At 37.6% G+C, this 144179-nt stretch overlaps 3 protein-coding genes across 9 annotated transcripts; 2 read left to right on the top strand and 1 right to left on the bottom strand.

The window, feature by feature from the left end:
• Positions 1–24694: 24694 nt before the first annotated feature.
• On the bottom strand, positions 24695–93442 carry AP3S1 (adaptor related protein complex 3 subunit sigma 1). Of its 5 annotated transcripts, XR_451940.3 has the most exons (8): positions 93150–93442; positions 68955–69046; positions 65718–65829; positions 49664–49735; positions 34528–34635; positions 31349–31389; positions 26774–26821; positions 25281–25319 (listed from the first exon to the last, which is right to left on the bottom strand). XR_451940.3 is itself a non-coding variant. In XM_028169019.2 (7 exons), the coding sequence occupies exons 1-7, from the start codon at positions 93216–93218 to the stop codon at positions 25191–25193; spliced, it is 630 nt and encodes a 209-aa protein (XP_028024820.1). In that variant the 5' UTR covers positions 93219–93415; the 3' UTR covers positions 24695–25190. The 5 variants fall into 5 exon arrangements, 4 of the variants coding, with proteins under 4 accessions (XP_028024820.1, XP_007192184.1, XP_028024819.1 ...); XM_028169019.2 differs by lacking the exon at positions 31349–31389 and having other exon boundaries at positions 24695–25319; positions 93150–93415; XM_007192123.2 differs by lacking the exon at positions 26774–26821 and having other exon boundaries at positions 25239–25319.
• Positions 93443–93549: 107 nt separating this feature from the next.
• ATG12 (autophagy related 12) lies at positions 93550–119267 on the top strand. Of its 2 annotated transcripts, XM_007192121.2 has the most exons (4): positions 93551–93901; positions 102283–102419; positions 117463–117525; positions 118189–119267. In XM_007192121.2, exons 1-4 carry the CDS (start codon positions 93739–93741, stop codon positions 118246–118248), a joined length of 423 nt encoding a protein of 140 aa, XP_007192183.1. In that variant the 5' UTR covers positions 93551–93738; the 3' UTR covers positions 118249–119267. The 2 variants fall into 2 exon arrangements, with proteins under 2 accessions (XP_028024828.1, XP_007192183.1); XM_028169027.2 differs by lacking the exons at positions 102283–102419; positions 118189–119267 and having other exon boundaries at positions 93550–93901; positions 117463–117524.
• A 6872-nt stretch (positions 119268–126139) lies between these two features.
• On the top strand, positions 126140–138245 carry CDO1 (cysteine dioxygenase type 1). Of its 2 annotated transcripts, XM_057538115.1 has the most exons (6): positions 126140–126257; positions 126344–126598; positions 129906–129983; positions 131570–131724; positions 136485–136654; positions 137528–138245. In XM_057538115.1, exons 2-6 carry the CDS (start codon positions 126429–126431, stop codon positions 137555–137557), a joined length of 603 nt encoding a protein of 200 aa, XP_057394098.1. In that variant the 5' UTR covers positions 126140–126257; positions 126344–126428; the 3' UTR covers positions 137558–138245. The 2 variants fall into 2 exon arrangements, with proteins under 2 accessions (XP_057394098.1, XP_007192182.1); XM_007192120.3 differs by having other exon boundaries at positions 126222–126598.
• The last annotated feature ends 5934 nt before the right edge of the window (positions 138246–144179 follow it).

Below are 144179 nucleotides of genomic sequence, written 5' to 3'. Positions count from 1 at the left end.
TGTTCTTTTAAAAAAGGGATCCATACCCTGCAGGAAAAACAAAAATGTGGTGGACAGCATTACAGGCAACTCTCTATGTACAAATACAGAAAGAAGAACTGATGGAAGAACAGATGGCTATATGGATGGATGTATGGAAAGAAGAAAGCAAGGAAAGAAAATCACACTATACATGCTTTTGGATTTTTTAAATGTGTTTTTAAATATTTTAAAATTTTAGAATAGCTTTAAATTTACAGAGAAGTAGCAACAGTTGTACAGAGGGTTCCCTTATACCCGGCGTCCAGTTGTCCCCACTGCTAATATCCTACATTAGTAGGATACTGTTAGTGAGGGGGAAATTTCCCGCCTACCTCTCTTGAGTTCTTTTGGCTGGTCTAGTAATTAAATTGACACAAGACAGATAAAACAGGAGGAAAAAACAATTTAGTTCTTACACATGGAGTTCTTATAGAAATGGAATCCCCAAAGTGACCAAAGCAAGCTGTTTATATATCATTTTTAGACAAAGAAACAATTATTTGTGAAGACTTCACAAAACAAAGGGGCTCATGCTTGGGGTAGCAGACTAATGGAGAAGGAACACAGTTTGTTTATACAGCTTTCTTAGCCTTGAATTCCCTAACTGGTGATAAGGATGCTTTCTATCCTCCTGATATAGGGAGGATACCTTCACTTGGGAGATTTATTTCCTGCTTTCAGCAGGAAAGAGCAGGGTCAGAGTGGGTTTTTTAAAATATTTTTTTTCACCAGCTGCTTCTCAAGTAACTTTAGTTCAAAACAATCAATATGCCATTGAGGCATATTTTGGGGCAGCCTGCCCTGGGCCCCAACAATACATTTGTCAAAACTAATGAACGAATTTGTCAAGACTAATGAAAATTATTATTAACTAAAGTCCATACTTTATTCAAATTTCCTTAGTTTTTAATTCATGTCCTTTTTCTGCCCCAGGATCTCATCTAGGACACCACATTACATTAAGTCATCACTTCTCCTTAGGCTCCTCTGGCCTGTGACAGTTTCTCAGATTTTTCTTGTTTTTGATGAACTTCAGAGTTCTGAAGAATACAGGTCAGGATGCTTTGTAGCCTGGCCCTCAATTTGGGTTTTTCTGATGTTTTTCTCGTGATTAGGGTTAGGGTTCTTGGGAGGAAGACTGCAAAGGTAAAGTGCCATTCTCACCGCAACATGTCCAGGGTACATGCTATCAACATGACTCATCGCTGATGATGTTAAACTTGATTGTACACTTGTGGCAGTGTTTGTCAGATTTTTCCAATCTTGTCCTCCTTTCCATACTGTACTCTTTGGATGGAAGTCACTATAGGCAGCCCATATTTAAGGGTTAGAGAGTTATGCTCTATTGATTTCAGAGTATAGCACCTACATAAATTATTTGAAATTCTTTTTTTTTTTTTTTTTTTTTTTGGCTGCACTGTACAGCATGCGGGATCTTAATTTCCCAACCAGGGATCGAACCTGGGTCCCCTGCAGTGGAAGCACTGAGTCCTAACTACTGGACGGCCAAGGAATTCCCTTGAAATTCTTTTGTACAGGAGATTTGTCTATTCTTATTTACCTACTCATTTATTTGTGTCAATATGGATTCAAAGATATTTATTTTATACTTTGGGTTATAATCCAATATTACATTATTTATTTTGTTGCTCAAAATGTTTCAGCTTTGGCCATTGAGAGCTCTTTCAGGTAGCCCGTGAGTCCCTTTGACATACATCCATTGTCTTGTTTTTTTGAGCATTTCCTTGCTTTCTGGCACCATAAGATGCTCCAGTTTCATCTTGTATATTCCCTGTCCCAGCCCTAGGATCAGCCATTTCTCCAGTGAGTCCTGTTCCCCTCTACTAAAGAATGGTATTTAGAATCCAAGATCTGGGTGCTGGGTGTGCTCTTTACCACTGGGGTTTAACACTTCTTTCCTTTTCGCTTCTTCTAGGCCCTCTCAGAGTAAAGAAATATTTCTGTGTATACTACCCATATATATACACATATCTATAAATATTTCTATATGCATCCATCTGTCTCTATATTACGACAAACATGAGTCCATACTAATGTCTCCAAGTCTAGTCCACTACCATACATTTTTTAAATATTGCAACTGTGGAGAAATATAAAGCCAACCTGATTTTTTTTCTCTTCTTCTACTTAACTCACTTTTCCTAGCAATTCCGCTTATCTTTGACATTCAGTAACTTTACCAGGCTCTACGTTAGATTTGATCATTTTGACTGGACCCTGGCTCCATGAGTGGGACAGACGTGTTCAGAGGACAAGACAAGGAAGCCACCTTCTCCACAACTTCTAGGCTAAGTCCCATGGTGGTGGCTCCAATCCTAGGACAAAGAGTTCTCTTTGGCCTCCCCTACTGTCCAACTAGGGAAAAAATTCTTCCAGGGCAAGTAGCTCCAAGTAAGGATTTGTAATTTACTCAGTTTTAAAAATCTATGTTTAAATTTGTACAGAGTAAAAGTCACTGTCTGTGATGTGCAGTTCCATGGATTTTGACAAATATATAGAGATGTGTATCTATCACCACAGTCATGATACAGAACAGTTCACTCACCCCGCAAGTTCCCTCCTGTTTCCCTTTATAGTTAACACTCTTCCCTTCTCCCCAATCTTTGTTAACCACGGACCTATTCGTCATCCCTATAGTTTTGTCTTCTTCAAAATGTCATATAGCAGGCAGCCTTTTGGGTCTGGCTTATTTCACTTAGCAAAAATGCATTTGCGATTCCTCCATATTATTACATAAAATCACATAATTTTAATATTAACATCCATGTACTATATCAGCATAGTTTAGATTTTTGCTCTAGTGAATCCTTTGAATGCCTCTATTAGTTTCCTTTTGCTACATAACAGATCAGTGCCATCTTAGGAAGTTAAAACAACATCAGTTTATAACTCACAGTTTCCATGGGTCTGGAGTCCAGGCACAGCTTGAAGGAGTCCTCGATTCAGGGTCCCACAAGGCTGCAGTCAACATGTCAGTCTGGGTTGCTATCTCATCTGAAGCTCACAATCCTCTTCTAAGCTCACTGCTGGCAGAATTCAATTCCTTGCAGTTATAGGACTGAAGTTCTTGCCCTGCCAACACTTTGACTTTAGTGCTGAGAAATTGATTTCGGATTTCTGACCTCCCAGACTGCAAGAGAATAAACTTGTGTGTTTTAATCCCCTAAATTGTGGTAATTTGTTACAGCATTAGTGAGAGACTAATAAACTGCACATTAGGAGAGAAGTGTTATGTCCAAGGGATATGTTAAATAGAATAGGGATTCTCAAACTCTTTTGACTGCCAACTCTTCGTAAGAACTACATTTTACATTAATATCCAATATGAGCAAGCATTCACAGTTATATATATAATCCAAAGGTTTGCAAAGAAATATTTATTCCATAAAGTATTACCCTGACATTTTCTGTACTATTTTATTCCATTCCATTCTTCTTGTTTTTTTAAATGCTGGTTGGGACCCACTAAATAGATTTCATAATCTCCTAATGAGTATCTTGAAAAACACTGGTGTTCAGAGAAGAGACTACCACCTAAGAAGGGTAGACTGGAACTCAACTGAGATGGGCTTTAAAGGTCAACCTCTTGACAGCATATGACAAATGCTTCTTAGTAGCTCATAGTTGGTGCCACTGCCATCAGGGACCTAAACAAACTACAGACAGTGTAAAGTTTTTCTCTGGAACTCTGAACGAATTCCCTACTTCAATGGTTCTCAACTGAGGGTGATTTTGCAGCCCAGGGGACATTGGGCAGTGTCTGGAGACATTTTTGCTGCTACAGCTGGGAGAAAGGCAGCTACTGGCATTAAGTGGGTGGAGGCCAGGGGTGATACTGATAATCAGTCTTCAATGCACAGGACAGCCCTCACAACAATGAATTATCTAGCCCCGCATGCCAATAGCGCTGAGGCTGAGAAAACAAGCTCCGGTTGCATCTTAGTCAGCTGTGTCCAAACCGGCTGTGTCAGTCTCTTTTGAAGCCCTTTCCAGGCTTATTCTCCCTTACCATGTCCTGTGGTCCAAAATTATGCCTTTCCTACCTGGCATAAAACATTCACAAACTCTTGTGAATTACGTTTATGTTTTAGTCCATTTGGGCTGCTGTAACAACTACCGCAAACTGGGTAGCTTATAAACAACAGAAATGTATTTCTCGCTGTTCTGGAGGCTGGGAGTCCGAATCAAAGTGCCAGTATGGTCGAGTGAGGGGTTCCTCTTCCGGGTCGCAGACTTCCCGTTGTAGCCTCCCATGGCAGGAGAGGAGAGCAAGCCCTGCAGAGCCTCCTCTATAAAGGCACTGATCCCACTCATGAAGGCTCCACCCTCATGACCTAAGTGCCTCTCAAAGGCACCATCTCCCGATAACATCACCTTGCGGGGGACGGCGGTGGGGGGGGGTGGGGTTAGATTTCAACATGTGAGTTTTGCGGGGGACACATTCAGACCATAACCGCTTGTGGTAAGTGACAGCTGCATTTAGAAGAGTTTATTAACCGAAAGAAGTGACTGGTGAAATGTGCACGAGATCTTCTTGGCACACAGCGGCTTACTCCAGGCTGCTGCTCTCAGTGAATTAAACAGCCACGCCTGCAAATTGTTTCAAACTTTGCAAACTACAAAGTAGCTCATCTGGTCATCTCTATGCTTTATTAGATTTTACTACAGTCAGACTTAAAGTACATTTGAAAATCATCTGAATGGGACACAAGTAGCATTGGTCTACTGAAAGTTGAAGAGATAACGACTTCCACATTATAAAGCTGTTTAAGAAGTTTTCACTCTAAAAGTAATTTAACAGTGTCCCTAATTCTATACGTTCCATGGTGGGGCACCAGAAAGCAGCTTAAGGGTAGAAGGAACAGTCAACAACTACTTTCTGTTGTTTCTACAAGTAACTGGTATAAAATATACCATATATGTAGGAAATGACATCTAATTAAAGCCAATAGTGGTTAACTTTCTAAGGGAGGCCCAGGCCACATTCACAGGGCCAGCTCATTGGGATAGAGGTCAGTGGTAACACACATAGAGAAGGCAGTGGTGGTGCTTAGTGTAAATGGTGGATTGTGAAAATAATCTATTTTAGCCTTCATATTTGGGGTGGTCTTTAGGGAAAAAAATACCACATGTATTGTTAATTCTAGAACAAATGGTTCCATGGCTGGAGTATTATTCTCTTCTTGTTTCATAGAAACATGAAAGCACCTATGAAAATAAACTCCAGGAAGTGGACGATACATTACAAAGGGATTTAAACATAATAATTAGAATTCCTGCCTTCTGAAACTAAGACAGCTTTACTGTGGAAAATACTCTGATCTTAATTTCTGTGTTGCAATATGTAGCCTTTACCCAACCCCAGGGGAGGTTGGAATAGTAGCCAGGAGAGGTCTTAGCAAACCAAAATTCAAGAGCTTGAATAGTTAAGGAAGGTGTCCAAAAGAGAAAGTTCCAGAAGGCAGTGTTCCAAGCAGAACAGACCCTTGAAAGTGAAAAATATTCTTTACTAGCCAGCCAGGCTCCTTCTGTACTTGTAGGTATTTCCTCCGCCGGAGCAAAAACATGTTTTGTGTGTGTGTGTGCGCGTGTGTGTGTTTTGGCTGTGTTGGGTCTTTGTTGCTGCGCACGGGCTTCCTCTAGTTGCTGCGAGCGGGGGCTACGCTATGTTGCGGCGGGCAGGCTTCTCATCGCGGTGGCTTCTCTTGTTGCGGAGCATGGGCTCTAGGCGCACAGGCTTCAGTAGTTGTGTCACGCGGGCTCTAGAGCACAGGCTCAGTAGTTGTGGCACATGGGCTTAGTTGCCACGAACCACAACTACTGAAACCCGCACGCCTAGAGACCATGCACCGGTAACTACCATTTTACTCTGTTTTTATGAATTCAGCTTTTTTTAGATTCCATATTCAGGTGATATACCTAGTATTTGTCTTTCTCTGTCTGACCTATCACACTTAGCATAATACCTCAAGATCCATGTGGCTGCAAATGGCAGGGTTTCCTTCTTTCTTGTGGCTGAATAATTGTGTGTGTGTATGTGTATTTTTTTTTCCACACTCTCACCAACACTTAACCTCTTGTCTTCTTGATGACAGCCATTCTAACAGATGTGAACTGATAACTCTGGTTTTCTTTAACCTCTTTTTTTAATTGAAGTATAGTTAATTTACACTGTTGTGTTAGTTTCAGATGTACAGTAAAGTGATTCAGTTTTATATATATATATATATCATATGATTCTTGTCTTTGACTTACTTCACTTAGTATAATAATTTCTAGGTCCATCCATGTTGCTGCAAATGGCATTATTTCATTCTTTTTTATGGCCGAGTAATATTCCATTGTGTGTGTGTGTGTGTGTGTGTGTGTGTGTGTGTGTGTGTGTACATATGTGTATATATATATGCCACATCTTCTTTATCCATTCATCTGTCAATGGACACTTAGGTTGCTTCCATGTCTTGGCTATTATAAACAGTGCTGCTATGAACATTGGGGTGTGTGTATCTTTTTGAATCAGAGTTTTCATCTCTTCTGGATATATGCCCAGGAGTGGGATTGCTGGATCATATGGTAACTCTATTTTTAGTTTTTTAAGGAACCTCCATACCGTTTGTTCTCCACAGTGGCTGCATTAATTTGCATGCCCATCAACAGTGTAGGAGGGTTCCCTTTTCCCCACACCCTCTTCAGTATTTATTGTTTGTAGACTTTTTGATGATAACCATTCTGACTGGTGTAAGGTGATATTTCACTGTAGTTTTGATTTGCATTTCTCTATAATTAGCAATATTGAGCATCTTTTCATGTGCCTGTTGGCCATCTGTATGTCTTCTTTGGAGAAATGTCTATTTAGGTCTTCTGTCCATTTTTTGATTGGGTTGTTTGTTTTTCTGATATTAGGCTGTATGAGCTGTTTGTATATTTTGGAAATTAATCCCTTGTCAGTAGCATTGTTTGTAAATATTTTCTCCCATTCTGTAGGTTGTCTTTTCATTTTATTTATGGTTTCTTTTGTGTGCAGAAGCTTTTAAGTTTAATTAGGTCCCATTTCTTTATTTTTGTTTTTATTTCCATTACTCTAGGAGACGGATCCAAAAAACTATTGCTACAATTTATGTCAAAGAGTGTTCTGCTTATGTTTTCCTCTAGGAGTTTTATTATTTGGTCTTACATTTAGGTCTTTAATCCATTTTGAGTTTGTTTTTGTATATGCTGTTAGAGAATGTTCTAATTTCATTCTTTTACATGTGGCTATCCAGTTTTCCCAGCACGACTTACTGAAGAGACTGTCTTTTCTCCAGTGTATATTCTTACCTTCTTTGTTGTAGATTAATTGACCATAAATGCATGGGTTTATTTCTGGGTTTTCTATCCTGTTCCACTGATCTATATGTCTCAGGTAGATTGCTATGCCCATGTCACTTAGTTCTTCTTCTGGGGTTTTATCTTGTTCGTTTGTCTGGAACATATTCCTCCGTCGCCTCATTTTGTCTAAATTTCTATTTTTATTTTTATGTATATGGCAGGTTATGTTTCTCTACCTTGGAGAAGTGTCCCCCTGTAGGAGATGTCCTATGCATCCCAGCAGTGAACTCCCCTCTTGTCACCCAAGGGTCAGGGGCCAGCTGGTCCCAGGGTAATGTCTGGCCTGCCTTTGCAGATTCGGTCTATAGGCTGTTAATTGTTTGGCCTGAGGTGTCCCAGCACTGAAGCCTACAGGCTGTTGGATGGGGCCAGGTCTTGGTGCTAACGATCCAAGCAAGATGTCAGCCTCCAGGGGAGTTCATGCAGATAACCACTATTGATATATCCGCCACAGTGCCTGTGCCCAGAGGGTGGGCCACAGCCACCCCCCTGCCTCCCCAGGAGACCCTCCAAGACCACCAGGTAGATCTGGCCTAGAGTCCTATGAAATTACTGCTTTTGCCTTTGGTCCTGGTGTGAACGAGATTTTGTGCACGCCTTTTAAGAGTGAAGTCTCTATTTCCCCCAATCCTGTGGAGCTCCTGCAATCAAGCCCTGCTGGCCTTCAAAGCCAAATGCTCTGGGGGATCCTCTTCCAGAACCCCAGGCCCCCGGGCTGTGGGTGGCCTGATGTGGGGCTCAGAACTCTCACTCCTGTGGGAGATTCTCTGAAATATAATTATTCTCCAGTTTGTGGCTGTCCCACGGGGTGGGGGGGTGCATATAGAATTTGATTATATTGTTAGTCTGCCTCTCCTACTGGTCTTGCTGTGGTTCCTTCTTTATGTCTTTAGTTGTACATCTTTTCTGGTAGGTTTCAGACTTTTTCATCGATGGTTGTTCTGCAGATTGTTGTGATTTTGGTGAGCTCATGAGAGAAGGTGAGCTTAGGGTCCTTCTACTCTGCCATCTTGGCCACTTTCTCCCTCATTGTGGTTTTGATTTGCATTTCCCTGATGATTAGTGATGCTGAGCATCTTTCCATGTACCTGTTGGCCATCTGGATGTCTTCTTTGGAAAAATGTGTACTTAATGTTCTTCTACTCATTTTTTAATCAGGTTTTTTTTGTGTGTTATTTAGTTGTATAAACTCTTTATATATTTTGGATATTAACCCCTTATCTGATATGTAGTTTGAAAATATTTTCTATTATCCTGTAGGTTGCCTTCTCATTTTGCTGATTGTTTCTTTTGCTGTGCAGGAGCTTTAAAATTTGTTGTAGTCCCACTTGTCGATTATCACTTTCATTGTTTGTGCTTTTGGTATCAAAAACCATTTCCAAGACCAACATTGAGGAGCTTATTCCCTGTGTTTTCTTCTAGAAGTTTTATAATATCAGGTCTTATGTTTAAGTCTTTAATCCATTTTAATTTTTGTGAGTGGTTGGAGAAAGGGTCCAGTTTCATTTTTCTGCATATGCTTATCCAGTTTTCCCAGCACCATTTGTTGAAGAGACTCTCCTTTCCCCATTGGTTTTTCTTGGCTCCCCTGTCAAATATTAGTTGACTGTACATGCAGGGCTTTATTTCTGGGCTCTTGATTCTGTTGTACTGGTCTATGTGTCTATTTTTATGCCAGTACCATACTGTTAATTACAACAGTTTTGTAATACAGTTTGAAATCTGGAAGTGTGATGCCTCTGCTTTTGTTCTTCTTTCTCATGATTGCTTTGGTCTTTTGTGATTCCACTCAACTTTTAGGATTTTTTTTTTCTATTTCTGTGGAAAATGTCATTGGAACTTTAATAGGGATTGAGTTGAATCTGTGAATGGCTTTGGGGTTGGGGGTTGATGTCAGCATCATGGTGGCATGAGTTGTCCCTTTTTTCTTTCCCCTTTTATTTGCAACAAATTGGTTATTCACAACCAAACAAACGTGCTTCTTCACATTACACCAGAACACAGAGGGTGGGGTGGGGGAGGGGAGGTGAGACTAGTGAATGCAAAACAAGGCAGACATGCAAGGGAGACAGAGAATTTGTGGAAGTCCAGACAGGCTAGCAGGTGAATCAGGCATGCCATTGGACCAGGCGAGAGACCAATTTGGAGGCAGAGGAAAAGGAGAATCTCAAGAAGTCAGCCCTCCTTCCCCAGGGTGACATGACATGCTCTGGGCTTTCCCAGCAGTAGCAATAGTGACTTCCCTCACAGAGGAGGTGGAAAGCAAAAGGGTGTGAGTGACTGACCACTGGGCTGCACAGGTCACAGAAGGATGGATCTGTTTCTCTCCAGCAGCATGGATTTCTGAGGAAAAACCTCTGTGACTGAGGGGGGCGGAGGGGAGGAAAGGAAAAGAGGCAGACAAGTATATCAAAGGCCATTAAAGGAACAAGTGCCCTGCTGTCGGCTTCAAGATTTCAAGGGGCTTCCCTGGTGACACAGTGGTTAAGAATCCGCCCGGCAGTGCAGGGGACACGAGTTTGAGCGCTAGTCCAGGAAGATCCCACATGCCGCGAAGCAGCTAAGCCCGTGAGCCACAACTACCAAGCGTGCGCTCTGGAGCCTGTGAGCCACAACTAATGAGCATGCACGCCTAGAGCCCGTGCTCTGCAACAAGAGAAGCCACCACAATGAGAAGCCCGCACACCACAATGAAGAGTAGTCCCCACTCGCTGCAACTAGAGAGAGGCCACGCGCAGCAACGAAGACCCAATGCAGCCAAAAATAAAATAAAAAATAAATTAAAAAAAAAAAAAGATTTCAGCAGGAGGTTCAACCCCAACTTGAGGAACTCCCTACTGGGCAATTGGCACCCAGAAAGCCCCAGGGGCTAAGCCCACACTACACCCTACTCTGCTGCTAGCTTTTTCTAAGCCAGTTTGTTTGTTTGTTTTAACCAGGTGCTCCCAAGTGCAACCCCAGAGCTAGTTCAGGTGAAGGGAGCCAAAAGCTTGACCAACGGCGCCACCGTGTGGAAAACAAAAGTTTCTAATTGCCCATCTGTTAAACTGAACAAAGTAAACAAGAAAGGTGTGTGGTGTTTCAAATGCAACAGCAGAGGCACATTTCATCACTAAGAAAAATCATGGTAATATGGTGTAACAAAAAGAACAATAATTCTCTAGCAACTGAACCCAAAGGCACAGACTATTGCAATCTAATTGATTAAAAATTCAAAACAGCTGTTATGAAGAGATTCAATGAGCTACAAGAAAACTCAGAAAGGCAATTAAATGAACTCAGGAGTAAAATGAATGAATAGAAGGAGTTATTTACCAACGAGACGGACATTTTTAAAAAGAACCAGACAAAAATTCTGGAGCTCAAAAAGTCAATGAATCTGATAAAGAATACATTAGAGAACTTAGGAAAAGACGCAGAAAGATCAAAGAGGAATTAGCGACCCACAGGATAGGAACGTAGAAATGACTCAGAAGAGTAAAGACAAACTAAGATTTTTTAAAAGTAAAGAAACCCTATGAGAACTATGAGATATGATGAGAAAAACAAATAAAAGAATAATTGGTCTACCAGAAGGAGAAGAGTGGAAGAAGGGAGCAGAGAGTGTATTTAGAGAAATAAGAGCTGAGAATGTCCAACCCCTGGGGAAGGAATTGGACATACAAGTCCAAGAAGCTAATAGAACACCCTATTATCTCAATGCAAAAATAACTTCCCAAGATACATTATAACGAAATTGTCAAAAATCAATGATAAAGATAGAATCTTAAAGGCAGCCAGGGGAAAAAAAGAAAGTAACCTACAAAGGAACTCCCACTAGGCTATCAGCATATTTCTCAGCAGAAATGCTACAGGACAGGAGAGAGTGAAATACATATTCAAAGAGCTGAAAGGTAAAAATTGCCAGCCAAGAATACTTTATCCAGGGCTTACCCTTCAGATATGAAGGAGAAATACTTTCCCAGACAAACAAAAACTGAGGGAATTCATCACCACTAGACCTGCCTTGTAAGAAATGCTGAAAGGATTCTTCAAGTTGAAATGAAAAGATGCTGGGACTTCCCTGGTGGCACAGTGGTTGAGAATCTGCCTGCCAATGCAGGGGACATGGGTTCGATCCCTGGTCCGGGAAGATCCCACATGCCACAGAGCAACTAAGCCCATGCGCCACAACTACTGAACCTGCACTCTAGAGCCCGTGAGCCACAACTACTCAAGCCTGTGCACCTAGAGCCCGTGCTCTGTAACAAGAGAAGCCACTGCGATGAGAAGCCCACGCACCGCAACGAAGAGTAGCCCCCACCTGCCACAACTAGAGGAAAAGCCCACGTGCAGCAACAAAGATCCAACACAGCCAAGAAAAAAAAAAAGATGCTAATTAGTGACATAAATCAAAGTGCACTATACTCTAGCAATGGTGAAAAATAAACAGTCAGAACATAGATGACTTTTTAACAATTTTAATTTTTCCAATCCACAAACTTCCAATTGTTTGTGTCTTCTTCAGTTTCCTTCAACAAAGTCTTGTTTTCATTCTACAAATCTTTGACTTCCTTGATTAAATTTATTCCTAGGCATTTTATTGTTTTTGAAGCTACTGTAAAAGGGATAATTTTCATTTCTTTCTCAGCCCTTTAGATTTTTAGTGTATAGAAATGCACCTGATTTCTGTATGTTAATCTTACATCCTGCAACTTAACTGAATTTGTTGATTAGTCCCAACAATTTTTTCATAGAGTCTCTGGGATTTTCTATATATAAAATCATATCATCTGCAAATAATGTCAATTTTACTTCTTCCTTTCTGATTTGGATGACCTTTCTTTATCTTGCTTAATTGCTCTAGCTAGGACTTCCAGTACTATACTGAACAAGAGAGGTGAGAGTGGATATACTTGTCTTGTTCCTGATCTTAGAAGAAAAGCTTTCAATTTTTCTCCATTGAGTATAATATTATAATGTTACCTGTGGATTTGTCATATATGGTTTTGATTATGCTGAAGTATGTCCCTTCTATAACCAATCTGTTGAGGGTTTTTACCATGAAAAGATGTATTTTGTCAAGCGCTTTCTCTGCATTTATTGAGATGATCATGTGATTTTTCTCTTTCATTCTATTAATGTGGTGTAAAACATTTATTGATTTACATATGTTGAACCATCCTCACATCCTAGGGGGATGAATCTTACTTGGTCATGTGTATAATCCTTTCAGTGTGTTCATGAATTCACTTTGCTAATAGTCTGTTGAGAATTTTTGTATTTATATTCATCAGGAATAATGATCTATAGTTTTCTTGTCTTGTAATGTCCTTACCTGGCTTTGGTATCAGGGTAATGCTGTCCTCCTGTAATGAGTCTGGAAGTGTTCCCTCCTCTTCAATTTTCTGGAATAGTTTGAGAAGAATAGGTGTTAAGACTTCTTTAAATATTTGGTAGAATTCCTCCGTGAAGCCCTCCAGTACTGGAGTTTTGTTTGTTAGGAGGGTTTTTGTTTTGTTTTGTTTTGTTTTGTTTGTTTTATTTTATTTTGTTTTTACTAACTCAATTTCATTACTAGTAATTGGTCCATTCAGATTTTCTATTTCTTCCTGATTCAGTCTTGGGAGGCGTGTGTTTCTAGGAATTTATCTAGGCTGTCTAATTTGTTGGCATATAATTGTTCATAGTAGTCTCTTATGACCTTTCGTATTTCTGTAGTATCAGTTGTAACATCTGCTCTTGCATTTCTGATTTTAATTTATTTGCACCTTCTCTCCTCTTTTTTTTTTTTCTTGGTCTAGCTAAAGGTTTCTTTAGTGTAGCTAAAGGTTTGTATATTTTATCTTTTTGAAAAGCCAGCACTTAGTTTCATTGATCTTTCCTATTGTTTTTTCTGGTGTCTATTTCATTTATTTCCACTCTGGTTTTATTATTTCCTTCCTTTTGTTAACTTTAAGATTAATTTGCTTTTCTTTTTCTAGTTCTTTGAGATGTTGTTAACTTTAAGATTAATTTGCTTTTGTTAACTTTAAGATTAATTTGCTTTTCTTTTTCTAGTTCTTTGAGATGTAAAGTTAGGTTATTTATTTGAGATCTTTCTAATTTCTTAATGTATGCATTCCTTGCTATAAACTTCCCTCTCAGAACTGCTTTTGCAGCATCCCATAGGTTTTGGTATGTTGTGTTTTCTTTTTTGTTTGTTTCAAGATATTTTTTTATTTCCCTTTTGATTTCTCCTTTGACCCATTGGTTGTTCAGAAGTGTGTTGTTTAGTTTCCACATATTTGTAGATTTTCCAGCTTTCCTTTTGTTATTGATTTCTAATTTTATACCACTGTGGTTGGAAAAATAGTTGGTATGATTTCAATCTTCTTAAATTTGCCAAGACTTGTTTTTGTCCTTTCGCATGATTTATCTGGAGAATGTTCTGTGTGCACTTACCAGAATGTATATTCTGCTGCTGGATGGAATGTTCTATATATGTCTGTTAGGTCCATTTGGTCTAAAATATGGTTCAATTCCAACATTTCCTTGTTGATTTTCTGTCTGGATGATCTAGCTACTGCTGAAAGTGGGGTATTGACATCTATTATTGCATTTGTTGTCTCTTTCTCCCTTCAGACCTTTTAGTATTTGGTTAGTATATCTAGGTGCTCCAATGTTTGGTGTGTACATTTATGACTGCTATATCTTCTTGATGTATTGACACCTTTATCATTATATAATGACCCTGTCTCTTGTTACAGTTTTTGGCTTAAAGTCTGCTTTGTCTGATATAACTATGGCTACTCTACTTCTTTTGGGTTTCTCCTTGTATCTTCTTCCATCCCTTTACTTTGAGCCTATGTGTGTCCTGAAAGCTGAAGTGAGTCTCCTGTAGGCAGCATAAAGTTGGGTCTTGTGTTTTTATCCATTCAGCTATTCTGTGTCTTTTGCTTGGTGAATTCAATTCATTTACACTTAAGAGTAATTAAAGATATGTAAAGACTTACTATTGCCATCCTATTGATTGCTTTCTGGTTGTTTTGTATTTCCACTGTTTCTTTTTTCCTTCTGTTTATGCCTACATTTGTGAAGTGGTGATCTACTAGCTTTATGAACTTGGATGTCCAAGTCTCTCCCCACGTTTGGGAAGTTTCCAGCTATTACTTCTTTAAATAAACTCTGTCCCCTTCTCTATCTCTTCTTCTGAAAGACTTAACTATTATAATATTTGCCCTTTTGATTGAGTTCCATAGATCATGCAGGCTTTCTTTGCTCTTTTTTATTATTTTCCTTTGTTCACTTCCATGTTGTTTCTAAATTCCTACCTTCTAAGTCACTAATTCTATTTTCCACCTAGTCTGCTACACATGCTCTTTATTGTAATCTTTTCATTCACTCTCCTGCTCCAGAATTTCTGTTTGGTTGTTTTTTATCATTTCTATCTCTTTGGTCAAGATCTCATTTTGTTTATTCATGTATTTTCCCCCTATTATCATTGAACTATCTTTCTGAGTTTTCTTGTAGTTCACTGAATTTCTTCAAACAGCTATTCTGAATTCTTTATCAGCTAGATCACAGTTTTCTGTAGCTGTGAGCTCAGGTGTTGGAGAATTATTCATTTTAGGGGTGAAATATTTTCTTGGTTTTTCAGGTTCCTTATATTTTTGTGTTGCTGTTTTTCCATCTGAAGTAGAAGACAACTCCTTAAATCTTTATTGGTTGCCTTCAGATGGGGCAGTGATCACTGGTGCTGCTATATCTGGGGTTTCCTCAACTTTTGAGGGTAGACCTGCTCCACTCTCCTGTTCCCTCTTGAGGTGGCAGAATTCTTAAGATTTTATATCTTTTCTTACTCTATAACTCACCAGGCTGACAGCTGGAAACCTCTTATGTCTTCCAGAAGGTGGCGCTACAGCTCTAGTTTGTAGTTTCTCCCTGGTCCATTTTTCTAAGAGCACTCTGATGACTGGACCTGCTCTCTCACCTCTGTACTCTGGAGCACCCATAAGGATCCATCCCACAGAATGGCGGGGGGGGGGGGGGGGGGAGGGGCACGGGTAGGACTGTGGGTTTAGCACTCCAGGTGATGCGGGTGCCCATGGACCCAGTGGTAGGATTTTCCAGTGGGATAATCCCAAAAGTTTGAGGGTGACTTCCTGCTGAAGTGCTAAAGTAGTCAGCAGGAACCTCCTTAATGCCTTTTGATATTCTTATCTGCTTCCTTCCCTTTATCCTCCTCTCCCCAGTCATGGAGGTCCCACCTCAGTACTCTGGGTGCTGCTGGAGAGAAATGGGTTTCTCCGGATGTAACCCACAAAACTGGGGTAGCTGGGCACTCACTCACAGCTTTCCACCTCCTCCACAGGAGAGGTCACCAATACTTGACAGCTTAGCCCTATGTAGGCATTGCCCTGAATGGGGAAGGGGGTTCTGGGAGAGTTCCTTCCTCTCTACTGTGTACAAACTCTTATCCTTCCCGTCTTAATGGTGTACTGGTATCTCCCCTCAGACAGGCTGGACTTGTACAAAATCCTCTTGCTCCTGGGTATCTGAATAGGCCAGTACTCTCCAGGTTTTTCCCCTACTGGAGTGAGCAGGGGTCGGGCAGGCTCGCTGACTCCCTTGGGTCTGCAGCCCTTACCATGTCTGTTTGTCTATTTTTGGAAGCACAGGTAGGTGAGAGTCCTCCCAGGTCCCTTGGTGTAGGGTGGTAGGTCCCACAGATCCCCACGAGGCACTTTTGTTCATGGAGAGATGTCTAATTAATTGCTAAAAAGCGGGGAGAGAAAAGAGCAACATCTTACGTTGCTATGATGCTGACGTCACTCCCTATCAATTCTTAGGTATCGATCTATTACAGAAGGTAATTCTGACACAGAAATTATGTTCTCCAATTTCTGTGATCTTACATGGGTAGTAACCGCACCTCTTCTTCACCTGCAATAATTGGTTACTCTTCAGTTTGATCTCTCTCTCCCTCTCCACACACAAAATACATATATATTTTAACATCTGGTTTTGGAGTCACACTGAGTGAGCTGTGCTAAGTCAGCAGCTGCAACACCAGCAACAGAGTCCTAATGAAACCTATCTCCCAAATAGCTGTGATTTTCACTATACGAGTCATGATAGCTATTATTTTTGGTGCTCTGAAAGACACTTTTTTTGGTCAGACTTCAATAAGCTATGGAGGAATGGAGGATGAGGACTCTTTTCCTTGCCAACAAGATCTTTTGATATGAGCATCCTGAAATGAATGGAGGGCTGCTGTAGATTAAAGGTGAATACAACTCTTGTTGCACCCCTGGAGGAAGCATTTCTGGGATCCAAGACCTCTGTACCATAGATCCTAGAGTTTGTGACGACAGGAAACACAAATTCCCCTGGTGGGTCACTGGGAGTGGTGTAAGTCGAGCCACTCCTACTTCTACCCATTGGTGCCTGGACCCCTGTGGTCTACCTGTTGGAAACAGAGCACCATATAACTGTTGTCAATTTAGGCACCTAGTGCCTCAGGTATGCCTTTGTAAAAGACCATTACATTGCCCTATCAGTCCAGCAGCTTCAGTTGGGCAGCATATGACAAGGTCAGTTGACCTCATGGTTCTGCATTCATTGCAGCACTTCCTTTACTGGATTCCTTGGTCCTTTGTGATGCTATGTGGGCTCCCATGTAGGTTGATCAAACCCTTTGTAAATCCTTCAATAGCGATGTTGGTTGAGGTTATGCAGCCAAGAAACAAAAGCTCATATCCAGAATATGTGTCAATTCTATCAGGATTAATTCACTCCCCTTTCTAAAATGGAAGGGGCCCAAAATTAAATACCTGCCACCAAGTGGCTGCTTGGTCTCCTCAAGGGAAGGTGCTGTATCAGGGGCTCAGCATTGGTCTCTGTTATTGGTAGTTAGGACATTTGACACAAGCAGTAGCTGAATCAGCCTTGATGAGTAGGAGTTCATGCTGCTGGGCCCCCGTGTAGCCCTCAATCCCTGGATCTTCCATTCCAGCTCCCGTTGTGTCAACACTGAGGCCAATAACAGAAGCACAATAACACTGTGCTGAGTCATTCTATTTGGCAGTATAGTGTCTCTTCAGATGATTTCTATAGGTAACACATGATTCAAAAATCTTCATATTTTCATGCTTATTCCTATATAGGTCTATCCACATGCCTCTTCCCCAAACCTTGTCCTTGATCTTCCAATCTTTCTCCTTCCAAGACTTTGGCTAACCAACCAAGTCATTAGGTATTGCCTGTGAGTCCTTGGGCCACTTTTATCTTCACATAGAGTGGATGCCCACGTATATAACCCAAAGTTCTGCCCACTGGATTTCTCCACACTATTATCTTTCCCTGGAGCTGAAGGAGAGGCAGTGGTCAACAGCGGAGAATGAAATTGGGATCAGGACTTGTGCAGCTTATTTATGCCCTCTGGCTCCATTCTTTCCCATGTATCACTTGCATCTTACTACAGATTGTTGCTAGTTCTGCCAAACCTTATGATTTTGTGACTTTGACAGATCCCAGCTCAGCTCTGGATGTATGATCACTTCTATGATCAGATGCTTGTCTCAACCAGGGCCCAGGAGTACCCGAGGAACTGTTTTTCAACTTACGTGTTAATTTTCCACTACAGGTGGCATTGTCTGACTGCAATGGGGTTTACGTTGTAATTGTTCAACTGGGGCATGCCATAAGCAGCACATGGCATCTTTTGCCATAACTAACAGCTCTGATATCATTGGGTCTGTCAGGGAGTATGGTTCAAGAGGGAGGGACACTTACATTGCAGGCTAGACCTGCTGCAGATCCCTTTCCTGTTCTGGGTCTCACTCAATTCTAGAAGCTGTTTGTATGAATGGGCTGGAATAGTGTTCCCAGTATAAAATATGCTGCCTCCAGAACCTGAAGGGTCCCACCAACCTTTGTGTTTGCTTCTGAGTGGGGGAGCTGTGAAATACAATACTTTGTTTTTTTTACTTTGAAAGGGATAGGTTGGCATATCCTAGATCATTGGATTCCTAAAAACTTCACTGCTGTGGTAGGGCCCTGAATCTTCACAGGGCTTATCTTCCACCCATGGAGGGCATGTATCTTACCAAAGGTTTCGATGTGCTTGCAACTCCTTGTTCATCCAGTTCAAGTAACACAATGTTATCAAAATGTGGACCAATGTGATAGTATATCCAGATGACCCAGATCCTTTCTGACTATGTTATGTTCTGAGGGCAAGTTAATATCCATAGTACACTGCTGTGTATCCATAATGTGAACTTTCTGGTCCTCCCACCTAACAGGGATGGAAAAGAAGGCATTTAGCAGATCAATGGCCATATACCATCTATCTGAGGCCTTGTTCATCTTCTCTAACAAAGACATCACATCTGGTACAACACCTACAATTAGAGCTACAGCTTGGTCCAGTTTGCAGTAGTCCACTGTCATCCTCCAGGATCCACCTGTAGGGAACTGGTCAATAAATGGGTATGTGATGGAGGCCACCATTTTAAAATCTTTTAGGTCTTTAAGTGTCATACTAATCTCTCTCCTCCCCAAGACGCAATATCGTTATTTATTTCCTATCTTGGCTGTGAGTATGGGGGCAGCTGCAAAGCTTCCACTTAACTCTTTCTTTCTATAATAGCTCTTATGCCACAGATAACTGTCCATGCCAGTTATATTCGGGGATGGGGAAAAATGACCAATAGGTGGATTTGTAGACCTGGCAGACTCACTATGAGCTATACCTGGGCCAGGACTAAATTTATTACCTAGCCCCCATATGCTCCCACTGTAATGGGGGCAGGGACCAAATGATGATATTTGGTCCCTAGTTATCAGTGTCAGCTTGGAAACTGTGCCTCAAAATCCTCAAAACATTGGGTATTTTCCATTTCCCAGTGTATGGTTATCCAAGTAAATAAATCCCTTTAAGGAAGTAGTTGAAAAATCATTAATATTATGCACTTGCCATGGTGTGCAGGGTCCTTCCTCCTGGAGATTTGGTCCTTCTGTCAATCAAGGAGTTCTGGGTCTGAGAACTGGCTCAAGACCAGAAACTGGAACAAAAGTAATGACTTTATTGCGGTGGCTGCTCTCAACCTCCTGATCATCCATTTTTTAGTTCTTTAGATTATCTAGATTGGGCAACGCCCTTGCTGGCTGACCATCTACCTTGTACCTACCGAAGCTTCGTACCATTAACCATCTCTATAGCTCTCTGTGGATCAGGATCTTTGGTTGCCACTCTGACCCTGCAGTTCATTAAGATAATTAGCCCACTATGCACCTCCTGGTTAAGTGCCACAACCTGGCATCTATTATTTCACGATCTCATCATCCCCACTGTTATCAGGGCACCCAGCTTTGTGGCAGCATTTCCTACTATAAGTCCTGGCCTTCAGAAGACAGCCACTACCGAGTTTCTAAATGATGCCAGTGTCCCTGTAAACAGTGACGTATTCCTTATTGCTTTGGTAAATGGAGGAACTTCCAGGCTGTCTTGCCTTACACAGTATATTCACTTTAGCCCACACACTTCTCTAAGGTTTGTAATCTCTTCTTCCGCTTGTCTGCTTGGATGTTCTGTTATACTTCACTTAGCTGGGCCAAGTGTAGTGGCTCAGCCTTTCTCCAAGCTTCCAAGAACTACCCTAGCAGTGTATCAGCACTGCCTCCTCAGGTCCCTGCCAGACTGTTAAATGTTCTATCATTGGAGAGCTTACATATAAAACACTCTCCCTCATCCAGCTTTACGTTCCTTCCCCCTTAAGCCAGAACCCTCAGGATCCAGGCCCAAATATATTCTCTTGGCTCTTCCAGGTTTATTTTGGCAAGGTTCTGCAACAACTTTGGCAGCCCTAGCACTTCCCTGGCCCAAATATGTTGTGTCTCGACCCGACTGGCTTGGTGATCAGAGCAGGTGAGGCAAAACCTGAGGAGGGTGCCTGTTAACCTGCAAGGCAGAAGCTTCTGCATCCTCTCCAAGCAAGGAGGAGGAAGGGAGTGAGTGGTAGCTTAATGGGAAGAAGTGGGCTACTTCTGTAGGTCCATATCCAAGATTTTTGTCCCTGACCTTGGCTTAGCAGACATGATGAGGCTGGAATCCAATCTTCTCTTGAACTTTGCCAATCTTACAGTTAAGGCCTGGGCCTGATCCTCAGCTTTTTCTGTCCTCCAGCTGCAAGAGATGAAAGTCTTTTTATACATTGTTAAGAAGCCCTTCTGGCCTTCATACATAGCCTTTAATTGGTAATTAATCACCCTCAGCATTTCTCTAATGGAATGAATGCCTGCAAGAACAGCCATCCAATTCCATACTCTTCATAATTACATAATTCTTCTTATATTTCTCAAATGCCTGAGACAGTGTGCCTACCAAGGCATTCCCGGTTCACCATCAGTGAGAGTTTCAACAATTACACTGCTATGGCATGCTAGTGGCGAACCATGCTCCATCTGCCACCGGTAACATGGTCTTCTGTTGCCAGCCTGCCAGAGGGTGGTCCAGCTCCAAAATCTCATTTTGGAATCTGCTTCCTCAGACCATTCTTGGCTCTAACTGTCTTAGGTGGGCTTCCCTGAGAACCAGACTGAGATAGTGATTTGGATGCAAGCTAATCACTGTGATACGCCCTTGGGATCAAAACCTGAAATCTAAAGGAAGTAGGATGAGGCAGAGGGAAGAGCTAAACTGCAATGCAGTCATGACAAAGGCCTTAGCCGATCCCATGGGTAGCACTGGAGCTGGGATGGCCTTTCCGAGTTGTCCTGCCTTAGCCAAGTGGGTTGGGCTTTTATAACTTGGATGTAGGATGTCCTTGGAGAGGAGTCGTGACTTCAGGTGAAGTAGCTCCCTTCGGTTGGTGGCAATTCTCAGCAACTCAGCTGAGTGCTCTTAGCCACCAACACTGCCAGCAGCTGAGGAAATGAGTGCTTCAGTCCTAAAGGATGCATGCCAGAGCATCCACTACAGGCACCGAGGCACCTTCTCCTCTGCTTTACCCCAGAGTCCACATGCACAGCCTCGGAATTTTAAAATATCACCAATACCAGGATTACAGAAAACAATTTAAGTTGGGGGGTGGACAGGGAAGGTCTTTTTGTCTTTAGTGGTGTATAGTCAAGAGTTTTAAAGTCATGTGAAGCAGTTCCCCTTTGGGTGATTATGCCACCAACTCATTGCATAGTTCAATTTATCTGCTTTGCTTTTAATTTTTAGGGGTTACTTTTTTAAAATTTAGGTTCGATTACTAATTACTTAAAATAGTTACAGGGTTTCAAAACAAGGTACATTCCAAGAAGTCTAGCTTCTATCCCCACACTTCTGCCCTGTTTCCTCCTTCTCACTATATATGTATGTTGTATATATGTGTGTGTATGTATGTGTGTATATATATATGGCTTATCCTTTCATTTAGAAGTACACACAACACACACACCACTCACTCTCCCTTTTTCTTAGATAACTGGTAGCATACTGTGATGGTTAATTTTGTGTGTCAACTTGACTGGGGCATGTGGGTGCCCAGACATTTGGTCAAACATTCTGGGTGTTTCTGTGAGGGTGTTTTTGGTTGAGAGTAACATTTAAATCAGTAAACTGAGTAAAGCAGATTGCTCTCCCTAATGTGGATGGGCCTCACCCAATCAGTGGAAGGCATGAATAGAATTAAAAGGCTGACCTCTGTCCAAGTATGAGAAATTCCTCCTGCCTGACTGCCTTCAAGCTAGGACATCGGCAGTTTCCTGTCTTCAGACTTTGAGTTGTATAATAAATCTCTTAAACAAAATCATCAACTTGATGATTTTATTTAAAAAGATTTATTATAAGGAATGCACCCATGTGATTATGGAAGCTTATAAGTCTCAAGGTCTGCAGGGTGAGTTGACAAGCTGGAGACCCAGAGAGCCTAAGGTGGAGTTCCAGTCCAAATCTGAAGGCTGGAAAACCAGGAGAGCTGATGGTATATTTCCAGTCTGAAGGCTGGCAGGCTTGATACACAGGATGAACCCATGTTTCAGTTCAAGACTGAAGGCAGGAAGAAGCCAACATCCCAGTTTGAAGGCAGTCAGGCAGGAGGAATTCTTTCTTACTTGGATGAGGGTCAGCCCTTCTATTCTATGCAGGCCTTCAACTGATTGGATGAGGCCCACCCACATTAAGAAGGGCAATCTGCTTTACTCAGTCTACTGAGTTAAATGTCAGTCTCATTACACACACACACACACACACACACACTACTGGTTCTGAAGAACCCTGACTAATACACACACCATCAATATACTTTTTTCCATCTTGATTTTTTTTTCACTTAACATTATATTCTAGGGATCAATTTTCAGCAATATAGAGAGATATTTTTCATTTTGATAGCTTCATAGGACTCCATAATGTGGATGTAATCCAGCTTTTCAACCAATCTCCTTTTAATGGACATTTGGGTCATCCCAGTCTTTTGCTATTACAACTAGTGTGGTAGCTACAATAACTTATTCAACCATTTCCTTACTGGTGGGCATTTAAGGTATCTCCAGTTTATTATTATTATTATTTTGCTTTAAAAAGTTGATGAAATAATTACCTTTGTATATAAAGATATCCAGGAATGCTAAGAGAATAGAGAGTTCCCAAAGTGAGTCACAGGGTATGTATGATATGTGTATTTTTGATTTTTAAAAATTTTCACAGAACTTGGCATATTCTTTTTTTTTTAAGTTACAGTAAATTACATTCCCACGAGCAATGTATGACAGTTCTCATTCCTCACATCCTCTCCAACACTGGATACTGTCACCCCTTCTAATTTTTGCTTAATGTGAAGGTGAAAATAAAATCTAATTGTCCTTTAAACTTGCATTCCCTGGCTACTAGTGAGATTAAGCATCTCTACATATTTAGCGGTCACTGAGATTTAGTTTTCTATGACTTGCCTACTTCTGTCATTTGCACATGACTGGGTTTTCTTTTTCATACTAGAATATAGTAAAAGATGAAACCCTTTTGACTATTTCTTGAGGTTAAAGTATGATCCGGCCCAGAAGTTCCCCTAATTTTGGTACGTTCTAACCAAATCAAAACTTAAATCTTTCCATAATCCACCCCCACCCCCCAAAAAAAGGGAAAAGAGAAAAGTGTGGTACTGCATATATGTCCATGAGGACAGGGACTTGTTCACCTGGCACATTCAGATGACTGAAGACCAGGGACCTCCCTGCATGTTCTGCTTTGCATAACCTTACTCTAGGACTTTTATACATCTCTGAACTGATGGAAATCCCAATAATCACAGACTGAGTTTCCTGTTGCCTCAGTAGGATGGGGCTTAGAGTCAGATTAATTTTATTTAGAAAAAAATAGTGACTTTTCTTACACCCCAGAGCTTGGAGTAAAATTCATACATGCCACACATCTAAGGAAATGTTTCAAAAAATAATATTTGGGGAGGGAGGACTAGAACTAGAAGGAAAACCTTAGTCTAACTGGAAGAAGAATCCCACTCATGGATCCCAAGATAAGATTAAATAAGAAAATGTGGGCAAATTATGAGAAACCAGAATATGAGAGTATTAGGACTTAAGAAAGTTTTGACTTTGGGATGAAACAAGTGGGGCCCCAAAGGGTTTTTTTTGTTTTTTAAAAATTTATTTATTATTTATTTTTGGCTGTGTTGGGTCTTCATTTCTGTGCGAGGGCTTTCTCTAGTTGCGGCAAGCGGGGGCGACTCTTCATCGCGGTGCGCGGGCCTCTCACTATCATGGCCTCTCTTGTTGTGGACCACAGGCTCCAGACGCGCAGGCTCAGTAGTTGTGGCTCACGGGCCTAGTTGCTCCGCAGCATGTGGTATCTTCCCAGACCAGGGCTCGAACCCGTGTCCCCTGCATTAGCAGGCAGATTCTCAACCACTGTGCCACCAGGGAAGCCCCCCAAAGGGTTTTGTGTTCAAAAGCAACTAAGTATTTGCTATGAAATTATTTTTCATCATCTCAGCAAGAAGGGATCAGATGCAAGACTTAAACCTATGTGTATAAAACGGATTTTGCAATTTCTCAATATGGATTTTAGAAAAGGATCTGTCATCTCCCACTCCAGATCTCATCCTACACAATATACTATGAGATACACTACTCTTGACTTGTGAAATAATTGAGTTTTAGAATAATGAGGTTCTGAATATTAAAAATATAAGTATAAATTAAATAAATCCACATTAACAGCTGCTTAACAGTGATAAAATATACTTTTATTTACTTCTTTGAGTCCGAGGGTCTTAAAAAATTTATTGCTAAAGTAGATACCAGGCAAACAGAACGGTGCTTTAGAAGTCCAGTTACCTTGGAGTTTATTTAAACTAAGAGAAAAAGGTCATAATGTTTTCATGCAATACATACTTCGTTCTTTAAATAACAATTCTGACAAATAACAGAAAGAATTAAGGAATGTTGTATTTGTGATCCATATAAAACACCAACATTTTAGGTTATACATAATTTAAAGAAATGTCCCAAACACTTTTCAAAATACTGTAGTAGCCAATACATAGAGGCATGCCTTAGGTGGCCATAGGAATGCAGTTTATAAAATAAAGAAAAAAATCACACTGTAACTACTCAATTTCTTCAAAAATCACTGAGCAACAAAAGCAACAATGAACTTCCACACTGATTTTACATAACTTCTATACAGTACCTTGACTTAAATCCAAGAGCAAAAGTTAAGACTCTCCTCCTCTATTTTTGGTAAACAACTGCATGGTAAACTTAGATGACTTTTCCCCCGGATTTTACCTGGGAGTGGCCTTTTAAATTTTTTATTTAAAAGAGGGCAGGTTTGGCACTTTTATACTGATGTCACCAATGTTAATATTTCTTGGGATCTCAGGAAGATTCATATTCTTTACAGCTGATACAGCACGGGCTGGAGCTCCCGCTAAGCCAGCCTGTATACAGAAGCAAATAAAAGAAAAAGAAAATGTACAGCTCAGGTGTAGCCCATCAAAAAACACTAAAACTGGAGGACAATGATAAAAGAGTTTCATATAACAAGCTTAGAGACCAGATGGTAGTTTGAATTGGTATGGAATGGTTACTTTGAAATACTAATCTATAAAGAGAAAACAGTTGACACCTTAAAAAAATACAGTGAATACATGCAATGATAACAATGTAAAGATTTAAATACAAATTAACCTGTACTACCGAAACATCACACACAATATTCAAATGACAAAGCTAGATCTTCACCTATATTTTGATTTAACTGACTTATGATATAAGCATTAAAGCATATTTTACATTAGTTTCCTTATTAGACATCTCTTGCAACAACTGTGATAGATTTTGGGTTTTTGCTTTTCAACTGTCATTTATTATTAATATATGCTGTGAAATAAAAACTGAAAGTAATAAATCATGTTCGTTTAGTTTCTTAGGGCTAAACCCTTAAAACATTTCAAAACAATAAAGTTTTTAAAAATTATTTTTTAAAACTGTAGAGGCTCTTCTAAACTTTTCTAGGAAAGTTCTAGGACATTAAAAAAAAAAAAAATCAGGCTTTTAATGTGAAGCCTCAGGACTTCCCTGGCGGTCCAGTGGTTAAGACTTTGCTTTCCAGTGCAGGGGGTGCGGGTTTGATCCCTGGTCGGGGAGCTAAGATCCCACATGCCTCGCAGCCAAAAAACCAAAACATAAAACAGAAGCATTGTAACAAATTCAATAAAGATTTAAAAAAAAAATAAAGTGAAGCCTCAATCCAAAGAGAACGGTTCTGCCTAAAAATGAAACTGCAAGAAGAGGATCAATCCAAGCCTTCAATGAATTAGTAAAAATATAATGATTAAAAATATTTTGTCATATAAAGTAGATTCAACATATGTTCAGTTTACAATATACAAATTTAGAGAAAGAACAGCATAAATGCAAAAGGTAGGATATATATAAATAAATGAATTCTAAAATTTCCAATACCATTAGTGTACAATATTTGGCTTTCATCTTAGTTGGAAAATTTATAATTTGTGAAATAATTTTGAGAGAAAATATGCTTAAAAATAAAAGAAAAATGCATATATATCACTTTTCTCAAATAGCTACATCAACAGTCTTCATATTTTTACGATTTAATTTATATACCAATTAGATTTCATCAATTTTTATTCAGGTTATGTAATAAAGCCAACGAACACATGTGAATTCAGTGTCATACATTATCTTGCACAAAAGCAATTAAGTAACAAAAACAAATCTTCTACTTTGCTTAGATTACATATATGAGACAGTGTCCATGTAATCAGAAAGATTAGTTTTAATGTCCCTTTTGGTAATTTAGTTTTTTTCTCTCATGTAATCCTACCTCTTCCGTTAATTAAAAATATAATAATAATAAAGCTGTTACCTGAGAAAAATCTTGAGTGATACAAAATAGGCCAGTGTAAACTATTTGCTGAATAAAGGATACAAACATTGTTAAGCAATGAAATAAAAGCCACGGATTATCAAGTTAGAATTGGAAATAATAGAAAAATCAGTAAAATAGTATTTAATAATATATATGGTCCACACAGGCAATGATAAGGGTGATATGGATGAAAAACTCCATACCCAATTAAAGACTGAATAGGGTTGGAGAATTCAATTTTTATAATTTAATGGAGTGTAGTTGTTTTTGATGTATAACTAAAAATTTGATTGACCTCTACATTTATACCTACCTGAAGCAATGCAGTTTTTGTTATACCCCACCTCTCTCCAACTGCCCCCAAAAAGATGTTAGAGATATAGATGAATATTATTTAGGGTAGCATGAATCATATTCAAAAGGATCTTTAACTTGATGTTTTCAAGTTCAGTGTTTAGCTACCAAAATTTAGAATGGTTTAGAATCAGAGAAGACTCTAATTCAAAGAGCTTCCTTTTGCTAGGAAGTATGTTGTTTCCAAGGGAACAAAAATTATTTTACAAACTTATAGACAACCTGGAACTAAGTATCATTTTTCCAGTAGAAGGATTTTATAATTTTTCTAACTAAAAAATCAATTTGCCACTATTTCTACTTTGGAATTTCTATACAGGGTGCTAATTATGAGTAGGCTAAGAAGAGTAATGACAAGGTATTTAACTATAAACATCTTAAAAGGCATGAATTATTAGAGGATTTTATTATTGAGAAAAAGAGAGAAAAGGTAGGGTGTGTATGTGTGTGTCCGTCTGTTTTACTGGATGCTATGGTTAACATAAGTAGTAAAAATACTTTTTTTAGTATAAAATGTCATTGTCAAGAAGCCTTCTTTTCCATAATACCCTGTACCAGCAGCAGCTAAACTAAAGAATAAAACTTCATCCTATTAAATTTCATTAGATTAAGTCGTTTCTTTGTGACCACAGATGGTGTTGACTGTTAGCTGCTAATGAGAATACATAAAGTCAATATAGCAATTGATTTCAATAGCATATATGTGCCAAATTCATATTATGTAAAACCAAAAGAAGTTTCTAAGTCAACAAACTACAATTTCTCTAAACATAAGCAGCAAGCCATAGACATGCAAAGGATGGTAACTACTCAGAACACGCAAATGAATTAAGAGAATCAAATTATTTCTCAAGCATGTTCAATACTTTTGTGTAGTATGTCACAAATTTAAATGATAGGAAATTTAAAAATTGTAATGTGTACTTCAGTTAAGTTTTAATTAAACTAACATTTTAAGAAATCAGATTCTGTAGAATATAAAATGTAAAGAAAAATATGAGGAGGACTGTTGATCGCTACTCAGATGCTTACATGAGCTGTCAATGTTAATATACAAAAACTCAGGGCTTAAAAAAAAAAACACTTCATGTCACTCAGGTAGTTAACACCAGAACTGCTATAAAACACATTTCAGTTTCAGACTTCCATGAACATGAAGTCTGAAACATTTTTATTAAAGAATAAAATGTAAAAGAGGTAATTTGCCATTAGGAAATCAGTTTGCCAACACAAAGGTATAAAGGAATTTTCATCTTAGTTAAGATTTTTTTTTTAGTAAGATATACTCAAAACAACAAGATAACTTTTATTAAACACAATTTTTTTGAACACTAAAATTTACAGAAATTAAGTTTACCTGACTTGTTAGTGGTATGTACAATTTAAAATGTAAAAATAAGATACTTCTGACAGTACAGCATAGTTCTTATAGATTTAAGATTACACAGTTGACATAAAGCAGAAATAAAGAGAATGAAACCCTACTGGAGAAATAACTTGTTTCCATCTATGTTGTTATACTCGAGCACCACCATGGCAGGTAAACTGCAGCAACTCCACTAACAAAAACAAATACATGAATCCAAAGCAGTTAAGAGTATGAATCAGATGGAAGAATGAAGTACAGTATATAAAAGAATGGTCATGTTTTCTCTCCCATGAGATTAAATAAATTAACAGAATTAAGAGAAAGAAAACAAAATGAAGTCTGCAAGTATACCAAAATGAGGCCAAACAGAAGACTTATACAGACATACTCTCAGAAATTTCAAGCACTTGAATCACAAAGATAGTAATGGATGGATATGATTTGTTTTTGATTTTGTTTTTAAATTGCCAGACCCAAAAATAAACAAAATATGTGCAAGTGAAACTGAAAAAGCAGCATTACTAAAATGTATTTCAAAGAATCTGAAGACTCCCTTTTCCTCATGCAATAAGCAATTAGCTTTCTCCAAGGGAAAAGGAAAGAACCTAGATATTTACTTCATCTAACACATAAAATATCCTACCATCTTAAAATATTTTTTCAAGCTTGATATATAGCATAATAAGATGGTAGTTGAAATAATTTGTACATACTAAAACCTTTACCCACCCATCCTGCTGGAAGTGGCTATATGCACATTCATAATTTTGACCTAACAGCAAAGTGAAAGAACATCAACATTAATAAACACAGTATTAAATGGTTTCAGACTCAAAATCATTAACAAAATAATGGCAGATTTTGAAAGCATGCTTTGAGCAGAATAGAAAATGTCAATATTTTAATTTCTGAATTTAAGGCAGAATAACTTTTATTTTTTTCAGAATAACTTTTAAGCTGGGGACGACAGGCTTGCTCTTTGCTTTAAAGGCAGTGCTTTAATACTGCAATTATAAACAGATTAGAAATGCTGATGACGGTCCTCTAGTAAGCAAGAACTATGGTATTTTATGAAAATTTTTACCAAAATGAGAATATTAAAAAATTTTTAAACCTTTCAGTACCAGTCATTTTATGTAATCTTAAATTATAGTTTTAATTTCTAGCATAGGATTTACCTGTGTGAAATAAATATAGCAGACTGATGTCATTTATGGATTTAATATAAATAGTTTTGACCCTCACAAGTGACCTCAAGGGTCCTCATCATAATTTTGAATAAGAGAGTAACTGTGCATGTCAAAGTAGAGGGGCAGAACCAACTCACAAGCTGACTTTCCAACATCTGTATCTTAGGGCCGCTTTTCTTGTTCTCTATTCTTTGAAAATAGATACTTGATTAAAAAAACAAAAAGCAAATTACTAGTTCTAGTGATGGAAGTTATAAGACGTAAGTGATTGATGGTTCTTTGGTAGAAAAAGCAATTTAACATAAATTAAAGACTGGAACATAGAAACTGGCAGTGACTGAGATCAATGGAGTAAATGAGACCATTACATATTTTCTATTCCCAGGATAAAGTAATACAGATCCAGGGTCCAAAAGTGGTGTCCCTAGCTTCATAATACATAGCCCACTAACTCGGGATAAGAAATTGTAAAGCTACCTGTATGTTGCTGCTTCTTAAACACATCCAGAAAGTAGTAATTTAGTGTCTAAAAAGCAATGCCAAATTCCCAGTGGCATTTTTCTAACTACTAAAGTGGTTAATCTAGCTTGTTAAGTTTACACATTTTTTCCCTGCATGGCACTCAATAAACTATTTTCATTTTGAAATTTTTAAATGGAAGTATATGAACATTTTCATTTTCTTGTAATGGCTTTGTACAAAAAAGTTGTTCATCACCATCTCTACATGGAAATGTTTAAAGAGTAATTCACACAGGTAACTTATGGTGTGAAAAATGCACAGGAACTAGCAGAGGAAATTTAGTTTTGTAGGGCTAGGAGTCTATTTAAAACATTTCCAGTTTTTGCCAATATGCTTTGCAAAAATTTTCAGGGTTTACAATATCTTATTGAGTCTTACTATGATATGTTTGGATATCAGAAGGTTGCTACAGTGAAAATCCATTTTATTTTGGTCAATATACTTAATTCCATGTTTTAGAGTATTTATTTCTATTTTAGAAGATATCTGATCTTACTTTTTGTTGGCTACTTCTAATATTCACCTGTTAGTCAAAACTGCAAAAGCAATTGTTAAGACTTTGGAACTGAAAACCATTAGGTGGGGGGAAGGGGACTATTTAACAGTCACTGTTCTAAGCCTTTACCGGTTCCCACTTTGTATGCTAATCTCTAAAGGTTCAGCTTTTGGTTTTTAAATTCACAGCTTCCAAAATCCAGCATGCAATTTTATGTTAGAATCCTAATTTAGAAACGTGGGGAAAAAAAATCTGTGAGAGTTAAATTCAGGTTCTGCCATATGATGCTCAAAATAAACTCTGATTTACATACAAAGTAAATTGTCATTTCTACAAATGTAATTTGTCAGTTAAATGACAATGTTTAAAAAAAAAAGAACAAAAAAATTTAAACTTTCCTTTTACAATGCAGGCAGACAAAACAGAACAAACATGACATCAATGATATACTAGTAAAATACACTAAGTCCAATAAAAGATGAATAAACTACAAGGAGAAACTAGAATGGAAAATAGGCTACAGGGACTATATGGGTTCATTAACACAAAGAATTTTTGAGTCTGGCCTAAATAATTAATTGCCTTTGACATCATTTTGCTTTCCCTTTGTTAAAGTACATTTTTCTCAAAGTCAGCAATACCTTGTCTACCTGTCCTGTCTGGGAGATTGAAAGATAAAGGTCTGTAAGAGAGAAGAATGGAAAGAGCTAGAAAGATCAGGATGTTCGGAAAAAAGAGGACTGACTTTTAAAAGGTAGTGACTAAATTCAGACCCATTTATTCATCTTGAAAATCACATGAAATACATAAAAGCTAACAAGTCTCCCCAACCCCACCCCTCTACCTCCACCCCCAGGGAGTCCTTTTACTCCTAGGCAGATTCCTGAGTGCCTCTTACACTTCCCCCAAATCCCACCAACCTCCCATCTTAAACCCTCCTTTCCCAAGACCCCAATGTTATAGTAAACCATTTATCTATCAAAGCAGGATAGATGAAAATATATTCAGAGCATATCTTTGCTTCTCATCTCTTTAAAGATCTGGGTGATCTTTGCTTCTACCTGTCTAGGTAATGGGAATTAAACTGGTTCACTTTTGACTGTTACTGGAAATGTACTACTTTTAAGATAAAATAATAAAATCTTTGATTTCTGACAAAGTAAAGGCAACTCGATACATCCATGTTATATTTTAAAAGCTGTATCTTAATTATATCTAGGCTTTTTAAAAGATAAATGATATTCTAAACATTACTTAAATTAATTTTTAAAACATGATAAACAGGTCTTTTCATCAATCATGGTATTCTGAACTTTAAGATTTGCTTTGTAACTTTTTGCTTACATAATACATTTTAACTAAAATTTTGTAAGAGTAAGATTAATAAAAGCTTATAGCTTGCTCTCAAATAATTTTGGATTATTCTGCAGCCATATATTTGGTAGATATAACCAGTTTAAATAACATGGAAAAGGAACCCATATGAAAACTTTTGACATTTCACTGCGTCTGGAATAAAGCTGGTAGCCTTCCCAACATACTTAAAATATATGAAAATTACTGAAAAATTACACGAAGTCAACATTATTTCAACACAGTTTCTTAAAGTATGATCAGAACTATATGGCTTCACCGTGACTCAAAATCCTACTTTATGAGGAAAATATTAGCAGACATCACATATAGAGAAACACTTGATAAACATATGTTAGTTTATCCATCAGATTTAAAACATACTTTTTTTGTAAAGGAGAAAAAGAAAAACTAATTTGGTAGCAGATAACAATTGATTATACATGTTAAAAGACAATCAGTGGATGAAAAACAAATATTCACCAGTATTCAAAACCATTTTAAATAGCATGTTTAAATAGCATGTTTCTGTTAAAGGACTTTAAGTTATAATGTTCTTATAACTATTTCCACTGAAAATGTAAATTCTGTATTTTACTGCTCTTTATAGATTAAAAAAAACTGGCTCACTAACAAAGTTTTACTGGACAATCAAAAAGCAAATATCCATTATATAATTATTACAGGTCCTTCATAACTTCTGTCAATATTATATATAGCAAACTAAGGAGGAAAAGGGGGTCAGGCGGGAGGAAGGGCACCACCAATGGAAAGGAGTTAAATACCTGGAAATGTGATAATTCCAGACAAGAGGTCGATATATTTTTACAGATGATTACACGGAATTCACAAATTACCACATATCCACTCATTTTAGACTAATTATTAATGGATTGTATCACTGTCTGTCTCTTGGCATTTAAAATCTATATCCATACAGTTTTGTAAAGCAAGGTTTAACAGACATAAATTTCAAGTTATCATTTTAAGACTAAAAACTATAGCTTAGAATTTATAGTAAACCTTTTGCCATATTGAACAATACACTGCAAGCCAACTCTACTAAATAATATTCTTAGCCCTTTTCCTTGTCCTAAGACAAAATTTTCTCTATTAATCTAGTTTGTTTTCCCTTTTCAAAAACCAGTATTTTAGAAATTGGCTGTAGAACACACAAAATATATACGATTACTTAAAAAGAGTCATAATTTTAAGCTCTTCCCCATTACAACCCTCTCCTTTGGGAAACCAAGAAGGATGATAACTTGAGATAAGGAGAAATGAAGGATTATTTTAATTTAAAACAGAACATTGGAAAATGTTTTTATACAAAACTTCAACTGTTTCTAATCCTCAGATTTCAGATTTATCCACCATCCTGTGTTTCATTCCATTCCAATGAGCATAGCATTTTAAGCTGATCCTTTGAAGAGCCAACAAGATAAAAATTCTTCAGAACTCACCTGTTGTAAATTAATGCTAGCATATTTTTAATATCTTTCTGCTTTTATAGTAACATTTACTTTAGATCAACCAAATAACTGTACTAATAATTATAAATAAAATTAGTTTTCTGCATTATGACTATAAATATCAAAGGTAAGAGTATCCTCAAACATGTATAGTATTGAATGAGATATCAAGACTATTCATCTTTCTAAATTTCTGTATAGCAATAAGAAACAATCAAAATTATGTAAACTTGAGTGGCCCAGCTACAGCGCCTGTTACTGATATTTCAGCCTTGTTACTGAGGGAAGAGTCATACAATTCTAAAGTAGAGTTTTACAAAAGGCTAAACTGCTGGTTGGTCCTCATTCACTCAATTTAGCAGCACAAAGTTAGCTGTATATAACTAACCAAATCTTTCTCTTCTAGAATGCAATAAAAGCCATGAATACATGTATCATTATATGGAATGTATGATTTAGCTAACTTGTCAGTGACCTTTGGGAAGGATCCAGAATTAAAAGATTAGAGCATTGAATTTCTTTTTTCCATGTGCACTCAGGCCTACTAAGCAGCCATTATAACATTACTTCCTTATGAGAATTCCATTTTCTCTCCTTTCCTTTTACAGAAATAGTTTTATAAAACACTAAATTTATGTATCTTTAGAAAACCAGTTCTAAGACTTCCTTGATAACTAATGACTAAGGTTTAATAACAAATATTGATTCCATTATTCATAATTTCTTTTTTAAGCAACTAGAATTGGGAATTTTATTCATTACCCAAAGCAATTACGACTGTGGCTAAAAGAATACACAAAACTATCTGGTAGATAGTGGTCACAGAACATTTAACATACTAAAATGTGTATATTCCACTTCTTTTTAAAATTGAATAAGCATACCAGCTGTACCTAAAGGGTGATACTGAAGGACAAACAATGAAAGCTACAAATCATGCATAATTTATGATCATGCTTACTACCTTCATTAACTAAAGCACTTTCCATTCTTACCTCAGATTTCTCCAGTTTATTTTGTGCATCAATTTGTGTAACAATCTCATTCATGTTGGTCTCCAATACCATTCCCCCCATCACCATTTCTGCAAGAATATTGTGAACCTAAAGAAAGAAAACTCACTGTAAGAATGTTTCATGATCCCAGTAATTTTTCTTTCAAATACTGTTTTATGAGCTGTAAAATAAAAATAATTTGGAGTGAAGACTCATAATACACTTATGTCACTACTGTGAAGCCTTAGGCAATTATACAAACCTCTTTAAATCTTAGTTTAATGAGCTGTAAAACAGAGATAATAATAGTATCTCCTTCATAGACTGATGAAAAGATTAAGTGAGGTCAGTGACCATGGAAGTGCCCCAAACAAAGTAAATAATCAATAAACATTAGCTACCATTATGGTATCAGGATTAATGCTAAAAAAAAAAATGACCTATAAGGGCCTTTTATACCTGATTCTTAGTCAGTAATTATTAAGTTGTTTTATGCTCAAGGTACTCAATGAGGCTATGTGGCATTCCTACAAGCTCTAGATTTAAAATGATGTGAAAGTTTCTTTATATTATAGGTACTTTAATAAAGCTTTTACCCCAAAGCCCTCTCTACATATCTAATTACTCAGATTTTTTATTATCAAATACATCTTACAATGACAAAAAACAACATTTTCCATTGGGGAGAAAAACTATAACCCAGGTGTTTTGTCATAAGGTATTTACTGGATCAAAAATCACCGAGTCAAAGCTGGAATGTCACAGAACAGTATACTGTGCTATAATTTTAAAAAAATAATGTGGCAGCATTAAGAATGGAGACTCTGAAATTAGATAGGTATAAATACTGACTCTATCACTTATTAGTTGTATACCCTTCAGAAGTTAGTTACTTGACCTCTCTGTTACCTTATCTGTAAAAGAGAGGTAGAAATAGTATGGGTACCTCATAGAATTATCATAAGGATTAAATAAATTCATGTGAAGCACTGTGCAGAGCACAGTACCTAATAGGTTTTTTAAACAAAAACTTTTAAAAATTAAATATATAATTACACTGTTCGATTTTCATTCCTTTTTAAGATTTCATGCAAATGTACTCATGATTTTTAAAATATCCTATTATTTATTAATGTTTCATTTTGGAAAGATGGACACCTCACATACCAATTTTGAAGAATTACAGAAATTACTTTTCCTTAGCAAACATAAGAAGCTACAATTGTTTTAAACAATAGTGCTAAATATCATCACTTCTACTACTATCTTTTCTGTTACTAGATACCATTTATTAAAACTCTGTTTTGATGCTGCACTTACAGTATCTGATTTAATTCTCACATTAACCTTTGTTACAGCTGAGAGAATAAACCAGCTTACTCAAGACGCATAAGCTAATATGTGGCAAATCAATGACTCAAACCTAAATCTGAGTGATCCATGTCCAATACTTTGCTTTCTTCTGTTAACAATAATAAATGAAATTGATACAGCAAATTACTTTTTAGTCATAATCTATGAAAATTCAATTAAAGGTCAAGAAGATAACTAGGTGATAAAATAAAATTACCTTATAATAGCTAATAGGTACTATGCATAAAAAGTGTTCAGAAAGAAAGGCCATGGCCAGGGGACAGAGATTCCTTAAAACTTCTGTTTTAGCAGTGGAAATTCCTCTTTTCTTTTTAAAACAAATTCTTATGCAATAGCATGACTTGTAATGCTGATAGAAGTGTAGCAACTACACCACCCCCATTTTGCTCAGGCTTTCTTATGGGTTCATCCCTACATATACATTGTACTATTGCCTTTCGAACATCTCAGAACACAAGCACTAGATTGGTGGAAACTATAGATTTCAGTAATACTGAAACATCTACCAACTCTAGAGGTAACAAAATATGAGCAGCCTACAAATGTGGGTTGTATGCAAGAAATTCTAAGAAATGTATGTAAATTTGTCCTTAAAGTAAAAATAATTCCTATGAAAGCAAATTCAGATCCAGAAGAGACAGAAAATACAACTGAAGGGCCTGTGAGCTAAATTCTTAAACATAATCTCACTTATTATAAAGATAATAAATGCCTAAAGACTGTATTCTCAGTGAGGAGGTACAATATGTACCTTATGTAGAAATTTAAGGAGAGGACTTGCCCTCGTGGCGCAGTGGTTAAGAATCTGCCTGCCAATACAGGGGACACGGGTTCGAGCCCTGGTCCGGGAAGATCCCACATGCTGCGGAGCAGCTAAGCCTGTGTGCCACAACTGCTGAGCCTGCGCTCTAGAGCCCACGAGCCACAACTGCTGAGCCCATGTGCCACAACTACTGAAGCCTGCATGCCTAGAGCCCATGATCCACAACAAAGAGAAGCCACCACAATGAGATGCCTGCACACTGCAACAAAGAGTAGCCCCTGCTCGCTGCAACTAGAGAAAGCCTGCGCACAGCAACAGACCCAACGCAGCCAAAAATAAAAAATAAAATAAATAAATTTATTTAAATAAATAAATAAATAAGAAATTTAAGGAGATAAACATCGTGGGAATGAGAACTATTAATTGGGAGGCTACTCCAATACTATTCAGGTTATGGTGTCCAAAGTAAGGTATGTCACATGAGGAGGGGAAATTAAGAAGGTGAACATGCCTATTGATAGAAAAATTCATGTTCTAAGAATTGAGAAGAATTTTTGGCAGACTTAATAAGAGAAAGAGGATGATAAAGCTCTGCTTTTAGCTTAGCCCTAACTCATATGGTTGACATATTTCAGTATTTTGTTTTATAAATTTTACTTAAAACAGATTTTTATGGAAATAAAAGGGTAACAATATGCTTATAATACAACTCATCTACTAAACTGCTTTGATGTTCACCTGAAAGTTCAACGAGTTTTCACTCTTATGAATTTTTATAGGTATTTAAATGTTTAAAAAGTGGCAAATACCACATTAACAATGTATTTTTGCCTTTTTTTTTTTTTTTTTTTTAAATATATGCCCTATCTATCCAACCACACAGCTTCTTCTGGACACAGACCGTAACTTCTAAACTTCATTTATTTTTTTAAAATCACAATATAAGCCATACAGAAACTTATATATAAAAATAGTCTCTACCATCCTCTGCTTCTGTTATTAGGTCCCTCTATCTAAAGATAATCACAGTTAATTGTATCTTATATATCCTTCTAGAAAATTTGTTATGCATATACTTGTTATATGTGTGTGTGTATATATCTAATGTACACAAATGAGATCACATTGTACACATTATTCCCACAGTTCTACAAGAAAATAAAGATTCAATTGTCGGTGCTTTGTGACCACCTAGAGGGGTGGGATAGGGAGGGTGGGAGGGAGGGAGACGCAAGAGGGAAGAGATATGGGGATATATGTATATGTATAACTGATTCACTTTGTTATAAAGCAGAAACTAACACACCATTGTAAAGCAATTATACTCCAATAAAGATGTTAAATGGGAAAAGAAAAAAAAAAGAATGACAAAAAAAAGAGACTGAATTGAAAGAGGCAAGAGAAAATGAGCATATGAGTTAATAAAATAATAAAAGTTACTGGAGCCAGATATATGTACAAGAATGATCAATGAAACTGTTGGTAAGAGCAAAGAAAAATACAAAACTAAAACAGTGAATCTACACTATTAATTATCACACACCTAGAAATGAGAAATATACAGATTCCTCAGAAATATTGGTAAGTTATTAAATGAACAAATGAGAGGGACAGAATGACATCTACAATATGGTCCCATTGAGGTATACCAAAAAAATTACACACATACACACACTTGGATATACCCAGAAAAATTCTGGAAAGGCACGAAAATAATTAGAAAAAAAAAAAAAGACTTTATTTTTTTAAGAGCAGTTTTAGGTTCACAACAAAATTAAGAGGAAGGTACAGAAACTTTCCCATACATACAACCTGGCCTCTGACATGCACAGCTTACCCAGAGTGGAAAATTTGTTACAACTGATGAACCTACACTGACACATCATAATCACCCAAAGTCATAGTCTACCTCAAGAGCTCTCTTTTGGTGTTAAACATTCTATGGGTTTGGATAAATATGATATATATCTATCATTATGGTATCACAAGAGTATCCTAAATATTCTCTATGCTCCACCTATTCACCCATCCCCCTCCCTCCCCAAGCCTGACAACCACTAATCTTTTCAGTATATGCATAATTTTACCTTTTCCAGAATGTCATATAGTTGGAATCATACAGTACATAGCCTTTTCTGATTGGTTTCTTGCACTTAGTAATATGCATTTTAAGGTTCCTCAATGTCTTTTCATAGATTGATAGTTCATTTATTTTTAGCACTGAATAAAATTCCATTGACTGAATATAACACAGCTTGTTTATCCATTTACCTACTGAAGGACATCTTGGTTGCTTTAAAGTTTTGGCAACTATGAAAAGAGTTGCTATAAACATCCATGTGCAGGCTTTTGTATAGACATAAGTTTTCAACTCTTTTGGGTAAATATCACGGAGCACGACTGCTGGATTGCATGACAAGAGTATGTTTAGTTTTGTAAGGTATCACCAAACTGTCTTCCAAAGTGACTGTATCAGTTTGCATTCACACCAGAAATGAATGAGAATTCCTGTTGCTTCACATCCTTACCAGCATTTGGCGTTGTCAGTAGTCTGGATTTTGGCCATTCCAATAGGTATATAATGTGCTGCAAATATTTTTTAATAGATAGTAGTTGCCTAAACAATGGGACTGGAGAACTGAGGAAGAAAGGAGACTTAGCTTTCTTTCATAGTTTTTGTTTGTTTGTTTATTTGTTTTGAAAACTTTTAACACAAGCATATATTGCTTTAAAAAAAAAATCTTCCTAAAGAGTAAGAGAGATCATTCAGAGGAACAATATTAAAGGCAATGGCCATGTACCTATTTAAGTTATTTAAGAGGTAGCTCAAAGGTGTTGAATATTTGTTAGTGATAAGAGAAGCATGCCACTTTTTACATGTGTTAAACAATAAGTCTTTTTATGTGTCAATGCAGAACCTGAGACTTTTGCTTAAAACTACTGTAACATACAAGATTAAGTGGTCTCTATATTATTTTATTATTATTTATAAAATATTATAATGCACATTGTTGGCATCTAATAAATATTAGATGCCAACATTTCTTTCTTCAAAATCATTTATCTCAATTATCTTAAAATTCAAAAGTTAAAAGAACACGGCATTTTTTGTACTTAGTTTAACTACCCCATCAGTAAACCATATTTATTAAATATTTATATACAGTGTTTACAGACAGCAGCATCTTGGTTGAGTAAAGCCTACATAATCATTGGAGAGTAAATGAAGATTAAATCAAACACATTTCACTTTTTACTGTTTTTTTTTTTTTTTGGTCACACTGCACAGCATGTGGGATCTTAGTTCCCCGACTAGGGATCGCACCCACCCTCCCTGCTTTGGAAGCATGGAGTCTTAACCACTGGATCACCAGGGAAGTCCTACATTTCACTTTTTAACAGTTACAGGTCAACCAGGCAGAACCAAGCATCTAAAAACAAAAAAAATGAAAGGAAGTCAAATTACATAGAGTCCTTTCTATGGATTGTCACTTGTTTTCAAAGCATAAAGCTACTTTGCTATAATTTATGCTAGAAATGAGGTCCTTTGCACCAAACATCTTTTAATTTGACTACATTAATCTCTTACTACAGGGATGGTCAAGTAAAATATGGCATATACGTTCTACACAATATTTCACTTAAGAATAAAGCTGATACATATATATTGATATGGAAGGATCTAAAGAGAGATGAAGTTAATAAAGCAAGGCATAGAACATTACGTGAAATAAAAACATGCTTTATCACTCACTGAACCAAGAGAACTACGCATATCTTTGAAAACATATAGAAAGAAAGTCTGGAAGCCTACCTAGACAAACTATTAAGAGAAATTACTTCAGGGAAGCAGTGTGGGGTAGTGGTGAATAGGTATAAGGAACGGGACAAGGTAAGAAGAACTTTCATGTTTAATCATATAGCCTTCAGTATTATTTGACTTCTTTGTTTCAAGAAATTTAAGTATTATTATTGTAATTTTAAAATAATAAAATATATGAATAACACTGTAATGTTAATGGTGTGTGTCTGTGAGACAGACAAAGACACAGACACAGGCAGACATATACCACACATCTTCCTAAAACAATTAACTGAGGACTGGGGTAAGGACATATTCTTCACATAACCCTGCAAAGTGTTAAGCACTCAATAAATATTTTGTAAAATGTGTTTTGCAAGGAACACCTCCTTCTTCTCCTCTTGCAAAAGAAAACTGAACAGGAGTTTTAAAAATGGGTGAAGGGGAGGCAAAGCAGAGTTATAAGTCTACTCTACAGACCATAATACTGTAAGAAATGATTTTTTTTATTATTAAGAAAATAGCCAATTTTGATGAAATGACACATTATTTAAAATATGTTAGCAAATTTCCATTTATGTACTTGTGGGTCATACTCTTACTAATTTGATAATAAAATGTTAATACATGTATTTGCTAATAAAAATTTAAATAATGTACCTAAAGTAATCTATTAATACCTGTATTTATAATTCTAAATTTAATTCTAAATGGTCTAAATCTCATTCACATTTTGATATTTCTTCAAATGTAAGTACAATTGATCATAAAAAACATCATTACTTTACATACCACTGAAAAGGAAAAATGCTGACAATTAAATTATGACAAGAAGCCAGCCCTGCTGCCTCAACCCCACCAGGGTAGCGGCCAAGCAGAGGGCTGTTGGGGGCAAGGTATGCATGGGGGCTTCAGATGCCCGCCTCCCACCCACCCACTGCTGCCAGAGCAGCGGGAGGACAGAGCAACCTACTCCACTGCTCTAGGGACTTTCCTGGTGGCACAGTGGTTAAGAATCCGCCTCCAATGCAGGGGACACGGGTTCGAGCCCTGGTCTGGAAAGGTCCTACATGCCGCGGAGCAACTAAACCTGTGCACCACAACTACTGAGCCTGCACTCTAGAGCCCACGAGCCACAACTACTGAGCCCTCGTGTCACAACTACTGAAGCCCGCGTGCCTAGAGCTCATGCTCCGCAACAAGAGAAGCCACCGCAAGGAGAAGCCTGCGCACCACAATGAAAAGTAGCCCCCACTTGCTGCAACTAGAGAAAGCCCGTGCTCAGCAATGAAGACCCAATGTGGCAAAAGAAAATAAATTAAAAAAATAAAATGTAACTACCAGAAAAAGTAAAAAAAAAAAAAAAAAAAAAATTATGCCAAGCTATAGAATTGTAAATGCATACTCATCTCAAAAATGTTAAAATGTGAAAGAAAATCAGCATTTTAGAATCAACAAAGTATATTTTCTTGTCATGCTTTAGCTCTACAGGTATTTATAAATAAAATAAAAGCTATAATGAAAAAATTTAAGTAAGAAAATGGATGTCTTTGGGTTTTACTGGAGTCACTACCAACATTTAAAAAAAAAAAGCTTAGCTTCAGAAATACATCCTCTCAAAATATATTTATCAGAACTTCATTAAATCTAAAAATATATTAAATTTTTGTATAATTATTCTCCAACAGGATAGCTGATATATCAAAGTGTTATATAAATCAAAACTTTCACCTAGGGACTTCCCTGGTGGCGCAGTGGTTAAGAATCCACCTGCCAATGCACAGGGCACCGGTTTGAGCCCTGGTCCAGGAAGATCCCACATGCTGTGGAGCAACTAAGCCCGTGCACCACAACTACTGAGCCTGAGCTCTAGAGCCAGCAAGCCACAACTACTGAGCCCATGTGCCACAACTACTGAAGCCTGTGCACCTAGAGCCCGTGCTCCACAACTAAGAGAAGCCACTGCAATGAGAAGCCCGTGCACCGCAACGAAGAGTAGCCCCCACTCGCCGCAACTAGAGAAAACCCGCGCACAACAACAAACACAGACAAAAAATCAAAACAAAACAAAACTTTCACTTGATAATGTCATTAACCTGAAGAAAGTGTTTGCTAAGGAAATAATCGGTTCTACAGGTATGTGGTTAATATTATCTTGAGATTGATGCAGTTGAGCAGGTTCTGCTGCTGAAGAGCATAATCCCCACACAAACTTCTCTCTTCTTTAATATTACATCATGAAAGAAAAGTCTGAAGTATGACAATTTTGAAAGTAATTTTGAAAGGAATTAAGAGTACATTTTGTTAGCCCACCAAAATTTTGATAAAATTTTCAAGACAAAATAGAAAGGTTAAGTATATAACATACTTTAACATAGTATAACATACTAATAATAATGAAGACATTTGTTAATTGTTGACCAATGGAAAGCAACAGTGGTATAGTAATTTAAAGCAACAGGTAAAGGAATTCCCTGGTGGTCCAGTGGTTAGGACACAGCGCTTCCACTGCAGGGGGCACAGGTTTAATCCCTGTTCGGGAAACTAAGATCCCACAAGCCGGCTGTGTGGCCAAACAAAAAACAAAAATAAATAAATAGAGTAATAGGTAAGAGTAATTCTATTTTGTTACACAATGCATTTTATACTCACACTGAATATGAATGTTTCAAATTGGAAAATTCAAAATATTCAAGTCTGAAAAACTAGAAAGCTGTTCTACTCGCTATTCTATATTTCGGGTTGATTATACAGAAATCCTTTTTAAAGGCTGCTTATCATAAGGGTCACGGATGCTCATTAAAAGACCTTAGAATACTCCTGGCTTATGTGATATTGCTGACTTGTATTTTAAAGGCTGCTTATCATAAGGGTCACAGATGCTCATTAAAAGACCTTAGAATACTCCTGGCTTATGTGATATTGCTGTCTTGTATTTTAATGCTACAATTTTCTTTTTCATTTTAATCTCATAAGTACTTTAACAGTCAATGTTCTTTTATCCTTACCCACAAATTTACTTCTTTCTTTGCTCTTCTTCCCTCTTCAACTCACTCCTTATATTTCAGATTTCTTTCTCTGTAAATTGCCCTCTTCAGAATTTCCTTTAGTCCAAAGGCTTGCTGGTTGCAAATTCCCTCATTATTTCTCAAATAATGTTTTTATTTCACCCATAATCTTGAAAGATGGTTTTGCTAATTTTAGAACTACAGTTGACAGTTACTTTCTTTCAACACAACATCTAACTTCTGTGGTTGCTGCTGAGAAGTCACTTCCCAGTCTGACCACTGCTCTTGTGAAGGTAATATGTCTTTTATTTCTGGATGATTTTAAGAGCTCTCTCTCTGCTATTCAATTTTACTATCATTAGTCTATGTGTAGATTTCTTTTTATTTATTCTGCTTGTGATTCTTTTATCTGTGGATTGGCGTCTTCCATTAATTCTGGAAAATTCTCAGCCATTAGATACTCAGATATTGAATATGCCTCGTTCTTTCTCTCTTCTTCATTAGATGTTTCTTGCTCTATCTTCCCTGACCTGTAAACTATCTTTCACATTTTCAGGCTTTCTTGTCCTTTTATGTTGCATTATGGACAATGTATTCTACCTTTCTATTTACTCAGATATGTTTATGATTAAAGCCATCCACTGAAAATTTTAATTTTGACTTTTTTTCTCTTCTAGAAATTTCATTAATTTCTTTTTCAAATCATCTAAGTTTTTAAAAAGTACTTTTATTTACTGCAATTTTTTAATCAGGTTTGACTTTCTAACAACTTGCTCAGTAGAAGGGGGGTGCCAAGCATTTGACTAGTGCTGGCAGGGGAGGGTGAAGCCCGGCATGTCTGGTTTTGAATGGCCTAGCCAGGAGCTGGGTTATAGAAAGGAAGGATTAAGCAAATTAAGTAAATGCATCAACAATAATACAAATAATAGGAATGAGAATAATCTCTCACTGTCAGACAAGCAAAGTGCAGATATGGAAAAGATGAAGGCTAGAATAAATTCTGTAGTGTTGCACTAGACTCTGGGGTATTAGGAAGAACTCAATGATTTTTAATATATATAAAGATATAGAAATAGGCAGGTGTGTGTGTGTACATACATCTATTTCCTAGCCTGGTTCACTGAGAACCTCTACCAACACACCTCTACCTCACACCTCTACCAACAAGCATACATGGTGCTAGGGCTGTCATTTCTATACATCTTCATCCACTAAAAGGAACCTTACAGAGAGAAGATTAACATGAGGGCAAAGGCAAAAAATACATAAGATGCTCTGTCCATAGAAAAGGTGGAGAAACAATGATAAGCCTCATAATTACAAGCACCTCCAGACTATGGTTTCTCCGTACCATTTCCCACTAAAAAAAAAAAAAAAAAAAAATCAGGGCTCCTAGAAGGAATGACTGATAACATATCTAGAGCAGGAAATAAACAAAGTGAATCTGGAACATCTAGTTGTACCAGAACACAAAGCAGCTATCAAAGTCCATGGAGGCGGAGAGGGGTCATGTCAAAAGAACCCAGAAGACAACGTGAAGGGGTTCCCCCACTGGCCAAAGATAGGGCAATTTGAGCATCAAAAAGAATAATATCCACAGTGGATTAAAACACATCAATTATGATAAAATTCATATGTCACAAGGGTACTAAAAAAGAAGTTCAATGATCACTTCTGGTGACTACTACTAGGGAACCAAATGTTATGGAAACTGGTTAATAAAGGGAAATACTATAGAATTTATCCTGTCTTTCCTACATAAGCTGTACCTTTTTAAACCCATCATCTCTGACTTTTAATGGATTGTTTCATTCAATTCACACTTACTATACTGAATAATACATCTATTTTAGATAATTTCCCTTTCCCCCAAAGTTGGTTGGCTTGATCAGATTTTATTTATATTATTTCCCCCTTTTAAATCAGAGATTCTACTGTTTATAATTTTTATTAATGAAAACTATCTCTTTTCTTGCTCTTTTAATCAAATAAATATGACTTTATTCTTATTTGTAAAATATCAAATCTTTCTACCACAGAGATGCCTTGTTTTCCTACTAAATGCTCTGTTATTCCCTACTCTCCTTTCCCCCAGTTGGATAACAGCTTCAAAATACTTTTATAATACATGCTAAATACTTCATATTCTCTTATCTTTTCCTTCATGTTTTCTATCTCTTAATCTTTCAGTTATATGTTTTGAGATTATTCCCTGCATTCATCTTCTATCTGTAATTCAAGCCTCAACTGTGACCATTCTCTTCTTTAAACTCTATAGTTTGAAAACACATTTTTAAGCCCCAGGAAAACCTTTTCGAATTGCATCTCCTTAAGCACTTTTTACCATTTTAAAATTTCAAGTGTTCACTGATCTCCTCTAGTAGTTCTTTTTCATGGAGCATATGTTCTGATTGTTTGGCCTGTTCCTCATCTCTCTTGTTGAGACGGCATTCTTCTTTCTCTGTCGGCTCACTGGTACTTAGGTGTGGTTGCTGAGATACTCCTAATGGTTAGATTTCTTCAGGTGGTGAAAGGAAAAGGAGACTCTCACTCTGTGTCCTGTGGTTTAACAATAGGCTATCAAACTCCTTTAAGAGGGACTGGGCTAGAGGAAACCACTCCACTCTCACTCTTAATTCTTCATTCTCCTGGCCTGGAGGGTAGGAAAGACACTGAGGCCTCCAATCAGATCTCCCTTACCCTGATCTTTTGGGGGGATGGGGGGAATGCAGGGAGGAGTAGACAGAGCACTTTTATAGCTGTCAATACATGTCATACATGCTCCAAACCAAGCTCTTTATAAATCTTTAGCTCTTTCATCTTTGCCCTGGGATTTGATGCTGTGCTGCGGTAGTGGCGACAACCTGGGGCCGCCCAATTAAAGCCACGGTGTTCAGGAAATGGGCAGGTAACACAGTTGCGCAAATAAGCAGACCTTCCCAGCAAACCCACAGTGGCCATGCAGTATAAGTAAGAAATAAACCAAGTTACTCATATTTTAGGTGTTATTACCACAGCATAACTTAGCTGTAATAAAGAGTCTGACTCCATTTTTGATGTCTGCCTGCTGACAGCTTTCAAGCCCCACTGTTCTCCCTTCCTCTTCTGCCCACATGTGGGCAAATTGATAAGAAAGTCCAGGTGCTTCTTCCTTTGCACATGTGGAAACCCTCAACCCAGCCCTACCCCCTAACCACATAAAACCCCAAAATAGTCACTGTTCCTTGTTTTCCCCCAAAAAGCTTATTATGTGAACGATAAACCTTTTCAGATCAGATCCTCTTGGTGTACATGTGGTATCTTCAGTCTCTACATCCAAATCAATTTTGGGCAGGGGGTGCTGTTCCACTACTTCAGAGTGACTACAAATATTAGCTTATGTGACTGATACACAAATTAGTACTTGAAGGTTTGCAATGAGAAACTGATAACAATCACAATAAAGGAAAAGACACTGACTTAAGGGTTGGGCAGTAGGCCACATGGACACTATGACATTGGAGGCTAGAAAGTTAGTGATCCATGCTTGTAGTGGCAAAACATTTGGCAAAACTATCATGTGTGATAGTTTGAAAAGCAGATAAATTTACCCATGAAAACTCTTTTCTCTCTGACATAAAAACTGATGATTTTCCAGATACTGGCAGCTTTGTCACCATGGATTCCAGACTGACAGCATGTGGGACATGATAAACATACTGTGTGAATTAGAAATACTCTGATATTGTTACTGCAGCATAAACTAGCCCATCCTGACTGATAACAAAAGGGGTATTCTTTACAACTTCCTCCTTCCCTCTATCCAAGTGTAGTATAACAGCACACAGAGGATTGTGTACAAAACTCTGTATTTGCCCCTAGGAAGAAATGAGTTGAGCTATTTAGGAGATCTCTGACTGTTGGAAGGTCCAGGGCTGCTTGAAAGTTGAAAACAAGCCTACTTTCATAGAAGGACTGAAAACAAGACTAGTATTGTTTTAGACAGAGAGTACAGGGACAGGAAATGTCTATTTTACTGGTCTTTAACTCTTGTTATACTGAAGCTTTTTTCTCATTGCATTGAAAAAAAATTAAAACAAGAGCTTAGGCCAGCTAATTTTGGCAGGTTTCAAAACAGTGATGCACTGTTGTGTGAAATGAACAGGCTATACAGACTACATATGTGATCCTATTTTTGATTTTTTTAAAGACATATTTGTTTCAGTACTCATTTGTACAAAAACGTCTAGAAATACACATACTCTAAAATGTTAACACTAGTGTTAATTAAAAAAAGGAGGTGATTAGACTGAGGCGGTTCTAATACATTAGCAGTCTACATAAGCAAAGCACAACCTCAGCCTAAAATGCCTCAAGGTTAAGAAATCAAAACCTAAGAACAACCAATCACAAACAGCCAACTTGGCTTTCCCAAATAATACAGGTGCTTAAGAAATAGCCAATCAGATAATTCCCTTGCTTTGCTTCTGCCTCTTCTCTATAAACGTCTTTCCCCTAGCTCCTGTCGGTGGAGTGTTCCTAACCACTTGCGGTTTGGTGCTGACCAATTTGAATCAATTTTTACTCAAATAAACTCTTAAAATTTTTAGTGTGCCTCAGTTTATCTTTTAATACTAGGCAATCTCTGAAATTGAGATAGTGTCTATTTATTCTCCTCTTATTTATATTTTCTGACTTTTCTAAAATGAACATATATTAACGTAAAATAGAAGTTTTAAAAACACTGTGTATCATGTATGGAAGTTGTATATATGTAGAGCTTAATTTTCCTATTAAGGAAAACTTCTATTCTCTGCTACAAATGTGACAACTTTACTCTTGCTACAATATTTTACAATAGAATCTTCAATTTTCTCAAAAAATTGCTAGATGCAACATATAAGCTAGTGATCTTTGAGCAGTCATTTTAAAAATAGAATTTTAAACATTTTAACCATGTACCAAAACATACTTTAGAATATTGTGAACCTTAATGCCTAAAAATAACAGGAGTCTTTGTAAGTGCGAATAGCGTAAGACAGATAATAGAGAAAAGCAGTAGAAAACTAAAATAATTCTCTTAAAAATATCAAGTTTAAGTTCTATATCCAAAATGAGTCAATATATGAAATTAAGTCATTTAGTAAATGAGAAATATGATCTAAAGGACCAGCTAATAGTAAATGTATTCTTTTGATGTTCACAAATAATATAATGCATTCCTTGTGCTGTATCTTGATTGTGGTAATGGTTACATAACTAAATGCACTTGCCAAAACTTAGTAAAATGTATGCTTAAAGCTGTTGAATTTTCATGTGTGTAAATTACACTTCAATAAAGCTGATTTTTAAAAATCACAATTTTTTGCTAAAATTTTCAGATTATTTCCAGACAATTGTATTCAATGGCTTAACCATTCAAAACAGTCTGTTACATTATATGAACTTATAGAGAAAAAAAAAATCTATATATAGTAAAAGTGGAATCTCTTCCTCGTAAATTTCCTGTCCCCAATACCCAGTAATACTGGCTAGAGAATTTCAGTCATTCTTCCTTTCTCTCACCTCCTTTCAATAGGCCATCAGGTCCTATCAATTATATACTTTTCTTTCATCCCTACTCTACTGCCTTAGTTCATTTCTTTCTGGACTACTGCAATAGACTTCTAATCGATTTCCTTGACTTTAATCTCCCACCTACCAATCCAACATCCTTAACACAGAAAAAAGTTATCTTGCCCCCCCCAAAAAATGAACAAATAAAGCAACAATAATGTTAACAGAAACTTGTTTTAAAAAAGTAAATTGCTTCAGAATGAAGCCCAAAATCCATGTCACTAAAGGTACTTTAAGGCCTCATGATCAATATCAATCCTCCCCTCACAAAAAAGCATGTATTTTATATCTCTGCCTGCAGAGTCATCCTTTCCTTTTCTGTCTGTGAAATATCTACTAATCCCTAAAAAAATCCAGTTTAAATATAATTTTCTCCATTCCCATTGTCCTCCTCTAGATGTGAATTCCTCTAGGCAAGGGTCTGAACCTTCTTCACTAAGCACAGTGCCTGGCTCACAGTAAATATACTGATGAATTGAATAAAGGAATAAAAACAGTACTATTCACTAAATCTATTTTTACTTTGACAAATACAAATTAACATTTTTTTCTAAGAAAAAAAGCTTAGAAAATTTGATAATGTAGAAACTGTACCTTGTCTACATGGAAAATTAAATCCAGTTCACAGACGTTTTCAAAACACTTGTCTAATGTTTCCACAAATACCTAAAGAAAAGAAAAAAGGTTAAAAGCTTTTGAGAACTGAATAAGTTCATTCAAATCTATTACCTATAAGGCAGACAATTCTTAATTGTGAATTAAAACTTCTAACTCTATTATCACATTTCTCTTTTTTAAATTAAAAACTGTATTAAGTGCAAAAGGAATAATTATAGCCTGTACATCTATTTTTCAATACATTAATAAACGAAATACAATAAACAAAATAAACTTCACTGAAAATTACTAAGACCTAAAAATTGTTAGCACCATTACTTACAAAAATACTGAAAAATACTCAAATCAGGCTCCCTATCTTCATATGAGGAAAAAAGAAAGATTGTCATAAGTATCTATCAAGCTAGATGGGCACAGTCCAAATCTCAACCACATCTAATATAACCAATAATTTTTAATTAGCAAATCAGTATAAAAGATCACTAAAAATTAAACTTATGGAAAGAGCACAGACTTTGGAATCAGACTTACCTGGACTCAAACTCTGGCTCAAATACCTTGTACGACCTTGTGTGGGAAAGGGTTAACTCAGTAAGCCTGGGTTGTTCAACCCCTATACGTTCCCCAAAATGGTCTGTTTTCAGACTAGCCTTTGGCTAGTTCCTGGGAACTGAGCTCTGAACCCTTGGAAAGTTCTGTCTGATAAGAGTGTTTCTGCATGCTTGAGGCCCTGGGCCACACTGTACCAGTGTGAGCAGACAGTTTATGCTAACAGTGTGATTTACAATGAACATATTTTTTCTCTGAGGTTCTGGAGCTTATGTAACCAAGGTCAGTCATGGAGGTGTCACATGCCTATGTGACTGACCCCCAATAAAAATCCTGGAAACCCAGGTTAGGGTGAGTTGCCTAGTTTGGAACACTTTGCACATGTCATCACATATCACTTCTGGGGGAATTAAGCACATCTTGTGTGACTCCAGTAGAAAGGAACAACATCTGGAAGCTTGCACCTGGTTTCCTCCATACTTCCCTTCATGTGGCTTTGATGGTTTTACTCTGTATACTTTCACTGTAAAACCCTAACCATAAACATAGCAACTTCTGAGTCCTGTGATTCCTAGCAAATCACTGAGATGGTCTTGGGGACCTCTGATACAAACTTTCAAAAATTAATTTCTTAAATTCCACTTTGCATAGTTGTCACTATTCTATCACTATTTCTGTATCCACTACCCTTCTCAGTGGTAATTTAGATAGAATGACCATAAGTTTATCATCCGAATTGGGGGGTATTAAGAGTAAAAGAGAGCATCTATTAATTATTATATTATAATAACAGTATGCAATGTTATTGTACTATAATAATAACCTGGAACAACAGATGTAAACCAGGACTGTTCCAAGCAAACTGAAATGTATGGTCACTATATTCATAGGTGATCCTATCGGACAGAGTAAAATCTAAACAACAGGCTTCTTGCTATAACTACTCCAATCTGAGGCTAATTTACACAGATCCACAATCCAAGGCTCCTTCCTGGCATCAATGTAGATGAATAAGACAGGTGAAACAATGTATTTAACTATATGACCATGATCAACATTGTCTTAGACCAAGGGTTGGCAAACTTTCTCTGCAAAGGGCTAGAGAGTAAAGATTTTAATTTTAGGCTTTGTGGGCCATACAGTATAGCACAAAAGCAGCCACAGACAATACATAAACAAATGAGCATGGCTCTATTCCAATAAAACTTTATTTACAAAAACAGGTAGCAGGCTGCATTTGACCTGCAGGATGTAATTTGTTGATCCTTGACTTAGATCAGGAGAAATAAAAGATCAGTAGTAACCAAGAATATACAGTTTTACAAATAGTTTCATTTATGAGAAGGCAAGTTATTAAGATGACCAAGTGTGGGGCATACAAAGGTCATCCTCAAGTGAGTGCCTAGTTTATTTCAATTGTGTGGTAAGTAGAAAATAAATATTGTTGAGTATCTATCCAAACTCCCAACTTCATCTATTTCTCCTCAAGGTCTTGGTGACATGGTCCGTGAAATGACTTTATTCATTCTATTTCTAATTCTGACTCACTTTTCTTCTTCTTATAACACATTCTTGTTATGAGGATAGAATGGGATAATGCTGCTTGAACAAAGAATAAGCATTTAACAAATACTGACTTCTTGAGGAGTCAAAAAGAGAAAATTTTCCCATTGAGAAAGATGAATTTATTTTTGAAACAGTATCTCTAACATGCAAGTGGTCTGAATACATTTATAAACTCATAGTTAAATAAGTTACAGGAAATAAAACCATTTAAGTTCTGTCCTTCAGTAAATTTTTACTGAAGTATAACATATGTACAGAAAAGTACACAACACTGTTCGTAGGAATGTAAATTGGCACAGCCACTGTGTAAAACAGTATGGAGGTTCCTCAAAAAACTAAAAACAGAACTACCATATCATCCAGCAATTCCACTCCTGGGTATATAGCTGAAGAAAACAAAAACACTAACTTGAAAAGATGCATGTACCCCAATGTTCATAGCAGCATTATTTACAACTGCCAAGATATGCAAGCAACCTCAGTGTCCATCAACAGATGAATGGATAAAGGCGTGGTATACACACACACACACACACACACACACACACACATAGGAATACTACTCAACCATGAAAAAGAATGAAATTTTGCCAGTTCCAACAACATGGAGGGTATTATTCATAGAGAAATAAGTCATAGAGAAAGACAAATACTGTCTGTTATCACCTTCATGTGGAATCTAAAAAATAAAACAAACGAATGAATATAACAAAACAGAAACAGACTCACAGATATAGATAACAAACTAGTGGTTACCAGTGGGAAGAGGGAAGGGGGAGGGGAAAGATAGGAGTAGGGGATTAAGAGGTACAAACAACTATGTATAAAATTAATAAGCTACAAGGATATATTATACAGCACAGGGAATATAGCCAATATTTTACAATAGCCAATATTTTATAATAACTTTAAATGGAGTATAGTCTATAAAAATTGTGAATCACTATGTTGTACACCTGAAACCAATGTAATACTGTAAGCCAACTATACCTCAATAATAAAAAAAAGTATACAAGTCATAACAATGTACAACCTGATGAATTTTCACAAAGTAAGTATACCTGTATAACCAGCACTTAATATTCAGGTGTTAGACTATTACCAGCACTGTAAAAGCCCGCTCATACTCCATTAGGCAACTATCAACATCAAGGGTAACTATCCTGATTTCTAACATTAAAGATATATTTTGCCTATTTCTGAACTACTATTGACCCTTGAACAATCTGGGCTTGAGCTGTGTGGGTCCAATGCTGCGCGCATGCTTAGAAACAAGTCTTTTTCAATAAATATAGTACTATACTACCCATGGTTGGCTGAATCTAGGGATGTGGAACCCACAGATACAGAACGCCAACTGTAAGGGACTTGAGCATCCATGGATTCTGGTCATAGCAGGTCCTGTAATCAATCCCCAGCAGATACCAAGGGACAACCGTGTATTTAAATGGAATCATACAGTATGGAAACATATGAGTGGCTTCTTCTATTCATTGATTTGTTTGTGAGATTCATTTATTTTTTTACATAATATTAATATAACAGTTCATTCATTCTTGTTGTTATACAGTGTGCTGTTGCAGAAATATACCACAATGTATTTATCTATTCCACAGTTGACAGAAATTCGGGTCCGGCATGGGGCCATTACAATTAGTACTGATACTAATTCTCATATAAGTCTTTTAGTGAACATACATACACATATCTACTGAATGTATACCTAGAGTAGAATCACTGGGCCATGGAGCAGATAGGTTTTCAAAGTGATTTTCAATAGATTTTCAAAGCAATTATAAAAATTTACAATCCAGGGACTTCCTTGGCAGTCCAGTGGTTAAGACTCCATGCTTCCAATGCAGGGGGTGCAGGTTTGATCCCTCTCAGGGAACTAAGATCCCGCAAGCCGCGTGGTGCAGCCATTAAAAAAAAAAAAATTTACAATCCAAATCATAGTATATGGGAGTTCCCATAGTGCCACATCCTTGTCAGCCCTGTATGTTGTCAATCTTTTTTTTTTTTTTTTTTAATTTATTTTTGGTTGTGTTGGGTCTTCGTTTCTGTGCGAGGGCTTTCTCTAGTTGCGGCAAGTGGGGGTCACTCTTCATCGCGGTGCGCGGGCCTCTCACTATCGTGGCCTCTCTTGTTGCGGAGCACAGGCTCCAGACGCGCAGGCTCAGTAGTTGTGGCTCACGGGCTTAGTTGCTCCGTGGCATGTGGGATCTTCCCAGACCAGGGCTCGAACCCGTGTCCCCTGCATTAGCAGGCAGATTCTCAACCACTGCGCCACCAGGGAAGCCCTGTTGTCAATCTTTTAATGTTAGTCATTCTTACGGGTGTATGGTGGTCTGTCATTGTGATATTCATTTGTATTTCCCTGAAGCCTAAAGAAACTGACCACCATTTCATATTTATCATTTTGATATCCTTTTTCATGATGTCTATTCAAGACTTCTGCTCATTTTTCTGTTCAAGACTTCTGCTCATTACCTGTCATTTTCTTATGGATGTATAGAAATTCTTTACATAGTCTAGATACAGTCCTGTCATACACACATATTACAGATATCTTTTCCTACTCTGACTTGCCTTTTCATTCTCCTAATAATGTTCTCGGAAGAACAGAAACTTTAACTTTTAATATAGTCCAACTTATCAGCTTTTTTCCTTTATGGTTAATCTTTTTTTTGGTCCAATTTAAGAAATTTTTGCCTACAGCAAGGTCAGGAAGATATTCTCCCAGAAGAAAACAAAAGCTTCATGGTTTTATTTTTCATGTTTGGACCAAATCTATCTGGAATTAATTTTCGTATGTGGTGTGAGGTGGTCTTTCTTAATTTAAAATCATTATTAAACTTACTATTCAGAATAGTTTCCAGTATGGCTTAATTTTTTCATGTTTACTTTTTCCAGACCCACTGGTTTGATTACCCATATACTGTAGCCATTCTTTCTTAACCATCAGAAGATGACTATCTTGGTGAAAATGCTGTCTGAATAGTTTCCCTTCACTTATGTATTACTTATGAAGGATCAGCGGAACCCACTGAACGTAGACTATATTTGACAAAGAGAGAAAAAAATTTCTTGGTAGCATTGAATGTGCCACTGGTGAACTATAGTGTGCAAAAAATATGAGCTGTCTATAGAGGCAGTATAGCAAAGTAGCGAGGAAACCAGAAAGACCTGGCTTCAAATTCCTCCTTAACTACTACCTAGCTATGTGAGCCTAAGCGTCACTTAACTCCTCCAAATATCAGAACTATAAAATAGTTATACAACTATCTACTTTTCTGGATTATCTTAAAGATTTAGTTAAATAATTTAGATAAAGTGCTGAACACTGCCGAAAACACATCTACTAAACAAAAGCCAGTACTATTTATCTGGCTGTTCAAAACATATGATTACAAAATTAAAACAGAAAGAGAAAATTCTAATGCTGCTAATAAACACTGATATAAAAGCAAGGTAACTACATACTGTGGTTTCCAAGTTTTGGGGATTTGCTTACTAACTTAGAAAGAAAAAAGGTTGTCAATATTTAAAACAGAACAATACCAAGTATGAAAAATGTAAATACTTTTTAAAAAAGTGCCCTGCAGCAAAATATCATTACAACTACATGTTCTTAACTTAGGGAAAGAATTCTTAAGATTTAAGGCATTCAAATGCTAAGTTTGGTTGAAAACTTAAAAACCCACTTCAAAAAACTCTCCATTAATTTTCTTTTGAGTTAGCAAGAATTATTTAACGTAATTAGAATCTAGAGCCCCAAGGTAGATATACACTGCTGATTCGTTACATGGACAAGGTCAATACAAAACTAATAATCTACAAACTGAAGTTAAGAAATTAAGAAAAACAAATTAATGGGCCTTGGGGGTTCTAGCCAGGACAACCAAAAAATAATAAAATTGCTGTTGCATTATATTTCACAAAGAGAAAGATAAAAAGACTAAAAAACTAGAAGTAACATGGTACATGGCACCCTCTTGTGTTTCATTTTTAAATGATAAAAGTTTAAAGTCAATTTCAATATAACTGTTATCTACTAAGTAGCTACTCATTAATCTCTGGCCTTGGGAATTCAAAGGCTGGTGGAAGAAAAATTACTTTTAATTTACTAAGAATAATATTTTAAGTTTTCCTTCATTTTAATAATTATATAGTTTTCCAAAAATAAATATAAAAGATAGAGATATTCAGAAAAATGCCACATCCACATATAAACAGTCTCCCTTCCCTGTGCCCTTCTATCAACAAAACTTCCTTGTGTTTCCTTTATCTTTAATTACAAATCTATATGCCTGGATCACAAAGGGTAACAGGAATCTATTCCAAAGCAGCTTAGTACTTAAGAGTACTTAGTACTCTACTAAAATTCCAGCCTAGCCTCTGACTATGAAATCTAGGGCAAGTTATTTAATTCTAAGCCTCATTTGGGCATAATAATAGTGCCTATGCCACAGAGTTGTTTTACTGATTAAATAATAAATATAAATGGCTTAGAACAGTATCTCACCAAAAAAAGTACTCAATATATTTTAGCTAGTATTATAATACTATACACAGATGCAAAAATAAAAATGTGCACTAGATAAAATAAATGCCACAAAAATATCCTTAAGCAATATCACTTATTTGGCAGACTCTCCTTTAGAGTTTCTAGGTTAAAAAAAGAAATTTTTTTTCTGTTTGGGGAATCCTGTTAAATTTCAGGAGGAATTGCTCTTACTGTTTCTAATCTATAATATTAAATAAAATATGTAAATGTTAAACTGACATGTTATAAGACAGGAAAAGTCTTAAGCCCAAGAATAGAAGGCATAAATTTAAGAATATGCCAAGAGATCTAAAAAAATTTTTTTTCAGTCAGCAGCAAGATGTTCTAGAGAGATACTGGCTTAGCTCAAGTAAGGAATCAAAAAATACCACTAAAAATGTACCAAGAAAGCTAGGGAACACAGACTGAACTTAAAATCAGATTAATTAGCTTTGAAGAACAACTATGAATACAGCACTGTTGCATATAATATTCAGAATCTTTAATGTATGGTGTTTAAGGTGTGTAAGTAGCACTCGGGCTAGCCTATGACTGGATTCTGAACCGGATTTCCACTAAACCTGACCTAGACACTAATGTGCCAGTGATGACGGATATTTTTCTAACAGTAAAAATAGAGACATTTATTGTGCATTTACTAGGTACCAGTTAATTTAGACATATTAAACTCTTGACTTCAATATGGAAAAATTAAGAGTTGACGAAAGGACTGTCTTCTATATTGATGTCATAATGATTCTTTAAGAGTTCTTAAAGAACTCAATGATTCATATTGTGTGATTTATTTCTTTCTATTTTTTTAAATAAAAATTTTTAAAAAATTTTAAAGCTAACAATGATAACAGCACTTATTGAGTATATACTATTATGGCACTGCTATTGTTCCAAGTGCTTTCAATAGATTATTTTATTTAATCCTTCACAGTAATCCCATAAGGCAGGTACTTTTTATCAACCATCTGCAGAAGAGTAATTTAAAGTACAAAGTTAACTAACTACTAGCAAAGTTAGGTAGGAGAGTCCTCACTAAAATTCAGAAAGTCTCATGGCAGAACCCACACTCTTATTCACTAGACATACTCCCTCCAACAACAACAAAAATCATCTTTTATTTTTAATGTAGTAAGAAGTGATTATTTAGAAAATTTAGAAAATACATAAAAGTGTAAAGCAAAACTTTTAACTGTCCATACTTTTATCACCCAAATTAACAACAGTATTGTGCAAAGCAGACTTCTTATACTATAGGAAATTTAATTACATTGTAGTCTCTCCATTAAAGTGACTTAATATGATTTGTATGTTGGATTTAGACACCTAAGGAAGAAGTAGGGTTTTGAATTTGTAAGGCTAACATATCAAATATTAATTTAGAATATGAAAGTAGCCTCTGAATTATTTCTTTTGGTGCACAGAAGCTACTCCAAGAACATTTAAAAAACTCATAGTGACATCAATTGTTAGAACTCCATTTAAACTTCCAAGCAAAAGTTGATTTTTTTAATGGTATTTGGCCTTGAAAGATATTCTCTTGTGTATAATTGAATATGGTACAATTGGTATCTTGAACAGACTTAAAACAAAATAAAATGAAAAAAAATCTTAGCTTTTCCTTACAGAATATCAACTAATAAGTATAGAAATCATGATGGAAAAATCACTATTTGGCAAACACCACAATAATTCTTTCAGGCAGGAATCATCAACAGATGCTAAAACTAATGACCAAATTATGATTAGAAAAAGGATATTTATATACTCAAAATTATTACCCATATGATACTTCTAAGCACAAAGGGAAAATGGAAGTTTAAGTAGGTAAACCTGGCAGGCACCTCATTAACCAAGGAATCAGAATAAATATCACAAGTAATGGGGCAAAATGACATCATGTATCTCCTGAATATGATGCACTGAGAAGGACATAACATCACTTGTGATATTTGAAAATACATAATCCGAATTTAATCATTAAGAAACATCAAATCCAAACTGAGGAATACTCTACAAAATAACTGGCTAGTACTCTTCAAAGGATCAAGGTAAGAAAGACACGAATGGAAGACAGATGAAGAACTATAACAGAGTAAAGGAGACGTAGGAGACAAGAAAACTAACACTATATGTAACCTGAATTGAACTCTAAACAAGAAAAATTACATTAATGGGACAACTGGCAAATTTTAAATAAGATCTGCAGATTAGATAATAGTATTCTATCAATGTAAATTTCCTGATTTTAATTACCTACTTGAGGTTATGGAAGATGTTAAATTTGAGGAATCTGGATGAAGATACGGTATGCAAAAATTCTTTGCATTATATTTGCCACTTTTCTAAGTCTGAAATAATTTCAACATGAAAAGTTTTTTTTTAATTTTTAAAGAAAAAAATTTTTGAAAAACCAAGCTAAAAAGGAACTCTTCTCCTCTATATCCAATCCCTCCCTGAAACCTACTATTCTACACTGAGAAATAAGGAATTCACCATAAACCAAAAAAAAATACCAACATAACCTGAGTTTTTCACTCTCTCAAACCTACTTTGAAGGGGAAAAAAATAAATTTTAAGTTACTTCTAGCTCCAAAATTCTGACTTTAAGTACTTGAGTTCCGAAATACTTTCTTCACCACTATAAAGTAAGTAATAACAATGTGTCTAATATCTTCTAGGCCCTGTGCTGACTGCTTTATATACATTAGCTCCAATTCTTATAACAATGCTGGCAAGGTAGGTATGAATATCAACATTTACAGACAAGAAAATTGGGGATGAATAAGACTAAGTAATTTGCTCAAAGATATAGAACTGTTAGATGACACAGCCAATATTTAAACCCATACCATCTAACTCCAAACACAATAATGCTTCCCAAGAGGACTGCTGAGAGGTCAACAAAACATGTAAATTAGAATGGTAACTATCATCAAATTGTTACCTGGGTTTATCATTAAGAAGAAGCAATGTAAATAACTGAAAAGTGAATTATTACATTTCCAATGATTGTAAATCAGACTTTTCAACAATGAAAATAAGATAGGAAAAGGATTTTAAGAATGCTGAATCGGGCTTCCCTGGTGGCGCAGTGGTTAAGAATCCGCCTGCCAATGCAGGGGACATGGGTTCTAGCCCTGATCCGGGAAAATCCCATATGCTGCGAAGCAACTAAGCCTGTGTGCCACAACTACTGAGCCTGTGCTCTAGAGCCCAAGAGCCACAACTACTGAGCCCGTGTGCCACAACTACTGAAGCCTGCATGCCTAGAGCTCGTGCTCCACAAGAGAAGCCACCGCAATGAGAAGCCCACGCACCGCAACGAAGAGTAGCCCCTGCTAGCCGCAAGTAGAGGAAGCCCATACGCAGCAATGAAGACCCAATACAGCCAAAAATAAATAAATTAAATAAATAAATTAAAAAAAAAAAAGAATGCTGAATCACTCTAACAGTGTCCGATACAAATTGTTTATAGAACTATTTTTTGGTTTCCTACATATGTAAGAAACAAATCTTATTAAAAACAGAAGTTTTTAATACTCTGGTAACACAGTATGGTGTAGTAAACACCATAGAATTTTCCTAAAATGATCCTGGGCATTCACTCTGGATTGCCTGGAAAATAAACAAATTGGGCCAGGGCTCGCTCTTTCTCCAGCAGGAGGAACTGCACCAGAACTCATCTCTCCATGGGACCAGGGGTTTATCCCACTCAGTCCTCCAATAGGTGAGCTGCAACTTCCCACAGTCCTCAAGAGCTGGTCAGTGAGTTTTCCCAGGCAACTCTTAAAGACACGTGGCACCTAAACGTGTGTAGCTCAAAGCTTAAGTAATGTATATGCCACCCCACTGACAAGGATGCTTTCAATGAGACTACCCTTGTAATAAAAGAGAACAATGATGTGGAGTGGGAGGGGTGAGGCCGCTATTGGCAAATTATTCTATGTTTAGTAGTATCTACATCCGCGCAGCTTCCTATGAGATAGTGGGAAGATCAGGGGATCTTTCTTAAGTATTCTTGGCTTACAAGTTTCCTCAATTAAACCTATTCTTATCACGTAATTCTATCCAATGCAGAATTCCTTCAAAGCCATCAAAGAACGTATAGGATAAAAAGATTCACAAATTCTTGTAAAAATGAAAAAGAAAAAGAAAAGGACTTCTTTACCCAATTCAGTTTGGAATATATAATGAAATATATATATAATGAAATATATATATAATATATAATGAAATTATATGCCTTCCTTATAAAATATATGCTTTAACGATAATGTTAGCTAAAAACCACTGACAACTTCAGGTCAGTCATTTAGCGACAGGCTTCACATACACTATCTTTTTTTAATGCTTTCACATGTTCTATGAGTTGGTATTATTATTATTATTACCTCCACTTTGCAGATGAGCAAAATCAGGGTCAAAGAGGTTAAATAACTTGCCCAAAGTTATATAGCCAGTACAGAGAAGGGCCTGAATGGTTTTAACCACTACTACTTTGCTTTAATTCACTGATATTTCTAACAACTCATGAGGTCTATAGGCAGCATACTGAAACAGGCATACTTTACAGGTGAAAAATGCAAGGTCTATTAACATTAAATGACTCGCTCAATATCATACTAAATTAACACTAATAGCAATAAGTAAAATAACTTCACAAAACTCAGTCTAACACTCAGTACTGTAGTACTGACAAATGCTATATACATAACAGCTCTAATTTATATACATATTCTAACACCATGGTCAAAACATATCTTTCTAAACCTAAAGATAAGTTTAGTTGTTAGTCCTCAATTTTTTCCTAACTATAACTGAACAAGGCTGATGCTGATATAATTGCTACATGTGATACAGAAAACTGTTACACAATTTGGAATTATCCAGTATTTTATGCCCCCATATCAGCGTGGCAACTAAATTAATTGAGGACAATATGACTGCTTATAAATAACTCAAACAACCAACATTAATATTTAATTAACTTCTATTCTCACTCTGTAAATATTTTAACACTTCCAATGACAACATGCTATAACAGAAAGGACTTCAAAAAAGGCTAGCCATCAACTCTGAAACTAGCTTATATTGTAATCAATATCACATTAAAATAGTACACACCAGAAACAAAAAAAGATCACCTTTTTTTCCCCAACTAACAAAGAATTAAAAGAAAACAAAACAGAAGCTGATTATTCAACTTGGTGATATACTAGTATAATTCCCACATGGAATTTACTAAGAATTCCTTCTCTCAGATTTTATATAAGGTAAAAAGTCAAATCTGGGACAATACATACATACCTTAGAAACACAAAACCTTTGCATAAAAATATAAGCTTCTAATGATCATTTGAATTATATCATTTTTAATGTTCAAAAAACCAAAATGATAAAATTCAAAAATTCAAAAAAATTTTTTAGAAGTTTTAATTCTGGATGATAGGAATATAGGTATTTATTGTTTTATCCTTTGTGTTTTTCTGTATTTTAAACAGTTCTAGAAATGTAAATAAAAGTAAAACACAAACATTCAAAAAAAACCAAGTGAAACTATGTTTAGTCATCACATGTTGATGTTTACTAAGTTTTCCTGACCCATTCCCTAAAGAAAATACAAAACCAAGAGGCTTTGGTCTAAACTCTCTTGATTTATAATTTTCCACTTTTATTATATTTCTCAAAACTAGAGGATGGACAAAGCAAGAAAATCAGTTCTAAATAAACTCTGAATAGCTGTTTCATGCAACAGAAGCAGAAACAATAAGCTACTCCCTTCCATCTTTGTTCACTCAACCAATGTTTTTAAAGTGCCTGACTTACGCATGCTCAGCACTCCCTCTTAAGTATTTAATGATCTGTAATAACCACAGGGGAAAGACAGCAACTACAGAACTTCCAGCATGTTCAAGGTAGTGACAGAATTCATCCCTGTAAGGTAAATTACAGAAAGTTTCTTTTTTTGTGACATGATAGATCAACATGTAATAACTTAATAGGATCTTCTTATAAAAACAGCTCAAGCCTACGTTAGAAACGGGACAATAAGACAATCCTCCTGAAATTCTTTTTTCTGTATCTTATTTAATATCAAGACAAATTACCAACATTTCAAATAATAATGGCTAAAAACTTTTTCCAAAACACATGACATAGTTTCCATTTTCCACAAATACATGATAGAATTTACTTCAGATATGATGTAGGATATTTGTTTTTGACAACTCCCCATATAATTCCCTTTTAAGATGTAACAACCATGCCATCGTAACCATTAAGGCCAGCAACAGCATCAAAATAATAATCGATGAGGGAAGAACAATCTAGGTAGAAAGATCAGCAAGTACAAAGGCTCTGAGGTAAAAGCACGCTGGTATATCTGAGGAACAAGGAGGACAGTGCCGATGGAGCAAAGGGGAAAAGAGTAGAAAATGAAGTAAGATAAGTAGTAGGGTTCGGCAAGGGGAGTCAGATCATGTGAGGCCTCATGGGTCATTTATAAGGAATTTGGCTTTTACTCTTAGTGAGAAGGGAAGCCACTGAAGAACTCAAAATGGAAAAGTGTAAAATGTAACATATTTGAATAGTATCACTCTGGCTGTTTTACTGAGAAAACACAAAAAGGAAAGGACAGTGGAAGCAGAAAGACCAGTCAGAAAACTACTGACATAGTCCAGGCAAGAGCTGATGGTGGCGTGGACCCATGTGGAGGCAGTGCAGAGAGCAGTAAGTGGATTCTGCATAATCAACAGGATTTGCCAAAGAAGAAGACGTAAGGGAGATCAAGAAACTAAAATGAAGCAACTAAAGTAGTAGGATGCAAACCAGGTATCCCAGAAGCCAAGTGAAGAAGATATTTCATGAAGAAGAGAGTAATAAACAATCTTAATCAAATAAAGGAGGACTGATGAGAACCTTTGGATTCAGCAACAGTAGAGCTGAAAAACCTGATTAGAATGTGTTTAAGCAAGAATGGGAGAAGAAAAATTTGAGACACTGCATACAGAAAATGTTTTTAAAGTGTTTTGCTATAAAGAGAGGGAAAGAAATGAGGCAGTGGCTGGAGAAGGAAGTAGGGACAGAATTTTTTTTTTAAAGATGGAAGAACATATTAACATATTATAGACTAGCGGGAATGATCTAGAAGAGAGGAAAAATGATACTGAAGAGGGAAAAAAGCTAGAGCAATGAGGAAGAAGTAAACTAGTATATAAGTGGGTGAGTTGGCCTTAGCTAGGAGCAAAGTTCATTCATCTCTTATAGAAGAGAGTACAAAGACACAGATACAGAGTCTGTAGAAGTTCCCTTCTGATTGCTTCTGATTGCCTAGTGAACTTGGAAGCTACACGTTAGAAGTGCTACAGGTTTGAGAGGGGAGGAGAATGTATCAGCAGTTGTCTAGGAGTGTGGGAGAGTGAAATGACCAGGGAAATGTAATGTGATTACTGGGTAGCATTAAGGAATCACTGAGGTCACAGATCATGAATTTAAAGTGAGGCCGGCATGTATGGTTATCTTTTTTTTCTCTAAGTATGTTCAGATGTGTGGATTCAGGCAAAGAGCTGAGTATATACAAGCCTATGATTATCATGACTGACCACGGAGTTTAAGCTGGGCAAGGAGAGTAAGACATCAGGAGGATCAGGAACAGTGAGAAGATAGATTTAAAAGAAGAGAAGGTTCCAAAGACACACTGAAAAGATATAAGGAACACAGAAAGAGAATACAGGATTCTGGATATAAACATGTCTATTATTCTAAAGCTGCCATTTATCTATTAATAAACATTGAACAGTTCAAAAATGTATAACTATACCTAGAAAACTGTCAATAAAAATTTTTATCCTCAAAAAAAACCAACAAAAAAAGGGACTGAAGGTCCCAATGGGCTCAAAGAACTGTTGGAGTAACAGTTATTGTGATAAGAAAAGATAAGAGATGGTAGCAGAGAGTGGAAACTGTGAAATTAAGATGATAGAGGGACTTAAGTCTGGATAAAGACATGGTCTAGAAATGAATAGTGAAGTGGGGTAACGGGCAAAATTCATTGGAGAAGAGGAATTCCAGTTTGAAGATACCAGTGTACTGAATGAACTATCCACATGAATGTTGAAATAACCAAGAATTATAACACAAGCAGTACTGGAGTGAATGTCAGTGAACTAAGAACTAAAATCTGTTAGGAGACAATTCTCCATGGGTGTTCCATTCCTGCACATCATGTGAACAGAGGTACTGACTGCCTTTATTGTGGATTATCTTTTCAAGCAAGCTTGTATAGCCAACAGCCCTGGAAAATAGATAGTGTTTCCCTCTAAAGCAAAGGGTAGGTTTAACTATACCTTGCTTGGAAGATATTCTCTTCCTCCAGGACATGGGCAGATATGCTTAGTGTCCATTATAAAAGATTCCAGTTCACTAAGCTTGGGCTTCCTCTCCTATAACTCAATCCACTGTGTGTGCAGGTCTTACCTGCACCTTATCAAGTCACACTTTAGCAACTGGGACTTGAATAACCAGTGTAAGCAAATGCTGTCACTTTGACTACTGCTTTGGCTGTCAAAATAAAGTCCTTTGTTTCTGGCCCCGAAATCTCCCATCTTCTGTCAGCATACATGAAACTGTGGTAGTTAACTTGTTAGCTTGCAGGTAGAGTAAAATCTCAGACCACTGAAAAGTTTTTGACAAAATCTCCAATGAATAGGGAGTGGGAATGAGAGATTACTGCAACCGGATTGGTAGAAGTAGGTATAGTTTGAGAACATGAGATAAAGTCTGGAGATGTTTTAGAAGAGAAAAATGTCTGGAAAATGTAATGAGAAGCAAAGAGAACACCCTCCAGACTCAATGGTATGAAGAAAGCAAAAGAGAAAACTGCTACTACTTGAGAAGGTGGCAGGTAGTGTCATCAGGGAAGCCAGATTTAACCTACAGCAAAAAGGTGAAGATAATATTAACAGAAGAGGTTGAAGATAAGAAGAAATTTGCTGATGACTGACCTTGAGTTCCGGGGCCATTATGAAAGATTTTCAGGAGATAGAAAGGGGTGGGTTTGGGGGTTAGACCTGGATACATATAGTAAAAGACCCATGAGCGTTGGGGTCCTTGTGGTGACTTACATGAACAGGAAAAAAGGGCATGAGGAAATTAGTTGCAGTTAGTCTTAATTAGATTACATGACTCTGTGCTTCTACATCCCTCATCCCTCTTTTATCCACCCAACATCTACTATGGAACACTTATTTCTTACCAAACAAAACATCATTTTAGAAAATTTAGAACACAGAAGTTTTAAAAAATTGAAATGCCAAAATTGTTGTTTAAGACAGTAAGAGGCAAGTGTTAACTTACTTGAATTAGATCTAAAATGCCAAGTTCACTTTCTGAAGAATCCACACAGAAGACAAAATATAATGTTGCATAATGTCTATAAATCAGTTTGTTGTCAGATCCTCCAATTAATCTAAATGACAAAACAAAACAATTGGAATGTTATAGCTACAAAATGAAAAACATTTTCATTAGTTCAAGAAAACTGACAATTTGTTTAAAACCTTCTATAAAATGAAAGGTAACATTTAATGACATAGCATTCAAGTGAACTAGATGGTTGTTTTCTTCAGAGAAGTCAAGTAAAAGATGCCTATGCTTAATATTAGTTCATTCATTCATTCAATTATTTACTGAGTACTTACTATGTGCCAGGTACTGAGAGTGGGTAAGGAGCAATAAACAAACAAAGAAAATATTATCAGAGTGGAAGGGACTACTTAGAGAATCAAAAGAGGAAGATGCCACATTGATGGATTTGCTACTTCCTATTGGGTGTTAAAAGAGTTGATGTTTAGGCTGAGATCTAATGATAAGGAACCTGCCATGAAAAAATTTAGAGAAGCGCATTTCAGGCAAAGGTAAACTAATAAAAAGGCAATTTCATCAAGAACGAAGTATCTGTGTTCAAGAAAGAAAAAGAAGGCCTGCGATCAACGAAAGATTAGTAAGCGATTAGGTCAGAGAAGTAGGCAGAAATGAGATCATAGGGCATTTTTAAGTGCTTACTAGATTTAACTCCATAGGTCACAGTAAGTTACACAGCTTAACACTGATTATCAACTAGGGAAAAAAAATGACATTTCTTCTTAAGTGTTGGACAGATTTACCATCAAGATCTTCTCCAAAAACACATTTTGTTGTGGAATATAAGTGCAAGAAAACTGAGCTATGAGATACTCAATCCTTTTGCCAAATATTTTTATTTATGTTGACTGGAATTTCAGCATTTTAAAAATAATAATTCAGGGATCATTACAAACACCTCTTATTTTTCTAAATATAGTTTAACTCTTCCATAGTTAAGTTTACAACAATTCATTCACCTTCTCAAAAGACCCTTTAACACTAATGAAACATAAAAAAATCAAGGCTAAGTGTAATCAGAGCTAACTGAACATTCAAACAAGACAAAGGAAAATAACACCTATTTCTTTTATTTTTTTTTTTTGGCCGCGCTGGGCAGCATGCGGGATCTTAGTTCCTGATCAGGGATCAAACCCATGCCCCCTGCAGTGGAAGCATGGAGTCTTAACCACTGGACCGCCAGGGAAGTCCCTATTTGTCACTCAATAAAAGTAATACTAAATTCACAAGTTTTGTAGAAACAACTTCTCTAAGTATACATCATTATTTTTTATTACTTTATATCCTCTAATACCAAAAGCGAAAATGATCTTTGACAAGAATTAAAAACTCCTACTATCTAGAAAAGGTATGCAATTTAAAAATATGTACAAGCACTTTAAAGATTCTCTGAGTTGTATTTATATACTATCATTGCAACTGTTCCTTGAAAGGGACAAAAAGCACCAACAGCAGACTTTACTTCATCCTGAATCTGCAATTTAGTGATTATCTTAAATTTTTGCTTGAATCTGCTTTAAAAGAAGAACAAACTTTTGAAAACTGTTAAGTTTCAAAATGGCAATTAAAGTTATTAAAAGAAAACAAAATATTAATATAAGTACACTTTTTGTTATAATTTCATCTTTATACTATAGTACAATACTGATTCAAATTCTTGTATAGAATGCAATACACGATATAAAAGCTACAGAATCTTAGAAATCCTTAGTCCAAATATCTTATTTAACATAAGAGGAGAAAACTGAGGTACAAAGAATTTAAGTGACCTAACCAAGAAAACCAGCTTGTTAGTAACAAAACTAGGACTAAACCAGATGTGCAGCCTTGTCTCTGATGCAATATTTGCTTTCTACTTTTTGTAAGGTTGGAAAAGAATAATTACAAACTCAAGTCATACTTCCTAGTTCAAACAGTGCCCTGGTTAGACCAATCAATTTCTTGCACTGTGCTGGGTGATTAATTTCCTATGAGATTAGAAGATTAAGGAGCTGAGATAAAGGGAAACGATGGTAATGGCAAACACAACTCAACTACAGTTTAAGAGAGATAAGTAAAGTACAATTAAAATACAAAAACAGAAAGCAAGTACATCTGTCTCAACTATTAAATTGGAGGCCTCGAGTTAACAGCAAAATTTACAAACCATAGGTGTGTATCTGCAAATTTAAGAGCAGCATGACATAACCTTTTAAGAAATGCAAGTAAACTTTCTACATGATAAAAAGTAATTTATAGTCAGGTAAGAATGAATTCTCTATTATGAAAACTATTTTTCATAATATGCATCACACACCTTAAAAGTACAGAAAAGTGTAGGTTTCTCAGACTAATCTCTGATTATTCATAATGAGGTTCAGCTAAAGTTTAGTTTTTGAATTGTCACTGAGGAAATATCTTGTTAAGAAATTAAACACATAAACACGGGAAGGAACGTTTATGAAAATATTTGAGAACTAATTATTTTCATGAAACCCATTAAATTAAAACTATTTACAATAGTTGGCAAACTAATCATAAGCAATTTTTATTTATTCATTCTAAAAATAGAAAAGTCTTAGCTGAATTCAAATCTGTCTATCTAGACACACACATATATTTGAAAAGCAGACGTCAGAATTGATCATAATATAAAATAAAGGGTGCTATCTAAATTCTTATGAAAACAGGTCCATTCACCCTAAGGAGTACTCTGTAGTCATTAAAAAGAATGAGATTGCTTTAGATGGGTTTATACGCAGAGTTTTTCAAAATATAAGTGCAAACAAGCAACACGAAAACCAGGATACATGTGTGATCCCATAAGTAAAAAGTTTTAAGGTTATACTTTTATATGTTAGTGCAAAATTAATTTTCTAGAAGGATACACAAGAAACTGGGAAGAAGGACTAAAGCTGGAGGAGGAAGACTTGGTCTACATTTTATACTTCCATGTAATGTTTGAATTTTTGCCATATGAATATACTACCTTTATAAAAAATGCCTTCATAAATTTTTAAAAGAAAAAGATTAAATATCTTCAAAAAATTATTTAAGTTAGATTTATAGTTAACATAAATGGCAATTAATTCCCCTAATCCAATTAGGAAATTTTAAGATAAAACAATTAAACAGTATATATTTTACTCATATAGTCAAAGATTAGAAATGTCCATGAAATGCTTTACTTACAATCCTCCTTCTAGGAAATTACAAACATTTTCATCTCTCTTAGATACCAAATGGAATGTCTCCCTGATGATTTGCTGTTGTGTATCTTCACTCTGAGAAAGAATAATTCATATATGTTAGGATCTAATTTCTAGGTTTAACAGCATTATAAGAATTTAAAAAAGAAAAGGTAGTAGTATCTGTCTGGGAAATTCACCTAAGAGTGTAGTCCTTGGAGAACTAACCTATCATACCTTAAAAGAAACAAAACCCAACATTTTAAAATTAAAAACAAAACAAAAAATCAGCACTTTATAGTTTACCACTTCAATAAAACTTATTTCTCAGCTTCAAAAACCAACAAGAAAAATATCAGACACATGAATTATAGACACTAGTAAAAGGGACACTAGATATTAACTAGTCAAAGCCCGTTGTTTTACAAATGAGTAAACTGAAATAAAGAGATGAAGTTATAAACAATTCATGTACCTAATCTATATTTTAATGGAAGAAAGTACAGAAGTACAATTAAGTAAGTTTAACTAAATGCAAATTGAAGTAAGAGTCTATCCATCTTACTCATTTTTATATAAGCGCTGCCTAAAACCAAGAATTGATTCACTAGTATTTATTAAATTCACCAAGCAATTCATATCCCAGTAAAAAAGAGTCAGCTTCTCAAACACTGCAATAGAAAACTGGGCAAAATCATGAACAAGAATTTCACAGGAAAGAAAATATGATGGTCCATAAACAAAAAGATGCTAAACCTCATTAGTAATGAAATGAAACACAAGTTAAAGTAACAATGAGATAACTCCACATGTACCATATTAGCAAAAATGTAAAATTATGACACTATCAAATGTTGACAAAGATGTGGAGTCAAAGAAACTCATCCTACCAGTGGGAAGGTAAGTGGTATTACCACTTGGGCAAAAAGTTTTACAATCCAGCACTCCACTCCTAGGTACAATGATAACCCATATGAAACCATTACTTTTGAAGGTCAAAAACAATAGAAAATTGGCAAGTACATATACATAATAAATTCTTAACCTGTATACCAAGAAGCACATAGAAGAATGTTCATAAAAGCACCATAACAACAACAAAAAGCTAAAAACAACCCAAATGTTCACCAACCACATATAAATTATGGCACTCTTTTTTTTTTTAATTAATTAATTTATTTATTTTTGGCTGCATTGGATCTTCGTTGCTGCGCGCGGGCTTTCTCTAGTTGCGGCGAGCGTTGCGGTGCACAGACTTCTCATTGCGGTGGCTTCTCTTGTTGTGGAGCATGGGCTCTAGGCATGCGGGCTTCCATAGTTGTGGCTCGCGGGCTCTAGAGCGCAGGCTCAGTACTTGTGGTGCACGGGCTTAGTTGCTCCACAATATGTGGGATCTTCCCGGACCAGGGCTCGAACCCATGTCCCCTGCATTGGCAGGCAGATTCTTAACCACTGCGCCACCAGGGAAGTCCCTGTGGTATGCTTATAAAATAGAATCCTATAAGCAATAAAAATTAAATCGGTATATTATACCCATCAATATGAATGATTCTCAAAAGTTTAATGTGGAGAAAAAGAGTTACCATAGCTCAAGTTGCCATTAAAAAAATACCACAGACTGATGGTTTAACTAACAGAAATTTATTTTCTCACAGTTCTGGAGGCTAAAGGTTCAAGACTGAGGTGCCAGCATAGTTGGGTTCTGGTGAGTGATCTCTTCTTGGCTGGAAGACAACCACCTTCTCATTGTGTCCTTACATGTCTTTATGGGGAAAAACAGCAAGAACAGGTTCTCTGGTATCTCTTCTGGTAAGGGCACTAATCACATCATGAGGGCCCCACCCTCATAATCTCATCTAAACCTAATTATCTCCCAAAGTTCCAATCCCAAACACCATCAAATTGAGGCTTAGGGCTTCAACATGTGAATTTGGGGGGTACACAATTCAGTCTACAGCAGGGGAAAAAAGTAAGTACCAGAATGATATGTAATCATTCCATTAGTATAAAATTCAGAAACAGGCAAAACTAAATATTACGTATTGACAGAAATTTGGGGGTGATAAAAATAAAACTATAAAAAAAATCATGGAAATGATTAACAAATTTCAAAGGATTAGTTTCAAAGGAAGAAACAAAACAGTCAGTCACAGATGAAAAGATTTTCCACATAGAAAATCTAACATAATTTACACAGAAGTGTTGTAATTAGTAAAAGGTTTTAATAAGAACACAAAGAAAGACATTATATAAAATTCTACTGCCATTCTAACCTTCTGCAAGTATGAGTTGTAAAATATAATTTTAAAAAGATACCATCAAAAACCATGCAGTGCCTAGGAATAAAGGAAACAACAACAACAAAATAATGCAAGAGAAAATGTAAAACTTTACTGAAAAAATTAAAGAATTCCTAAGTAAATAAAAAAATGTACAATGCTTATAGATTGAATGATTCAATATTATAAAGATGCTCAATCTCCCCAAAATGCTCCAAAGACTTAAGGCAATTCTAATCAAAATCCCAACAAGGGTGTAGGGGGAGAACTTGAAAACCGGATTATGACTCCAAATATGACTCCTCTCATGACTTACATATGAAATCAGAGAATTAGAATAACAAGACACTCTCAAGTGGAATATAAGAGGACCTGCTGACCAGATTAAGAATTATTGTAAAGCCACAGTAATTAAGGCAACATATTGGTGCAGAAATAGGGAAACTGACTGATGGAACCAGAAACACACCCACATATAAATATAGTCATTTAATTTAAAACAGAATACTCACTGCAGATTAGCAAGGATGGAAGGGCATTTCCATAAATGGTGCCAGGATAAAAATTTTTCTTTTTGTTCTAATACAATGAACTTCTAGCTCTCACATACTCAAAAATCAATCTCAGGTTGATTAAAAATAAATGTCAATGGTGAAGCTACAAAAATTTAAAAATATAATACAGAAGAATATCTTTATAACATTGTAATAGTGCTGGACTTACAAATAAGACACAAATAATGATAACCATAAAGGAAAAGGCTGGCAAATTTGATCACATCAACAGTAAGCACTTTTTTTTTAAACTTTATTTATTTATTTTATTTTTGGCTGCATTGGGTCTTTGTTGCTGCGTGTGGATTTTTCTCTACTTGCGGCAAGTGTGGGCTACTCTTTGTTGCGGTGCATGGGCTTCTCACTGCGGTGGCTTCTCTTGTTGTGGAGCATGGGCTCTAGGCGTGCGGGCTTCAGTTGCTCCGCTGCATGTGGGATCTTCCCAGACCAGGGCTCAAACCTGTGTCCCCTGCATTGGCAGGAGGATTCTTAACCACTGCGCCACCAGGGAAGCCCAGTAAGCACTTTTAATGCTCAAGTGACACCAGAAAAAAGAATTAAGAGAGCTACAAACATGACAAACATATCTGCAATACATAAAAACTGACAAAGGAATAGTTGCTAGCATACAAAAAGAACACTTAAATGCCAGTAAGAAAAAGATAAAAATCCCAATAGAAAAATGACTTGGCAAAATATAAGACCCGGAATACATCAAACTAAAAAGTTTCTGTATAGCAAAGAAAACCATCAACAAAATAAATAGGTAACCTGCTGAATGGAAGAAAATATCTGCAAATCATATACCTGATAAGAGGTTAATATCCAAAATATATAAAGCACTTACACAACTCAGTAGCAAAAATACAGAAGCAATCCAATTTTTAAAATTAGGACAGAAAATCTAAATAGAGATTTTTTCCAAGGAAGACATACAGATGGCCAAAAGGTACATGAAAAGATGCTCAACACCACTAATCATCAGGGAAATGCAAATTAAAACCACAATGAAGTATCACTTCACACCTATTAGAATGATTATTATAAAGATGCCAAAAATAATGAGTATTAGCGAGGAGGTGGAGAAAATGGAACCCTTGTGTATGTTGGTGGGAATGTAAATTGGTGCAGCTGCTATGAAAACCAGTACGGAGGTTCCTCAAAAAATTAAAAATAGAACTACCACATGACCCAGCAATTCCACTTCCAAGTTCTTATCCGAAGAAAATGAAAATACTAACTTAAAAAGATAAAAACACTCTCATGTTCATTAGAACATTATACACAACAGCCAATATATGGGAACAACCTAAGTGTCCATCAGTGTCCATGGATGGGTAAAGAAAATAAAATGTGATGTATATAAAGGCAAACCTTGGAGATATTGAAGGTTTGGTTCTAGACCACAATAAAGCAAATATTATAATAAAGGGAGTCACATGAATATTTTGGTTTCCCAGTGAGTATATGTTATCGTTAAGCTATACAGTAGTCTACTAAGTGTGCAACAGCATTATGTCTAAAAAAATGTACATACCTTAATTTAAAAATACTTTATTGCTAAAAAATGCTAACTATCATCTGAGCTTTCCATGAATCATAATCTTTTTCCTGGTGGAGGGTGTTGCCTCAGTGGCTGCTGACTCCTCAGGGTGGTGGCTGCTGAAGGCTGGGGTGACTGTGCCAATTTCTTAGAATACGACAATAGTGAAGTCTGCCTCGCTGATGGACTCTTCCTTTCATAAAGAAGGAATCATGCAATGCTGCTTGATAGCATTTTACCCACAGGAGAACTTCTTTCAAAATTGGAGTCAGTCCTCTCAAACCCTGCAAATACTTTATCAACTAAGTTTATGAATTATTCTAAGTCCTTTGTTGTCATAACAACAATCTTTACAGAATCCTCAACAGGAGTAGATTCTATCTCAAGAAATCACTTCTTTGCTCATCCTTAAGAAGCAACTCCTCATCCACTCAAGTTTTTTATCATGAGACTACAGCAATTCAGTCACATCTTCAGGCTCTGCTTCTAATTCTAGTTCTCTTGCTATTTCCACCACAGCTACAGTTACTTCCTCCACTAAAGTCTTGAATCCCTCCCCTGCAAGTCATCCACGAAGGCTGGAATCAACTTCTTCCAAACTCCTGTGAAACTCCTGTGAATGTGAATGTGAACATCATGAATCATAATGTTCTTAATGGCATCTAGAATGGTGAGTCCTTCCCAGAAGGTTTTCAACTGACTTTGCTCAGATCCATCAGAGGAATCACCATCTATGGCAGCTATAGCCTTACAAAATGTATTTCTTAAAGAAGAAGAGTTGAAAGTCAAAATGACTCCTTGATCTGTGGGCTGCAGAATGGACACTGTATTAGCAAGCATGAAAATAACATGAATCTCACTGTACATCTCCATCGCAGCTCTTGGGTAACCAGCTGCATTGTCAATGAGCAGTAATATTTTGAAAGGAATCTTTTTTTTCTGAACTGTAGGTCTTAACAGTGGGCTTAAAATAAATTCAGTAGACCATGTTGTAAATAGATGTGCTGTCATCTGGCTTTGTTGTTCCATTTATAGAACACAAGGAGAGTAGCACAATTTTAGCATAACATTAGCATAATTCTTAAGGGCCCTAGGATTTTGGGAATGGTAAATGAGCACTGGCTTCAACAAAGTCACCAGCTACATTGGCCCCCAACAAAAGAGTCAGCCTATCCTTTGAATCATTGAAGCCAGGCACATCCTAGATGGCATCTTCTTCCAACAGAAGGCTCTTTTGTCTATACTGAAAATCTGTTGTTTAGTACAGTCACCTTCGTTCATTATCTTAGGTAGATCTTCTGGATAACTCAATGTAGTTTCTACATCAGCACTTGCTGCTTCACCTTGCACTTTCATGTTATGGAGATGGCTTCTTTCCTTACACCTCTGCTAGCTTCAAACTTTTCTTCTGCAGCATCCTCACCTCTCTCAGCCTTCATGTAGAGTTGAAGAGTTAGCGCCTTGCTCTGGATTAGGCTTTGGCTTAAGGGAATGTTATGGCTGGTTTGACCTTTTATTCAGACCACTAAACTTTTTTCACATCAGCAATAAGGCTGTTTCACTTTCTTATCATCTGTGTGCTCACTGCAGTAGCACTTTTAATTTCCTTCAAGAACTCTTCCTTTGCATTCACAGCTTGGCTAACCGGTGCAAGAGGCTAAGCTTTCAGCCTTCCTTAGCTTTCAACATGCCTTCCTCACTAAGCTTAATCATATCTTGCTTTTGATTTAAAGTGAGAGACATGCAAGTCCTCCTTTCGCTTGAACTTAGAGGCCACTGTCGGATTATTAACTGGTCTAATTTCAATATCGCTGTGTCTCAGGGAACAGGGAGGCCCAAGAAGTGGGAGAGAGATAGGGGATTGGCTGGTGAGTGGAGCAGTCAGAACACACACATTTGGTTCGCTCTCTTATGTGTGTGCGGTTCGTGGCATCCCAAAACAATTACAACAGTAACATCAATGATCACTATCACAGATCACTATCACAAAGATAATAATAATGAAAAAATTTGAAATATTGCGAGAATTACCAAAATATGACATAGAGGCACAAGTGAGCAAATGCTGTTAGGAAAAATGGCGCCAACAGACTTGGCTTGAGGCAGGGTTGCCACAAATCTTCAATCTGTAAAAAATACAGTATCTGTAAAGTGCAATAAAGCAAAGTGCAATAAAATGAGGTATGCCTGCAAATTTGCATTGTTTTTTTTTTTATTTTTTTTTTTATTTTTTATTTTTTTTGCATTGTTTTTAAGTCACTGAGTTTGTGGTCATTTGTTAGAGCAGCAGTATAAGTGAATACCAGGTCATACTGAAAACAGAGGGGTTAAGAAAATGTCAACAAGCCAGATGTTGAAATCCCTAGTCCTTTTCTTCAATCAGTTCCCAGAATTCCTACAGTTAGGCCTTCTTCACCCTCCAGACTGAAGCCTGGAACAAACTTCTCCAGGAACTGTACCTAGATCTAAAGTTAATGACATTGGAGGTTCCAACTTTGGCAGAAACTGTTATCTGTTCACCAAACTCTACTTCCCAAGCACACAATTCAAGAATATTTTCCATTCTCCCTTGAATTTAAGGGAGCCATACAACTCAGTTTTGGACAACGTGATGTGGTAGGCAGTTGCACTGGCATACCAGAGCTGGCACAATTGAAAACCAACAGTGCGTATCTCTTCCCATTTCTGCATTCAGTCACATGATGTCACTATATCATGCTGGTAGCATGAAACTGACCATAATGGAGTACTTACATCATGTAGCCAATACTACAAAATAGAGTTCTTTCTCCCAGGTGAGCCAGTTGTTAAAAATACACTGTCCATGTACCTACTGGTCATCTGTATGTTTTCTTTAAATGCAAATCAAAACTATAGTGAAGTGCCACCTCACACCAGTCAGAATGGCCATCATTAAAAAGTCTACAAATAACAAATGCTGGTGAGGGTGTGGAGAAAAAGGAACCCTCCTATAGTGTTGGTGCCAATGTATTGATAAGCTGGTGCAGCCACTATGGAGAAGAGTATGGAGGTTCCTCAGTAAACTAAAAATAGAATTACCATATGATCCAACAATCCCACTCCTGGGCATATACCCGGACAAAACTATAACTCAAACAGATACATGCACCCGTAAGTTTATAGCAGCACTATTCACAATAGCCCAAACATGGAAACAACCTAAATGTCCATGGACAGATGAATGGATAAAGAGGATGTGGTACATATACACAATGGAAAAATACTCAGCCATAAAAAGAATGAAATAATGCCATTTGCAGCAACATGGATGCAACTAGAGATTATCATACTAAGTGAAGTCAGAAATAGAAAGACAAATGATATGATATCACCATATGATATCACTTATCTGTGGAATCTAAAGTATGGCACAAAGGAACCTATCTACAAATCAGAAACAGTTTCACAGACATAGAGAACAGACCTGTGGTTGCCAAAGGGGAGGTGGGTGGGTGGGGGAGGGAAGTACTGGGAGTTTGGGATTAGCAGATGTAAACTACTATACACAGGATGGATAAACAAGCTCCTACTGTATAACACAGGGAACTATATTCAATATCCCGTAATAAACCATAATGGAAAAGAATGTAAGAAAAAGAACGTCTACATGTGTTTAACTGTGTCACTTCGCTGTACAGCAAAGACTGGCACAACATTGTAAATCAACTATACTTCAAACAAAACTTCTTTTAATTTTAAAAATATTTTTAAAATTTAAAAAAAAATACACCATCTAGGGGCTTCCCTGATGGCGCAGTGGTTAAGAATCCGCCTGCCAATGCAGGGGACACAGGTTCAAGCCCTGGTCTGGAAAGATCCCACATGCTGCGGAGCAACTAAGCCCGTGTGCCACAACTACTCAGCCTGCGCTCTAGAGCCTGTGAGCCACAACTACTGAGCCCACATGCCACAACTACTGAAGCCCGCATGCCTAGCCTGTGCTCTGCAACAAGAGAAGCCACTGCAATAAGAAGCCTGCGCACCGCAACAAAGAGTAGCCCCCGCTCGCCGCAACTAGAGAAAGCCTGCATGCAGCAACGAAGACCCAATGCAGCCAAAAATAAATAAATAAAATAAATTAAAGAAAACAATACACCATCTAAGCCTCACTCATAAAAATTCCTGCACAATCTTCCATGTTAACTAGATGCAGAAGTTCCATTGACACCATCTCAAGAATGACAAATAAATGCCCACAAAGAAGGTTCTAGCTGATCAGAAACACCAATACTATACTTTATGTGAGTGAGAATAAACTTTTTTTGTGTTAAGGCACTAAGACTGGGGGGATTGTTGTTACAGCAATTGTTACCCTCGCTAAACTGCCTAGCCACAGTGTCTCAAGCAAAGCTCATATAGATAACCTCTACTCATGGATTCAGCGTTTCCAATTAGTTTTCAGTATCCTATCTTTACACAGAAGTCAACCAAAGATTAGTGGACATCTGAAGACAGCTCGAACATAAAAGCTAAGGACAAAAGCAGGGGAGAAAAGCAACGGAGAGGAAACAAACCAAGTAGGAAGAAGAAAATTTTTAAGTATATATAATTAATACCAGAGAGATAAGAAAAGATAATCCAACTATGAAACAGGAAGAGCATACCACAAAACAGTAACATTCAGAAATTTTTTAAAAAGAGTTCACGTAAATTAAAAATATACGGAGAAATTTTAAAATTTGGGGGAAAGACTGGAAAATAAAGTGAGAAAATCATTCAAAAAATAGGACCAAAGGGTGGAAAGATAGAAAATAGAAGAGAAAGGATAACAAAAGTAGAACAACAGTCCAGAGAAATGCTGAATTAAAGGAGATTCAAAAAGAGAAGAGAGCAAACTGAGAAATTTTTCAAGGAAAGAAAACAAGAACTTCCAGAACTAAAGAGCCCATCAAGGATCCAGCACAACTAATGAAAACAGACTCATAGCAAGGGTCTATGAAACTTTAGAAATTGCTGACAAACAGGACTCTACATATTTTCTGGACAGTAAAAACAGATCATACACAAAAAACAGGTAATCAGAATTGCATCAGGCTTTTTGATAACAATACTGAAAACTAAAAAGTAATAGAGCAATGCCACCAAAATTCTGAGGAAAAGTTATTTCCAGCCAAGAATTCTATAGGCAGTCAATGTAAAGTTATACTCTTTTCAGACATGCAAGATCTCAAAAAAAATCTACCTCCCATGACCTTTCTCAAGAAGTTACTGGAGGATAACTCCTGTAAGCTCCACCATGGTAAGGTAATAAACCAAAAAAATCAAGCAACAAGGGATCCAACACAGGAATAGGCAAAAGGAATACCTAAGATAACAAAGATCCTAATATGACTTCCATAAAACAGGTCCAGATTGGACCTAGTCAAAGGATTCCAGGAGGGAGTTCTTCAGGAACATGAAACTGATAGAAGATGTATATGACTGAGACAAATGGCAAAGACATGAATTAGTGATAAGTAAATAAAAAACTTGATCAAAGGAAAAGGCGACTGTATCTGCAAGGAAAATGAAATGTCAGGAAAGGAAAAACTAAGCACAGTTTACAACATGGTTCAGCTGAGGATGTTTACACAAGAAATTAATGTAAACACCAAATACTAATCTAATCAAAATTATGAAGTAACTATGAAAGGACTGGTAGGATACAGATGCTGGGCGGGTGGGGTGGAAAAAGAGCTAAATAATCATTTTCAATAGCAGAAGTCAACAGATCATGCCCACAAGTGAAAAATCAGGCAACAAAACAAGCATGTTATTTAGAGACATGTAATAATCACCGAGTTATCAAATAAAAGTACGTACCTGTGGGAAGGGGGAAATGAGAGCATGTTGTTATTTCATTATAAACCTTATGGAACTATTATATTCTTTAACCTATGCTAATGTATAACTTTGATAAGCAAACTAAAAATAAAAAAGGGAGGGAGGAGAGTATGGATTCTGCAACCAGACTATCGGGGTTTATTCCTGAATATGGTCTATATTAACTGGGTGACTTTGAGCAAGTTACTTAACCTCTCTGTGACTGAGTTTTCCTCATTTGTAGCAAGAATAACAGTATCTACCTCACAGGGTTGTTGTGAAGATTGAGTCAATATACATAAAGCTCTTAAAAACAACAGCTGGCACATAATAAGCATGGATTAACACTGACTTACTTTAGAAAATCTACCTCTAGGCCTTGTTAGAATTCTAATGATAGTGTAAAGGTCTTAGAGGAGTTTTATTTTAAGGAAAGTTATCTTTTTGCATTATATTATTGTTTATAAACAAATAACAGGTTAAATATACTAAACCTTAATTATGTTTCACTATTTTAACGTGAAAAGAATTTCTCATATGAACTTCAAGACTGCTACTTGGAATCATCTTTCTTAAAATACCAAGCAATACTCAACTAAGAAAATCAATACTGGTAAGAAGTCTTGAAATTTTAATCAAATAACCACTCTAAGTTAAGATTAAACAAATTAAGTCTCTGCTTACATAAGACAACTTCCCTTTCTTTAAAAATCAATTTAATTTAACAGCTTTCATAAAGAAGCCTGGAGCTTGCCTCGGGCTGTTGAGATTTCCTAACACTATGTTTCCTAACAAAGGTGTACATACATTTAAGTCGGTCAAAACTCCTAAATTACATCAGTCTAAAGACAACTAGAGTTACATAAAGGCAACAACTCTTATTATTTTAAATACTTCTTAATGCATACTGAAAATTAACTTTTAAAAATTCAGTATCCCACTAATAAAACCTTATCTTTTCCTATGTTTCTTCCTTGTTCCTACACATATATCATAAAAGGCAACTTTAAAACCCAAACTTTCCTCTAATCAAACAGTAAATATGTCATTATCCTCTTCCCTCCCTCCCACACACGAAGAATTTTTTTTTAAAATGCATTCATTCAGGCTTCCCTGGTGGTGCAGTGGTTAAGAATCCACCTGCCAATGCAGGGGACATGAGTTCGAGCCCTGGTCCGGGAAGATCCCACATGCCGAGGAGCAACTAAGCCCGTGCGCCACAACTACTGAGCCTGCACTCTAGAGCCCGCGAGCCACAACTACTGAGCCCGCGTGCCACAACTACTGAAGCCTGCGTGCCTAGAGCCCGTGAGCCACAACTACTGAAGCCTGCGCACCTAGAGCCTGTGCTCCACAACAAGAGAAGCCACCACAATGAGAAGCCTGCGCACCGCAACGAAGAGTAGCCCCTGCTCGCCGCAACTAGAGAAAGCCCATGAGCAGCAACGAAGACCCAACGCAGCCAATTAAAAAAAAAAAAAAATGCATTCATTCACTCCACTGAATGTTAGAATATCAAGAATTACCAAGATGAAAGAGAAAGTTTCTTTTCCCAAAGAGCTTAAAGCAAGAAATAAAATGAATATAACTACTTAATATTTTTATCTCATGTTCTATATCTTGCCTTTTTTATATTTCAAAAAAGAAATAGATGCCTTTATAATAAAAGGGGGCAACCCCTGACATAAGAACAGCACAAATAATATACTATAAGAAGGGGAACAAATGATTTTCAGCAGCAAGATTATTTTCAAAGAAAAGTGACAGATATCTAGGAACTACCTTAAAGAACAGATAGAATTCAGAAATGCAGAGAAGAGGGAATGTGAAGTTTCATGATATTGGAGGCAGAAGGCAAAGTTTGGGCCAAAGCATGGAATCAAGAAAAGCGAGAAGCATATATGAGGAATAATAATTAGTTCATTCTGCAAAAGGAAGAGGACTGTCTTTTTCCTAAAAGGAAGAGAAGTTTGAAAACTAAGCCTCAGAGCACTCCAACATTTAGGAATCATGAAGAAGAGAAGGCCCCAGCAAAGAAAATTCAGTGGTTTTTTTGCCAGACCTCTCGCAAGTAGGAAGTCTGGCTGGAGACTTGATATACGTTGAGTAGGCTTCACTTTAGCCTGAGTGTATAAAGAACAAGCAGTCATCATGGGGCTACCCTTAAATCCCAAACAACAAGGAAGGAAGAGGGCACCTGCAACATAAATTATATTAACACTTGCCCAGATATTTCATTAAATTTCTTTGAGCTCTCTGGCATTTTCCCCCACAATGCATAAAAATGTATTAAAAATACTTAGCACAAGAAAGAAAGCACTCAATAAATGATAGCTATTATTAACACTCTAAAATTAACATCTACCATACTAAAATGTTTCCCACTTTCAGTGGCCAAAACCTTATTATTTAATTTAAATAACAAACAGCTGAGAAGGTGACAGACTGAGAGTTTGAAATATTTAAAGAGAGAGCCTGAACCGTGGTGGAAGCTGAAAGGTCTGAAAACTCAAAAACAAAGTAAAATTTGGGGAGGAAAGTTGGAGTAAGGTATCTAGACAATTCAATGGGAAAAGAATAGTCTTTCCACAAATGGTGCTAGGAAAACTGGACAGCCACATGCATAAAAATAACGTTAACCCCTAGCTCACACCCCGCACAAAACTTACTCAAAAAGGATCACAGACCTAAGTATAAGAAATAAACTACAAAACTCTTGGAAGGAATTATAGGTACTAACCTATATGACCTTGGATTTGACAAATCTTTCTTAGACGTGCAAAAAAACACAGGCAAAGGAAAAAATAGATAAATTGGACGACATCAAAATTAAAACCTTTGCACTGCAAATGATATCAGCAGGAAAGTGAAAACAACAAAACAGGAAAAAATATTTACAAATCATACATCTGTAAGGTACCTGCATCCAGAGTATATGAAGAACTCTTACAAACTCGATAACGAAAAGACATATAACCCGACTTAAAAATGAGCTAAGGATTTGAATGGACTTTTCTCCAAAGATATGCAAACAGCCAATAAGCACATGAAAAGATGCTCACTGTCAGTGTCATTAGGAAAATACAAACCAAAATCACAATAAGATACCATTTGACATTCACCAGGATGGCTAGAATCAAAAAGACATATAATGAAACAACAAGAGTTAATGAGGGACTTCCCTGGTGGTGCAGTGGTGAAGACTCCGTGCTCCCAATGCAGGGGTCCTGGGTTCAATCCTTGGTCAGGGAACTAGATCCCACATGCATGCTGCAACTAAGAGTTCACATGCTGCAACTAAGGAGCCCATGAGCTGCAACTAAGGAGCTGGCAAGCCACAACTAAGGAGCCGGTAAACTGCAACTAAGGAGCCCGCCTGCTGCAACAAAGACCTGGCACAACCAAATAAATAAATAAACAAATTTTTTTTTAAAAAAGAGTTAATGAGGATATGGAGAAATTAGAACCTTCATACATTGCTGATGGGAATGTAAAATGGAATAGACAATCTGGAGAACAGTCTGGTAGTTCTTTAAACAATTAATAAACAAAGTTACTGTATGACCTAGCAATTCCATTCCTAGATACACATCCAAAAGATGTGAAAATACATGTTCACAGAAAAATTTGTACATGAATGTTCACAGCAGCACTATTCATAGTAGCCAAAAAAGCAGAAACAATTCAAACATCCATCAACTGATAAAGGGATAAACAAATGTGGTCTATCTATACAATGGAATATTACTTGGCCATAAAGAAGAATGCAGTACTGATATGTGCTGTGACATGACTGAATCTTGAAAGCATCATGCTAAGTGAAAAGAAGCCAACCACAAAAGACTACATATTTCATGATTTCATTTATATGAAATGTCTAGAGTAGGCAAATCTAAAGACACAGAAAATAGATCAGTGGTTGCCAGGGGCTGGGGGCAGTACAGATCGGGGAGTGACTATTAATGGGTATGAGGTTTCATTTGGTTTGATGAAAACGTTCTAAACTTAGATTATGGTGATAGTTGCACAACCATGATTACCAAAAAAAAAAAAAATCACTGAATTGTACACTTTCAATGGGTGAATTTTATAGTATGTGAATTATAAATTATATCTTAAAGTGTTTTTTAATGTTAGGTAATTCTTTAAAATTAAAAAAAAAAAAGCTGGGCAAGTTTTTTAGCTAACTTTCTCCTTAAAACATCTCTCAATGAAACTCTTCTCTGGAAGAATCTTGTAGGACTTTGTATTATGTAATAAGAAGGAAGTTCATTCCAAAACAAGGTCTACAATTCATTTTGAGGAAATAAGAGTATCTGAGAACAATCTCTGGAATGTTCTACAGTCCCTAAGTTATATAATTTTCCAACCAAGGATAGGACTTAGAAAGAAGTAGTAATAATAAAACGAATAATAATAAAAGTAGTAATAAAAGTTATTAATTTAGGTAACAAGTATTGAGTCTTTATTATGCATCAGGTTTTATAAGTATTTTCTTATTCAATCTTCATTTAAAAAAACATTTTTCAAAATAAAAGTCCACAGTAGAAGTCTGGTTAAATAAATTATGATACACTATACAACAAACTATTATGTAGTCATTAAAAAATTATTTTCTGGATATAACACCAAAAGCACAGGAGAAAAACAAAAAAGGTAAGCTGGACCTTACCAAAATTAAAACCTTTTGTGCATCAAAGGACACTATCTTTTGAAAAAGGATACCATTCCTTGGGTGAAAAAGCAAACCACTGATTGGGAGAAAATATTTGCAAATCATATATCTGATAAGGGATAGATATCCAGAATGTATAAAGAACAGCTCAACAACAAAAAATCAAACAGCCAGATTATAAAATGGGCAAAGTACTTAAACAGACATTTCTCCAAAGAAGCTATACAAATGATCAGTAAACACATGAGAAGATGCTCAATGTTACTAGTCAGTAGAGAAATGTATCCTATGACCCGTGTTCACAGCAGCATTATTCACAACAGCCAGAAAGTGGAAGCAACCCAAGGATCCACTAACAGATAAATGGATAAACAATGTGTGGCACATACATATATGCAATGGAATATTATTCAGCCTTAAAAAGGAATGAAATTTTGACACATTTGACAACATAGTTAAACCTTTGAAGACATCATACTAAGTGAAATAAGCCAGTCATAAAAGGACAAACATCGTATAATTCCTCTTTCATGAGATTCCTAGAGTAGTCAAATTCATTGAGACAGAAAGGAGAATGGTGGTTACCAGTGGCTGGGAGAAGGGGAGAATGGGGAGTTAAGTGTTTAACAGTGTACAAAGTTTCAAGTGGGGAAGATGAAAAAGTTCTGAAGATGGAGAGGTAGTGACGGTTACACAACACTGAGAATTTACTTAATGCCACAGAGCTATATACTACCTAAAATGGTAAATTTCACATTACATATATTTTAGCACCATAAAAAAATTATTTTATAACAATCACACTAAGATATGTTGATGACAGGAAATGGAAGAATACATGTGTGGTGGGATGAACTAGCAATCTTCCCCACTTAATTAGACAGCACATAGTAATCAAAACAATTCAGTGGGTCTGACATACAGATAAAGAGCCCTCTCCTTCTGGGTAACAAAGGGAACAATGACTGACAGCTACTGATTCTTGAATTACAAGGCTCGAAGCAAGGCAGGAAGGATGTAAATGCTTCTCCGCACAATATTAGAGGTGGTTTAGGGGGCTTCACATAAACTTTGCTCATCTATAATTAAGGCTGTGAGATGTCTGGGAAAAATAAATGCTTTTCTTCTTGAGTTGTATTACTTCACAGGTTACTTAGGAAACGAAACCAGCTTGATCACTGGTCTCATTAGTATAGAGGCTGCACAGAATTGAGCACTCACTTTTACCTTCATTCACTGGGTTAGCTCTCCTACCTCTCCAAACCAGGTAGAGAAGAAAATAATTGAGCAGAGTCTCATTACTGAGCATCACTGACTCTCCTGCAGAGGCCAGAGGCATTGTTCAATTGTGCAAAATACAAGTGGGATTCAAGGAGAAATACTTCTTGTGGAGAGCGTGTTAGGGATGATGTCATCAGACTGAAAGATTCGAAGAGACTGTGTGATTTGGCATATGGGCATGATCTGTCCCTATTTTTCTCTCTGACTTCATCTCTTGCCACTCTTACCTGTGATCACTCAACTTGCCTTCTTGTTATTCCTCAACACAAATTTTGGACCCATCTGAGGGATCCTGAACCTCTTTCTGCCTGAAACATTCTTTCCTCAGCTGTTCTCAAACACTCCCTCACCTCATTCAGTTCTCTTCTCAAATGTCGGGTTTTTAAAGAGGCTTTCCTTGATGATTTTATTTAAGAGAGCCTCTCCCCCATCATTCTCTATCCCCCTACACTGTTTCATTTCTTTTCATAGACTAATCACAGTTGTTACATAATTTGTTTATTGCTTATTTCCTATCACTAGAATGTAAACTCATAGGGCAGGAAGGACATCAGTCTTACTCATTACAATATTAGCCGTGCTTAGAACAGGGGCATACAAACAACAAATAGATATCTGTTGAAGGAATATGGGCAGAGGAAGAGAGCATAGAGAGTGCAATGGACAGGTCAGATAGTATCGAAAAAGGCCGCTCCTACTTTCAAAGGACTAAGTCCAGATGTGCCTCCCCTTGGAGACTTAAGAACTTAACACCTGATAGCTAGAATACCGGCCTTTACTCCTCCTACACTGCAGTATTCTTGAGAGTTGCCTGATCCTTCAGTAAATAAAGTTGTTTGTCTGTATTGCAGTTCAAAGGATTTGGTAAGGGGAAGGCTGATAGGGCTGAATGGGCAAGGAAAAAACATGTGTAATTTATCCTAATGTGAGAGTTTTACACAACAAGAAACTGGAAGGGGACTGGCTCCTCTCAGTGGTCTACAACTCAGAATCACCTTGGCTTAGCAGCAGCAGTGAAGAAATCCTAACCCAAAAAGCACAAAGACAACTCCAAGTGTTAAAGAATGAATTCTTTGACTTTATAACAAAAATTAGCAAATATTGCCCTTTGGGATCAAAAAAGGGAAGGGCCCTGATACACTCAGGTTACTTACAGAAGTTAAACTATGTGGGGAAAAAAAAAGATACACACAGAGAAAAAAATACATGCAAATTATTAAAGTGCAATTAACATACACTATTGTATTTTTAAACATTTAACAACAGAACAGCCAGACATTAACCAGATATTTGGTTATCTTAAAGCCACAAATGTTCCATAAAACCACAAAAGCTTCAATGCATTCTTTGTGTTAGTAATGTCTAAAAGGTATATACTCTTCATTGAAATATTCTGGAAGAAAAAATTTAAGAAAAAATAAACAAGAAATACAATATCAATAGTTATCGATGGGTGGTGAAATCAAGGATGTCCCTAGTAATCTTTTTTTTTTTTTTTTGGTCACGCCATGTGGCATGTGGGATCTTAGTTCCCCAACCAGGGATCGAACCCGTGCCCCCTGCAGCGTGGAGTCTTAAACACTGCATTGCCAGAGAAGTCCCCCAGTGACCTTAATACTTAAATATTTTCCATGTAATCACAATAAAGAAACTTATTTAAAAATTAAAACAATAAATAATTGAACAATCAACTTTACCAAAGAAACATAATACAGCCACGTTATACAAGACCTTTCTCAGTCCTGAAAGGCAGAGGAATGAACTATAACGCTGTCCTATTTATAACCTTTTCCCCCAAACCAAAAAAAATCATTGTAATGGTGAACATTTTATTTCTTCCTTTCAATACAATTTTCAACAGGTTTATTCATCTTAATTTTTTAAAAGCAAGTTTTCAAGCATACTACCCACAAAAATGGTGATTATATTAGAATTTGAATTTTTCAATGATCCATTGGTGTAAGGAATACCTTGAACTAAGTAAGATCTTTTGTGGCACATGTTCAGAACCACGTATTATCAAGAACCATTCCTGATAGTAACAGCCTCAGAAGCAATCTAAAATTACAGACGAAAAAACTACCTATTCAAAAGAAATAACGTGAGCTAATGAAGAGAGAATAGTGGACACTTTTTTGCCTACCCACATCCACTCTTCTCTTCCACCTTTCCAACAGAATACCAATTTTCTTCATGTTTCCACCCTCCTCAGCTACAAGGGTGGATCCCCATTCGTATAAGCTGTTACTGGTCTTGGGTAGAACTAACCAGGCTGAAGGGAAAGACACAGCCCAGGATTACAGGAACAGATCACTCTCTCCTTGTGCATTTTATTGATTACAACTGATTTCAAGGAGGAAATCAGCCTTTGGACATCAATTTTGTGAAGAGGAGGGCAGAGAAAGAGAAAGAAACTGGATATGTGATGAAATCATTGATTTGCTGAGTCAAATAATTTTGTAGTTTGTCTACTAGTCTGCACTTCCTATTCTGTATCCTAACAAAGTTCTTTTTAAGCAAATTTGAGTCAGGTTACATACAACCCAACTTACGTAGCCAAAAGCATCCTAACCCATATGGAAGGAAATCAAATCATTTTGAATTATCTTGTTAACAAAAGTCGAATACTATATGTTAATATGTGTTAATACCTTAATTAATACTTAGAACTGTTGACAACTACATCTCCATCATAAAAATAAGTTTAAGTATCCCATCTGTCACGTTGTCTTAATAGCTGCCCAAAAAAGACATCAGTAAACACCAATGCATCTTTCTTAAAGATCTTTTAAAAAGAAAAAAAGTTATACATACTTACACTTTATATTTTTTATGTAAATACATTCAAAAAAAAGGAAAGAACAATCAGAGTTCCTTCTAAGGCTTGCATTTGGTTGACAAACAGCTTAATAATCAGACATAGTTTATAAGAATATTGAGACAACTCGTGTATGTAAGAGTTTGAAAACTTTCCTGTTTGCACTTTCTGTGCATGCTTATACATACACAATTTTTTATATGTGTAGACACAACTAAGATAATTAATATAAAAAAAACACTTTTATTTTATTACAGATATTCACCAAAGGATACGCCATGGTGCATTAATAACGTGAGAATCATAACCCAAGAGCTTTTTTTTTCTTGCTTGATGGCTATGTAAAAATATATCTGGCATATGAAATATAAATCTCATTAGTCATTTACAGTAATACACAAATATTGCCAAGCAAATATAAAAACACTAAAGTTTACTGTAGCCAAGTTGCTATGGCTAAATATCAATTAAAGAAACAAACCAAGAAAAACATTTGAACTTCTGCAGTCATAGCTCAAGGATACCAAAGGTAAAAACAAAAGTGGATGCATTCTGATGTAAATTGATACAGCCACTATGGAGAACAGTATGGAGGCTCCTTAAAAAACTAAAAATAGAACTACCATATGACCCAGCAATCCCACTACCTCAGGCATATACCCTGAGAAAACCATAATTCAAAAAGAGTCATGTACCACAATGTTCATTGCTGCTCTATTTACAATAGCCAGGACATGGAAGCAACCTAAGTGTCCATCAACAGATGAATGGATAAAGAAGACGTGGCACATACATACAATGGAATATTACTCAGCCATAAAAAGAAACGAAATTGAGTTATTTGTAGTGAGGTGGATGGACCTAGAGTCTGTCATACAGAGCAAAGTAAGTCAGAAAGAGAAAAACAAATACTGTATGCTAACACATATATAGGGAATCTAAGGAGAAAAAAAAAAAAGGTCATGAAGAACCTAGGGGCAAGACGGGAATAAAGACGCAGACCTACTAGAGAATGGACTTGACGATATGGGAAGGGGGAAGAGTAAGCTGGGACAAAGTGAGAGAGTGGCATGGACATATATACACTACCAAATATAAAATAGATAGCTAGTGGGAAGCAGCCGCATAGCACAGGGAGATCAGCTCGGTGCTTTGTGACCACCTAGAGGGGTGGGATAGGGAGGGTGGGAGGGAGGGAGATGCAAGAGGGAAGAGATATGGGGATATATGTATATGTATAACTGATTCACTTTGTTATAAAGCAGAAACTAACTCACCATTGTAAAGCAATTATACTCCAATAAAGATATTAAAAAAAAAAAAGTGGATGCATTCTGAGTCCATCCTTGAAATCTTAACATCTGACTCTAGCAGAATGAATCAAAAACTTCAGTTTAGAAAAACTGGTGTGACTTCGTATGTCCCTCACATAACAGCAGGTTGGAGGCACAATCAAACCTAAAAATCTATTACAGTAGGAACTGGAAATCTGTACTATTAAAGGGTAAAGATGAACATATAAATTGTTGTATCATGAGAGAGGATAAATGAAAAATGGAAATCCAATGCAGTAAGGGAAACTGGTTGGCAAATGGTTAAATAGTTTTCAAACTCCTCAGTGTCAAATCATTATTGTTGGACTCAAACCTCAGCATCCTATCAGAGTACAGAACTGGTACCCCAGCCACACACGTAGATATCCCTTAATAAATTAAACTAAAAACTGTCAATATTATTGGATATCTACTCCTTTTTTCTTTTTAATTAATTAATTAATTTATGGATTTTTTTAAATTAATTAATTTATTTATTTATGGAGGATATCTACTTCTTAAAGACTTCTTTCAACTAAAAACAGAAACAGTTGCAGTTACAGCTATTTCATCATTACTTCTGTCCTAAAGGCATGGATTCTTTAAACTTCTAGTTAATAAAGGACTGAATTTTAAGAGTTGGAAGGGGGACTTCCCTGGTGGCACAGTGGTTAAGAATCCGTCTGCCAATGCAGGGGACACGGGTTCGAGCCCTGGTCTGGGAAGATCCCATATGCTACGGAGCAACTAAGCCCATGCACCACAACTACCGATCCCGCGAGCCACAACTACTGAGCCCGAACACTGCAACTACTGAGCCCACGCATTGCAACTACTGAAGCCTGCACGCCTAGAGCCCACGCTCCTCAACAAGAGAAGCCGCTGCAATGAGAAGCCCGCACACAGCAACAAAGAGTAGGCCCCGCCCACCGCAACTAGAGAAAACCAGCGTGCAGCAATGAAGACAAACGCAGCCAAAAAAAAGAGTTGGAAGGAACCTTAGGAAATCATTTCTAATCCACACTCCATCTCAAGCTAGGAAACTCTGATGAATGCATTTAGCAAAGATGTATGGAGTTCTTTATATTCAAGGCTGAATGTTGATTGCTGGGGGTAACACAAATATATCTAAAACCTGATACCTTCCTTTAAGGAATCTATAGGATGCCCCAAGGAATTTTGGGATGTGAAATAGAATATTGTACCATAATAAAGATAAAAATAAAATCCTAAGAACCAAGAGGAGTCTTTAAGCAAGATAAAAGGATTCAGTGGATGCTTAAGTGATGTTTGAGTTAAGCCTGGAATCTAGACATTTGGCAGTGGAAGGGAAGGACATTCCAGGCAGTGAGAATAGAATAAACTCTGATGCCCTGTACATACAGACTTCATTTCCAACTCCTCTTTCCTTACATAGTGTACTTTTGCCAGGCCAGTCATCTTGGCACCTATTCTTCCAATAAGACAGCTTCTTCCAATAGGCATTCCCTCCTCAGGGCCTTTGCATCTGCTGCTCCCTCTGCCTGGAAAGAACTTCCCCCAGATACCTGCAAGGCTGGCTTTCTCACCTCCTTCAAGTCTTTGCTCAAATATCACCCTTCTCAGTGAAAACTTACCTGACTATCTTATTTTAAAGTGTCATCCTTGCATTCCCTATCACCCTTCCCTGCTCTATTTTTCCCACAGCACTTATTATTATCCAGCATGGTATATATTCTACTTATTAGCTTTGTCTATGCCCTTGCTGAAAGAGCAGAAGTTATCTGTTTGTTCACCTCCAAATTGTAAAACACTGCCTGCACATGGTAGGCATGACATCAACATTTGCTGACAAACAAATGGAATAAAGAGTGAATAAATGAATTGACTGAATGAAAAAGATTTCTGCCCTCAAACAGTTTATGATCAGAGAAAGCAAATATATAAATAAATAATCTTAAATTATTCCTGAATGACAAAAATAAATACACAGTTGGCAAAACTCAATTTATAAAAGACCAATAACAGTTCCTAGCATCCCCACTTCCACACGACCAGCAACCACTAGATTCTTCTTTTTTACATCTCTTAGCTCCCTGCCCCCAGTAACACTGTCATGTAGCAATGACCAAAAATGACACCAGAGCTGCCACGGCTGCAACAACTGTCTCTTCCCACATTAACCTTCACTGCTACCTACTGAGTAAAGGTAAAAGATATTTCTGTTGCCATTGTTGGACAAGAGAAAGATGTATTCCTGGATTTCCAAATTCAATACATTTTTCTGTACGTGGTTAAATTCTACACTACAGAAGTGGTTACACTGATACTATAGATTAGCCACGAAACCTTCTACTTTGAATAGTGCTTAGTTATTAAGTGGAGATATGGAAAAACACATTTTAAAATTGTTTCACTATTGGAACACACTGTTTCTACACTGCAAATGGATGGCACAGGCAAAATGACTAAAAGAAAGATTCCTTCAATAAAGGCTAGTACAGTACTATATTTTAGGCAAATAGGTAACAATGTAAAGTCAAGGGGATTTTTTCCACTCTGAAGAATCAACTAGAATTTTATCCTGGATTAAAGAATGATGTAGAATTCTTAGAGCATTAGTATTTAAATTATGCTACACTAAAACCAATCAGGAGTAGTAGAAAATATTCTTTATCGCCAGCAAAAGCAAAACTACTTAAGGAAATGAGCTCAAGATTTCTCACTTCAGCTAACACCTCCACAGACTGCATTATCATTTTAGGCAAAGTGACATTTCACATTTAATTTTTAACGGCAGGAATGATTTCCATCTGGGATTTATCCGCATAAAAGTGTTAGCCTTGGCACACTTTCAGTATTTAACTGAAAGCTCATTTTTTGGCTCTAAGCAAAATGCCCAATACTACGCAATAGGTATTATCTCTACATTAATCCCACCACTGAGAGCCTAATATTGTGTTCTACATAGTGGTGAATTATGCCCTCAGATAAGCACATCTGTCTGTAACCCTCCCTCAAACACTGATAAATTACTTATCTTCACTACCTTAAAACCTTCTGCATTTTTCAACAATATTTATACTTCTAAAAGAGTTTAACAAATATTACTATTCTTCGTAAAGAGAAAGAAAACCTATAAATTAGGGCAAACTCCCTTGCGTAGAAAAATGCCAAACCAGCCGCTGAAATGGTAACTTTCAGGTATGGCATCACAGTTCTAACTGGTCAAACTACAATCCTCGCCAGTTATTGCAGGAGTACATAAATTGCAGCCACTGGGGGCAAAGCCACATAAAAACGTTAGGTCCTCACTTATCTTTTTGGTTAAAAAGGAGACACCTGAAAGTCAGGGGCAGTCGATCCCGTAAGGCAATCTACTGGAGAGACTGTCTGAGCGTGCAGGTCTCCAAACGCAGGAAGCCAAAGTTCCTGCGTGACGACAGGATGGCAGCGAAAACCAGTAGCCCATCCGTCCACAAGAGAAGAGAAAGAAGTCCACCAGGAAAGGCTGGGAGTCACGGAGGTGGGGCTGCGAGACCTGCCGGCTCCGCGCCGTCTCCCTCGGCTGCTAACAGAATCCGCGGGCTGCAGATCGGCGAGAGCGCCGGGTGGGCTCGCGGGCACAGGGGGGCTGCGGCTGACCGACTGGCTTCGGCCCCGCACCGGGAAGTCTCCAGGGCCTCGCCCGCGCAGCCGGGAAGCCACGCAGCCCACAGACAGGCGGAGGAGCCACCTGGGCAGAGCCACGTCGGAGGAAGGGAGCGCGGCGGGAGGTGGGCACCCGGCACACCCACCGGGAGGCTGACAGCCCGGAGCACGAGACGGCTGGGGCGCGAGAAGGGCCGCGGCGCGCTTGAGGGGGTCGCCCTGAGGGCGCCGCCGGCCGCCAACGACTCCCCCTAGCCCGAATCGGCGGCAGCTGGGTACTCACGTAGGGTTGGTAGAACTTGGAGAGCCGCGGCTTCCCGTGGTTGTTAAAGATTAGGATCGCCTTGATCATGGCTGAGCCGGGCCGACCGGGTGGGAGCTGGGGGCCAGGGCGGGGGCGGGCGCGCGAGCCTCGCCTTGGGATCTCGCTGGCGATCCTTCCCCACCCGCCCCCTCCCGCACACGCGCGCGCGCCCCCGCGCGCGCCCCGGAGCTGCGGGGCAGGGCTTGGATAGGGCGGGGCCTGGGCGGGGTCGGCGCGGAGGGAAGCGGAAACAGCTCCAGGCCGGAGCTCGAAGCATAGGGGCGCATGCGCACCCCGCGGCTCACGGGTACGTTGCCTACCGACCTTTTCCGGAAACTTGCTGTTGGGGGGTGGGGGGGGGGTTGTGGAGAAACAGTAGTTGGTCTATCAGCGATCAGGGGACTGCAACAGGTTCGACGCAGAGGACCAACCTGCAATTCCGACTTTCAGTGGTGGGTTGGGTTCTCCCCGCCCCTACTCCGGCGCCTCCCAAGTGCCACTCTCCGGCACAAAGCCCGCCCACTGCACGTTGAGCCACCACTTCCGCCCTCACCTCCCTCCAAGCAAGATGGCTGAGGAGCCGGAGTCTGCGCTGCAGCTCCCTCCCTCAATTGCTGCTGAAGGTGAAGGACCCACGGAGGTCTCACCAGAAACAGCCACTCCGGAGCCCCCATCTTCCGCTGCAGTCTCTCCGGGAACAGAGGAACCTGCCGGTGACACCAAGAAGAAAAGTAATTTTCAGAGCAATTTCACTCTGGGCAGAGGCGGGAGGTTGAGGTTGTCTTCGAATAGGGATGGCGGCTAATAAAGAAGCAAAATTTAGAGGAGGGCCGGTTCCAGACGAGGTTTTTGACCAGTCACGAGAGAGGAAGTATACTTCTCGGCTTTTAAGACGTTTGAGTTAAGTGCCTCGAAAGAAAGCTGTCTCTGGACGCACCTTCGCGGTGTGGTACCCAGTTTTTGAATGTCACGGCATTTATTACGCTGTACTCTCATCTTCCTTTGAAATGACCAGACTGAGAGCTCTTTGAAGGTGGGAACTCTGTGGGATCTTGATAGCTCCAGCGGGATCTAATTATTTGAATAATAATTTTAGCTAATAAGGATGGCCTGCGGCAAATCTGAATTAGAATCCACACCTTCCGACTAGGTCGCTGTTTTTTATACCAAATGCGTGTGATTTCACACCTTGGCCCAAAAAACGGGGGTTTTACCCAGCATGAAGACTGCTAAGGGAAAACTAAAGGCAGAGGCATCGCCTTTTTAAAAAAAAAAAACCAAAAAAAACACCGTTTTGGAATCTTTGTAAATGAATCATTTCGTTGCTTGAACTGGACCCTTTATTGCTTGAGAATTAGTCCTCAACCCTTTATTGCTTGAGAATTAGCTCGCCATTGTAAAATGCAGTAATTCCTAAGTGGAGCACTCTGTGTAGAGTTGCCTATGAGAAAATCAGGAAGTCGTTTTCTCACGTTGTGCTCAGTGATCTCACGCCCTTTCATCCATCATCACTTTCTGCTGCTGTGAAGGATAATTGTCTCTGCCAGCACTGTCCCCCTTTTAAGTCAGACTGCCTCTACATTTGGGGGAAATCTTTTCTGTCATTTACACATTATTCACCAATAGATAAACAAAAAACTATAATTATTTCTGTAGGTAACCACTAGACTCGTTCTTCAGATGAATCCCATGAGTTTTAGAGATTCTTTTTCTTTTTTATTGGAGTATACAGTTGGTTAGCAATGTTGTGTTAGTTTCTGCTGTACAGCGAAGTGAATCAGTAGTGTTGTTCCCGTTTTTTCCCTTGCAATTTACTATAAGCAGAAACAGACTTTCAAAGAGTTTGTCTTAATATCTAGCAGTCTTAGTCAACAATTAACTACGTACTTGACCCTGAAGATTGCTGTGTAATACTGTGACTAAAAAATAAGGCCCACATTCCCAGATATGGCCTGAGGTTATATGGCATGTTTTCTTGAATCTGCACAATTTATGATTTTTAACCATCATTTAAAAATCGAATTTTCATCTTCTGGCTCCTGTGAGCATTTGAGTTAGCCTCTGTGATAGAAAACTTACTTTCTAGCTACTGAATGTCTACCCTGAAGTTGTCATCCTTTTTTGAGGACCTTTCTCATGGAAAAAGCTTAAATATTTCATATGCTCCACCTTTGGTTTAATCTACATATTACTGAAGCAGACCGAGCTTGTTAGTTATGGCGGCACTTTAGGATCACCTGAGGGAGCTTCTAAACATAGCAGTGCCGAGGCCCAATTTCCAGAAGATTTTGATTTAATTGATGTAGACATCTGTATTCTTATACATGTTCCCCCAGTTGAGTCTCCTGTGTAGCTAGAGTGGAGAACTACAAGCAAATCACCTTTAGAATTAAAAAAAAGTAATAATAAAGTACAGCTATCATTATAATAAATATTTTTCCTTCTCTAGCTTCTTGCTCTCGCTCTCTTCTTGAGTAATTCTTCACTTCACTTTCTTCTTCACTTTCTTGCAATGCCCAGTTGCAACTGACTGATAGCCCCAGGGGATTGAAGGAACAGAGACAGGGAGGTGTGGAAGGTGAGTTAACCAAAATCTCCTTAGTTATCTCCCAATTCATCTCTTTTGCTTAGATAACTGAGGGTAGGATTACTAAATGGAAGAAGGAAGATAAACTTTAGTAGGAAGATAAACTGTGCATTATGTGTTCTAGATGGCTCCATTCCAGGGGTAAACATCAGTAAATTGATCTCAGTAACCTCATTGGGACCCAATTTTTAATACCAAGGAATGGGACAGGAAGGATGTAATAGAATAGAGTTGACTTTAGGGGGCAGCAGAACACCTCTGCTTTCAGTGTTTCCTTTGATTGTGGATGTCTTTTTAATTTTTTTAAATTGAAGTATAGTTAATTTACAATGTTGTGTTAGTTTCAAGTGTACGGCAAAGTGATTCAGTTATACATATATGTATATTTTCTTAATCAGATTCTTTTCCATTATACGTTATTACAAGATAGTATAGTTCTCTGTGCTATAAGCAGGTCCTTGTGGTTTACCTATTTTATACATAGTAGTGTGTATATATAAATACCAAACTTCTAATCTATCCCCCCATCCCCCCCATAAGTTTGTTTTCTGTTTGTGACTCTATTTCTGTTTTGTAAATAAGTTCATTTGTACCATTTTTTCAGATTCCACATATAAGTAATATCATATGGTAATTGTTTTCCTCTGACTTCACTTAATATGATAATCTCTAGGTCCATCCATGTTGCTGCCAGTGGCATTATTTCGTTCTTTTTATGGCTGAATGATATTCCACATCCTCTTTACCCATTCATCTGTCGATGGACACTTAGGTTTCTTCCATGCCTTGGCTATTGTAAATAGTACTGCTATGAACATTCGGGTGCATATATCTTTTCGATCATGGTTTTCTCCAGATATATGCCCAGGAGTGGGATTGCAGGGTTTTATGGTAACTCTATTTTTAGTTTTTAGTTTTTTAAGGAACCTCCATACTGTTCTCCATAGTGGCTGCAATTTACATTTCCACCAACAGTGTAGGAGGCTTCGTTTTTCTCCACACCCTCTCCAGCGTTTATTATTTGTGAACTTTTTAATGATGGCCATTCTGACTGGTGTGAGGTGATATTTCATTGTAGTTTTGATTTGCATTTCTCTAATAATTAACGATATTGAGCATCTTTCATGTGTCTTTTGGCTGTCTGTATGTCTTCTTTGGAGAAATGTCTATTTAGGACTTCTGCCCATTTTTTGTTTGGGTTGTTTGTTTTTTGATACTAAGCTGTAAGAGCTCTTTGTATATTTTGGAAATTAATCCCTTGTCTGTTGCATCATTTGCAAATATTTTCTCCCAGTCTTTTCATTTTGTTTATGGTTTCTTTCACTGTGCCAAAGCTTTTAACTTTCATTAGGTACCATTTGTTTACATTTGCTTTTATTTCCATTACTCTAGGACACTAATCCAAAAAAATATTGCTGCAATTTATGTCAAAGAGTGTTCTGCCTATGTTTTCCTCTAGGAATTTTATAGTATCCGGTCTTACATTTAGGTCTTTAATATATTCTGAGTTTATTTTTGTGTATGGTGTTAGTGAATGTTCTAATTTCATTCTTTTACATGTAGCTGTCTAGTTTTCCCAGCACCACCTACTGAAGACACTGTCTTTTCCCATTGTATATTCTTGTCCCCTTTGTAGTAGATTGCTTGACCATAAGTGCGTTGGGTTTATTTCTGGGCTCTCTATCCTGTTCCATTGATCTATGTATCTGTTTTTGTGCCAATACTGTACTGTTTTGATGACTGTAGCTTCATAGTATAGTCTGAAGGCAGGGAGTGTGATTCCTCCAGCTCTGTTCTTCTTTCTCAAGATTATTTTGGCTATTCAAGGTCTTTTATGTTTCCATATAAAATTTAAAAATATTTGTTTTAGTTCTGTGAAAAATGCCATTGGAAATTTTATAGAGATTGCATTGAATATGTAGATTACCTTGGGTAGCATAGTCATTTTAACAACACTGATTATTCCAACCCAAGAACACAGTATATCTTTCTATCTGTTTGTGTTGTTTTCAATTTCTTTCATCAGTGTCTTACAGTTTTTGGAATACAGGTCTTTTGCCTCCTTAGGTATGTTTATTCCTAGGTAATTTATTCTTTTTCATAACAATGGTAAATGAAATTATTTCCTTAATTTCTCTTTCTGATATTTTGTTGTTAGTATGTAGAAATGCAACAGATGGGACTTCCCTGGTGGTCCAGTGGTTAAGACTCTGCACTCCCAGTGCAGGAGCACAAGTTCGATCCCTGGCCAGGGAACTAAGATCCCGCATCCCTCACAGTGCAGCCTAAAAAAAAAAAAAAAAAGAGGAAATGCAACAGATTACTGTACATTAATTTTGTGTCAAGCAACTTAACTGAATTCATTGAAGAGCTCTAGAAGTTTTGTATCACATTGATTGATTTGCAGATATTGAAAACTCCTTACATCCCTGGGATAAATCCCACTTGATCATGGTGTATGATCCTTTTCATGTATTGTAGGGATCAGTTTGCTAGTATTTTGTTGAGGATTTTTGCATCTATGTTCATGGGTGATACTGGCCTACAATTTTCTTTTTTTGTGATGTCTTTTTCTGGTTTTGGTATCAGGGTGATGATGGCCTCAGAATAGTCTCTTATGATCCTTTGTATTTCTGTGGTGTCTGTTGTAACTTCTACTTTTTCATTTCTGATTTTATTAATTTGGGCCCTCTCCCTTTTTTTCTTGATGAGTCTGACTAAAGGGTTATCAATTTTGTTTATCTTTTCAAAGAACCAGCTTTTAGTTTCTTTGATCTTTTCTGTTGTTTTCTTCATCTCTGTTTCATTTATTTCTGCTCTAATCTTTATGATTTCTTTCCTCCTGCTAACTTTGGGTTTTGTTTGTTCTTCTTTCTCTAGTTGCTTTAGATGTAAGGTTAAGTTGTCTGAGATTTTTCTTGTTTCCTGAGGTAAGCTTGTATCACTATGAACTTTCCTTTTAGAACAGCTTTTGCTGTGTTCCACAGGTTTTAGATCATTATGTGTTCGTTTTCATTTGTCTCTAGGTATTTATAATTACCTCTTTGATTTCTTCAGTGAGCCATTGGTTGTTTAGTAGCATATTGTTTAGCTTCCACGTGTTTGTGTTTTTTGCAGTTTTTTTCTAGTAGTTGATTTCTAGCCTTGTAACGTTGTGGTCGGAAAAGATGTTTGATATGAATTCAGTTTTCTTAAATTTACCAAGGCTAGCTTTGTGTTGCAGCATGTGATCTATCCTAGAGAATGTTCCATGTGTACTTGAAAAGAATGTGTATTCTGCTGCTTTCGGTTGGAATGTTCTGTAACTATCAGTTAAGACTATCTAACCTAATGTGTTGTTTAAGGCCTGTATTTCCTTATTGATTTTCTGTCTGGATAATCTGTCCATTGACGTAAGTGGGGTGTTAAAGTCCCCCACTATTGTTGTGTTACTGTCAGTTACTCCTTTTATGTCTGTTAACATTTGCCTTATATATTGAGGTGCTCCTGTGTTGGGTGCATATATATTTACAATTGTTATATCTTCTTCTATTGATCCTTTCATTATTATGGAGTGTCCTTCTTTGTCTCTTGTAACAGTCTTTATTTAAAAGTCTATTTTGTCTGATATAAATATTGCAACTGTGGCTTTCTTTGGAGTTCTGTTTGTGTGGAATACCTTTTTTCCATCTCCACACTTTCTGTCTGTATGTGTGTCTAGATCTGAAATGTATGTCTGGTGGGCAGAAAAATATATGGGTCTTGTTTTTGTATCCATTCAGCCAGTCTGTCTTTGGTTGGAGCATTTAGTCCATTTTCACTTAAGGTAATTATTGATATGTATGTTCCTATTGTCATTTTGTTAATTATTTTGGATTTATCTTCGTAGGTCTTTTTTTTCCCCTTTTCTTCTTTTGTTCTTTTCTCTTGTGATTTGATGACTGTCTTTAGTATTATGTTTGGATTCCTTTTTCTTTTTTGTGTGTGTATCTATTATAGATTTTTGTTTTGCAGTTAACACGAGGTTTTTGTATAGGAGCCTATATCTGTACGTGCTTGTTTTAAGTTGCTGATCTCTTAATTTCAAATGCACTTTAGATACCCTGCATTTGTACAGGGTACAATATTACAATACAAATATGTATTCTCCTATCAATATTACTGTTTTGATATTATATTTTACATCTAATTGTTTTGTGTATCCTTTAACTATTATGGTTATAGATGATTTTACAATTTTTGTCTTTTGACTTCCCTACTAGCTTTGTGTGTGGATGATTTCCTTCCTTTATTATATGTTTGCCTTTACCAGTGAGCTTTTCCGTATCATAATTTTCTCATTTCTATTTGTGGCCTTTTATTTTCCACCTACAGAAGTTCTTTTAGCATTTGTTATAAAGCTGGTTTGGTGGTGCTGAATTCTTCTAGCTTTTGCTTGTCTGTAAAACTTTTGATTTCTCCATCAAATCTGAACAAGAGCCTTGGTGGGTAGAGTGTTCTTGGTTGTAAGTTTTTCTCTTTCATCACTTTAAGTATATCATGCCACTCCCTTCTGACATGAAGTGTTTCTGCTAAAAAATCAGCTGATAGCCTAATGGGAGTTCCCTTGTATATTGCTTTTGATATTTTCTCTTTATCTTTAATTTTTGTCATTTTAGTTACAGTGTGTCATGGTGTATTTCTCTGTGGGTCAATCGTGTATGAGACTCTCTACACTTCCTAGACTTGGGTGACTGTTTGCTTCCCTAGGTCAGGGAAATTTTCAGCTATTATCTCTTCAAATGTTTTCTCAGGCCCGATCTCTCTCTCTTCTCCTTCTGGGATATAATGTGACTATTACCACATTTGATGTTGTCCCAGAAGTCTCTTAAACTGTCCTCATTTCTTTTCATTCTATTTTCTTTATTCTGTTTGGTGGCAGTGATTTCCAGTATTTTGTCAGAAGAACTGATACATTTTTCTGCCTCATTTAGTTTAATGTTGATTCCTTCTAGTGCACTTTTCAGTTATTGTATTTTTCAATTCCATTTGGTTGTTCTTTATATTTTCTAATTCTTTTTAATGAAGTAACTTCAGGTGACAGATTCATAGTCTCTCTGTTTGCATCTTTGTATTTTGAATTATTGAAACCTTTGATTGCTCAGAAACCTTTATGGCCCCTAGTTTTTGTATTTTCTTTTTAATAATTTTTATTGTTTTCCTTTATTTAAAAGTTTACTGTAGAAAACTTGGTGGTTACAAAAAGCACAAGTAAATTCAAGTGATTATCACCTATAATATCCCTACTGGGAAATATCATTTTGGTGCATATTCCACATTTATGTGAATATGTGCCTGTGATGGTTTTAATGAAATTGAAATCATATGCTGCTTTATGTTTAGTATTTTTTGATAATTTTTTCATACTATTAAATACGCTTTTATAGTATCTTTAATGGCAGCTTAATTATCTTAAGGTTTAATAAGTGAGTTATGACCTGGTACCGTTCTAAGCACTTTATATGTATTCATTTAATCTTCATAACAGTCTTATCAGGTTCCTGCTATTATCCTCATTTTACAAGTGAAGAAAATGTGGTACAAAGAGATTAAAGAGCTTATCTAGATATATGTATACATACTTAGCAAGTGGCAGAGCCAGGATTTTGAACCCAGGAAGTTCAGAGTGTGTGCTTTATATCTTTACTACAGTATATACAGCCTACCATAGAGTATAATATCCTTTACTTAACCAATCTCCTCTAAATATCTTTGTTGGAAATTTAGGTTTACCATTTTTTTCAATAAAAATAAATGTTTTGATGAAGGTGAAATTCTTCTAATTGAATCTTTTCATGTCTTCCATTTATCATCTCAGGCATACTTCCAGTATCATAAATACATAAACTGTATGTTGATTGAAAGTTTAAGTTTTCTGAAGTCTTTTTTTTTTTTTAAAGGATTTTCTTATTTATTTATTTATTTATTTTTGGCTGTGTTGGGTCTTCGGTTCGTGCGAGGGCTTTCTCCAGTTGCGGCAAGCGGGGGCCACTCTTCATCACGGTGCGGGGACCGCCCTTCATCGCGGTGCGCGGGCCTTTCTCTATCGCGGCCCCTCCCGTCGCGGGGCACAGGCTCCAGACGCGCAGGCTCAGCAATTGTGGCTCACGGGCCCAGCTGCTCCGTGGCATGTGGGATCTTCCCAGACCAGGGCTCGAACCCGTGTCCCCTGCATTAGCAGGCAGACTCTCAACCACTGCGCCACCAGGGAAGCCCTCTGAAGTCTTTTATATCACATTCTCTTTAGATGTTTCAGTGTACTTGTCAGTATAGTTTATCATTGAACAGCATGGGTTTGAACTAAGCAGGTCTACTTACACATGGACTGTTATCAATAAATACATACTAGAATACTACATAATCCATTGTAGGTTGAATCCGTGATGCAGAACTGTGGATCCAGAGGGCTGAGTGTAAACTTATAGGCGGATTTCCGACTGTCTGGACATTGATGCCCCTAATTCCTGTTTTGATTGTGTCAACTGTATTTTTTTTTTTCCTTTACAGTTGACATCCTGCTAAAGGCTGTGGGAGACACTCCTATAATGAAAACAAAGAAATGGGCTGTAGAGCGAACCCGAACCATCCAAGGACTCATTGACTTCATCAAAAAGTTCCTTAAACTGGTGGCTTCAGAACAGTTGGTAAGAAAACAATGGTGATCATTTCCCTACAAAAATTCACAAAACATTTGTCTCTCAGTATTCAAGGGGGATTTCAGGAGCATCCTTCGCAGATGCTCAGGTTCCTTATATAAAATGGCATATTTGCGTATAATCTGTACACATTCTCCCTTATACTTTAAATTATTTTTAGATCATTTATGATACCTAACACAATGTAAATGCTACATAAATAGTTGCTGGTACACGGCAAATTAAAGTTTTGCTTTTTGGAACTTTCTGGCATTTTTTTCCCCAAATATTTTCCATCACATTTGGATGAATCTGCGGGAGGATGCAGAACCCATGGATACAGAGGGGTTACTGTAGCTCCTAGGCAACAATGAATAACTGTTGTATATAGAAATACATATGGAGTCACATATGTTACTTCGGTAATGTCCTTTTATTTCTTTTCTTAGTGGAATTTCTGTGCTTTATTGAAGGATTCTCTGGAGAACCCTGAAAAGAAATGAATTTTAGATTTGCTTTTAAATGTGGACTGATTTTTTTTTTTTAACCTACCGTATTGGTTGTTTTCCTCAAAAAGTCACTGAATGCCCATGCAGAAAGATCTATCATAGAATACTGGTACAGAAAGTTTTGGGGTTTTCTTTGTTTTGGTATTAATGTTGCTTCCTTCCCATTCTTCTCAAGGTAATCAATATACCTTTGCCATGTGCTGTGGAAGAACTAAGAGGTATACAGTTGACCCTTGAACAACATGAGTTTGAACTGTGGCAGTCCACTTATACGTGGATTTTTTTCAATAAATACATACTATACTACTACACAACCTGCAGTTGGTTGAATCTGCCTTGTACACAGATTTTTGACTGCAGAGTGTGGGCGCCCCAACCTCCTCGTTTTTAAGGTTCAGGTGTACTTATTTCATATGATACATGTTAAGCATTTCACGGTGAGTTGTTAGGATTAAAAATTTAAATGCCACAGGTTTTTAATTTGGCCACAGAAATTTAAATGTCTACATGTATTTGACATTTTGTCACATGTCATGTTAATATATGGAATGTCTTTATCTTCAGACCACAATCTTGGTCATTGTTAACTCAGGTAGTGTATATGTGGATAGATAATTGAAGAATCACTAAGTATTTTTTAAATACAGTTATGTGTAAGGATTGGGAAGGGCTATAGTTGATTGTGAACACAAGAGTGAGAACTGGTAGAATGAATGAAGTGATTTTTTATGAAAGTGAGGTGTGTTGGAATTTATTTTTTGTCAATGAAAAGGAGGAAACTACTCTGATCTAAGATTTTGGTGGTAAGTGGCTTTCACAAAAGTGTCATGTCATGGGTGCAAAAGTAAGTGCAAGATAGGTTAATCACTAGAAGTTATTTGAGGTAAGGATAACATAGAACCAGGGATTCCTCCAAAGGAAGTTGTAAGGGAAAAGTGATGGAGATTTTTGAGTTTTACAGGTGAACATCTCTGTGTGTGATCACTCGGAGTGAGAAAAGATCTGTTTTATAAGAGTGCCGTGTAGAATTTAATTAAATTTCAGAGATGGGCAAGAATATTATAGTGTCATCCACTTGCATATGGTAGCTAAAACCTGAGGAGCAGAGGACCTTGCCTAGAGTCCAAGTCTAAATGGAAAAGTTAGGGTGGTGAGGACATACACTTAAGAGAAATGAGCAGAGGTTATATCTACTAAGGGTATACCATGAAGAGTTGGAGAGGTAGGTAACCAGACGAGTACCAAGGAATTAAGGCATTACTTTTAGAAATTTGTGGATAGAAGAAAAGGTGAAAGAATGCTGTGTTCTATGTTAATGTTAGAGTTTTGACATTTTGTATTGCTTATATTCAGTAATCTGAAAGGACGTGGTTGAAGTCAATATATATTAGGTTGAACCATGTAAAACTGTCATCAGTCAATCATTTTAACCAAAAAAACTCAGCAATTTCATGTGGTCCAACTTTAAACCTTTGTAGCAAATCTGATTATCTCTTCCCATTTAAGCAATAGGAAACATAAACAAAAGTAGTCTTTTTGTCACTTTTCTAGATTAGACTAGAACTCACATCTTCTGGCTTCATAGAGCTATACCCTACGTTATTTTCACAAAATAAATGTCAAAAGAAAAAGTAATGCTGGGGATTCTGGGAAGATAGCAGTGGTGTCAGAAGGCATGAATTCCCACAAAAATATAGTCAACTAGAAAGCAAAACCAAAACCCCATGATCAGTATACTTATAACAAAACTTAGATGACAAGTATCCTCCTGAAACCTAAGATTCAAGTTGGTGGGAATACCCACCAATGACCACAAGATCTGCGTCCTATTAGCAAATGTGCTGAAAAAAATAAACAGTAGGATTGGCATCTGATAGCACTGAGAAAGGGAGAACCTGGAAATAGCTAACAGGCATTCACTGGAAAGTACAGTGGGCCAACTTAAGAATAGTAGCTGAAATTGAGAGCGTTTGATTCTTTCCAATAGCAGGTGATTACAATATATCTGCACTAAGGAGGACTTAAGGGACTGGAGCAGTCTATCCCCTGAGAACTCTCAAAACAGACTCCGGCTCCCTTCCAAGACAAGATACCACACTGAAGAGGAACTTCTGGAAGTGAAACACATTTAAGCAGGGAAAGGAAGGAAAAAGAAGGACCTGGTCAAAATGGAGAGGAACAACCTGGATAGCTCAGAAAGCAGAGCTGCAGGACTTCCCTGGTGGTGCAGTGGTTAAGAATCCGCCTGCCAATGCAGGGGACATGGGTTTGATCCCTGGTCTGGGAAGATCCCACATGCCGCGAAGCAACTAAGCCCATGCGCCACAACTGCTGAGCCTGCGCTCTAGAGCCCGTGAGCCACAACTACTGAGGCCGCGTGCCACAACTACTGAAGCCCGCACGCCTAGAGCCTGTACTCCGCAACTAGAGGAAGCCCACGTGCAGCAACGAAGACCCAGTGCAGCCGTAAATAAATAAAATGTTAATTGTTAAAAAAAAGAAAGAAAGAAAGCAGACCTCCATATTGTTCAACACTATACAAAAAACAACAGTAGAGGGAGCTCTGTGGAGTTAGAAAAACTACACTAACCCAGTTCATTCTAAAAGTTGAAGAAGACTGATTTCATATACAAGTAAGCAACAGAGGAGTATCAAGGTCAAATCCTGCACAATGTTATAAGGAAGCAAAATAACAGAGTAACATCCCTAAAGACAATGAAAGCATGCCAGAGAAAAATGTGCCTACAAGCAAGTCAGTAACTGATTTATTATGTCAAAAGGAAGGTGATAGAAGACGCAAAATAACAACATAAATCAGCAGTAGGAAAACTTGAAGTGACAGAGCTCAGGAAAAGAATTATAGGTTAAAAGTTATTTCAGAAATGAGACTAAACTAGATGGAATATAAGAGCAAATAAATAACAGGTAATGGCTGAAGAAAAATAGAAGAAAAAAAAAGAATTTCAAAGTCAAAAAGATATACCTAGGAATAAACATACCTAAGGAGGTAAAAGACCTATACTCTGAAAACTATAAGAAACTGATGAAAGAAATTGAAGACGGGTGGGTCTGGGCAAGATGGCGGAAGAGTAAGACGTGGAGCTCACCTTCCTTCCCACAGATACATTAGAAATACATCTACACGTGGAACTGCTCCTACAGAACACCCACTGAATGCTGGCAGAAGACCTCAGACCTCCCAAAAGGCAAGAAACTCCCCACGTACTTGGGTAGGGCAAAAGACAAAAGAAATAACAGAGACAAAAGAATAGGGACGGGACCTGCACCAGTGGGAGGGAGCTGTGAAGGAGGAAAGGTTTCCACACACTAGGAAGCCCCTTCACGGGCGGAGACTGCGGGTGGCAGAGGGGGGAAGCTTCGGAGCCATGGAGAAGAGCGCAGCCACAGGGGTGCGGAGGGCAAAGCGGAGAGATTCCCGCACGGAGGATCGGTGCCAAGCAGCACTCACCAGCCCGAGAGGCTTCTCTGCTCACCTGCCGGGGCGGGCGGGGGCTGGGAGCTGAGCCTCGGGCTTTGGTCGGATCGCAGGGAGAGGACTGGGGTTGGCGGCGTGAACACAGCCTGAAGGGGTTGGCGCACCACAGCTAGCCGGACGGAGTCCGGGAAAAAGTCTGCAGCTGCCAAAGAGGCAAGAGACTTTTTCTTGCCTCTTTGTTTCATGGCGCGCAAGGAGAAGGGGATTCAGAGCGCCGCCTAAATGAACTTCAGAGGCAGGTGCGAGCCGCGGCTATCAGCACGGACCCCAGAGACGGGCATGAGATGCTAAGGCTGCTGCTGCCGCCACCAAGAAGCCTGTGTGCAAGCACAGGTCACTCTCCACACCGCCCCTCCTGGGAGCCGGTGCAGCCCGCCACGGCCAGGCTCCCGTGATCCGGGGACAACTTCACCGGGAGAACGCACGGTGCGCCTCGGGCTGGTGCAACATCACGCTGGCCTCTGCTGCCGCAGGCTCGCCCCACATCCGTACCCTTCCCTCCCCCCCCGCCTGACTGAGCCAGAGCCCCAGAAGCAGCTGCTCCTTTAACCCCGTTCTGTCTGGGCGGGGAACAGACGCCCTCAGGTGACCTACACGCAGAGGCGGGTCCAGATCCAAAGCTGAACCCCGGGAGCTGTGCGAACAGGGAAGAGAAGGGGAAATCTCTCCCAGCAGCCTCAGAAGCAGCGGATTAAAACTCCACAAACAACTTGATGTGCCTGCATCTGTTGAATACCTGAATAGACAACGAATCATCCCAAATTCAGGAGGTGGACTTTGGGAGCAGGATATATTAATTTTTCCCCTTTTCCTTTTTTTGTGGGTGTATATGTGTATGCTTCTGGGTGAGATTTTGACTGTATAGCTTTGCTTTCATCATTTGTCCTAGGGTTCGGTCTGTCTTTTTTTTTTTTTTTTTTACTTAAAATTTTTTTTTCTTATAAATGTTTTCTTAATAATTTTTTCCTTATTTTCTATTTTTAAAAATTAAAAAAATTTTTTCTTAATAGGTTTTTTCGTATTTTTTATTTTAAAAAATTAAAAAAAATTTTTTCCTTAATAAATTTTTTTCGTAATAATTTTTTCCTTATTTTTTATTATAAAAAATTAATAAATTTATTTTTAAAAATTTAAAAAATTTTCTTAATAATATTTTTCTTAATTTTTTTCTTATTTTTTATTATAATAGCTTTATTTTCTTTTATTTTATCCTCTTTCTTTCTTTCTACTTTTTCTCCCTTTTATTCTGAGCCGTGTGGATGAAAGGCTCTTGGTGCTCCAGCCAGGCATCAGGGCTGTGCCTCTGAGGTGGGAGAGCCAACTTCAGGACACTGGTCCACAAGAGACCTCCCAGCTCCACATAATACCAAACAACGAAAATCTCTCAGAGATCTCCATCTCAACATCAAGACCCAGCTTCACTCAACGACCAGCAAGCTACAGTGCTGGACACCCTATGCCAAACAACTAGCAAGACAGGAACACAGCCCCATCCATTAGCAGAGAGGCTGCCTAAAATCATAATAAAGCCACAGACACCCCAAAACACACCACCAGACGTGGACATGCCCACCAGAAAGACAAGATCCAGCCTCATCCACCAGAACACAGGCACTAGTCCCCTCCACCAGGAAGCCTACACAACCCACTGAACCAACCTTAGCCACTGGGGACAGATACCAAAAACGGGAACTACGAACCTGCAGCCTGTGAAAAGGAGACCCCAAACACAGTAAGATAAGCAAAATGAGAAGACAGAAGAACACACAGCAGATGAAGGAGCAGGGTCAAAACACACCAGACCTAACAAATGAAGAGGAAATAGGCAGTCTACCTGAAAAAGAATTCAGAATACTGATAGTAAAGATGATCCAAAATCTTGGAAATAGAATAGACAAAATGCAAGAAACATTTAACAAGGACGTAGAAGAACTAAAGAGGAACCAAGCAACGATGAAAAACACAATAAATGAAATTAAAAATACTCTAGATGGGATCAATAGCAGAATAACTGAGGCAGAAGAACGGATAAGTGAACTAGAAGATAAAATAGTGGAAATAACTACTGCAGAGCAGAATAAAGAAAAAAGAATGAAAAGAACTGAGGACAGTCTCAGAGACCTCTGGGACAACATTAAACGCACCAACATTCAAATTATAGGGGTCCCAGAAGAAGAAGAGAAAAAGGGACTGAGAAAATATTTGAAGAGATTATAGTTGAAAACTTCCCTAATATGGGAAAGGAAATAGTTAATCAAGTCCTGGAAGCACAGAGAATCCCATACAGGATAAATCCAAGGAGAAACACGCCAAGACACATATTAATTAAACAATCAAAATTTAAATATAAAGAAAACATATTAAAAGCAGCAAGGGAAAAACAACAAATAACACACAAGGGAATCCCCATAAGGTTAATCCCCATAAGGTTAACAGCTGATCTTTCAGCAGAAACTCTGCAAGCCAGAAGGGAGTGGCAGGATATACTTAAAGTGATGAAGGAGAAAAACCTACAACCAAGATTACTCTACCCAGCAAGGATCTCATTCAGATGTGATGGAGAAATTAAAACCTTTACAGACAAGCAAAAGCTGAGAGAGTTCAGCACCACCAAACCAGCTTTACAACAAATGCTAAAGGAACTTCTCTAGGCAAGAAACACAAGAGAAGGAAAACACCTACAATAACAAACCCAAAACATTTAAGAAAATGGGAATAGGAACATACATATCAATAATTACCTTAAATGTAAATGGATTAAATGCTCCCACCAAAAGACACAGACTGGCTGAATGGATACAAAAACACGACCCATATATATGCTGTCTACAAGGGACCCACTTCAGACCTAGAGACACATACAGACTGAAAGTGAGGGGATGGAAAAACATATTCCATGCAAATGGAAATCAAAAGAAAGCTGGAGTAGCAATTCTCATATCAGACAAAATAGACTTTAAAATAAAGACTATTACAAGAGACAAAGAAGGACACTATATAATGATCAAGGGATCGATCCAAGAGGAAGGTATAACAATTGTAAATATTTATGCACCCAACATAGGAGCACCTCAATACATAAGGCAAATACTAACAACCATAAAAGGGGAAATTGACAGCAACACAATCATAGTAGGGGACTTTAACACCCCACTTTCACCAATGGACAGATCATCCAAAGTGAAAATAAATAAGGAAACACAAGCTTTAAATGATACATTAAACAAGATGGACTTAATTGATATTTATAGGACATTCCACCCAAAACCAACAGAATACACATTTTTCTCAAGTGCTCATGGAACATTCCCCAGGATCGATCATATCTTGGGTCACAAATCAAGCCTTGGTAAATTTAAGAAAATTGAAACCGTATCAAGTATCTTTTCCGACCACAACGCTATGAGACTAGATATCAATTACAGGAAAAGATCTGTAAAAAATACAGACACATGGAGGCTACACAATACACTACTTAATAACGAAGTGATCACTGAAGAAATCAAAGGGGAAATCAAAAAATACCTCGAAACAAATGACAATGGAGACACGATGACCCAAAACCTATGGGATGCAGCAAAAGCAGTTCTAAGAGGGAAGTTTATAGCAATACAAGCCTACATCAAGAAACAGGAAACATCTCGAATAAACAACCTAACCTTGCACCTAAAGCAATTAGAGAAAGAAGAACAAAAAAACCCCAAAGCTAGCAGAAGGAAAGAAATTATAAAGATCAGATCAGAAATAAATGAAAAAGAAATGAAGGAGACAATAGCAAAGATCAATAAAACTAAAAGCTGGTTCTTTGAGAAGATAAACAAAATTGATAAACCATTAGCCAGACTCATCAAGAGAAAAAGGGAGAAGACTGAAATCAATAGAATTAGAAATGAAAAAGGAGAAGTAACCACTGACACTGCAGAAATACAAACGATCATGAGAGATTACTATAAGCAACTCTATGCGAATAAAATGGACAACCTGGAAGAAATGGACAGATTCTTAGAAATGCACAACCTGCTGAGACTGAACCAGGAAGAAATAGAAAATATGAACAGACCAATCACAAGCACTGAAATTGAAACTGTGATTAAAAACCTTCCAACAAACAAAAGCCCAGGACCAGATGGCTTCACAGGCGAATTCTATCAAACATTTAGAGAAGAGCTAACACCTATCCTTCTCAAACTCTTCCAAAATATAGCAGAGGGAGGAACACTCCCCAGCTCATTCTACGAGGCCACCATCACCCTGATACCAAAACCAGACAAAGATGTCACAAAGAAAGAAAACTACAGGCCAATATCACTGATGAACATAGATGCAAAAATCCTCAACAAAATACTAGCAAACAGAATCCAACAGCACATTAAAAGGATCATACACCATGATCAAGTGGGGTTTTCCAGGAATGCAAGGATTCTTCAGTATACGCAAATCAATCAACATGATGCATCATATTAACAAATTGAAGGAGAAAAACCATATGATCATCTCAATAGATGCAGAGAAAGCTTTCGACAAAATTCAACACCCATTTATGATAAAAGCCCTGCAGAAAGTAGGCATAGAGGGAACTTTCCTCAACATAATAAAGGCCATATATGACAAACCCACAGCCAACATTGTCCTCAATGGTGAAAAACTGAAACCATTTCCACTTAGATCAGGAACAAGACAAGGTTGCCCACTCTCACCACTATTATTCAACATAGTTTTGGAAGTGTTAGCCACAGCAATCAGAAGAAAAAGAAATGAAAGGAATCCAAATCGGAAAAGAAGAAGTAAAACTGTCACTGTTTGCAGATGACATGATACTATACATAGAGAATCCTAAAGATGCTACCAGAAAACTGCTAGAGCTAATCAATGAATTTGGTAAAGTAGCAGGATACAAAATTAATGCACAGAAATCTCTTGCATTTCTATACACTAATGACGAAAAATCTGAAAGTGAAATTAAGAAAACACTCCCATTTACCATTGCAACAAAAAGAATAAAATATCTAGGAATAAACCTACCTAAGGAGACAAAAGACCTGTATGCAGAAATTTATAAGACACTGATGAAAGAAATTAAAGATGATACAAATAGATGGAGAGATACACCATGTTCTTGGATTGGAAGAATCAACATTGTGAAAATGAGTCTACTACCCAAAGCAATCTACAGATTCAATGCAATCCCTATCAAACTACCACTGGCATTTTTCACAGAACTAGAACAAAAAATTTCACAATTTGTATGGAAACACAAAAGACCCCGAATAGCCAAAGCAATCTTGAGAATGAAAAATGGAGCTGGAGGAACGAGGCTCCCTGACTTCAGACTATATTACAAAGCTACAGTAATCAAGACAGTTTGCTACTGGCACAAAAAGAGAAATATAGATCAATGGAACAGGATAGAAAGCCCAGAGATAAACCCACGCACATATGGTCACCTTATCTTTGATAAAGGAGGCAAGCATATACAGTGGAGAAAAGACAACCTCTTCAATAAGTGGTGCTGGGAAAACTGGACAGGTACATGTAAAAGTATGAAATTAGAACACTCCCTGACACCATACACAAAAATAAACTCAAAATGGATTAAAGACCTAAGTGTAAGGCCAGACACTATGAAACTTTAGAGGAAAACATAGGCAGAACACTGTGACATAAATCACAGCAAGATCCTTTTTGACCCAGCTCCTAGAGAAATGGAAATAAAAACACAAACAAATGGGACCTAATGAAACTTAAAAGCTTTTGCACAGCAAAGGAAACCATAAACAAGACCAAAAGACAACCATCAGAATGGGAGAAAATATTTGCAAATGAAGCAACGGACAAAGGATTAATCTCCAAGATTTACAAGCAGCTCATGCAGCTCAATAACAAAAAAACAAACAACCCAATCCAAAAATGGGCAGAAGACCTAAATAGACATTTCTCCAAAGAAGATATACAGATTGCCAACAGACACATGAAAGAGTGCTCAACATCATTAATCATTAGAGAAATGCAAATCAAAACTACAATGCGATATCATCTCACACCGGTCAGAATGGCCATCATCAAAAAATCTAGAAACAATAAATGCTGGAGAGGGTGTGGAGAAAAGGGAACACTCTTGCCCTGTTGGTGGGAATGTAAATTGATAAAGCCACTATGGAGAACAGTATGGAGGTTCCTTAAAAAACTAAAAATAGAACTACCATACGACCCAGCAATCCCACTCCTGGGCATATACCCTGAGAAAACCATAATTCAAAAAGAGTCATGTACCAAAATGTTCATTACAGCTCTATTTACAATAGCCAGGACATGGAAGCAACCTAAGTGTCCATCGTCGGATGAATGGATAAAGAAGATGTGGCACATATATACAATGGAATATTACCCAGCCATAAAAAGAAATGAAATGGAGGTATTTGTAGTGAGGTGGATGGAGTTAGAGTCTGTCATACAGAGTGAAGTAAGTCAGAAAGAGAAAAACAAATACAGTATGCTAACACATATATATGGAATCTAAGGGAAAAAAAAAAAGGTCATGAAGAACCTAGTGTCAAGACAGGAATAAAGACACAGACCTCCTAGAGAATGGACTTGAGGATATGGGGAGGGGGAGGGGTAAGATGTGACAGGGTGAGAGAGTGGCAGGGACATATATACACTACCAAATGTAAAGTAGATAGCTAGTGGGAAGCAGCCGCGTAGCACAGGGAGATCAGCTCGGTGCTTTGTGACCACCTAGAGGGATGGGATAGGGAGGGTGGGAGGGAGGGAGATGCAAGAGGGAAGAGATATGGGAACATATGTATATGTATAACTGATTCACTTTGTTATAAAGCAGAAACTAACACACCATTGTAAAGCAATTATACTCCAATAAAGATGTTTAAAAAAAAAGAAATTGAAGACAACACAAACAGAAAGATATACTGTGTTCTTGGATTGGAATAATCAGTGTTGTTAAAATGACTATGCTTCCCAAGGCAATCTACATATTCAATGCAATGTCTATAAAATTTCCAGTGGCATTTTTCACAGAACTAAACAAATATTTTTAAATTTTATATGGAAACATAAAAGACCCTGAATAGCCAAAACAATCTTGAGAAAGAAGAACAGAGCTGGAGGAATCACATTCCCTGCCTTCAGACTATACTGTGAAGCTACAGTCATCAAAACAGTACGGTATTGGCACAAAAACAGATACATAGATCAATGGAACAGGATAGAGAGCCCAGAAATAAACCCACGCACTTATGGTCAAGCAATCTACTACAAAGGGGACAAGAATATACAATGGAGAAAAGACAGTGTCTTCAGTAGGTGGTGCTGGGAAAACTGGACAGCTACATGTAAAAGAATGAAATTAGAACATTCACTAACACCGTACACAAAAATAAACTCAGAATATATTAAAAACCTAAATGTAAGACCAGATACTATAAAATTCCTAGAGGAAAACAGGCAGAACACTTTGACATAAATTGCAGCAATATTTTTTTGGGTCAGTCTTCTAGAGTAAAGGAAATAAAAGCAAAAACAAACAAATGGGACCTAATTAAACTTAAAAGCTTTTGCATAGCAAAGGAAACCATCCACAAAACAAAAATACAACCTAACGAATGGGAGAATATATTTGCAAATGGTATGACCAATAAGGGATTAATATCCAACATATATAAACAGCTCATACAACTCAACGTCAAAAAAACAAACAACCCAATTGTAAGGTGGGCAGAAGAACTGAAAAGACATTTTTCCAAAGAGGAAGTGCAGAGGGCTAACAGGCACATGAAAAGATCCTCAACATCAGTAATCATCAGGGAAATGCAAATCAGATCCACAGTGAGATATCACCTCACACCTGTCAGAATGGCTGTCATCAAAAAGAACACAAATAACAAATGTTGGCAAGGATGTGGAGAAAAGGGAACCCTTGTATACCGTTGGTAGGAATGTAAATTGGTGCAGCCACTGTGGAAAACAATATGGAGGTTTCTCAAAAAACTAAAGATAGAACTACCTTATGACCCAGCAATTCCACTCCTGGGTATACATCTGAAGAAAACAAAAACACTTGTTCGAAAAGATACGTGCACCCCTGTGTTCATAGCAGCATTATTTACAGCTGCCAAGATACGGAAGCAACCTAAGTATCCATCAACAGTTAAATGGATAGAAGATGTGTACACACACACACACACACACACACACACACACAATGGAATACTACTCAGCCATAAAAAAGAAAGAAATTTTGCCATTTGCAGCAACATAAATGGACTTGGAGGGCATTATGCTAAGTGAAGTGAGTTAAAGACAAATACTGTATGATATAACTTTACATGGAATCTAAAAAATACAACAAACTAGTGAATATAACAAAAAAGAAGCAGACTCACAGATATAGGGAACAAACTAGTGGTTTCCAGTTTGGAGGCGGGGGGACAATATGTGGGTGGAGGAGTGGGATATACAGACTGAAGGATGCAAGATAGGCTGAAGGATGTGTTGTACAACATGGTGAACATAGCCAATATTTAGTAATAACTGTAAATGGAAAGTAACCTTTAAAAATTGTATAAAAATTTTTTTAACTTAAAAAAAACGTTAAACTGCAGCATTTGGTTGCTCAGGCTCGGGGATGGTACCGGGGGTAGAATGAAAGGTAAAAAGAATTTGAGAAAATGACAAATACTGAGTATGAACAAAGGAGAGTAAACATAGAAATAGGAGTCCCTGAAGAAGAAAACCAAAGCAAAGGAACAAAACAAATACTTAAAATTATAATTCAAGGGAAATTTCTTCTAAAAAGATTTGAAACTACATATTAAAAAAATGTACCAAGATCCTGAGAATACCAACCCAGTGTAACAATCACCGAGACACATTCCGATAAGATTACTGGATGTGAAATAAAAAGAAAAATCCTTTGGACATCTAGGGGAAAAAGGACATGGCTTAGGAAATTAGGTTACCATCAAAGTTGAGCAGCAAAGATACAAAGAAAGTGTGAGATAAGGATTTTATATACTACAAAACTGACTTTTAATCAGGGCACAAAACTGTTAGCAGTGTGCAGGAACTCAAGAGAATGCTGTTCCCATGAACCCTTCCTACAAAATCTCAAGTTTGTAACAACCAAAATAACCAAAGAGACATCTATATAAAGACTGGTGATTTAAAAACAAATCATTATTCTTTAAAATTTTATCCTCCTAAGCGCTAGCATTTAGCTAAAGATTGGGTTTTGAAATTTTTACCTCCATGGAACTTCCATTTAAACTACCTTAATTGCTTTTTTTAAAGTCACTTTCAGTTGCTAACTCCTGTTACAGAATTTTATTAAGTTCTTATAGTTCTCTAGTGTATCTGCTGTACTGTCCCCTCAACACTCACATCTTACTTTTGTTTCTTTTGCCTGCAGAGTCCTAATTATTACTCTCTGCACCTAGTTAAGTCCTAATTTGTTCCTCAATTTTTTCTTCCAGAAAGCCTTTCCTGACCAAAAGGCTAGGCTAAACTAATGCCCCATCTTTGTGCTACAGACCTTGTCAGATGCATTTTTCCCATCTATATTCTTATCTTATTCAGGTATGTTTGCTTATTGAGGGGAGAGATCATATTAATCTTCATAATTTCACACCTTGTGCATTTCCTAGCACATAATAGACACTCAGGGATTGTTTGCTGAAATAAACTAAATTGTTGTCCAGAGCCCTTTTCCTAATTTAAAATGTTCCAAAGAGTAAAATCTATGTTCACTCATAGTTAAACTGTCAGGAACTAAACACAAATTATTATATCTGTATCACAGGAAATTCACATTAAATGCACACCAATTTCTGTTGTTTCTGAAATTGTGTTAGAACCTTACTCAGCCTTAATAATGAGTTGATATTTAAGCATGAACTATTTTTAAATAATTTAATAAGTCTAACTAGTGTCTATTGAGTACATATATCAAGCACTTACACTTGATGTGTACTGTCTCATTTTATTTTTCCCAGCAGCTTCAAGAAGTATAGGTCCTGTTATTTTCTGTATCTACAAACAAAGACACAGTTTGAGAAAAGTTATTTGTATTTATAGCCGGAATTCAAACCTAGATCTCAGTAGAGCCCCTACTCTTAATTACCACACTGTATTGCCTGAAGGAGAAATACAAGTGATATTTATTTTTGTTCTAGCTGGTGTCCCAAATAGTATCTATCAACCAACTATTCTGATAGATATATATTTTTAAGGACTATGTGAAGCCCAGGAAATTTGTCTTAAAATTTGATTGTAGACAAGGAAAATTGAATATGTTAACCTGCAAATAATGTTTTGTTTTCTAAAAAGAAAACTATCAGAAGTCACTTTGACACTGTGATCTTTTGTTTCAGTATCTTCGGGAATTTTTTAAGTACTATAAATGTTTTAGTAGAAACAGACTAAACTGAAACATTGAACAGTGAATCCTTTAAGAAACAAGGTTGTAAGGACATTAGGTTTCAATTATGCTACATTTTTGCTACTTCATTTGGCTGCAAGTGACTTTACAGTGGTCTCACCCAGCCTGAAATTCAGTACTTCTGAGAGTTTTCAGAGGTGGTAATGGTCAAAAAAATCCAACCGTGCATGTCATTTACTCAAGAAAAATGGACCAATTATCTCAATTATTAGATGTTTTTATCTGAGGCTGTGTGTGTAAAATTTTGTTAGGAGAAATTCTGTCTTTAATTATAAATAAATGAGAAAATTGATATTTTTACTAATGTAATTTCTTGGATAAACCTTCAAAAGCTGTTTGTAAAAACAAAAGTTTCTTAGTTATAAAAAGCTGGGAACAAAAATTCTGTTATTCCTCCAGAGGAAAGACATGCTCTTCATAAAGATCTCACTAATTGACTAATTTATGAGAATTAGAAAGAAGGGGTTTAGGGAAGCTTTCTTCAGCTCTGAAGACAAACAATTTGAAATAGCTGGCTGATTGGCACCCAGAAAAATGCAGATTAATCTGGATACCATTAAAAATGAATCACCATAATTTTCTTCTTTCTTGCAGTTTATTTATGTGAATCAGTCCTTTGCCCCCTCCCCAGACCAGGAAGTTGGAACCCTCTATGAGGTAAAACATTACTGCTTTATTTTCTTCATGGAATATGCTCATCTGTGTATAGTATGATCATTAATTCATATCATTTAAAGAGATGATAAGCCTTTCTTAATTGTCTATCAAGAAAAGAGATTACTTTCTTGTTCTCTGTTATATCTCTAACACCTTGAACTTAGTTGGATCTCAAATTATACAGTGATTGAATAATTAAAGAATGAATAACACAAACAGAAGATGACTATGAAATATGACCAGAAAGTAAGATCTCCTTTTAGAAGATCCTACATGTAGTATCTTCTACATTGTTTTTATAATCAGTAATCCAGATCTCCCTCCAAGAAATTGAAAAGGAGACTATGTAAGAATGACTTTATTCAGCACTCTTATAGCACCATTACTAGAAAATAGTACATACATTACAGTCAGATGTAGAGAAGGGACAAGGTTAAAATATGTGTGCTTATCTATGCTTAAGGTGCTTAAAGGACAAGTTTTATTAAACATTTATGATTACTAATATGTGTCCAATAGTAGCTTGCATCTGTTGAAAGAAATAGCCTTATAGATACATGTACATGTATTAGGATGTTTATGATCAGTATAACATTCTTTTTCTTAGTTTCATCTAAGAATAACAAAATTGAGTTTAATTTATTGCCGTTTTTCTTTTTGTAGTGTTTTGGCAGTGATGGTAAACTGGTCCTGCATTACTGCAAATCTCAGGCATGGGGATGAGCTACAGAGGAAAAGATATTGCTAACTTAAAATGAGTCTTCACAAAGGAAACAGCTCTGAAAAGTTTTGATCTTGTGGCAAGAGACTTGTGGATGTGATCTCTTCAGCATGCATCTACTGTGACCCATGTCTATACATTTAAAATATCCACAGAGTAGATGGACTCACAAAAATGTGATTTGTATTAAAACACAAATCAGCATAAAAGATGGACATTAGGGTTTACCCATTACTACAACTATTGCTCCAGAGCTGCCTCCAAAGTATTGAAAAGGAGACTAAGATTATATAAAGCTGCTTTTGTACCACTTCTCAAAATGACTGAAATTGTTTACTTGAAAAATTAGCACTCTGCTGATTCCCCCCACCACCCATAAAAGTCAGTTTATTAAAGGATTCTTTTGGGGCTTATTCAGGGGAGTGCAATTTGTTTCAGGTATGTGATATGCCTTTTCTCATTTACATTTCTATCTACAGTGTTACGTTGTGAAACAAAGTTGCATTGACCTGCTGGCTTTATTACCTTGCATAGTCCAGTAGAGGGCAACCCAGCTGGCAGAAAGAGTTAGGCAGTTTGGTTTTACCTCTTTGCCAGAAGATAATAGCTATTCCTGCTAATTTCTAGTAAACATCTAGCCAAGAGAGCACACATGTTGACACACCGGAAGATTGCTTTAGAGAAAATTTGTGGTTTCAGTTTAACTGTTTTATTGGGAAACAAGGAATTTTACAGATTTTGGACAAATGAGTCATCTAACTATTTTCAATCTTATCATGTAATGATTCTTGAGTCCCAGTGGTTATAACTGTGGTATTAATCTCTCTCTTACTTTTACAGTGTCAAAAGCACTCAATGAGTAAACGAGGCAACATCTTTCAGTTTTTTATAATGAATTTTCCAACTTGAAAATGCCCAAAGAATAATTGGAAAATAGCTAGATTTTATGTGTATTTCATGCCATGACTAAAAGTACCATTTTTTACTGATGCTATTAAACTGATAATTGCTTTAAATAAGATTTAACCTTTTTTCTTCATTCTGTATTGTATTTGTAATACAGCATTTTTTTAAAAAATCCAATAAATTGAATGGAATGTTCAAACAGGATCTAAGGTGTATACAAGAATTCTAAGTGTTTATTTTCGAAGGTGATGAGAATGGTATGATTTTGTCAAAGGACTTTGAACTACACTTATGTCCTTTAAGTCCCAGAATGTACTTTATGGTTAATGATCTGCCATACATTATCATTAAGGGATGCTAAGGAACAGTTCAGTTTAAGGTGATGAAATCACTGTTCAGTTCTCATCTTCTGCCCGAGAACAAATTGCTAAGTCCCCTTATAATGATGTCCCTGTTTAATAAATTAATGCAGCTAGTATTTAGCACTGAAATAATACAGGTTGAATTGTGTAAAGGCTAAGTAAGAAATTAGTACGTATGTTGAAAGCTGGAAAGAATACTATTTTCAGGTCAAATAAGTTGAATATGGGAAGGATCTGTTCTCTAGTTTTGTGCTCTTACAGTTTACTGAAGGATATGAATATATTTATATGCATATATATTTAACAGATAGTAAAAATGTGTTTAATCTATGTGTATCTTATGTTTACTGCTAAGGTTTCAAATGATAGACTATTTACTTACCTTAACAGTCAAAACTACTTGAGTTTGAATTTGTGTCATCAACTTAATTATTCTTTTTTTTTTTTTTTTTTTTTAAGGAGCCATTTTGAAATACACCAGAGCACTCTGGGTTTTTTTTTGTTTTGTTTTGTTTTTTTAAGGCATTGTTTACTTTATTTATTTATTTTTGGCTGTGTTGGGTCTTCGTTTCTGTGCGAGGGCTTTCTCTAGTTGTGGCAAGCGGGGGCCACTCTTCATCGCGGTGCGCGGGCCTCTCACCATCGCGGCCCCTCCCGTTGCGGGGCACAGGCTCCAGACGCGCAGGCTCAGCAATTGTGGCTCACGGGCCCAGCTGCTCTGCGGCACGTGGGATCCTCCCAGACCAGGGCTTGAACCCGTGTCTCCTGCATTGGCAGGCAGACTCCCAACCACTGCGCCACCAGGGAAGCCCAATTATTCTTTTTTGATCTAAATAATTTATTAACTTATTAAATCTGAGGTTAGCTAAATATGTATACTTTGTTTTTTTCACCCACAACCTTTAAGAATATGTAGGGCTTTACACTTTTTAAAACTGTATTTACATTATTCTGTGCTGACTTTACAACATTTACTCATAAGCCTGGATCCCATAAGTTATTTGGTTATTAGAACCTAGAACGCAATTCACAAAATATTTTTGCAGATGTCTGGTTTAAATGAGCTTGGGGGGGTGGGGAACTAAACCCTCAGGTTATATTTTAAGTTTTCCATATTTATGAATGAGAAAATCAACATCAGTAATGCCACGCTTTATCTTACTGTGCAAAGATGACCCATTCCACATACAGTGTATATAATGTTAGAATAGTGTGCTTTGCATCTTTGAAGCTGCCTATGCCAAGGCCTTCACAGTGAGTTCCCCATATTTAGGGTGTAAGGTAAGCTAAGAATGTTTATCTGGAATCAAAATAAGATTGAATACTTCCTGGAATCTATGATTTCTGTAGAAGTTTTAACCCTGAAGGGACCTTTAATATCATCTACTCTGATATTAGAAAACTCAAAGAGAAGTGCAGACCATGCTTTAAATTATATAGCATTAGTCAACCAGTTCAGTTGTGTGTAACCCAAAGCGGGAAAGTGCAGTGTTCAGAGGTATGATAATGAAAATCACCTTTGTGCAGCTTCTGCTTCATTTTCCAAGGATTGTAATATACTTAGTAAGCTTCTGGCACTAAGGGAATTCAGCTACAGACCACATAATGGAAGGAAAGTATTCAGAAAACAGTTCAGCAGGTTTACTTTTACAAATACTATTTTCCTTCAAAATTGTCCAACCCACACTGGATTATTCGCTATTTCCTGAACGTGCATTGTTTGTTTGTTTTTCTGTTTCCTACACCTCCACCCCTTCAAATCCTACCTCTCTGCCTAATTCATTTTTTAACTTCCTTAAAGCTTATCTGAATCTCTCAAGGAGGAGATACTCTCTCCCTCATAAGAACACAGCAAACTACCACTGTTACAGCAGTTACTGCGCTTAATCCCTTAGAAGCATGTCCAACACCCTTTCATCATTGTAATATCCCTGAAAATAGGATGTTTGGGGGATTTTTGTTTGGTAGCCACACACATAATACTTAGTACATTTCCTTATGCACATATAATCAGTAATTCATTATAGAGCTTATGATGTGGTTTGCAGAATGATTTAAAGCAGCAATAAAGGAAATTTGCATGTTTTTAATTTTTGTATAGCAGAAGATGAAAATGTTTGCAACATATGACAGGGTTTTGGTGTCCAATAATTGAAGAGCTCATTTCAGTTGATAAGAAAAAAGACCGTCTGAAAAATAGGCTCAATACATTAAAATGTAATTCCAAAAAATAAAAATATAGATGGCTAATAAAGCATGAAAAGTGCTGAACATCATTAGTTATAAAAAGTACAGGTGAAAGGTACGAAATGCTGATTATCACCTCTCATAGTATCAATAGTTAAAACAGTTATCAGTATTGGCAACATTGTGGGGAAATAAGTCCTGTCATATTCTTGGTGAATGGAATGTGAATTGGTACTACAATTTTAGGGGACATTTTGGCAATGTCTATCAAAAGCCTTGAAACTATAAATTTCCATTTGTTTATTTACATAGAGTGCCTACTATGTCCTCAGCATTGGAATAAGACATAAGATTCCTGTTCTCCTGGAACTTTCATTCTAATTGGAAGGTAGATTGTCAGGTACGAATTAAAATAATTCTTGAAACTTTGATTTTTTGAAATAATAGAAAGTAAAAAGATAAAATTTGATACCAAATATTAGATTTACCTGTCTCTTTTTTTTTTTTTTGGCCGCGCTGCGTGGCTTGTGGGATCTTAGTTCCCTGACCAGTGATTGAAGCCAGGCTCTTGGCAGTGAGAGCGCGGAGTCCTAGCCACTGAACCGCCAGGGAATTCCCTGTATTTTCTTATATGGATGAAGGAAAGATAAAACATGTATGTATATGAGTGTGATTAGAATCTTGAGTCAGAGGAATCCTTATAAATCATAGTTCCTTCTATGTTCTCATATGAAGCAGATATACCTGAAACTTACTGGTTACTTAGTGATAGCCACGAGGAAAGCCCTATACATTTTGAGGTGGATTTATTCTTTATAGAACTCTCTTCCCTCTGCCTTCCTCCCTGCCTCCTAAAACTATTTCTTCCCAGTTCTATTATATATCTAGATCTATGAGGCATATCTTTTCCCCCTTTCCCACCTCAGTTCTCCCAAGTCTTCTACTGTCTTAATCATGGCAAATCCATTCCTTCCAATTGCTCAACTAATTATTAATCCCTCTCTAACCCACTTCCAGTCTGTCAGCAAATCCTGACATCTTTACCAAAACATGTTCAGAATCCAACCATTTTTCATCTATTCTCCCACTCTAGCCAAGCCACCATTATCTTTCACTCGAACTGTAATAGCCAGCTAATTGGCTTCCCTTAATCTGCTCTCTGGCCAGAATCCCCAAGTGGTTTCCCCTATCAGAGTAAAAGTTGAAGACTTTCATTGTCCTATGTGATCTGCAGTCCCTATTTCTACAGCTTACCACCCACCTCCGTGTTCATCTGTGTTATTATTCAAACACTAGACTTGCTCCCATCCCAGGGCTTTTGTGCTTACCATTTCCTCCACCTGGAAACTTCCCCCCAGACAATTACATTTCTCACTAACATCCTTCAGTCCCTGTTCAACTATCACATGACACCTCCTCACCACCTTCTCCCTTCTTTCTCCTGCTTTATTTTTCTCCATCGTGTATTGTATACAGTACTATGTGTCCATTTCTCCATATATACTGTATTTGTTGGGGTAGCTACCCCCCAGCCCCATTAGAACATATGCCCTCTGAGGGCAGAGACTTAAGTTCTGTAAGCAGTGCCAGACATATAGTACATGCTTGTGAAAATGTGTCAGGTGGATGGATAGACCAATATTACTGAACCTCTAATAATTCTAACTCCTTTCTCTGGATATCTATCACATGTCAACGTCTGTCTTAAAATATGATGATCATTGACCTGGGCAATGCAGACTGCGGTAGAACTACCACCTCTGAATCTAGGTATTCTACTTATGTCAATAGAGCCTGTAATGTCAGTCCCTTTGGGGGGAGGGGAGAGGGACAGTACTTAAGTTACAATGTGCAATTCTGTGGGGAAGAATATGGGTTTTCTTTACAGAGAAACCAGAAAGAAAAAAAAAACCTTGAGAGAAACAAGTCTAGTCTGCTGGATTTGAACGCACAGCCCCAAGGATCCTTAAAACTAGCAGTTGAATTACTCTAGCCAGTTACCAGTATGTTTTTACTGAAGTCACCATTCATGCATACACAAGGCACTGTGTGCTAGGCGTAGAGGAAGGAATACAAAAATAAAATGTAAAAGGAGCCTGTCCCAAATGTCTCACTGTCAAGATAATCCACATAGGTAACTACAATACCTGCTGCAAAGTGGTAAGTGCCATAAGAAAGATACTGATTATTGGCTTACTTGTTCAAGAGGAGATATGACTTATTTGAGAGGAAAGCATTTGAGCTAAGACCTTAAGGTAGGATCTGGACATGTTGAAATGTCTAGTGTCTAGGCAGAAGGAAAAGCTTAAAGCAGAAGAATGGATTTGGTAACCACAAGAAATAGTGACTAATATAATCTGGCTGGAAGACATTTGGTAAAGAAGAAAAGTAAAGGTAAAAGATGAAAAAGGAAATGTAGAACCAAAACATGGAGAATTTTAAATGCCAGGTTGACAAACCTAGTATGTAGGAAATAAGAGTTATTGAAAGTTTCTGTCCAGGAAACATAACCAGTCTGAGCTTAAGTATAATTAGTGGGTGTGAATAAAGGATCTGTACTGGGAAGGGCCAGCATAGTAATCCACCAAAAATTAGAATAGAGGCTTGAGTGGAGTAGCAATAAGAATAGAAAGGTGGAAAAACATAAAAGATATTCTGGAGGTTTTAAAAAGTTAGCTCTTGGTTGAAAGAGCTTGAGAATGAAGCGGGAAAGAGTAGACAGTGGTGAATGAGGTTCTGGAGCTCAGGTAGCCTCATTGTGGAAATAGAACCTCCAGGAAATGAAAAGCATGTTTGAAAGGAGTTTTAAATATGGTATATTTCATTTGAGGTGCTAAAAGGTATTAGAGATTACTGTCAGCATGTGAGATTAGGGAGATGTGGGAGACATCCACACAGAAGGGATCAATGAAATTGTGTTGGGGGGGCTAGAGAGGCAATGAATATGAATATGTGAATATGGCTATGTTAGGAAAGATCCTTGAGGTCTCTGAATGTCAGGAAGAGCCAGAGAAAGTAGAAAAAGAATGGTCTGAAAAATTTAGAGAAGTGTAATCCACTATGAAATGCAGAAAAGTTAAGCTTGTGTTCGATTTTTGTTGTTCATTCCCAATATTTGTGGATTAAAATAGCTGAAATGAAGTAATTAAGAACTCAGTAGAAAACACTGACTAGAATAAAAAAATTATGAATAAATGATGAAAAGGGTACGAGTTACTTTGTCCCATAATTCTTTAATTAACCACCTCTACATCACAAAAGGTAGGCCTCTGGAGTGCTTTCTACCTGTAGCCGTTTTGGAACAATGATGATTGAGGTGTTATGTTTACTTCCTAACAACATTGTTAAAATACTTATAGTGTAATCAGTTTAATCAGGGATGTTTAAGACTGCAGGTGGCACTAGTAAACTTAAATATATACAGTATATACACATATACGTACATATGTATATACATAAAAATACCTTGGAGCAAAGTCTGGGAGAAACAGACCAGTCTTCCAGAAGTCTAGACCTTTAATAACCCTGAATCCATCTACAGTGAGAAAGGAATCTCTACTGGCATTTCTTCTGTCCTTCACTTTTTCCTTATTTTCATTCATACTTAATTTGTGTTAATCTCAAAGCTGCTATGTGCTATGCACAACATAGAAATGCATTTCCTTGTGTGTATTACTGGTAGGCTACTTCAAGCACAAGCCTAGAATTGAAAGATTTAAATAATCTGATTAGAACCCTTTAAATTACTGTATTAGGAATTTAAAAAAAATCAGCATTTCTTTGACCCATTACTTGAAACATCAGGTCTTTGCCCTGGATATATTATCAATATTTTAAAGGAAATGTTTGATTTTAAAAATCAAAGAGGGATACCCGGCCTTCTGTTGTTTCGCCAGTGTTGCTCTAGACCCCAGCCTCCCTTGTCAAACTGTAATTTAAGCACAGCACATTTAAATTTTTTTAAAATAAGACTTTGACTTATTTTCACCTAGCCTTGGAGCATATTATCGATGGTTTCAATCGACAGAACAGAAGCTCTCCACCTTGGGAGTGGACTCCATCCTCAACCTTTGTAAACTGTTCAAAATCAACCCCTCGGCTCCACTTGGAAGGAAACGTCCCTGTCCTTCCTCAGCGTCCTGCGCCCCTTCTCCAGACCCCTTCTGTCGACGTCCTAGCGTCGCAAGCCAAGGCAGCACAGAGGAGCCTCAGGGAGCGGGGGAGGGGGGAAGAGGGGTTGGGATGGGCGGCCGAAAGACGGCCTGCTACGGTGGGGGAGAGATTGCACGAAGCCCACCGCGAGCGCCGGGACCCGGGAGAGAAGGGTTCCGCTAGGGCCGGGGTGCCGAGGGAGCCGGGGCCGTGTGCGTGGGCCTTGTCCGCACGCCCTCGGCGCCTCCGCCACCCTTCTCAGGTCGCTCCCCGCTTCTCCCCACCCTCCGAGGGACGTTGGTACATTCCCGGTGACTCCGAGAGCTTAAAAAGGGCCCGGGGAGGCCGAACCTAGCAGGTTTGGTCCAGATTTGTGTGCGCGGCCCGTACTCTGATCTGCCACGGTGGGTATCTTGGCGGGGGTTTCTATACGCTGTGGCACTTGTGCATTTGGGGGCTTCGTGTCTGTGTGTAACTGTCTGGCTGGCAGCTAGGAACTCGCCCCCGGCTCCTCGGCTTGCTCAGCTCCTCCACCGCAGCCCAGCAGCGAGACGCGCGCCGCCAGTCCGCAAGGGATGGAGCGGACCGAGGTGCTAAAGCCACGCACCCTGGCCGATCTGATCCGCATCCTGCACCAGCTCTTCGCCGGCGAGGAGGTCAATGTGGAGGAGGTGCAGGCCGTCTTGGAAGCCTACGAGAGCAGCCCCGCCGAGTGGGCAGTGTACGCCAAGTTCGACCAGTACAGGTGAGCGTGCTTTCGCCCTGAGCGCCGAGACTCTCCGGAGCCGACTCTTGAGTCCGAGCGGGCGCGGGCGCGTGGGGAGCGGGTCTTGACTCCCGGAGAGCGCGGGCCGCCCGGCGCCCGCAGCGCCCACCCTCCCAGTGCTCCCGGCCGTTTCCCGCACCCCGGCGCCGCGCCTCCTCGCCCGCAAACCCGGGGGCGGGCGTTCGGCGCTTTGGGCCGAAGGCGTGTCCCACTGGTAGGAGACTGCGGCAGGCTCCCAGAGGGGAGGCCACCGAGCGGTGCAAGTTTTCTGTTCTTTTCTCGTTGATCAACCCCTCGGCTTCCGAACGGCCACTCCTTCTGCCACCCCCACCCCCAACCCCCCGGAGCCGTCGCTAGCCTAGGACACGGAGGAGATGCGGGGAGACCCCGGGGGCTGGACGCCCTCAGACTCTGGCTGTCTGGACTAACCGGGGTGTTCTCAGGAAAGAACTCCAACAGCGGTCCGGAGAAAAGGGTGACGTTGGAGGACGCAGTTACACGACACCAATTCTCCATCACTTCTCCCTCGGTAGCTTGCAAGCAGGCGTCTGCAAACAAGCATTTTTGTTAATACAAAATAACGGCTTGGGGTTGTCAGCTGCTATTTTTCAGTTTATGCTGCCCCCTCTCCCAAACCAGTTGGACTCCCCGGGCTGCGGGTTTATTTAAACCCACTGTCAGTTTCTCGAAATAAACGAGTGCTTCTCTTTCAGCCCCCAAGCAATATGCTTTTTCTTATCCTTAGATCTGAGGGTCTGGAATGTAAATTGAAGACCCCTGTTCCTCAGAGGTGCTTGAGTGAGATGCCCTGGGAGTCTGCTTCTTGCAGCCTTGGCTTGGAGATTAAGTAAAAAATGCAACAGCCTACCAATCCTCTGGGGAGAGAAGTAAAATTTAATCACCCTGAAGAGTGAGGGTTTCTTTTCCGAAGGGTAACCAGCACTTCAGTCTTAATGGTTGGTTGTGATGAGGTCAGGGAAAGGAGCATAGTTGAAAGAGAAGAATAAGAAAAGAAGCTTTCCTTTGAAGCCCTTTCAGTTAGTCCCTTTACGTCAGCATAGACAGTGTTTTTGGTAAAGTTTTGTCGCCAAGGGCTGTTTCAGTTGTACTTTAGGAACTGAAATAGAAAAGTGAAGTCTACTTAGGATCCTGTTTTCCACTTGCAAGTGGTTCTAGGAAATTCCTTTGGTTCCTATCCTTCTGTGGCTGCCAATAAAGCTACCAGAGTAATTTTGCCATTAGCTCCAAGTGATTGAAGGCTTGTTATGGGCTCTAGTACTCTTCCAATCACTTGACACATGTATTAACTGATTACCTCACAACAGCTCTCTGAGATAGGTACCATTCTTATCCCTGTTTTACAGGTGAGGAATAGTAGGCAATGAAAAGGTTGGATTACCTGCACAAGGTCATACTAATGTCCCTTAGTGGCTCCAGGATTCAAATTAGCATTATTGTTCTAGAGCCCACACTGTAAGCCACTGCTAAACTTCCTATAGACACAAGGTACCATAATAGTTTTCTTCTGCCTAGATTTATTACTGACCAAGTGAAATTAATTAACCAAGGTACGCTGTATGGGCTTTTAATCTATAGAACAAGGGCATTTCCAGGGGCCTTGAATTTATCTTAATTGACAAGCTCTAAACCACTTGAAGCCTTTGGATTGACCTATTCCACAGGTTTCTGAAGCACAGCTCAGTAAAATAATGGGTGCACTCCTAGGTAGGCATTTGGAGGAGGGAGGGAGGGAGATGGGAGAGCAGAAGTCAATGCGGTAGTATTTTGCGCACGTAATAAGTGTCCTAGTACTGTGAAGGAATCTGATCTCTGACCTTGGGGAGGCCAGTGCAGAAGAATCAAGACAAAATATTTTCCACTGGGGTCCAAGCAGTAAATTGTCTGGAAGAAGTCCCAGAGAAGCAAGACCCTAGGGTTGGAGGAGGGAAAAGTAGGATCCCTGGTACAGGAAACATTTACTGTGAATTAAAGGCTGTGTGCACAGCTGCCTGCTAGGTCATTTAAAGGGCTCCAAAGTAAGGATGACTGATATCTAAAAACCACTTACTAATCAACTCTCTCAGTGATCCTACTCTGCCAGCACCTGGCCTCCAGCCTAGGGGAGGAAGGGGCATGTGGGACATAAGTGAACACATGACCATGTGAACAAACAAAAGGGATTAAGATTCCTTTCCTTAAAAATGAGTCTATCATAGAGAACAAACGTCTGGATACCAAGGGGGAAAGGGCCGGGGGGCGGGGGGGATGAACTGGGAGACTGGGATTGACATATATACACTATTGAAACTATGTATAAGATAGATAACTAATGAGAACCTACTGTATAGCACAGGGAACTCTACTCAATGCTCTGTGGTGACCTAAATGGGAAGGAAATCCAAAAAGAGGGGATATATGTATACGTATAGCTGATTCACTTTGCTGTACAGTAGAAACTAACACAGCATTGTAAAGCAACTATGCTCCAATAAAAAGTGTTAAAAAAAATTAGTCTAAATGAATGTCATAATTATCGAACTTTGTTAATTAGATGGTGTCAAGAGTACCTGTGGGACCAATAGAAACTAAAGTTGATTTTTTGGAGGGGGTGGGGGGATGGTGTGGATGTGGTTGTTTTGGTTTGGGATTTCTGGGGGCTAATTACTAATTTCTCCTCATTGTAAAAGGTTTAGAGTGTTATTTTACTTCCCAAGTGTAGTCACTTTTGTCCTGGTACTTAGGTCAACGCCCACTTTATTTGTGGAGACTTTTCAGCATGATGCTTTTGAATGTGGATGTTGCTTGTGTCTGGACTCTAGTAAAACTAAGGAGAATTCTAGAACAGCTTTTTAATGAAACCTTGTTTCTCAAACTCTGGTTTAGCTACAGGGAGGGGGAAAAAAAGACAATAGCAACATTCTTGCCTAGCGCAGTAGTGCAAGTAGTGCAAAATGCTTTCTGTGAGAAATTTTTATTCTTTTTATTAGTTTGAGGCTGTCACATGGAGACTCAAGGAATTTAATTTTTTTCTCTTACCTTTTTCGTGCCATTAATTAGAACTGAGCAGCTATGAACACAGTGATTCAAAATACAAAAATGTCTAAATGAACTGTGAAAAAATATTTGCTTTCATTTGTGCTCGATTTCTAATTAGACAACCACATTTAAAGTTGCTTCGAGGTAAAAATATTAGCATTTGTAAATGAATGATACTATATGACACACTTATTTTTCCCTGTGTTTGTCTCATCGACCAAATTCAAACTTCTGAAAATGTTCTTTTTAGATATACCCGAAATCTTGTGGATCAAGGAAATGGAAAATTTAATCTCATGATTCTATGTTGGGGTGAAGGACATGGCAGGTAAATACAACTATTCATTCAGATATTTATTCAGTATTTATTCCAGCATATGAAAAGTACAGTGCCAGGCTGGCCACATGCCTTGTGAGCACTAACAGATCGCATGTTGTAATTATTTGTTCGCAATGTCCCCTAATCCCAGCAAAAATTCTCATGGGAATTAGCGTGAGGGGTTTAGCATATACCATGTATTATGAGAGACCTTCCCCCAAAATAAGTAGTAAATCAAAGGAGGTGGAGGTAAGTAACCAGCTTAATTTAATCTCTCTGTGTTCTGTGGAGTTAAACTTTCTATGAAGTTGTGCTAAAACTTGACCTTTGTGGTGCTTTGAAGTGTGTAAACAGTTGTCGGACCAAAGACCAAAGCATCCAGATTTGGAGCTAGAAAAGCAATTCACAAATTCAGAAAATTTCTTTCTACTTCAAGCTAATTGTTTAGTTTCTGTATACAGAAGATAAGACAACTTAGACTAATACCAATTCTTGAAACTTGGTCCCTTAATTTTTCCTTAGTTTATATATTTGCAAGTCTTACTACCAGTCAAGTATTGTTACCTCTTTAAGCAGATCCTTCTCAGTCTCTTGAGAATGGTAATAAAAAAAAAACAAAAAACAATAATCCAGACCCATTTTTGGTGGGAAAAAGGAAACATGAATTTACAAGATTTTGGAAAGTTAGGTCTATAGAGTGCATTTATTTACTCATATAGAATGAAGTTGTTTTCATTCTCTCAACATTTTTTGAAAGCAGATTATATGTCAGGAGTAGAACGAGGCTCTGTGAATTACGAAACAAGTTCTCATGGTACATATATGGGGTAACAGAATTCAACATATGAAATACATGCTATAGCGTATACAGGTTCATATTTTTTAATCAACCCTATAGCTAATACTACTTAATAAACTTAAATACTATTTAAGATTATAGGAATAAACTCTTTCCCCAGATCCAATTTGCTTTTTTTCTCCCATCAATATTGGGAGGTAATCACAGATAGGATACTCTAAATGTATAAAATATTAACATTTCATATGCTTTATAGTATAATTTTCAGCTGGTAACACACATGTGCATATCTTTTGTCCCCCAGAGGAAGGAGAAAAAAGAAAAAGCCTGGGGAAAAAACACTGTTATGTGATCTTCTCAATGTGATGCAGTTACAGATAAAGGATCTTTATCCACTCTAAAATTTCTCTAATGTAGTTTTTAAGTCAATTTCTAGCCCAGCTTAATTGAGTTATTAAAAGCTACATTTTGGAGAAGATAAATGGTTACTGGTTTTGTGTTTCTGTTATCAAAGTAGTATTACAACAAGGTTTAAAAAGATGAATTGTTCTTCAGTAAGGGTATGGATCAAAACTGTACCCCTTATATGCATTGATATGGAAGACATAGTGTTTTATTACTTTGCCCTGAACAATGTTGAATTATAAATTGATGACATTTAAAACTCCAGCTGAAATGGATATTGACCTGGGAGATGTCCTATTGACAGTTGCAGCTGTAAGCTCTGGACAGATTTGTTACAAGTGTGGGTTCTGGACCGTCTACTGAGTTTAGTTGTCATTTTGTGTATATATAGCAGTATCCACGATCACACTGACTCCCACTGCTTTCTGAAGATGCTGCAGGGAAATCTAAAGGAGACGTTATTTGCCTGGCCTGACAAAAAATCCAATGAGATGATCAAGAAGTCTGAAAGAATCTTGAGGGAAAACCAGTGTGCCTACATCAACGGTAACATCCAATTTTTCTAACAAGTGGGAAAAACCTTGAACTCCCACTTGAAATATTGCTTGCTTACATGTGTACAATAGAACTTGGATCATGGAGTCATGATTTCATCTGCTTAGGAAGTGATCTAAAAGCAGTGGGTTTTGTCTTTTTAAAGCTTTGCGTGTGGATTGGAATCACTTATTAAAAACATATGCATGCAGGTTAGTATCCACTGAAGAGTCATTTACCTACCAAGTCTTAGGACAGTTAGAATCGAACATGAATTTACATAAGTAGAGTCTTAATAAAGGTGTGAGGCTGACTTGGAAGTGTTAGTCTTTGATTAGAAAATGTAAAGAAATGTTCCGGAAGTGATTAAGAATGCTAACTAGTCCCTGTTTTACTAAAGTGCATACAGCTTACTTTAAAAAGAGTATTCTCAAGAGAAACTTTTTGAAGCACATTATTTAGCAATGATTTCTAGATCTCTTACAAAGAATTCATTCTTTCTTCTACACGTGATATGGGAGAGCCAAATGCTCTTCAGTAGAGGCAGTGATTAACATCTGTGTTCCTAAAGGACTTAGTAACTTTCCGAAAAGCTCCTTAAAGCTTCCATGAGATAACTTTTTTTTATAATGAATTTATTTATTTTTGGCTGCGTTGGGTCTTCGTTGCTATGCGCGAGCTTTCTCTAGTAGCGGCGAGTGGGCTTCTTATTGTGGTGGCTTCTCTTGTTGCGGAGCACGGGCTCTAGGCACGTGGGCTCAGTAGTTGTGGCTCACGGGCTTAGTTGCTCTGTGGCATGTGGGATCTTCCTGGACCAGAGATCAAATCCGTGTCCCCTGCATTGTCAGGCGGATTCTTAACCACTGTACCACCAGGGAAGTCCTGTCAGGCGGATTCTTAACCACTGTACCACCAGGGAAGTCCTGAGATAACTTTTTATATTATTCCCATTTACAGATGAAATTGCCAACACATAGGAAGATTAAATAACCTGTCCAAGGTCACTCAGGATTTGAACCCAAAGAATTTGATGCCAAAGCCCATAGTCTTAGTTGGGATGCTATCCCACTTACATAAAATAAAATATTACAGAGGTTTTTCTGGCAAAGCAGGTTCTTTCTTCTTAGATCTTAACGTTCAGTATTGGCCTTGATACTTGGCCTAAATTGTTCAGTTAGTTTAAGAATGCAAGTCAGATTGTATAGGAAGTTTTTCCCCCATTCACATAGCACAAAGGGGTTAGTTTCTCAGGTGGTTGGAAACTCTTATTTGAGGGTTGCTGTATATAGCAGGCACACCAGATTTCTAAGAACAAGATTACTGGTATTGCTCACAATAAAGCCAAAAGCCTTTCAAAATAATTACTTTCAGCTAGAGTCATAGAGTCTTTATAAAGCTACATTAGATCTTGGAGAACACCTAAGATTTTTTTTCAAGGGTCTTCAATGCAAAAGTCTATAGGAGCCAAGCAGGTAAAGTGAGTGAGTGATGCAGGCCGGAACTAGGCTGTGGGAACTGGTGTGCAAGCTGCCCTGTCTAAAGGGACAATGTGGTCACCCAGCTCCAGTGAGATTGTCCTGACTTCTTTTTCCATAGAGATGGGAAATTCTGATTGTTATGGGAAATTTTGCCAATCAGTAAAATACTGGATAGGACAAGCTAAATATTTCTGTAGATGTATTACTCAAAAGCCACCAACTTTTAACCTTTGATTTTTTACAGATGCAGGAGGAGGGCTAGATATGGATAGTGATTAGGGGGGGAAAGATGTTTCAAGTACAAGAAAGAACATGGGTGAAGGCACAACCCATGTTCAAAGAACGTTGTTCATTCAGACATTGCAAAGAATGAAGACTATGCAGGAATGGTCTATCCGGGGGAGAAGATGAATGGGCTTGGATAGGAGTAGTAGGAGAGTAAAGTAAGATCAGGGCCTTAGCCTCCAAGACTAGCTTAAAGTAAAAACTTTCTTTGGTCAGCAGAATTTTGTTCGGGAATATCTTGATTAATCCAGTAGCAATATGCGTCATAGGGTGGAAGAAAGGGAGAGTGGGGCAAGGAGATCAAGTTACCTATTGTAATAGGCAGAAGGTGAACATTGCCTCAGCCAAGCTGGCATCCCTAAGTATCACCAAGAAAGGTCTGATATTACTGTGACAGAGAGTACATCATTGGCATAAAGGAAAAGGGGACAAAGACATAATAATAATAATAATGCTGGGATTACTAACATTAGGGATCAGACATGAGCTTTGGGGACTTCTAAAGGATGGGTGACTTGTTTTTGTGGGATCTTTGCTTGCATTGGGTGGTCTATTGGAGGTGCAACTGGAGGAAAATAAGTTATTTGTATAAAGGGCAGTCAGTTCTTCAGAATGTTTAACTTTTGTTCAAAAGCAAGCCAGTGTATTATAAAAGCAGTAGGCTATAGAATCAAAGAGTTTGCAGATCTGAGAATTAGGCCCCGTTTTTTTAAATGAGGAAGACAGAAGATCCTAGAAGTTCTGAGTTGTTCAAAGGTAGTCAGTCTAGCTGGGAGTAGAACCAAAGTCGTCTGCTTCTGGGCTTTGCTCTTCTTTGCCATGCAAGCTCATGGAGCTAGATTGTAAAGCGTAAGGCCAAATTAGGTGCCTATATTAACTACACTAATACACTGAATTCCTTCCTTGATTAATCTTCCAACTCTCTCCTTACTATATAAGTTTCTTATCAACATAGTTATAAAAATCAAGTATTTTGTTTATTTTAATCTTGAAGACATCTCCCCCAGGCCTTTTGACTTCCTTCAGTGTGGATTGGTTGGCCAGGGCTCATCCTGTGGTCCCCTCACATCATCCAGGCTTTCCCTTTACTCTCTCCTGGTGCTTTTCCCCTTGTTTCCTGGTCTCATGTCTGCTTTGTCTTGGGTTCTTGGCCTTGTTTTGGTGGAACATATCCTCCAACGGCCCTATGAGAAAGGGTTCGTGGAAAGTAAATTTCTGAAACCTCTTATATCTAAAAATCTCCATATACAACCCTTGCAACTTGATAGGTAATTTAGCTGGATATGAAATCATGACCTGGCAGTCATTTTCTCTCAGAACTATGAAGGTAATCTTTTGTCTTCTAGTTTCCATTCTTCTTGTTCAAAGCCTGGTACCATTCTGATTTTTGAATCTTACTATGTATAAATCCTATTTTTTCTTTCTAGAAACTTTTGGGGACTTCTCTTTGGGTGTCTTTTCTCTGTCCCCAGTGTCACAGTGATGCAGTTTGTTTCATGACACTCGTGGTGGGAGCTCAGTAGGTTCTTACAATCTAGAAATTCATGTCCTTCAATTCAAGAAAATATTCTCAAGTTGTTTCTTTGATTTTGTTGTTGTTCTGTTTCTGAAACTACTGTTGATCAGATATTAAACCTCCTGAACTAGTCCTCTAGTTTTTTGGTTTTTTTGGGTTTTTTATCTTTCCTATGTTCTGTCTTTGGCCCTTTGTTCTTTGAGTCTTTGTCAGCTTTTTCTTCCAACCCTTCTATTCGGATTTTTATTTCTGCTATCATCTTTATATTTCTAAAAGCTCTTTTTATTCTCTAGTCCTTTTTATATAGTATTTTCCTCATCTCTTTTTTTTTTTTGGCCATGCCGTGTGGCTTGCAGGGATCTTAGTTCCCTGACCAGGGATTGAACCCATGCCATAGCAGTGAAAGCACCAAATCCTAACCACTGGCCCACTAGGGAATTCCCTTCCTCTTAGCTCTGTGAAGATATTAATGATAAGTTTTTGGTTTTGTTTTTTTAAGCCTTCTCTTGAGTAGTGTCTATTTCATGTTGCCTTTTTTTCAGGTTGCTCTGGCCTCTTTTATACTAGAGGCTCTGCTCACATGTGTGATGGCCTTGACTATGTGCTAATATTTAAAAACCAGAGACAAAAAAGTTAATTGGTAGCTTTCAAACATGGATGGTGTTTGTCAACTGGACTTTACTCTAGGATCATCTGGTAAATCTTTTCCTTGAGGAACAATCAATGGTGATATCCTCAGGACTTTTTTCTTGAGCTGATCAGATTCTCAGAGAAGCTGCTTCCCATCTCCTGCCTGGAGAAGAAATTCCTGTCTGGCAGCATTCTGGCAGCCATGTGATGAAAAAAGTGGAGATCTTACCACTCAATGTGTAAATTTTCACTTAAGTCACCTGTTTTTCACCGGGTATCCACCAGTCCTGAGTTTATCTGTTGTACTCTTTCTAGAGAATAGATCTCCGATTTCTACCAGGGATGGAGGGAAGGTAAGGTGGTGAAAAAGCTTTGTGACGAAACTTAAATAGGCTTCAACCAGTCCTTGTATTTATAGCCTATGTTCACCTTCATTTCAGGAAGTACATGTGCTGCCAGTTCTTGAGCTGTTTGTTAGCTTCAGGATATAAATCAGGTTATTTCTTGGCCATCTCCAAGAGTAGCTGAGGATTTAGCTTTCTCTCCTCTGCAAAGCCATCCATCTACTTCTAAGCTTTCAAATTTTTAAAGATTTTTTTTAAAACTTTAATAAAAAAGTTTTTTCTTTTCCCTTTATCTTTGTATGTTGATGCCTTTTTTATTTTACTGCAGTTGTAGGGAAGTTTTTAGGAAAAAGCAGAATGCGTGTCATTTACTATTTTTAACTGGAAGTTCAGTTCTAACTAATCTTTAATAATTCATATGTATCAGTTGATTTAGGATCTTGGGCAATTGACCAGATTTTTACCTACAGCTAGCATCTAAGCTCCTTCATCTACCCATCCCTCTTCAATATTGTTTAGATTCCATTGGCTTACATCGAGTAGAGAATATTAGCCATACAGAACCTGCCGTGAGCCTTCACTTGTACAGTCCGCCTTTTGATACATGCCATGCCTTTGATCAAAGAACAGGACATAAAAACAAAGTCACCATGACATTCCATAGCAAATTTGGAATCAGGACTCCATTTGTAAGTATAATTTCTCTCTCCTGTGTTTAAGTGCTTTGTGGGTTGGCAACATTACACTGATGCATTGCTTTTTTGTTCTAGATATTATTTAAATATCTTAAGTTTTAAGTATTTTTAAGTATTCTTGAGATAAGCCTTAACTTGGAGAAAAGGCCCATTATATTCTATTATTTTCTTTAACTTTGGAGACTGTATTTTCAACTTATAAAATAATACTTAAATTAGATGCAAAGAATTGCTTATTCAAAATTTCAAACTGTATGCTTAATCCTAAAGAAAATATTTTCTCTTCATTTATTAGGGAAATAAGAGTGAGAACTATATTGATAAAACTGCTACTACTGTGACTTAATGTTCATAGGTCCAGTTTGCTGAGATAACACAAATAACTTACATAGTTAACCTTTGCAAAGTTGAGACCCTATTCTGATAAAAATAAATAAAGAAACTTGCCTGTTTTGATTGCCGAGTTGCTTTGTCTTTGAGTAGTGATGGCAACCAACAATAATATGGTGTGGCAATCTTCTGTCACTGAAATAAATTGGCCATTTGGGGAATGGGAATGGTCTTTAGTTAGTCATGGGAATGCCCAGAAATACACAATGCACGAAAACAAAGACTGAACATCCTTATCAGTCTTCTGAAAGTACAGCCTTTGAAAGAAGCTAGGGCAGAATTTTCTCAAGTGATTGCTCTGTTTATTTCCTGCATTCCAAGCCCCAAGAGATACTCTTATCACAGGAAGGAAACAACAGGGCTCCACTGCCTTGCAGTGGATTTTCATATACTGCCAGAAAAACAGGACTACTTAGAACAAGCAGAAATGTCTCATGTCAAGATTCTTACACAGCTTTCTTGTTTTCTTTCTTACAGACAACTTCAGGATCCCTGGAGAACAACTAAGGAGCACCAGACCATCTGAGGTTTTACTTTAAGGTCCGGTGAAAGTTTTGCCTTGGACAGGAAGGCCTCCTTCCATTTGCTGTCCAGTAATATACTTTACAAGGCCAATACTTAGATCTACTATAAGGCAGATGCTAATTATAAGGCATTAAGTAAGCAAATAGTGCCCTGAGCTACTGTAGAAGAAAAAAATCCCACTAAAGATAAAAAGGCTTGTGATTTTAAAGGCCAAATCAAGTGCTCCACTCATTGGAACTATACTGGGAATGTCAATGAAGGTTTTTATAGTTTTTGGAAACACTGGTCTCTGAACTATAATTAGCAATAAATAAAAACAAGACATCAAACCACCCACCTTGTTACTTGGAGGACTAAATGTAGATGTCTTCAATATACTTTGTATGTTCTTAATATTTGAAGAGAATTTTTTGAATCTGTGCATTTTATTTTTTCAATCTTATTTTACAAATTCTTGTTCTATAAATAATAGGGTATTGTAGATAGAGAAACTTAAGGTGCTTTGCCATTTGGTAATGAAATGAAGGGCAGAAGATTTAGAAAAATACAGGTACCCAAACCCACAACAAACCAAAATTATAAACTCATGTCTAACGTGTCCAGTGGTCAAAGACTTTGTACTGCTGCCAGAATTGCCAAATAATTTTAATAAAAGTGGATTTGAACATAATTTGAAGTTGTCTTTCTCTTTAACATGATAAGAATTTCATATAATTCATGGCTTCTTAGGTTTATGCAGACTACCAAAAGCACTGCAAAAGATGCTTTTATGATGTAAGAATATAAGAAGGCCAAAAACTGCATTCAAAAGGAGCTTACCTTTTGGGGCTTGTTCACCAACTGGCCAGAGATACCAACCCGAGGGTCTCTGGCCCTAGGGCAGCTCATAGACAATCAGTTTAGCCTGAAAATTGTGTGTGGGGTCTGTATGTGTTTAAATATGAATTGGATTTCAACAATTAAAAACCAGAGATTTCACAGAAGAAGGAATGGACTTTGAAGTATCTGGCAAGACTGAACCTGCATTGCATTTTCACTGCTATCCGTTAACTGGGCTGGGATCTGCCCCTTGGATGGGGCTGCCTCCCCGATCTGCGGTAATTCCCAGCTTGCCCGTTTCCCTTCTTCATGTTACCTACAAAGCCCACACGGGCATTTGAGTTTGCTGCTCCCACTTTAGGCAATTTTCTTAGGAATATCTGTCGTAATCTTGGAATTTATTATCTCTGGGAACTTAATTAGAAAGTAGAGTCCTTTGAAGATGGTTCTGGTTAGGCCATTGATTGTGGTGTTTATACCACATCATAGAATTATTTACATCTTTACACCTGTGCTTCCTCTCACCTTTGAGAAGGATATGAACATTTACTGAGTACTTACAACATACTAGGCATTGTTATAAGTTGTTTAGATATACTAACAAACTGAATTCCAGAAAACTTCCATGTGAATTAGGTACTGTATTGGTTTTCTACTGCTGCTGTAACACTACCACAAACTTATTTTCCTACAGCTCTGTTGGTCAGAAGTCAGAAGCTTCATGACGCCATGTGCAAGGCCCATGTCAGAGGCTTATCTTTTGGTGTGGGTTCATTAACCATATACTTGGACAAACTGGTTGATGAATGAAGGCCTCTTACCTGTGTTTCATAGGAAGGGACAGCATTACATTTAGTAATGGTGCTTAGTCTTTTTTTTTTTCTGACTGCAACCACTTTGAAATCTCAAATGCTAAAGAACTCTCCAGAAAGGCCCACACACAACACATTTGCATACTATTTCAGAAAAGATTCCTGGACCCTGTGAAGGCCTTTAGGCCCCAGTTAAAGAGCTCTGCCATGTGTGAGGCTTTCCCAAGGCTCGTGGCAAATGGTGGCTATTTCACTTCATTTTCTGAGCGAGGAAGGCATTAGCAAGCTGGGCTACTAGCTAACCTTTTAAAAGTTACAGTGAGGTTTCTAGGAATCACCAGAGGCTGGTGCAACCTTGTCTGAGACATATCCACACATTTCACAAGGTCAGTTCTCTCTTTCTAAAGACGTTGCAGACTTTCAAAACTTTATCTAGTTGATAGATGTTTTTTTGAAAAGTGTATGTGGGATACTGAAATAAGCCAGACACAGAAGGACAAATAATATATGATTCCACTTATACAAGATACCTAGAAAAGGCCAATTCATAGAGAAAAAAAGGTAGCCTAGATGTTACTAGAGGCTAAGGGGTAGGGGGAAATGGGAGTTACGGTTTAACAGGTCCAGAGTTTCTGTTGGGGTTGATGAAAATGATTTGGGTATAGATAGTGATAGTGGGTACACAGCATCGTGAATGTATCTGATATGACTGAATTGGGCATTTATGAATAATTAAAATAGTAAACGTGTATTTTCCCACAATAAGTTATTTCTTTAAAGAAAGTGTATGTGAGAGAAAAGTGTGTGTGTGTGTGTGTGTGTGTGTGTGTGTGTTGGAATAGGTAAGACTTCCAATCATAGAGAATACAAACGATATGAAAGGCATTGTGGTGAAAAGTATCTTTTTCATCCCATCCCCAGGCTCTCAGTTTTCCTCTCTCCATGTAACCTAACCTATATTACCACTCTCTTGTGTTTCCTCATTTACTTTTCCCCATTGTTTATACAGGGTGGCATTCTAAAGTCCATATGGTGCACTTATAAGAAGATCTTTCCATATCCGAATATAAACAGTTCCTCATTCTTTTGTACTGATGGCTGGCTGCATGGTATTACACTGTATGAATGTATCATAGTTTAGTCCACCAGTCCTCTATTGATGGACTTTGACGTGATTTCCAACCTTTAACAGTTACAAACAATTCTGCAATGAATAACCATGTATGTGACGTCATTTCACAAATATCAGTTGACATGTCTTTATTACAAAACAACCAAGATAACTCAGCCCCCAAAAATGAGGTAATAGTGGAAGGTCATGGCAAGCTGCCCTGGCTGGAGAGGACCACTTGAGTGCAAAAGCTGTCACCTGATGTCATCACTTCAATTCAGCCACTTCCACCTATTCATTGGTCAGGTGTGTGCTCTTGAAGCCTCCAACTGTCAGAAGCTTGACACAGAGATTACTTATCACAAACAGGAAAGCCCTGTGTTCGTGAGAAAACTAATGATCAATTTAGGATTCTGCCCATGCTGATAGGAAAGCTGATGCATTCCTGATATTTGGTTTTTGTTTGCTTTTGTCACTGACTTTTTGAATGATTGAAGATGTGATGGCTTTATGTGCTATTTGAAAACATGCCTCAGGTTGCTCAATGAGGGGTATTTTGTTTATTTCTTAAGTAATTCACAAAGAGATGTAAAGAATCTCAGAGACTGAGATCTACTGAATGTGGTTTCGAGCACTGACTTAAGCCTAAATCAGTAGTCTAAGGGATATCCTTATACAAGCTCAAGGAGATGGTCATCTGCTTGACATATTTAAATCTGTATATCATATGCTGCAGTGGGATGTATATTTACCTAAAAGTGCAACCAGAAAAATTCCTTGCACATGAAGGGGAGAAATATAGAACTAGAAAGTAATCTAATGCAATTGAACATTGATTAGCCTTCCATGCCAAGAGCCCTCCTGGACATGTCATAAGAAAAAAGTGTCATTACAGCAATAGATCACTATGATGCACCTTTCAGTGAATGGAAGTATGATTATAATGAGTTTATGCAGGATTCATCTAACTGATAAACATAATGCTAGCATGGAATCACGAAGATGAAATGTACTTGAGTGAGCATATTGTCAAACAAATCTTTTGATACGTGAGGAAAATGAGGCAGGTGAGGTTAGGGTTAACTGCTGTCCCAGAGCAGCATTGTGCCGGGCCAGGTTCACACAGCCCCGTGGGAGCTGATATTGAGGAATTTCACAAGCTGAGTGGTAGATTAAAATTGGCCATAATGGGAATATTTACATTGTGGCAACCTGTCAATACTACAAATCAAAGTATGTAATTCTCTACCTCAAGAGAGTCTGTTAAATATTTGACAGCATATACCACTATATCTAAGGCTATTCAGCCAATTCAAAATAAAGACAAGGTTTGCATGGATTGTTTAAATATACATTTTAATCCTTTCACTGTTATTGGACTTTTGCATATATAGAAAAATGTTATTGTCACTTCAGAGAAATCCTTTAAAGTGAGACAGGGATATTATTTCTCCCCTCCCCATTTCAGAGATGGGGACATGTAGGCAGATGTAGATAAAATAGTTGACCCAAGGACACACTGCTAGGCAACGGGAAAACCAAAATAGATGTTGGTTCTGCCCGGGACACGTTGAACCTTTGGCAGAAGAGAAAAACAATTAAGCAGGGACAGAAAGTTAACAACGCAATGGTGATTCTGTGGCTTTCCTGTCTGAAATCTGTCAACTGGTTCCTGACTTCATAGTTAAAAAATAAATAAATAAATAAATACTCAGGAGGTACTCAGGCTGAACGGGACAGTAAAGAGTTGTCTTTCCCCCAGGTGGATCCAATTAATTATTCTGTCAGCAAAGGTTGGGAGCGAGCTGTGCTTTATTCCTACTTCTTTGACAGAGCACAGGTTATAATCTTCGGGACTATGTTCATAGTTATACCCCATGGCACCAGACCAGTATTCGAGGTTGTTTTGATTAGGACTCACTCAACTGCAAGTGACAACATGTGACCCAACTGACTGGAACAAAATGAGCTCATGTAACTGTCAAGTCCAGGGAGTCCTCAGGCAAGGGTGGGTCAAAAGCTTCAAACAGCTTTTCAGGACTCTTACCTTGCTCTCCGCATCTCCTGACCCTGAAGTCTACCCTTGTGGTGTAAGATGATTCCCAGTATCTCCAGGCTTACAATGTCCATTTCAATTTTGGCAGAATAAGGGGTTATTTCTCTACAAGCTTTCCATAGAAGTTTATGGATTTAGCTATGTGGGCTCTGATTTGCCTCATATGCCCATCCCTGACCGTGTCACTATGGACGGCAGGATATGAGCTCGGCCCTGGCCTGAGTCATCTGTTTGTCTCTGGAGTCAGGGATGGAACCGGTTCCACCAAATGAAATGGATTAGTGTGCGGGGCAAGGTCACCAAGGGAAATCAGAATTCCGTTATGAGAAGAAAGGGGAAAGGGGAGACTAGAGGCTAGGCAGATAAAAGCAACAGGTGTTTACTACTTGGGAGGTCAACAGATAGTTGTTGAGTTAATGAATGAAGGAATGAATGAAAGATCATAGCAACTACATCACCATCACCTTTTTACCCCTGATAACACTAATTTAAACAATTCAACGCTAGCTGTTTTTCTTTCACTTACTAATGAAACTTATAACATACCCCATCACTCCAAAGACAGGAATTTACGGATAGACTTATGAGTGTTCTCCAAGGAAACCTCCAATAAGGAAATATCCTTCATCAGTTCTAACCCATGAATAACATTTTTCCACCAGAAGTACAGCTTTATGTTATAGGAGGCAAGTGGGCTTTTTTCATTGTCCCAGACTCTAGCTAAATCCTAAAGTTGAAAACAAAAGGTGTCAAAACTGTCATATTCTAAAGTGACCAGAAAGTCACTAAGAGGTAGGATCAGGCATTTCTCTTCAGGGCTTATTAGGAGTTGGTAGACCATGCTCTCCCAGCAGCAGCACTACCCCATCACTCCTACCCGGCCTGTATAACATCAGACTGAGGAGTTGGGGTCTTGGCGTTGCCGTTGTGAGTTACTCAAATCCTTCTCTTAATGTTCATTCCTAGATCTATATGACTGCATAAGTCTGTTAGAACTGCATTCCAGCTTCTTCTGGGACCACACCTCATGTATCTCCTGCCCGTCTCCTACTCTAACAGCCCCCTTCTCCTCCCCAGCTGAGCCAGATTTTCCATTCAGATCTTAGGCTTCCCTGCGCTCTGGCCAAATAACACTTTCCTACCTCACTGACTTTGTTTTCCTGTCTCCTGCCTAAAATGAGGTCTGTCCCAGTACCCTCCCTTCTGAGGGTAACAGCAACTCTTCCTTCTCTCAGGCCCAGCTCAAATACCAATTCCTTCAGAAGTACCCCAGGGAGAGGGAATCCCTCCATCTTTGGGCTTCCATAGAATTTCATTTTCTGTAGCTGTGAAATAAAATTCACATTCTATGGCAAGACAAGAAAAATTTTAACAGAAAAAATTTTCTCTGCCCTTTGGCCTCCTCTCTCCCCGCTACTGTGCATTGTGTATCTGCATCATGCATCAGCCAAACCTCCCCCGTTGGCAGAAATGCCTGCTCAACTATAAAGAGCAACATTCTCCTAACATCAACAAGATAACTGAAAAGATAACATTTCTTCTTGATCTTGTAAGAGGCCACGATGAGGCTTAGATCTGGATTGTGTAAACTCGATAATACAACATTTAAAGTACAGCCCTCTGTCTCAAAAAACTTCTCTAACTGTGCCTTCACTTTTTTTTTAAATACATTTATTTATTTTATTTATTTACTTTTGGCTGTGTTGGGTCTTCGTTGCTGCATGTGGGCTTTCTCTAGTGGTGAGCTGGGGCTACTCTTTGTTGTGGTGCACGTGCTTCTCATTGCGGTGGCTTCTCTTGTTGCGG

This window comes from Balaenoptera acutorostrata, chromosome 2, assembly GCF_949987535.1.
Source record: "Balaenoptera acutorostrata chromosome 2, mBalAcu1.1, whole genome shotgun sequence".
Lineage (NCBI taxonomy): Eukaryota > Metazoa > Chordata > Mammalia > Artiodactyla > Balaenopteridae > Balaenoptera > Balaenoptera acutorostrata.
Note: the sequence above shows the minus strand (reverse complement) of the source record. Positions and strands in the feature narration are given on the sequence as shown.

Coding starts and splice junctions, on each gene's coding strand:
- ATG12 (XM_007192121.2), top strand. CDS start 93,739: ATGGCTGAGGAGCCGGAGTCTGCGCTGCAGCTCCCTCCCTCAATTGCT. Junction 93,902..102,282: donor CGGTGACACCAAGAAGAAAA/GTAATTTTCAGA, acceptor TTTCCTTTACAG/TTGACATCCTGCTAAAGGCT. Junction 117,526..118,188: donor AAGTTGGAACCCTCTATGAG/GTAAAACATTAC, acceptor TTCTTTTTGTAG/TGTTTTGGCAGTGATGGTAA.
- AP3S1 (XM_028169019.2), bottom strand. CDS start 93,218: ATGATCAAGGCGATCCTAATCTTTAACAACCACGGGAAGCCGCGGCTC. Junction 69,047..93,149: donor CCAAGTTCTACCAACCCTAC/GTGAGTACCCAG, acceptor ATTCTTTCTCAG/AGTGAAGATACACAACAGCA. Junction 65,830..68,954: donor AATTTCCTAGAAGGAGGATT/GTAAGTAAAGCA, acceptor TTTGTCATTTAG/ATTAATTGGAGGATCTGACA.
- CDO1 (XM_057538115.1), top strand. CDS start 126,429: ATGGAGCGGACCGAGGTGCTAAAGCCACGCACCCTGGCCGATCTGATC. Junction 126,599..129,905: donor GCCAAGTTCGACCAGTACAG/GTGAGCGTGCTT, acceptor TGTTCTTTTTAG/ATATACCCGAAATCTTGTGG. Junction 131,725..136,484: donor CCAGTGTGCCTACATCAACG/GTAACATCCAAT, acceptor AATATTGTTTAG/ATTCCATTGGCTTACATCGA.